The sequence below is a fragment of the Schistocerca cancellata genome, unplaced genomic scaffold (genome assembly GCF_023864275.1).
Source record: "Schistocerca cancellata isolate TAMUIC-IGC-003103 unplaced genomic scaffold, iqSchCanc2.1 HiC_scaffold_1144, whole genome shotgun sequence".
NCBI lineage: Eukaryota > Metazoa > Arthropoda > Insecta > Orthoptera > Acrididae > Schistocerca > Schistocerca cancellata.
This window is the reverse complement of record NW_026047143.1, coordinates 1,454,265-1,598,443: the sequence shown is the minus strand read 5'-3', so window position 1 is coordinate 1,598,443 and position 144,179 is coordinate 1,454,265.

The following is a 144,179-nucleotide window of genomic DNA, read 5'->3' as shown; positions in this document are numbered from 1 at the left end:
GAGGCAGCAATAGACCCATGGAGTCAAGTCGGCTGGAGGACGATGTATTGAATCGGGACGCAATTTGAGTGATCCATCGTCATTAGGAGGCCCTGAACGTTACAATTCACTATCAGTTTTTCGTCCCATTCGATAATCTAGACTCACAGCAGAACGGCCATAAGGTGCCCGAGGCAGCAATAGACCCATGGAGTCAAGGCGGCTGGAGGACGATGTATTGAATCGGGACGCAATTTGAGTGATCCATCGTCATTAGGAGGACCTGAACGTTACAATTCACTATCAGTTTTTTGTCCCATTCGATAATCTAGACTCACAGCAGAACGGCCATAAGGTGCCCGAGGCAGCAATAGACGCATGGAGACAAGTCTGCTGGAGGACGATGTATTGAATCGGGACGCAATTTGAGTGTTCCATCGTCATTAGGAGGCCCTGAACGTTACAATTCACTATCAGTTTTTCGTCCGATTCGAAAAAAACAGCAGGCCAGCCATAAGGTGCCCGAGGCAGCAATAGACCCATGGAGACAAGTCTGCTGGAGGACGATGTATTGAATCGGGACGCAATTTGAGTGATCCATCGTCATTAGGTGGCCCTGAACGTTACAATTCACTATCAGTTTTTCATCCCATTCTATAATCTAGACTCACAGCAGAACGGCCATAAGGTGCCCGAGGCAGCAATAGTCCCATGGAGTCAAGGCGGCTAGTGGACGATGTACTGAATCGGGACGCAATTTGTGTGGTCCATCGTCATTAGGTGGCCCTGAATGTTACAAATCACTATCAGTTTTTCGTCCGATTCGAAAATCTTTGACTCACAGCAGAACGGCCATAAGGTGCCCGAGGCAGCAATCGACCCATGGAGACAAGTCTGCTGGAGGACGATGTATTGAATCGGGACGCAATTTGAGTGATCCATCGTCATTAGGTGGCCCTGAAAGTTACAATTCACTATCAGTTTTTCGTCCGATTCGGAAATCTTTGACTCACAGCAGAACGGCCATAAGGTGCCCGAGGCAGCAATAGACCCATGAAGTCAAGTCTGCTGGAGGACGATGTATTGAATCAGGACGCAATTTGAGTGTTCCATCGTCATTAGGTGGCCCTGAACGTTACAATTCACTATCAGTTTTTCGTCCCATTCGATATTCTAGACTCACAGCAGAACGGCCATAAGGTGCCCGAGGCAGCAATAGACCCATGGAGACAAGTCGGCTGGGGACGATGTATTGAATCGGGACGCAATTTGAGTGATCCATCGTCATTAGGTGGACCTGAACGTTACAATTCACTATCAGTTTTTCGTCCCATTCGATAATCTAGATTCACAGCAGAACGGCCATAAGGTGCCCGAGGCAGCAATAGACCCATGGAGTAAACTCGGCTGGAGGACGATGTCTTGAATCGGGACGCAATTTGCGTGGTCCATCGTCATTAGGTGGCCCTGAATGTTACAATTCACTATCAGTTTTTCGTCCGATTCGAAAATCTTTGACTCACAGCAGAACGGCCATAAGGTGCCCGAGGCAGCAATAGACGCATGGAGACAAGTCTGCTGGAGGACGATGTATTGAATCGGGACGCAATTTGAGTGTTCCATCGTCATTAGGAGGCCCTGAACGTTACAATTCACTATCAGTTTTTCGTCCGATTCGAAAATCTTTGAGTCACAGCAGGCCTGCCATAAGGTGACCGAGGCAGCAATAGACCCATGGAGACAAGTCTGCTGGAGGACGATGTATTGAATCGGGACGCAATTTGAGTGATCCATCGTCATTAGGTGGCCCTGAACGTTACAATTCACTATCAGTTTTTCATCCCATTCTTAATCTAGACTCACAGCTGCCCGACGCAGCAATAGTCCCATGGAGTCAAGTCGGCTAGTGGACGATGTACTGAATCGGGACGCAATTTGTGTGGTCCATCGTCATTAGGTGGCCCTGAATGTTACAAATGACTATCAGTTTTTCGTCCGATTCGAAAATCTTTGACACAGCAGAACGGCCATAAGGTGCCCGAGGCAGCAATAGACCCATGGAGACAAGTCTGCTGGAGGACGATGTATTGAATCGGGACGCAATTTGAGTGATCCATCGTCATTAGGTGGCCCTGAAAGTTACAATTCACTATCAGTTTTTCGTCCGATTCGAAAATCTTTGACTCACAGCAGAACGGCCATAAGGTGCCCGAGGCAGCAATAGACCCATGAAGTCAAGTCTGCTGGAGGACGATGTATTGAATCAGGACGCAATTTGAGTGATCCATCGTCATTAGGTGGCCCTGAACGTTACAATTCACTATCAGTTTTTCGTCCCATTCGATAATCTAGATTCACAGCAGAACGGCCATAAGGTGCCCGAGGCAGCAATAGACCCATGGAGTCAACTCGGCTGGAGGACAATGTATTGAATCGGGACGCAATTTGCGTGGTCCATCGTCATTAGGTGGCCCTGAATGTTACAATTCACTATCAGTTTTTCGTCCGATTCGAAAATCTTTGACTCACAGCAGAACGGCCATTAGGTGCCCGAGGCAGCAATCGGCCCATGGAGACAAGTCTGCTGGAGGACGATGTATTGAATCGGGACGCAATTTGAGTGATCCATCGTCATTAGGAGGCCCTGAACGTTACAATTCACTATCAGTTTTTCATCCCATTCTATAATCTAGACTCACAGCTGCCCGAGGCAGCAATAGTCCCATGGAGTCAAGTCGGCTAGTGGACGATGTACTGAATCGGGACGCAATTTGTGTGGTCCATCGTCATTAGGTGGCACTGAATGTTAGAAATCACTATCAGTTTTTCGTCCGATTCGAAAATCTTTGACACAGCAGAACGGCCATAAGGTGCCCGAGGCAGCAATCGACCCATGGAGACAAGTCTGCTGGAGGACGATGTATTGAATCGGGACGCAATTTGAGTGATCCATCGTCATTAGGTGGCCCTGAAAGTTACAATTCACTATCAGTTTTTCGTCCGATTCGAAAATCTTTGACTCACAGCAGAACGGCCATAAGGTGCCCGAGGCAGCAATAGACCCATGAAGTCAAGTCTGCTGGAGGACGATGTATTGAATCAGGACGCAATTTGAGTGATCCATCGTCATTAAGTGGCCCTGAACGTTACAATTCACTATCAGTTTTTCGTCCCATTCGATAATCTAGACTCACAGCAGAACGGCCATAAGGTGCCCGAGGCAGCAATAGACCCATGGAGACAAGTCGGCTGGGGACGATGTATTGAATCGGGACGCAATTTGAGTGATCCATCGTCATTAGGTGGCCCTTTACGTTACAATTCACTATCAGTTTTTCGTCCCATTCGATAATCTAGATTCACAGCAGAACGGCCATAAGGTGCCCGAGGCAGCAATAGACCCATGGAGTCAACTCGGCTGGAGGACGATGTCTTGAATCGGGACGCAATTTGCGTGGTCCATCGTCATTAGGTGGCCCTGAATGTTACAATTCACTATCAGTTTTTCGTCCGATTCGAAAATCTTTGACTCACAGCAGAACGGCCATAAGGTGCCCGAGGCAGCAATAGACGCATGGAGACAAGTCTGCTGGAGGACGATGTATTGAATCGGGACGCAATTTGAGTGTTCCATCGTCATTAGGAGGCCCTGAACGTTACAATTCACTATCAGTTTTTCGTCCGATTCGAAAATCTTTGAGTCACAGCAGGCCTGCCATAAGGTGACCGAGGCAGCAATAGACCCATGGAGACAAGTCTGCTGGAGGACGATGTATTGAATCGGGACGCAATTTGAGTGATCCATCGTCATTAGGTGGCCCTGAACGTTACAATTCACTATCAGTTTTTCATCCCATTCTTAATCTAGACTCACAGCTGCCCGACGCAGCAATAGTCCCATGGAGTCAAGTCGGCTAGTGGACGATGTACTGAATCGGGACGCAATTTGTGTGGTCCATCGTCATTAGGTGGCCCTGAATGTTACAAATGACTATCAGTTTTTCGTCCGATTCGAAAATCTTTGACACAGCAGAACGGCCATAAGGTGCCCGAGGCAGCAATAGACCCATGGAGACAAGTCTGCTGGAGGACGATGTATTGAATGGGGACGCAATTTGAGTGATCCATCGTCATTAGGTGGCCCTGAAAGTTACAATTCACTATCAGTTTTTCGTCCGATTCGAAAATCTTTGACTCACAGCAGAACGGCCATAAGGTGCCCGAGGCAGCAATAGACCCATGAAGTCAAGTCTGCTGGAGGACGATGTATTGAATCAGGACGCAATTTGAGTGATCCATCGTCATTAGGTGGCCCTGAACGTTACAATTCACTATCAGTTTTTCGTCCCATTCGATAATCTAGATTCACAGCAGAACGGCCATAAGGTGCCCGAGGCAGCAATAGACCCATGGAGTCAACTCGGCTGGAGGACAATGTATTGAATCGGGACGCAATTTGCGTGGTCCATCGTCATTAGGTGGCCCTGAATGTTACAATTCACTATCAGTTTTTCGTCCGATTCGAAAATCTTTGACTCACAGCAGAACGGCCATTAGGTGCCCGAGGCAGCAATCGGCCCATGGAGACAAGTCTGCTGGAGGACGATGTATTGAATCGGGACGCAATTTGAGTGATCCATCGTCATTAGGAGGCCCTGAACGTTACAATTCACTATCAGTTTTTCATCCCATTCTATAATCTAGACTCACAGCTGCCCGAGGCAGCAATAGTCCCATGGAGTCAAGTCGGCTAGTGGACGATGTACTGAATCGGGACGCAATTTGTGTGGTCCATCGTCATTAGGTGGCACTGAATGTTAGAAATCACTATCAGTTTTTCGTCCGATTCGAAAATCTTTGACACAGCAGAACGGCCATAAGGTGCCCGAGGCAGCAATCGACCCATGGAGACAAGTCTGCTGGAGGACGATGTATTGAATCGGGACGCAATTTGAGTGATCCATCGTCATTAGGTGGCCCTGAAAGTTACAATTCACTATCAGTTTTTCGTCCGATTCGAAAATCTTTGACTCACAGCAGAACGGCCATAAGGTGCCCGAGGCAGCAATAGACCCATGAAGTCAAGTCTGCTGGAGGACGATGTATTGAATCAGGACGCAATTTGAGTGATCCATCGTCATTAAGTGGCCCTGAACGTTACAATTCACTATCAGTTTTTCGTCCCATTCGATAATCTAGACTCACAGCAGAACGGCCATAAGGTGCCCGAGGCAGCAATAGACCCATGGAGACAAGTCGGCTGGGGACGATGTATTGAATCGGGACGCAATTTGAGTGATCCATCGTCATTAGGTGGCCCTTTACGTTACAATTCACTATCAGTTTTTCGTCCCATTCGATAATCTAGATTCACAGCAGAACGGCCATAAGGTGCCCGAGGCAGCAATAGACCCATGGAGTCAACTCGGCTGGAGGACGATGTATTGAATCGGGACGCAATTTGCGTGGTCCATCGTCATTAGGTGGCCCTGAATGTTACAATTCACTATCAGTTTTTCGTCCGATTCGAAAATCTTTGAGTCACAGCAGGCCTGCCATAAGGTGACCGAGGCAGCAATAGACCCATGGAGACAAGTCTGCTGGAGGACGATGTATTGAATCGGGACGCAATTTGAGTGATCCATCGTCATTAGGTGGCCCTGAACGTTACAATTCACTATCAGTTTTTCATCCCATTCTATAATCTAGACTCACAGCTGCCCGACGCAGCAATAGTCCCATGGAGTCAAGTCGGCTAGTGGACGATGTACTGAATCGGGACGCAATTTGAGTGGTCCATCGTCATTAGGTGGCCCTGAATGTTACAAATGACTATCAGTTTTTCGTCCGATTCGAAAATCTTTGACACAGCAGAACGGCCATAAGGTGCCCGAGGCAGCAATAGACCCATGGAGACAAGTCTGCTGGAGGACGATGTATTGAATCGGGACGCAATTTGAGTGATCCATCGTCATTAGGTGGCCCTGAAAGTTACAATTCACTATCAGTTTTTCGTCCGATTCGAAAATCTTTGACTCACAGCAGAACGGCCATAAGGTGCCCGAGGCAGCAATAGACCCATGAAGTCAAGTCTGCTGGAGGACGATGTATTGAATCAGGACGCAATTTGAGTGATCCATCGTCATTAGGTGGCCCTGAACGTTACAATTCACTATCAGTTTTTCGTCCCATTCGATAATCTAGATTCACAGCAGAACGGCCATAAGGTGCCCGAGGCAGCAATAGACCCATGGAGTCAACTCGGCTGGAGGACAATGTATTGAATCGGGACGCAATTTGCGTGGTCCATCGTCATTAGGTGGCCCTGAATGTTACAATTCACTATCAGTTTTTCGTCCGATTCGAAAATCTTTGACTCACAGCAGAACGGCCATTAGGTGCCCGAGGCAGCAATCGGCCCATGGAGACAAGTCTGCTGGAGGACGATGTATTGAATCGGGACGCAATTTGAGTGATCCATCGTCATTAGGAGGCCCTGAACGTTACAATTCACTATCAGTTTTTCATCCCATTCTATAATCTAGACTCACAGCTGCCCGAGGCAGCAATAGTCCCATGGAGTCAAGTCGGCTAGTGGACGATGTATTGAATCGGGACGCAATTTGTGTGATCCATCGTCATTAGGTGGCCCTGAACGTTACAATTCACTATCAGTTTTTCGTCCGATTCTAAAATCTTTGACTCACAGCAGAACGGCCATAAGGTGCCCGAGGCAGCAATAGACGCATGGAGACAAGTCTGCTGGAGGACGATGTATTGAATCGGGACGCAATTTGAGTGTTCCATCGTCATTAGGAGGCCCTGAACGTTACAATTCACTATCAGTTTTTCGTCCGATTCGAAAATCTTTGAGTCACAGCAGGCCTGCCATAAGGTGCCCGAGGCTGCAATAGACCCATGGAGACAAGTCTGCTGGAGGACGATGTATTGAATCGGGACGCAATTTGAGTGATCCATCGTCATTAGGTGGCCCTGAACGTTACAATTCACTATCAGTTTTTCATCCCATTCTATAATCTAGACTCACAGCTGCCCGAGGCAGCAATAGTCCCATGGAGTCAAGTCGGCTAGTGGACGATGTACTGAATCGGGACGCAATTTGTGTGGTCCATCGTCATTAGGTGGCACTGAATGTTACAAATCACTATCAGTTTTTCGTCCGATTCGAAAATCTTTGACTCACAGCAGAACGGCCATAAGGTGCCCGAGGCAGCAATAGACCCATGAAGTCAAGTCTGCTGGAGGACGATGTATTGAATCAGGACGCAATTTGAGTGATCCATCGTCATTAGGTGGCCCTGAACGTTACAATTCACTATCAGTTTTTCGTCCCATTCGATAATCTAGATTCACAGCAGAACGGCCATAAGGTGCCCGAGGCAGCAATAGACCCATGGAGTCAACTCGGCTGGAGGACAATGTATTGAATCGGGACGCAATTTGCGTGGTCCATCGTCATTAGGTGGCCCTGAATGTTACAATTCACTATCAGTTTTTCGTCCGATTCGAAAATCTTTGACTCACAGCAGAACGGCCATTAGGTGCCCGAGGCAGCAATCGGCCCATGGAGACAAGTCTGCTGGAGGACGATGTATTGAATCGGGACGCAATTTGAGTGATCCATCGTCATTAGGAGGCCCTGAACGTTACAATTCACTATCAGTTTTTCATCCCATTCTATAATCTAGACTCACAGCTGCCCGAGGCAGCAATAGTCCCATGGAGTCAAGTCGGCTAGTGGACGATGTACTGAATCGGGACGCAATTTGTGTGGTCCATCGTCATTAGGTGGCACTGAATGTTAGAAATCACTATCAGTTTTTCGTCCGATTCGAAAATCTTTGACACAGCAGAACGGCCATAAGGTGCCCGAGGCAGCAATCGACCCATGGAGACAAGTCTGCTGGAGGACGATGTATTGAATCGGGACGCAATTTGAGTGATCCATCGTCATTAGGTGGCCCTGAAAGTTACAATTCACTATCAGTTTTTCGTCCGATTCGAAAATCTTTGACTCACAGCAGAACGGCCATAAGGTGCCCGAGGCAGCAATAGACCCATGAAGTCAAGTCTGCTGGAGGACGATGTATTGAATCAGGACGCAATTTGAGTGATCCATCGTCATTAAGTGGCCCTGAACGTTACAATTCACTATCAGTTTTTCGTCCCATTCGATAATCTAGACTCACAGCAGAACGGCCATAAGGTGCCCGAGGCAGCAATAGACCCATGGAGACAAGTCGGCTGGGGACGATGTATTGAATCGGGACGCAATTTGAGTGATCCATCGTCATTAGGTGGCCCTTTACGTTACAATTCACTATCAGTTTTTCGTCCCATTCGATAATCTAGATTCACAGCAGAACGGCCATAAGGTGCCCGAGGCAGCAATAGACCCATGGAGTCAACTCGGCTGGAGGACGATGTATTGAATCGGGACGCAATTTGCGTGGTCCATCGTCATTAGGTGGCCCTGAATGTTACAATTCACTATCAGTTTTTCGTCCGATTCGAAAATCTTTGAGTCACAGCAGGCCTGCCATAAGGTGACCGAGGCAGCAATAGACCCATGGAGACAAGTCTGCTGGAGGACGATGTATTGAATCGGGACGCAATTTGAGTGATCCATCGTCATTAGGTGGCCCTGAACGTTACAATTCACTATCAGTTTTTCATCCCATTCTATAATCTAGACTCACAGCTGCCCGACGCAGCAATAGTCCCATGGAGTCAAGTCGGCTAGTGGACGATGTACTGAATCGGGACGCAATTTGAGTGGTCCATCGTCATTAGGTGGCCCTGAATGTTACAAATGACTATCAGTTTTTCGTCCGATTCGAAAATCTTTGACACAGCAGAACGGCCATAAGGTGCCCGAGGCAGCAATAGACCCATGGAGACAAGTCTGCTGGAGGACGATGTATTGAATCGGGACGCAATTTGAGTGATCCATCGTCATTAGGTGGCCCTGAAAGTTACAATTCACTATCAGTTTTTCGTCCGATTCGAAAATCTTTGACTCACAGCAGAACGGCCATAAGGTGCCCGAGGCAGCAATAGACCCATGAAGTCAAGTCTGCTGGAGGACGATGTATTGAATCAGGACGCAATTTGAGTGATCCATCGTCATTAGGTGGCCCTGAACGTTACAATTCACTATCAGTTTTTCGTCCCATTCGATAATCTAGATTCACAGCAGAACGGCCATAAGGTGCCCGAGGCAGCAATAGACCCATGGAGTCAACTCGGCTGGAGGACAATGTATTGAATCGGGACGCAATTTGCGTGGTCCATCGTCATTAGGTGGCCCTGAATGTTACAATTCACTATCAGTTTTTCGTCCGATTCGAAAATCTTTGACTCACAGCAGAACGGCCATTAGGTGCCCGAGGCAGCAATCGGCCCATGGAGACAAGTCTGCTGGAGGACGATGTATTGAATCGGGACGCAATTTGAGTGATCCATCGTCATTAGGAGGCCCTGAACGTTACAATTCACTATCAGTTTTTCATCCCATTCTATAATCTAGACTCACAGCTGCCCGAGGCAGCAATAGTCCCATGGAGTCAAGTCGGCTAGTGGACGATGTATTGAATCGGGACGCAATTTGAGTGATCCATCGTCATTAGGTGGCCCTGAACGTTACAATTCACTATCAGTTTTTCGTCCGATTCTAAAATCTTTGACTCACAGCAGAACGGCCATAAGGTGCCCGAGGCAGCAATAGACGCATGGAGACAAGTCTGCTGGAGGACGATGTATTGAATCGGGACGCAATTTGAGTGTTCCATCGTCATTAGGAGGCCCTGAACGTTACAATTCACTATCAGTTTTTCGTCCGATTCGAAAATCTTTGAGTCACAGCAGGCCTGCCATAAGGTGCCCGAGGCTGCAATAGACCCATGGAGACAAGTCTGCTGGAGGACGATGTATTGAATCGGGACGCAATTTGAGTGATCCATCGTCATTAGGTGGCCCTGAACGTTACAATTCACTATCAGTTTTTCATCCCATTCTATAATCTAGACTCACAGCTGCCCGAGGCAGCAATAGTCCCATGGAGTCAAGTCGGCTAGTGGACGATGTACTGAATCGGGACGCAATTTGTGTGGTCCATCGTCATTAGGTGGCACTGAATGTTACAAATCACTATCAGTTTTTCGTCCGATTCGAAAATCTTTGACACAGCAGAACGGCCATAAGGTGCCCGAGGCAGCAATCGACCCATGGAGACAAGTCTGCTGGAGGACGATGTATTGAATCGGGACGCAATTTGAGTGATCCATCGTCATTAGGTGGCCCTGAAAGTTACAATTCACTATCAGTTTTTTGTCCGATTCGAAAATCTTTGACTCACAGCAGAACGGCCATAAGGTGCCCGAGGCAGCAATAGACCCATGAAGTCAAGTCTGCTGGAGGACGATGTATTGAATCAGGACGCAATTTGAGTGATCCATCGTCATTAAGTGGCCCTGAACGTTACAATTCACTATCAGTTTTTCGTCCCATTCGATAATCTAGACTCACAGCAGAACGGCCGTAAGGTGCCCGAGGCAGCAATCGACCCATGGAGACAAGTCGGCTGGGGACGATGTATTGAATCGGGACGCAATTTGAGTGATCCATCGTCATTAGGTGGCCCTTTACGTTACAATTCACTATCAGTTTTTCGTCCCATTCGATAATCTAGACTCACAGCAAAACGGCCATAAGGTGCCCGAGGCAGCAATAGTCCCATGGAGTCAAGTCGGCTAGTCGACGATGTACTGAATCGGGACGCAATTTGTGTGGTCCATCGTCATTAGGTGGCCCTGAATGTTACAAATCACTATCAGTTTTTCGTCCGATTCGAAAATCTTTGACTCACAGCAGAACGGCCATAAGGTGCACGAGGCAGCAATAGACGCATGGAGACAAGTCTGCTGGAGGACGATGTATTGAATCGGGACGCAATTTGAGTGTTCCATCGTCATTAGGAGGCCCTGAACGTTACAATTCACTATCAGTTTTTCGTCCGATTCGAAAATCTTTGAGTCACAGCAGGCCTGCCATAAGGTGACCGAGGCAGCAACAGACCCATGGAGACAAGTCTGCTGGAGGACGATGTATTGAATCAGGACGCAATTTGAGTGATCCATCGTCATTAGGTGGCCCTGAACGTTACAATTCACTATCAGTTTTTCGTCCCATTCGATAATCTAGACTCACAGCAGAACGGCCATAAGGTGCCCGAGGCAGCAATAGACCCATGGAGACAAGTCGGCTGGGGACGATGTATTGAATCGGGACGCAATTTGAGTGATCCATCGTCATTAGGTGGCCCTGAGCGTTACAATTCACTATCAGTTTTTCATCCCATTCTATAATCTAGACTCACAGCAGAACGGCCATAAGGTGCACGAGGCAGCAATAGTCCCATGGAGTCAAGTCGGCTAGTGGACGATGTACTGAATCGGGACGGAATTTGTGTGGTCCATCGTCATTAGGTGGCCCTGAAAGTTACAATTCACTATCAGTTTTTCGTCCGATTCGGAAATCTTTGACTCACAGCAGAACGGCCACAAGGTGCCCGAGGCAGCAATCGACCCATGGAGACAAGTCTGCTGGAGGACGATGTATTGAATCGGGACGCAATTTGAGTGATCCATCGTCATTAGGTGGCCCTGAAGGTTACAATTCACTATCAGTTTTTCATCCCATTCTATAATGTAGACTCACAGCTGCCCGAGGCAGCAATAGTCCCATGGAGTCAAGTCGGCTAGTGGACGATGTACTGAATCGGGACGCAATTTGTGTGGTCCATCGTCATTAGGTGGCCCTGAATGTTACAAATCACTATCAGTTTTACGTCCGATTCGAAAATCTTTGACACAGCAGAACGGCCATAAGGTGCCCGAGGCAGCAATCGACCCATGGAGACAAGTCTGCTGGAGGACGATGTATTGAATCGGGACGCAATTTGAGTGATCCATCGTCATTAGGTGGCCCTGAAAGTTACAATTCACTATCAGTTTTTCGTCCGATTCGAAAATCTTTGACTCACAGCAGAACGGCCATAAGGTGCCCGAGGCAGCAATAGACCCATGAAGTCAAGTCTGCTGGAGGACGATGTATTGAATCAGGACGCAATTTGAGTGATCCATCGTCATTAGGTGGCCCTGAACGTTACAATTCACTATCAGTTTTTCGTCCCATTCGATAATCTAGATTCACAGCAGAACGGCCATAAGGTGCCCGAGGCAGCAATAGACCCATGGAGTCAACTCGGCTGGAGGACAATGTATTGAATCGGGACGCAATTTGCGTGGTCCATCGTCATTAGGTGGCCCTGAATGTTACAATTCACTATCAATTTTTCGTCCGATTCGAAAATCTTTGACTCACAGCAGAACGGCCATTAGGTGCCCGAGGCAGCAATCGGCCCATGGAGACAAGTCTGCTGGAGGACGATGTATTGAATCGGGACGCAATTTGAGTGTTCCATCGTCATTAGGAGGCCCTGAACGTTACAATTCACTATCAGTTTTTCGTCCGATTCGAAAATCTTTGAGTCACAGCAGGCCTGCCATAAGGTGCCCGAGGCTGCAATAGACCCATGGAGACAAGTCTGCTGGAGGACGATGTATTGAATCGGGACGCAATTTGAGTGATCCATCGTCATTAGGTGGCCCTGAACGTTACAATTCACTATCAGTTTTTCATCCCATTCTATAATCTAGACTCACAGCTGCCCGAGGCAGCAATAGTCCCATGGAGTCAAGTCGGCTAGTGGACGATGTACTGATTCGGGACGCAATTTGTGTGGTCCATCGTCATTAGGTGGCACTGAATGTTACAAATCACTATCAGTTTTTCGTCCGATTCGAAAATCTTTGACACAGCAGAACGGCCATAAGGTGCCCGAGGCAGCAATCGACCCATGGAGACAAGTCTGCTGGAGGACGATGTATTGAATCGGGACGCAATTTGAGTGATCCATCGTCATTAGGTGGCCCTGAAAGTTACAATTCACTATCAGTTTTTCGTCCGATTCGAAAATCTTTGACTCACAGCAGAACGGCCATAAGGTGCCCGAGGCAGCAATAGACCCATGAAGTCAAGTCTGCTGGAGGACGATGTATTGAATCAGGACGCAATTTGAGTGATCCATCGTCATTAAGTGGCCCTGAACGTTACAATTCACTATCAGTTTTTCGTCCCATTCGATAATCTAGACTCACAGCAGAACGGCCATAAGGTGCCCGAGGCAGCAATAGACCCATGGAGACAAGTCGGCTGGGGACGATGTATTGAATCGGGACGCAATTTGAGTGATCCATCGTCATTAGGTGGCCCTTTACGTTACAATTCACTATCAGTTTTTCGTCCCATTCGATAATCTAGATTCACAGCAGAACGGCCATAAGGTGCCCGAGGCAGCAATAGACCCATGGAGTCAACTCGGCTGGAGGACAATTAATTGAATCGGGACGCAATTTGCGTGGTCCATCGTCATTAGGTGGCCCTGAATGTTACAATTCACTATCAGTTTTTCGTCCGATTCGAAAATCTTTGACTCACAGCAGAACGGCCATTAGGTGCCCGAGGCAGCAATCGACCCATGGAGACAAGTCTGCTGGAGGACGATGTATTGAATCGGGACGCAATTTGAGTGATCCATCGTCATTAGGAGGCCCTGAACGTGACAATTCACTATCAGTTTTTCATCCCATTCTATAATCTAGACTCACAGCAAAACGGCCATAAGGTGCCCGAGGCAGCAATAGTCCCATGGAGTCAAGTCGGCTAGTCGACGATGTACTGAATCGGGACGCAATTTGTGTGGTCCATCGTCATTAGGTGGCCCTGAATGTTACAAATCACTATCAGTTTTTCGTCCGATTCGAAAATCTTTGACTCACAGCAGAACGGCCATAAGGTGCACGAGACAGCAATAGACGCATGGAGACAAGTCTGCTGGAGGACGATGTATTGAATCGGGACGCAATTTGAGTGTTCCATCGTCATTAGGAGGCCCTGAACGTTACAATTCACTATCAGTTTTTCGTCCGATTCGAAAATCTTTGAGTCACAGCAGGCCTGCCATAAGGTGACCGAGGCAGCAACAGACCCATGGAGACAAGTCTGCTGGAGGACGATGTATTGAATCAGGACGCAATTTGAGTGATCCATCGTCATTAGGTGGCCCTGAACGTTACAATTCACTATCAGTTTTTCGTCCCATTCGATAATCTAGACTCACAGCAGAACGGCCATAAGGTGCCCGAGGCAGCAATAGACCCATGGAGACAAGTCGGCTGGGGACGATGTATTGAATCGGGACGCAATTTGAGTGATCCATCGTCATTAGGTGGCCCTGAGCGTTACAATTCACTATCAGTTTTTCATCCCATTCTATAATCTAGACTCACAGCAGAACGGCCATAAGGTGCCCGAGGCAGCAATAGTCCCATGGAGTCAAGTCGGCTAGTGGACGATGTACTGAATCGGGACGGAATTTGTGTGGTCCATCGTCATTAGGTGGCCCTGAAAGTTACAATTCACTATCAGTTTTTCGTCCGATTCGGAAATCTTTGACTCACAGCAGAACGGCCACAAGGTGCCCGAGGCAGCAATCGACCCATGGAGACAAATCTGCTGGAGGACGATGTATTGAATCGGGACGCAATTTGAGTGATCCATCGTCATTAGGTGGCCCTGAAGGTTACAATTCACTATCAGTTTTTCATCCCATTCTATAATCTAGACTCACAGCTGCCCGAGGCAGCAATAGTCCCATGGAGTCAAGTCGGCTAGTGGACGATGTACTGAATCGGGACGCAATTTGTGTGGTCCATCGTCATTAGGTGGCCCTGAATGTTACAAATCACTATCAGTTTTACGTCCGATTCGAAAATCTTTGACACAGCAGAACGGCCATAAGGTGCCCGAGGCAGCAATCGACCCATGGAGACAAGTCTGCTGGAGGACGATGTATTGAATCGGGACGCAATTTGAGTGATCCATCGTCATTAGGTGGCCCTGAAAGTTACAATTCACTATCAGTTTTTCGTCCGATTCGAAAATCTTTGACTCACAGCAGAACGGCCATAAGGTGCCCGAGGCAGCAATAGACCCATGAAGTCAAGTCTGCTGGAGGACGATGTATTGAATCAGGACGCAATTTGAGTGATCCATCGTCATTAGGTGGCCCTGAACGTTACAATTCACTATCAGTTTTTCGTCCCATTCGATAATCTAGATTCACAGCAGAACGGCCATAAGGTGCCCGAGGCAGCAATAGACCCATGGAGTCAACTCGGCTGGAGGACAATGTATTGAATCGGGACGCAATTTGCGTGGTCCATCGTCATTAGGTGGCCCTGAATGTTACAATTCACTATCAGTTTTTCGTCCGATTCGAAAATCTTTGACTCACAGCAGAACGGCCATTAGGTGCCCGAGGCAGCAATCGGCCCATGGAGACAAGTCTGCTGGAGGACGATGTATTGAATCGGGACGCAATTTGAGTGATCCATCGTCATTAGGAGGCCCTGAACGTTACAATTCACTATCAGTTTTTCATCCCATTCTATAATCTAGACTCACAGCTGCCCGAGGCAGCAATAGTCCCATGGAGTCAAGTCGGCTAAGGGACGATGTATTGAATCGGGACGCAATTTGAGTGATCCATCGTCATTAGGTGGCCCTGAACGTTACAATTCACTATCGGTTTTTCGTCCGATTCGAAAATCTTTGACTCACAGCAGGACGGCCATAAGGTGCCCGAGGCAGCAATAGACGCATGGAGACAAGTCTGCTGGAGGACGATGTATTGAATCGGGACGCAATTTGAGTGTTCCATCGTCATTAGGAGGCCCTGAACGTTACAATTCACTATCAGTTTTTCGTCCGATTCGAAAATCTTTGAGTCACAGCAGGCCTGCCATAAGGTGCCCGAGGCTGCAATAGACCCATGGAGACAAGTCTGCTGGAGGACGATGTATTGAATCGGGACGCAATTTGAGTGATCCATCGTCATTAGGTGGCCCTGAACGGTACAATTCACTATCAGTTTTTCATCCCATTCTATAATCTAGACTCACAGCTGCCCGAGGCAGCAATAGTCCCATGGAGTCAAGTCGGCTAGTGGACGATGTACTGAATCGGGACGCAATTTGTGTGGTCCATCGTCATTAGGTGGCCCTGAATGTTACAAATCACTATCAGTTTTTCGTCCGATTCGAAAATCTTTGACACAGCAGAACGGCCATAAGGTGCCCGAGGCAGCAATCGACCCATGGAGACAAGTCTGCTGGAGGACGATGTATTGAATCGGGACGCAATTTGAGTGATCCATCGTCATTAGGTGGCCCTGAAAGTTACAATTCACTATCAGTTTTTCGTCCGATTCGAAAATCTTTGACTCACAGCAGAACGGCCATAATGTGCCCGAGGCAGCAATAGACCCATGAAGTGAAGTCTGCTGGAGGACGATGTATTGAATCAGGACGCAATTTGAGTGATCCATCGTCATTAAGTGGCCCTGAACGTTACAATTCACTATCAGTTTTTCGTCCCATTCGATAATCTAGACTCACAGCAGAACGGCCATAAGGTGCCCGAGGCAGCAATAGACCCATGGAGACAAGTCTGCTGGAGGACGATGTATTGAATCGGGACGCAATATGAGTGATCCATCGTCATTAGGAGGCCCTGAACGTTACAATTCACTATCAGTTTTTCATCCCATTCTATAATCTAGACTCACAGCAAAACGGCCATAAGGTGCCCGAGGCAGCAATTGTCCCATGGAGTCAAGTCGGCTAGTGGACGTTGTACTGAATCGGGACGCAATTTGTGTGGTCCATCGTCATTAGGTGGCCCTGAATGTTACAAATCACTATCAGTTTTTCGTCCGATTCGAAAATCTTTGACTCACAGCAGAACGGCAATAAGGTGCACGAGGCAGCAATAGACGCATGGAGACAAGTCTGCTGGAGGACGATGTATTGAATCGGGACGCAATTTGAGTGTTCCATCGTCATTAGGAGGCCCTGAACGTTACAATTCACTATCAGTTTTTCGTCCGATTCGAAAATCTTTGAGTCACAGCAGGCCTGCCATAAGGTGACCGAGGCAGCAATAGACCCATGGAGACAAGTCTGCTGGAGGACGATGTATTGAATCAGGACGCAATTTGAGTGATCCATCGTCATTAGGTGGCCCTGAACGTTACAATTCACTATCAGTTTTTCGTCCCATTCCATAATCTAGACTCACAGCAGAACGGCCATAAGGTGCCCGAGGCAGCAATAGACCCATGGAGACAAGTCGGCTGGGGACGATGTATTGAATCGGGACGCAATTTGAGTGATCCATCGTCATTAGGTGGCCCTGAACGTTACAATTCACTATCAGTTTTTCATCCCATTCTATAATCTAGACTCACAGCTGCCCGAGGCAGCAATAGTCCCATGGAGTCAAGTCGGCTAGTGGACGATGTACTGAATCGGGACGCAATTTGTGTGGTCCATCGTCATTAGGTGGCCCTGAGTCTTACAAATCACTATCAGTTTTTCGTCCGATTCGAATATCTTTGACACAGCAGAACGGCCATAAGGTGCCCGAGGCAGCAATCGACCCATGGAGACAAGTCTGCTGGAGGACGATGTATTGAATCGGGACGCAATTTGAGTGATCCATCGTCATTAGGTGGCCCTTAACGTTACAATTCACTATCAGTTTCTCCTCCCATTCGATAATCTAGATTCACAGCAGAACGGCCATAAGGTGCCCGAGGCAGCAATAGACGCATGGAGACAAGTCTGCTGGAGGACGATGTATTGAATCGGGACGCAATTTGAGTGTTCCATCGTCATTAGGAGGCCCTGAACGTACAATTCACTATCAGTTTTTCGTCCGATTCGAAAATCTTTGAGTCACAGCAGGCCTGCCATAAGGTGCTCGAGGCTGCAATAGACCCATGGAGACAAGTCTGCTGGAGGACGATGTATTGAATCGGGACGCAATTTGAGTGATCCATCGTCATTAGGTGGCCCTGAACGTTACAATTCACTATCAGTTTTTCATCCCATTCTATAATCTAGACTCACAGCTGCCCGAGGCAGCAATAGTCCCATGGAGTCAAGTCGGCTAGTGGACGATGTACTGAATCGGGACGCAATTTGTGTGGTCCATCGTCATTAGGTGGCCCTGAATGTTACAAATCACTATCAGTTTTTCGTCCGATTCGAAAATCTTTGACACAGCAGAACGGCCATATGGTGCCCGAGGCAGCAATCGACCCATGGAGACAAGTCTGCTGGAGGACGATGTATTGAATCGGGACGCAATTTGAGTGATCCATCGTCATTAGGTGGCCCTGAAAGTTACAATTCACTATCAGTTTTTCGTCCGATTCGAAAATCTTTGACTCACAGCAGAACGGCCATAAGGTGCCCGAGGCAGCAATAGACCCATGAAGTCAAGTCTGCTGGAGGACGATGTATTGAATCAGGACGCAATTTGAGTGATCCATCGTCATTAAGTGGCCCTGAACGTTACAATTCACTATCAGTTTTTCGTCCCATTCGATAATCTAGACTCACAGCAGAACGGCCATAAGGTGCCCGAGGCAGCAATAGACCCATGGAGACAAGTCGGCTGGGGACGATGTATTGAATCGGGACGCAATTTGAGTGATTAATCGTCATTAGGTGGCCCTTTACGTTACAATTCACTATCAGTTTTTCGTCCCATTCGATAATCTAGATTCACAGCAGAACGGCCATAAGGTGCCCGAGGCAGCAATGGACCCATGGAGTCAACTCGGCTGGAGGACAATGTATTGAATCGGGACGCAATTTGCGTGGTCCATCGTCATTAGGTGGCCCTGAATGTTACAATTCACTATCAGTTTTTCGTCCGATTCGAAAATCTTTGACTCACAGCAGAACGGCCATTAGGTGCCCGAGGCAGCAATAGTCCCATGGAGTCAAGTCGGCTAGTGGACGATGTACTGAATCGGGACGGAATTTGTGTGTTCCATCGTCATTAGGTGGCCCTGAATGTTACAAATCACTATCAGTTTTTCGTCCGATTCGAAAATCTTTGACTCACAGCAGAACGGCCATAAGGTGCCCGAGGCAGCAATCAACCCATGGAGACAAGTCTGCTGGAGGACGATGTATTGAATCGGGACGCAATTTGAGTGATCCATCGTCATTAGGTGGCCCTGAAAGTTACAATTCACTATCAGTTTTTCGTCCGATTCGGAAATCTTTGACTCACAGCAGAACGGCCACAAGGTGCCCGAGGCAGCAATCGACCCATGGAGACAAGTCTGCTGGAGGACGATGTATTGAATCGGGACGCAATTTGAGTGATCCATCGTCATTAGGTGGCCCTGAACGGTACAATTCACTATCAGTTTTTCATCCCATTCTATAATCTAGACTCACAGCTGCCCGAGGCAGCAATAGTCCCATGGAGTCAAGTCGGCTAGTGGACGATGTACTGAATCGGGACGCAATTTGTGTGGTCCATCGTCATTAGGTGGCCCTGAATGTTACAAATCACTATCAGTTTTTCGTCCGATTCGAAAATCTTTGACACAGCAGAACGGCCATAAGGTGCCCGAGGCAGCAATCGACCCATGGAGACAAGTCTGCTGGAGGACGATGTATCGAATCGGGACGCAATTTGAGTGATCCATCGTCATTAGGTGGCCCTGAAAGTTACAATTCACTATCAGTTTTTCGTCCGATTCGAAAATCTTTGACTCACAGCAGAACGGCCATAAAGTGCCCGAGGCAGCAATAGACCCATGAAGTGAAGTCTGCTGGAGGACGATGTATTGAATCAGGACGCAATTTGAATGGTCCATCGTCATTAAGTGGCCCTGAACGTTACAATTCACTATCAGTTTTTCGTCCCATTCGATAATCTAGACTCACAGCAGAACGGCCATAAGGTGCCCGAGGCAGCAATAGACCCATGGAGACAAGTCTGCTGGAGGACGATGTATTGAATCGGGACGCAATATGAGTGATCCATCGTCATTAGGAGGCCCTGAACGTTACAATTCACTATCAGTTTTTCATCCCATTCTATAATCTAGACTCACAGCAAAACGGCCATAAGGTGCCCGAGGTAGCAATTGTCCCATGGAGTCAAGTCGGCTAGTGGACGATGTACTGAATCGGGACGCAATTTGTGTGGTCCATCGTCATTAGGTGGCCCTGAATGTTACAAATCACTATCAGTTTTTCGTCCGATTCGAAAATCTTTGACTCACAGCAGAACGGCCATAAGGTGCACGAGGCAGCAATAGACGCATGGAGACAAGTCTGCTGGAGGACGATGTATTGAATCGGGACGCAATTTGAGTGTTCCATCGTCATTAGGAGGCCCTGAACGTTACAATTCACTATCAGTTTTTCGTCCGATTCGAAAATCTTTGAGTCACAGCAGGCCTGCCATAAGGTGACCGAGGCAGCAATAGACCCATGGAGACAAGTCTGCTGGAGGACGATGTATTGAATCAGGACGCAATTTGAGTGATCCATCGTCATTAGGTGGCCCTGAACGTTACAATTCACTATCAGTTTTTCGTCCCATTCCATAATCTAGACTCACAGCAGAACGGCCATAAGGTGCCCGAGGCAGCAATAGACCCATGGAGACAAGTCGGCTGGGGACGATGTATTGAATCGGGACGCAATTTGAGTGATCCATCGTCATTAGGTGGCCCTGAACGTTACAATTCACTATCAGTTTTTCATCCCATTCTATAATCTAGACTCACAGCTGCCCGAGGCAGCAATAGTCCCATGGAGTCAAGTCGGCTAGTGGACGATGTACTGAATCGGGACGCAATTTGTGTGGTCCATCGTCATTAGGTGGCCCTGAATCTTACAAATCACTATCAGTTTTTCGTCCGATTCGAATATCTTTGACACAGCAGAACGGCCATAAGGTGCCCGAGGCAGCAATCGACCCATGGAGACAAGTCTGCTGGAGGACGATGTATTGAATCGGGACGCAATTTGAGTGATCCATCGTCATTAGGTGGCCCTTAACGTTACAATTCACTATCAGTTTCTCGTCCCATTCGATAATCTAGATTCACAGCAGAACGGCCATAAGGTGCCCGAGGCAGCAATAGACGCATGGAGACAAGTCTGCTGGAGGACGATGTATTGAATCGGGACGCAATTTGAGTGTTCCATCGTCATTAGGAGGCCCTGAACGTACAATTCACTATCAGTTTTTCGTCCGATTCGAAAATCTTTGAGTCACAGCAGGCCTGCCATAAGGTGCTCGAGGCTGCAATAGACCCATGGAGACAAGTCTGCTGGAGGACGATGTATTGAATCGGGACGCAATTTGAGTGATCCATCGTCATTAGGTGGCCCTGAACGTTACAATTCACTATCAGTTTTTCATCCCATTCTATAATCTAGACTCACAGCTGCCCGAGGCAGCAATAGTCCCATGGAGTCAAGTCGGCTAGTGGACGATGTACTGAATCGGGACGCAATTTGTGTGGTCCATCGTCATTAGGTGGCCCTGAATGTTACAAATCACTATCAGTTTTTCGTCCCATTCGATAATCTAGACTCACAGCAGAACGGCCATAAGGTGCCCGAGGCAGCAATAGACCCATGGAGACAAGTCGGCTGGGGACGATGTATTGAATCGGGACGCAATTTGAGTGATTAATCGTCATTAGGTGGCCCTTTACGTTACAATTCACTATCAGTTTTTCGTCCCATTCGATAATCTAGATTCACAGCAGAACGGCCATAAGGTGCCCGAGGCAGCAATGGACCCATGGAGTCAACTCGGCTGGAGGACAATGTATTGAATCGGGACGCAATTTGCGTGGTCCATCGTCATTAGGTGGCCCTGAATGTTACAATTCACTATCAGTTTTTCGTCCGATTCGAAAATCTTTGACTCACAGCAGAACGGCCATTAGGTGCCCGAGGCAGCAATAGTCCCATGGAGTCAAGTCGGCTAGTGGACGATGTACTGAATCGGGACGGAATTTGTGTGTTCCATCGTCATTAGGTGGCCCTGAATGTTACAAATCACTATCAGTTTTTCGTCCGATTCGAAAATCTTTGACTCACAGCAGAACGGCCATAAGGTGCCCGAGGCAGCAATCAACCCATGGAGACAAGTCTGCTGGAGGACGATGTATTGAATCGGGACGCAATTTGAGTGATCCATCGTCATTAGGTGGCCCTGAAAGTTACAATTCACTATCAGTTTTTCGTCCGATTCGGAAATCTTTGACTCACAGCAGAACGGCCACAAGGTGCCCGAGGCAGCAATCGACCCATGGAGACAAGTCTGCTGGAGGACGATGTATTGAATCGGGACGCAATTTGAGTGATCCATCGTCATTAGGTGGCCCTGAACGGTACAATTCACTATCAGTTTTTCATCCCATTCTATAATCTAGACTCACAGCTGCCCGAGGCAGCAATAGTCCCATTGAGTCAAGTCGGCTAGTGGACGATGTACTGAATCGGGACGCAATTTGTGTGGTCCATCGTCATTAGGTGGCCCTGAATGTTACAAATCACAATCAGTTTTTCGTCCGATTCGAAAATCTTTGACACAGCAGAACGGCCATAAGGTGCCCGAGGCAGCAATCGACCCATGGAGACAAGTCTGCTGGAGGACGATGTATTGAATCGGGACGCAATTTGAGTGATCCATCGTCATTAGGTGGCCCTGAAAGTTACAATTCACTATCAGTTTTTCGTCCGATTCGAAAATCTTTGACTCACAGCGGAACGGCCATAATGTGCCCGAGGCAGCAATAGACCCATGAAGTGAAGTCTGCTGGAGGACGATGTATTGAATCAGGACGCAATTTGAGTGGTCCATCGTCATTAAGTGGCCCTGAACGTTACAATTCACTATCAGTTTTTCGTCCCATTCGATAATCTAGACTCACAGCAGAACGGCCATAAGGTGCCCGAGGCAGCAATAGACCCATGGAGACAAGTCTGCTGGAGGACGATGTATTGAATCGGGACGCAATATGAGTGATCCATCGTCATTAGGAGGCCCTGAACGTTACAATTCACTATCAGTTTTTCATCCCATTCTATAATCTAGACTCACAGCAAAACGGCCATAAGGTGCCCGAGGCAGCAATTGTCCCATGGAGTCAAGTCGGCTAGTGGACGATGTACTGAATCGGGACGCAATTTGTGTGGTCCATCGTCATTAGGTGGCCCTGAATGTTACAAATCACTATCAGTTTTTCGTCCGATTCGAAAATCTTTGACTCACAGCAGAACGGCCATAAGGTGCACGAGGCAGCAATAGACGCATGGAGACAAGTCTGCTGGAGGACGATGTATTGAATCGGGACGCAATTTGAGTGTTCCATCGTCATTAGGAGGCCCTGAACGTTACAATTCACTATCAGTTTTTCGTCCGATTCGAAAATCTTTGAGTCACAGCAGGCCTGCCATAAGGTGACCGAGGCAGCAATAGACCCATGGAGACAAGTCTGCTGGAGGACGATGTATTGAATCAGGACGCAATTTGAGTGATCCATCGTCATTAGGTGGCCCTGAACGTTACAATTCACTATCAGTTTTTCGTCCCATTCCATAATCTAGACTCACAGCAGAACGGCCATAAGGTGCCCGAGGCAGCAATAGACCCATGGAGACAAGTCGGCTGGGGACGATGTATTGAATCGGGACGCAATTTGAGTGATCCATCGTCATTAGGTGGCCCTGAACGTTACAATTCACTATCAGTTTTTCATCCCATTCTATAATCTAGACTCACAGCTGCCCGAGGCAGCAATAGTCCCATGGAGTCAAGTCGGCTAGTGGACGATGTACTGAATCGGGACGCAATTTGTGTGGTCCATCGTCATTAGGTGGCCCTGAATCTTACAAATCACTATCAGTTTTTCGTCCGATTCGAAAATCTTTGACACAGCAGAACGGCCATAAGGTGCCCGAGGCAGCAATCGACCCATGGAGACAAGTCTGCTGGAGGACGATGTATTGAATCGGGACGCAATTTGAGTGATCCATCGTCATTAGGTGGCCCTGAAAGTTACAATTCACTATCAGTTTTTCGTCCGATTCGAAAATCTTTGACTCACAGCAGAACGGCCATAAGGTGCCCGAGGCAGCAATAGACCCATGAAGTCAAGTCTGCTGGAGGACGATGTATTGAATCAGGACGCAATTTGAGTGATCCATCGTCATTAAGTGGCCCTGAACGTTACAATTCACTATCAGTTTTTCGTCCCATTCGATAATCTAGACTCACAGCAGAACGGCCATAAGGTGCCCGAGGCAGCAATAGACCCATGGAGACAAGTCGGCTGGGGACGATGTATTGAATCGGGACGCAATTTGAGTGATCCATCGTCATTAGGTGGCCCTTTACGTTACAATTCACTATCAGTTTTTCGTCCCATTCGATAATCTAGATTCACAGCAGAACGGCCATAAGGTGCCCGAGGCAGCAATAGACCCATGGAGTCAACTCGGCTGGAGGACAATGTATTGAATCGGGACGCAATTTGCGTGGTCCATCGTCATTAGAAGGCCCTGAATGTTACAATTCACTATCAGTTTTTCGTCCGATTCGAAAATCTTTGACTCACAGCAGAACGGCCATTAGGTGCCCGAGGCAGCAATAGTCCCATGGAGTCAAGTCGGCTAGTGGACGATGTACTGAATCGGGACGGAATTTGTGTGGTCCATCGTCATTAGGTGGCCCTGAATGTTACAAATCACTATCAGTTTTTCGTCCGATTCGAAAATCTTTGACTCACAGCAGAACGGCCATAAGGTGCCCGAGGCAGCAATCAACCCATGGAGACAAGTCTGCTGGAGGACGATGTATTGAATCGGGACGCAATTTGAGTGATCCATCGTCATTAGGTGGCCCTGAAAGTTACAATTCACTATCAGTTTTTCGTCCGATTCGGAAATCTTTGACTCACAGCAGAACGGCCACAAGGTGCCCGAGGCAGCAATCGACCCATGGAGACAAGTCTGCTGGAGGACGATGTATTGAATCGGGACGCAATTTGAGTGTTCCATCGTCATTAGGGGGCCCTGAAGGTTACAATTCACTATCAGTTTTTCATCCCATTCTATAATCTAGACTCACAGCTGCCCGAGGCAGCAATAGTCCCATGGAGTCAAGTCGGCTAGTGGACGATGTACTGAATCGGGACGCAATTTGTGTGGTCCATCGTCATTAGGTGGCCCTGAATCTTACAAATCACTATCAGTTTTTCGTCCGATTCGAATATCTTTGACACAGCAGAACGGCCATAAGGTGCCCGAGGCAGCAATCGACCCATGGAGACAAGTCTGCTGGAGGACGATGTATTGAATCGGGACGCAATTTGAGTGATCCATCGTCATTAGGTGGCCCTTAACGTTACAATTCACTATCAGTTTCTCGTCCCATTCGATAATCTAGATTCACAGCAGAACGGCCATAAGGTGCCCGAGGCAGCAATAGACGCATGGAGACAAGTCTGCTGGAGGACGATGTATTGAATCGGGACGCAATTTGAGTGTTCCATCGTCATTAGGAGGCCCTGAACGTACAATTCACTATCAGTTTTTCGTCCGATTCGAAAATCTTTGAGTCACAGCAGGCCTGCCATAAGGTGCTCGAGGCTGCAATAGACCCATGGAGACAAGTCTGCTGGAGGACGATGTATTGAATCGGGACGCAATTTGAGTGATCCATCGTCATTAGGTGGCCCTGAACGTTACAATTCACTATCAGTTTTTCATCCCATTCTATAATCTAGACTCACAGCTGCCCGAGGCAGCAATAGTCCCATGGAGTCAAGTCGGCTAGTGGACGATGTACTGAATCGGGACGCAATTTGTGTGGTCCATCGTCATTAGGTGGCCCTGAATGTAACAAATCACTATCAGTTTTTCGTCCGATTCGAAAATCTTTGACACAGCAGAACGGCCATAAGGTGCCCGAGGCAGCAATCGACCCATGGAGACAAGTCTGCTGGAGGACGATGTATTGAATCGGGACGCAATTTGAGTGATCCATCGTCATTAGGTGGCCCTGAAAGTTACAATTCACTATCAGTTTTTCGTCCGATTCGAAAATCTTTGACTCACAGCAGAACGGCCATAAGGTGCCCGAGGCAGCAATAGACCCATGGAGACAAGTCGGCTGGGGACGATGTATTGAATCGGGACGCAATTTGAGTGATCCATCGTCATTAGGTGGCCCTTTACGTTACAATTCACTATCAGTTTTTCGTCCCATTCGATAATCTAGATTCACAGCAGAACGGCCATAAGGTGCCCGAGGCAGCAATAGACCCATGGAGTCAACTCGGCTGGAGGACAATGTATTGAATCGGGACGCAATTTGCGTGGTCCATCGTCATTAGGTGGCCCTGAATGTTACAATTCACTATCAGTTTTTCGTCCGATTCGAAAATCTTTGACTCACAGCAGAACGGCCATTAGGTGCCCGAGGCAGCAATAGTCCCATGGAGTCAAGTCGGCTAGTGGACGATGTACTGAATCGGGACGGAATTTGTGTGGTCCATCGTCATTAGGTGGCCCTGAAGGTTACAATTCACTATCAGTTTTTCATCCCATTCTATAATCTAGACTCACAGCTGCCCGAGGCAGCAATAGTCCCATGGAGTCAAGTCGGCTAGTGGACAATGTATTGAATCGGGACGCAATTTGCGTGGTCCATCGTCATTAGGTGGCCCTGAATGTTACAATTCACTATCAGTTTTTCGTCCGATTCGAAAATCTTTGACTCACAGCAGAACGGCCATAAGGTGCCCGAGGCAGCAATAGACCCATAAAGTCAAGTCTGCTGGAGGACGATGTATTGAATCAGGACGCAATTTGAGTGATCCATCGTCATTAGGTGGCCCTGAACGTTACAATTCACTATCAGTTTTTCGTCCCATTCGATAATCTAGATTCACAGCAGAACGGCCATAAGGTGCCCGAGGCAGCAATAGACCCATGGAGTCAACTCGGCTGGAGGACAATGTATTGAATCGGGACGCAATTTGCGTGGTCCATCGTCATTAGGTGGCCCTGAATGTTACAATTCACTATCAGTTTTTCGTCCGATTCGAAAATCTTTGACTCACAGCAGAACGGCCATTAGGTGCCCGAGGCAGCAATCGGCCCATGGAGACAAGTCTGCTGGAGGACGATGTATTGAATCGGGACGCAATTTGAGTGATCCATCGTCATTAGGAGGCCCTGAACGTTACAATTCACTATCAGTTTTTCATCCCATTCTATAATCTAGACTCACAGCTGCCCGAGGCAGCAATAGTCCCATGGAGTCAAGTCGGCTAGTGGACGATGTATTGAATCGGGACGCAATTTGAGTGATCCATCGTCATTAGGTGGCCCTGAACGTTACAATTCACTATCAGTTTTTCGCCCGATTCGAAAATCTTTGACTCACAGCAGAACGGCCATAAGGTGCCCGAGGCAGCAATAGACGCATGGAGACAAGTCTGCTGGAGGACGATGTATTGAATCGGGACGCAATTTGAGTGTTCCATCGTCATTAGGAGGCCCTGAACGTTACAATTCACTATCAGTTTTTCGTCCGATTCGAAAATCTTTGAGTCACAGCAGGCCTGCCATAAGGTGCCCGAGGCTGCAATAGACCCATGGAGACAAGTCTGCTGGAGGACGATGTATTGAATCGGGACGCAATTTGAGTGATCCATCGTCATTAGGTGGCCCTGAACGTTACAATTCACTATCAGTTTTTCATCCCATTCTATAATCTAGACTCACAGCTGCCCGAGGCAGCAATAGTCCCATGGAGTCAAGTCGGCTAGTTGACGATGTACTGAATCGGGACGCAATTTGTGTGGTCCATCGTCATTAGGTGGCCCTGAATGTTACAAATCACTATCAGTTTTTCGTCCGATTCGAAAATCTTTGACACAGCAGAACGGCCATAAGGTGCCCGAGGCAGCAATCGACCCATGGAGACAAGTCTGCTGGAGGACGATGTATTGAATCGGGACGCAATTTGAGTGATCCATCGTCATTAGGTGGCCCTGAAAGTTAGAATTCACTATCAGTTTTTCGTCCGATTCGAAAATCTTTGACTCACAGCAGAACGGCCATAATGTGCCCGAGGCAGCAATAGACCCATGAAGTCAAGTCTGCTGGAGGACGATGTATTGAATCAGGACGCAATTTGAGTGATCCATCGTCATTAAGTGGCCCTGAACGTTACAATTCACTATCAGTTTTTCGTCCCATTCGATAATCTAGACTCACAGCAGAACGGCCATAAGGTGCCCGAGGCAGCAATAGACCCATGGAGACAAGTCGGCTGGGGACGATGTATTGAATCGGGACGCAATATGAGTGATCCATCGTCATTAGGTTGCCCTTTACGTTACAATTCACTATCAGTTTTTCGTCCCATTCGATAATCTAGATTCACAGCAGAACGGCCATAAGGTGCCCGATGCAGCAATAGACCCATGGAGTCAACTCGGCTGGAGGACAATGTATTGAATCGGGACGCAATTTGCGTGGTCCATCGTCATTAGGTGGCCCTGAATGTTACAATTCACTATCAGTTTTTCGTCCGATTCGAAAATCTTTGACTCACAGCAGAACGGCCATTAGGTGCCCGAGGCAGCAATCGACCCATGGAGACAAGTCTGCTGGAGGACGATGTATTGAATCGGGACGCAATATGAGTGATCCATCGTCATTAGGAGGCCCTGAACGTTACAATTCACTATCAGTTTTTCATCCCATTCTATAATCTAGACTCACAGCAAAACGGCCATAAGGTGCCCGAGGCAGCAATTGTCCCATGGAGTCAAGTCGGCTAGTGGACGATGTACTGAATCGGGACGCAATTTGTGTGGTCCATCGTCATTAGGTGGCCCTGAATGTTACAAATCACTATCAGTTTTTCGTCCGATTCGAAAATCTTTGACTCACAGCAGAACGGCCATAAGGTGCACGAGGCAGCAATAGACGCATGGAGACAAGTCTGCTGGAGGACGATGTATTGAATCGGGACGCAATTTGAGTGTTCCATCGTCATTAGGAGGCCCTGAACGTTACAATTCACTATCAGTTTTTCGTCCGATTCGAAAATCTTTGAGTCACAGCAGGCCTGCCATAAGGTGACCGAGGCAGCAATAGACCCATGGAGACAAGTCTGCTGGAGGACGATGTATTGAATCAGGACGCAATTTGAGTGATCCATCGTCATTAGGTGGCGCTGAACGTTACAATTCACTATCAGTTTTTCGTCCCATTCGATAATCTAGACTCACAGCAGAACGGCCATAAGGTGCCCGAGGTAGCAATAGACCCATGGAGACAAGTCGGCTGGGGACGATGTATTGAATCGGGACGCAATTTGAGTGATCCATCGTCATTAGGTGGCCCTGAACGTTACAATTCACTATCAGTTTTTCATCCCATTCTATAATCTAGACTCACAGCTGCCCGAGGCAGCAATAGTCCCATGGAGTCAAGTCGGCTAGTGGACGATGTACTGAATCGGGACGCAATTTGTGTGGTCCATCGTCATTAGGTGGCCCTGAATCTTACAAATCACTACCAGTTTTTCGTCCGATTCGAAAATCTTTGACACAGCAGAACGGCCATAAGGTGCCCGAGGCAGCAATCGACCCATGGAGACAAGTCTGCTGGAGGACGATGTATTGAATCGGGACGCAATTTGAGTGATCCATCGTCATTAGGTGGCCCTTAACGTTACAATTCACTATCAGTTTCTCGTCCCATTCGATAATCTAGATTCACAGCAGAACGGCCATAAGGTGCCCGAGGCAGCAATCGACCCATGGAGACAAGTCTGCTGGAGGACGATGTATTGAATCGGGACGCAATTTGAGAGATCCATCGTCATTAGGTGGCCCTGAAAGTTACAATTCACTATCAGTTTTTCGTCCGATTCGGAAATCTTTGACTCACAGCAGAACGGCCATAAGGTGCCCGATGCAGCAATAGACCCATGAAGTCAAGTCTGCTGGAGGACGATGTATTGAATCAGGACGCAATTTGGGTGTTCCATCGTCATTAGGTGGCCCTGAACGTTGCAATTCACTATCAGTTTTTCGTCCCATTCGATAATCTAGACTCACAGCAGAACGGCCATAAGGTGCCCGAGGCACCAATAGACCCATGGAGACAAGTCGGCTGGGGACGATGTATTGAATCGGGACGCAATTTGAGTGATCCATCGTCATTAGGTGGACCTGAACGTTACAATTCACTATCAGTTTTTCGTCCCATTCGATAATCTAGATTCACAGCAGAACGGCCATAAGGTGCCCGAGGCAGCAATAGACCCATGGAGTCAACCTGGCTGGAGGACGATGTATTGAATCGGGACGCAATTTGAGTGTTCCATCGTCATTAGGAGGCCCTGAATGTTACAATTCACTATCAGTTTTTTAACCCATTCTATAATCTAGACTCACAGCTGCCCGAGGCAGCAATAGTCCCATGGAGTCAAGTCGGCTAGTGGACGATGTACTGAATCGGGACGCAATTTGTGTGGTCCATCGTCATTAGGTGGCCCTGAGTGTTACAAATCACTATCAGTTTTTCGTCCGATTCGAAAATCTTTGACTCACAGCAGAACGGCCATAAGGTGCCCGAGGCAGCAATCGACCCATGGAGACAAGTCTGCTGGAGGACGATGTATTGAATCGGGACTCAATTTGAGTGATCCATCGTCATTAGGTGGCCCTGAAAGTTACAATTCACTATCAGTTTTTCGTCCCATTCGATAATCTAGACTCACAGCAGAATGGCCATAAGGTGCCCGAGGCAGCAATAGACCCATGGAGACAAGTCGGCTGGGGACGATGTATCGAATCAGGACGCAATTTGAGTGATCCATCGTCATTAGGTGGCCCTGAACGTTACAATTCACTATCATTTTTTCGTCCCATTCGATAATCTAGACTCACAGCAGAACGGCCATAAGGTGCCCGAGGCAGCAATAGACCCATGGAGACAAGTCGGCTGGGGACGATGTATTGAATCGGGACGCAATTTGAGTGATCCATCGTCATTAGGTGGCCCTTAACGTTACAATTCACTATCAGTTTTTCGTCCCATTCGATAATCTAGATTCACAGCAGAACGGCCATAAGGTGCCCGAGGCAGCAATAGACCCATGGAGTCAACTCGGCTGGAGGACAATGTATTGAATCGGGACGCAATTTGCGTGGTCCATCGTCATTAGGTGGCCCTGAATGTCACAATTCACTATCAGTTTTTCGTCCGATTCGAAAATCTTTGACTCACAGCAGAACGGCCATTAGGTGCCAGAGGCAGCAATCGACTCATGGAGACAAGTCTGCTGGAGGACGATGTATTGAATCGGGACGCAATTTGAGTGATCCATCGTCATTAGGAGGCCCTGAACGTTACAATTCACTATCAGTTTTTCATCCCATTCTATAATCTAGACTCACAGCTGCCCGAGGCAACAATAGTCCCATGGAGTCAAGTCGGCTAGTGGACGATGTATTGAATCGGGACGCAATTTGAGTGATCCATCGTCATTAGGTGGCCCTTAAAGTTACAATTCACTATCAGTTTTTCATCCCATTCTATAATTAAGACTCACAGCTGCCCGAGGCTGCAATAGTCCCATGGAGTCAAGTCGGCTAGTGGACGATGTATTGAATCGGGACGCAATTTGAGTGATCCATCGTCATTAGGTGGAACTGAACGTTACAATTCACTATCAGTTTTTCGTCCGATTCGAAAATATTTGACTCACAGCAGAACGGCCATAAGGTGCCCGAGGCAGCAATAGACGCATGGAGACAAGTCTGCTGGAGGACGATGTATTGAATCGGGACGCAATTTGAGTGATCCATCGTCATTAGGTGGCCCTGAACGTTACAATTCGCTATCAGTTTTTCGTCCGATTCGAAAATCTTTGACTCACAGCAGAACGGCCATAAGGTGCCCGAGGCAGCAATAGACCCATGAAGTCAAGTCTGCTGGAGGACGATGTATTGAATCGGGACGCAATTTGAGTGTTCCATCGTCATTAGGAGGCCCTGAACGTTACAATTCACTATCAGTTTTTCGTCCGATTCGAAAATCTTTGAGTCACAGCAGGCCTGCCATAAGGTGACCGAGGCAGCAATAGACCCATGGAGACAAGTCTGCTGGAGGACGATGTATTGAATCAGGACGCAATTTGAGTGATCCATCGTCATTAGGTGGCGCTGAACGTTACAATTCACTATCAGTTTTTCGTCCCATTCGATAATCTAGACTCACAGCAGAACGGCCATAAGGTGCCCGAGGTAGCAATAGACCCATGGAGACAAGTCGGCTGGGGACGATGTATTGAATCGGGACGCAATTTGAGTGATCCATCGTCATTAGGTGGCCCTGAACGTTACAATTCACTATCAGTTTTTCATCCCATTCTATAATCTAGACTCACAGCTGCCCGAGGCAGCAATAGTCCCATGGAGTCAAGTCGGCTAGTGGACGATGTACTGAATCGGGACGCAATTTGTGTGGTCCATCGTCATTAGGTGGCCCTGAATCTTACAAATCACTACCAGTTTTTCGTCCGATTCGAAAATCTTTGACACAGCAGAACGGCCATAAGGTGCCCGAGGCAGCAATCGACCCATGGAGACAAGTCTGCTGGAGGACGATGTATTGAATCGGGACGCAATTTGAGTGATCCATCGTCATTAGGTGGCCCTTAACGTTACAATTCACTATCAGTTTCTCGTCCCATTCGATAATCTAGATTCACAGCAGAACGGCCATAAGGTGCCCGAGGCAGCAATCGACCCATGGAGACAAGTCTGCTGGAGGACGATGTATTGAATCGGGACGCAATTTGAGAGATCCATCGTCATTAGGTGGCCCTGAAAGTTACAATTCACTATCAGTTTTTCGTCCGATTCGGAAATCTTTGACTCACAGCAGAACGGCCATAAGGTGCCCGATGCAGCAATAGACCCATGAAGTCAAGTCTGCTGGAGGACGATGTATTGAATCAGGACGCAATTTGGGTGTTCCATCGTCATTAGGTGGCCCTGAACGTTGCAATTCACTATCAGTTTTTCGTCCCATTCGATAATCTAGACTCACAGCAGAACGGCCATAAGGTGCCCGAGGCACCAATAGACCCATGGAGACAAGTCGGCTGGGGACGATGTATTGAATCGGGACGCAATTTGAGTGATCCATCGTCATTAGGTGGACCTGAACGTTACAATTCACTATCAGTTTTTCGTCCCATTCGATAATCTAGATTCACAGCAGAACGGCCATAAGGTGCCCGAGGCAGCAATAGACCCATGGAGTCAACCTGGCTGGAGGACGATGTATTGAATCGGGACGCAATTTGAGTGTTCCATCGTCATTAGGAGGCCCTGAATGTTACAATTCACTATCAGTTTTTTAACCCATTCTATAATCTAGACTCACAGCTGCCCGAGGCAGCAATAGTCCCATGGAGTCAAGTCGGCTAGTGGACGATGTACTGAATCGGGACGCAATTTGTGTGGTCCATCGTCATTAGGTGGCCCTGAGTGTTACAAATCACTATCAGTTTTTCGTCCGATTCGAAAATCTTTGACTCACAGCAGAACGGCCATAAGGTGCCCGAGGCAGCAATCGACCCATGGAGACAAGTCTGCTGGAGGACGATGTATTGAATCGGGACTCAATTTGAGTGATCCATCGTCATTAGGTGGCCCTGAAAGTTACAATTCACTATCAGTTTTTCGTCCCATTCGATAATCTAGACTCACAGCAGAATGGCCATAAGGTGCCCGAGGCAGCAATAGACCCATGGAGACAAGTCGGCTGGGGACGATGTATCGAATCAGGACGCAATTTGAGTGATCCATCGTCATTAGGTGGCCCTGAACGTTACAATTCACTATCATTTTTTCGTCCCATTCGATAATCTAGACTCACAGCAGAACGGCCATAAGGTGCCCGAGGCAGCAATAGACCCATGGAGACAAGTCGGCTGGGGACGATGTATTGAATCGGGACGCAATTTGAGTGATCCATCGTCATTAGGTGGCCCTTAACGTTACAATTCACTATCAGTTTTTCGTCCCATTCGATAATCTAGATTCACAGCAGAACGGCCATAAGGTGCCCGAGGCAGCAATAGACCCATGGAGTCAACTCGGCTGGAGGACAATGTATTGAATCGGGACGCAATTTGCGTGGTCCATCGTCATTAGGTGGCCCTGAATGTCACAATTCACTATCAGTTTTTCGTCCGATTCGAAAATCTTTGACTCACAGCAGAACGGCCATTAGGTGCCAGAGGCAGCAATCGACTCATGGAGACAAGTCTGCTGGAGGACGATGTATTGAATCGGGACGCAATTTGAGTGATCCATCGTCATTAGGAGGCCCTGAACGTTACAATTCACTATCAGTTTTTCATCCCATTCTATAATCTAGACTCACAGCTGCCCGAGGCAACAATAGTCCCATGGAGTCAAGTCGGCTAGTGGACGATGTATTGAATCGGGACGCAATTTGAGTGATCCATCGTCATTAGGTGGCCCTTAAAGTTACAATTCACTATCAGTTTTTCATCCCATTCTATAATTAAGACTCACAGCTGCCCGAGGCTGCAATAGTCCCATGGAGTCAAGTCGGCTAGTGGACGATGTATTGAATCGGGACGCAATTTGAGTGATCCATCGTCATTAGGTGGAACTGAACGTTACAATTCACTATCAGTTTTTCGTCCGATTCGAAAATATTTGACTCACAGCAGAACGGCCATAAGGTGCCCGAGGCAGCAATAGACGCATGGAGACAAGTCTGCTGGAGGACGATGTATTGAATCGGGACGCAATTTGAGTGATCCATCGTCATTAGGTGGCCCTGAACGTTACAATTCGCTATCAGTTTTTCGTCCGATTCGAAAATCTTTGACTCACAGCAGAACGGCCATAAGGTGCCCGAGGCAGCAATAGACCCATGAAGTCAAGTCTGCTGGAGGACGATGTATTGAATCAGGACGCAATTTGAGTGATCCATCGTCATTAAGTGGCCCTGAACGTTACAATTCACTATCAGTTTTTCGTCCCATTCGATAATCTAGACTCACAGCAGAACGGCCATAAGGTGCCCGAGGCAGCAATAGACCCATGGAGACAAGTCGGCTGGGGACGATGTATTGAATCGGGACGCAATTTGAGTGATCCATCGTCATTAGGTGGCCCTTTACGTTACAATTCACTATCAGTTTTTCGTCCCATTCGATAATCTAGATTCACAGCAGAACGGCCATAAGGTGCCCGAGGCAGCAATAGACCCATGGAGTCAACTCGGCTGGAGGACAATGTATTGAATCGGGACGCAATTTGCGTGGTCCATCGTCATTAGGTGGCCCTGAATGTTACAATTCACTATCAGTTTTTCGTCCGATTCGAAAATCTTTGACTCACAGCAGAACGGCCATTAGGTGCCCGAGGCAGCAATAGTCCCATGGAGTCAAGTCGGCTAGTGGACGATGTACTGAATCGGGACGGAATTTGTGTGGTCCATCGTCATTAGGTGGCCCTGAATGTTACAAATCACTATCAGTTTTTCGTCCGATTCGAAAATCTTTGACTCACAGCAGAACGGCCATAAGGTGCCCGAGGCAGCAATCGACCCATGGAGACAAGTCTGCTGGAGGACGATGTATTGAATCGGGACGCAATTTGAGTGATCCATCGTCATTAGGTGGCCCTGAAAGTTACAATTCACTATCAGTTTTTCGTCCGATTCGGAAATCTTTGACTCACAGCAGAACGGCCACAAGGTGCCCGAGGCAGCAATCGACCCATGGAGACAAGTCTGCTGGAGGACGATGTATTGAATCTGGACGCAATTTGAGTGATCCATCGTCATTAGGTGGCCCTGAAGGTTACAATTCACTATCAGTTTTTCATCCCATTCTATAATCTAGACTCACAGCTGCCCGAGGCAGCAATAGTCCCATGGAGTCAAGTCGGCTAGTGGACGATGTACTGAATCGGGACGCAATTTGTGTGGTCCATCGTCATTAGGTGGCCCTGAATGTTACAAATCACTATCAGTTTTACGTCCGATTCGAAAATCTTTGACACAGCAGAACGGCCATAAGGTGCCCGAGGCAGCAATCGACCCATGGAGACAAGTCTGCTGGAGGACGATGTATTGAATCGGGACGCAATTTGAGTGATCCATCGTCCTTAGGTGGCCCTGAAAGTTACAATTCACTATCAGTTTTTCGTCCGATTCGAAAATCTTTGACTCACAGCAGAACGGCCATAAGGTGCCCGAGGCAGCAATAGACCCATAAAGTCAAGTCTGCTGGAGGACGATGTATTGAATCAGGACGCAATTTGAGTGATCCATCGTCATTAGGTGGCCCTGAACGTTACAATTCACTATCAGTTTTTCGTCCCATTCGATAATCTAGATTCACAGCAGAACGGCCATAAGGTGCCCGAGGCAGCAATAGACCCATGGAGTCAACTCGGCTGGAGGACAATGTATTGAATCGGGACGCAATTTGCGTGGTCCATCGTCATTAGGTGGCCCTGAATGTTACAATTCACTATCAGTTTTTCGTCCCATTCGATAATCTAGACTCACAGCAGAACGGCCATAAGGTGCCCGAGGCAGCAATAGTCCCATGGAGTCAAGTCTGCTAGTGGACGATGTACTGAATCGGGACGCAATTTGTGTGGTCCATCGTCATTAGGTGGCCCTGAGTGTTACAAATCACTATCAGTTTTTCGTCCGATTCGAAAATCTTTGACTCACAGCAGAACGGCCATAAGGTGCCCGAGGCAGCAATCGACCCATGGAGACAAGTCTGCTGGAGGACGATGTATTGAATCGGGACTCAATTTGAGTGATCCATCGTCATTAGGTGGCCCTGAAAGTTACAATTCACTATCAGTTTTTCGTCCCATTCGATAATCTAGACTCACAGCAGAATGGCCATAAGGTGCCCGAGGTAGCAATAGACCCATGGAGACAAGTCGGCTGGGGACGATGTATCGAATCGGGACGCAATTTGAGTGATCCATCGTCATTAGGTGGCCCTTAACGTTACAATTCACTATCAGTTTTTCGTCCCATTCGATAATCTAGATTCACAGCAGAACGGCCATAAGGTGCCCGAGGCAGCAATAGACCCATGGAGTCAACTCGGCTGGAGGACAATGTATTGAATCGGGACGCAATTTGCGTGGTCCATCGTCATTAGGTGGCCCTGAATGTCACAATTCACTATCAGTTTTTCGTCCGATTCGAAAATCTTTGACTCACAGCAGAACGGCCATTAGGTGCCAGAGGCAGCAATCGACCCATGGAGACAAGTCTGCTGGAGGACGATGTATTGAATCGGGAGGCAATTTGAGTGATCCATCTTCATTAGGAGGCCCTGAACGTTACAATTCACTATCAGTTTTTCATCCCATTCTATAATCTAGACTCACAGCTGCCCGAGGCAACAATAGTCCCATGGAGTCAAGTCGGCTAGTGGACGATGTATTGAATCGGGACGCAATTTGAGTGATACATCGTCATTAGGTGGCCCTTAACGTTACAATTCACTATCAGTTTTTCATCCCATTCTATAATTAAGACTCACAGCTGCCCGAGGCAGCAATAGTCTCATGGAGTCAAGTCGGCTAGTGGACGATGTATTGAATCGGGACGCAATTTGAGTGATCCATCGTCATTAGGTGGCCCTGAACGTTACAATTCGCTATCAGTTTTTCGTCCGATTCGAAAATCTTTGACTCACAGCAGAACGGCCATAAGGTGCCCGAGGCAGCAATAGACCCATGAAGTCAAGTCTGCTGGAGGACGATGTATTGAATCAGGACGCAATTTAAGTGATCCATCGTCATTAAGTGGCCCTGAACGTTACAATTCACTATCAGTTTTTCGTCCCATTCGATAATCTAGATTCACAGCAGAACGGCCATAAGGTGCCCGAGGCAGCAATAGACCCATGGAGACAAGTCGGCTGGGGACGATGTATTGAATCGGGACGCAATTTGAGTGATCCATCGTCATTAGGTGGCCCTTTACGTTACAATTCACTATCAGTTTTTCGTCCCATTCGATAATCTAGATTCACAGCAGAACGGCCATAAGGTGCCCGAGGCAGCAATAGACCCATGGAGTCAACTCGGCTGGAGGACAATGTATTGAATCGGGACGCAATTTGCGTGGTCCATCGTCATTAGGTGGCCCTGAATGTTACAATTCACTATCAGTTTTTCGTCCGATTCGAAAATCTTTGACTCACAGCAGAACGGCCATTAGGTGCCCGAGGCAGCAATAGTCCCATGGAGTCAAGTCGGCTAGTGGACGATGTACTGAATCGGGACGGAATTTGTGTGGTCCATCGTCATTAGGTGGCCCTGAATGTTACAAATCACTATCAGTTTTTCGTCCGATTCGAAAATCTTTGACTCACAGCAGAACGGCCATAAGGTGCCCGAGGCAGCAATCGACCCATGGAGACAAGTCTGCTGGAGGACGATGTATTGAATCGGGACGCAATTTGAGTGATCCATCGTCATTAGGTGGCCCTGAAAGTTACAATTCACTATCAGTTTTTCGTCCGATTCGGAAATCTTTGACTCACAGCAGAACGGCCACAAGGTGCCCGAGGCAGCAATCGACCCATGGAGACAAGTCTGCTGGAGGACGATGTATTGAATCGGGACGCAATTTGAGTGATCCATCGTCATTAGGTGGCCCTGAAGGTTACAATTCACTATCAGTTTTTCATCCAATTCTATAATCTAGACTCACAGCTGCCCGAGGCAGCAATAGTCCCATGGAGTCAAGTCGGCTAGTGGACGATGTACTGAATCGGGACGCAATTTGTGTGGTCCATCGTCATTAGGTGGCCCTGAATGTTACAAATCACTATCAGTTTTACGTCCGATTCGAAAATCTTTGACACAGCAGAACGGCCATAAGGTGCCCGAGGCAGCAATCGACCCATGGAGACAAGTCTGCTGGAGGACGATGTATTGAATCGGGACGCAATTTGAGTGATCCATCGTCATTAGGTGGCCCTGAAAGTTACAATTCACTATCAGTTTTTCGTCCGATTCGAAAATCTTTGACTCACAGCAGAACGGCCATATGGTGCCCGAGGCAGCAATAGACCCATAAAGTCAAGTCTGCTGGAGGACGATGTATTGAATCAGGACGCAATTTGAGTGATCCATCGTCATTAGGTGGCCCTGAACGTTACAATTCACTATCAGTTTTTCGTCCCATTCGATAATCTAGATTCACAGCAGAACGGCCATAACGTGCCCGAGGCAGCAATAGACCCATGGAGTCAACTCGGCTGGAGGACAATGTATTGAATCGGGACGCAATTTGCGTGGTCCATCGTCATTAGGTGGCCCTGAATGTTACAATTCACTATCAGTTTTTCGTCCGATTCGAAAATCTTTGACTCACAGCAGAACGGCCATTAGGTGCCCGAGGCAGCAATCGGCCCATGGAGACAAGTCTGCTGGAGGACGATGTATTGAATCGGGACGCAATTTGAGTGATCCATCGTCATTAGGAGGCCCTGAACGTTACAATTCACTATCAGTTTTTCATCCCATTCTATAATCTAGACTCACAGCTGCCCGAGGCAGCAATAGTCCCATGGAGTCAAGTCGGCTAGTGGACGATGTATTGAATCGGGACGCAATTTGAGTGATCCATCGTCATTAGGTGGCCCTGAACGTTACAATTCACTATCAGTTTTTCGTCCGATTCGAAAATCTTTGACTCACAGCAGAACGGCCATAAGGTGCCCGAGGCAGCAATAGACGCATGGAGACAAGTCTGCTGGAGGACGATGTATTGAATCGGGACGCAATTTGAGTGTTCCATCGTCATTAGGAGGCCCTGAACGTTACAATTCACTATCAGTTTTTCGTCCGATTCGAAAATCTTTGAGTCACAGCAGGCCTGCCATAAGGTGCCCGAGGCTGCAATAGACCCATGGAGACAAGTCTGCTGGAGGACGATGTATTGAATCGGGACGCAATTTGAGTGATCCATCGTCATTAGGTGGCCCTGAACGTTACAATTCACTATCAGTTTTTCATCCCATTCTATAATCTAGACTCACAGCAAAACGGCCATAAGGTGCCCGAGGCAGCAATTGTCCCATGGAGTCAAGTCGGCTAGTGGACGATGTACTGAATCGGGACGCAATTTGTGTGGTCCATCGTCATTAGGTGGCCCTGAATGTTACAAATCACTATCAGTTTTTCGTCCGATTCGAAAATCTTTGACTCACAGCAGAACGGCCATAAGGTGCACGAGGCAGCAATAGACGCATGGAGACAAGTCTGCTGGAGGACGATGTATTGAATCGGGACGCAATTTGAGTGTTCCATCGTCATTAGGAGGCCCTGAACGTTACAATTCACTATCAGTTTTTCGTCCGATTTGAAAATCTTTGAGTCACAGCAGGCCTGCCATAAGGTGACCGAGGCAGCAATAGACCCATGGAGACAAGTCTGCTGGAGGACGATGTATTGAATCAGGACGCAATTTGAGTGATCCATCGTCATTAGGTGGCGCTGAACGTTACAATTCACTATCAGTTTTTCGTCCCATTCGATAATCTAGACTCACAGCAGAACGGCCATAAGGTGCCCGAGGCAGCAATAGACCCATGGAGACAAGTCGGCTGGGGACGATGTATTGAATCGGGACGCAATTTGAGTGATCCATCGTCATTAGGTGGCCCTGAACGTTACAATTCACTATCAGTTTTTCATCCCATTCTATAATCTAGACTCACAGCTGCCCGAGGCAGCAATAGTCCCATGGAGTCAAGTCGGCTAGTGGACGATGTACTGAATCGGGACGCAATTTGTGTGGTCCATCGTCATTAGGTGGCCCTGAATCTTACAAATCACTACCAATTTTTCGTCCGATTCGAAAATCTTTGACACAGCAGAACGGCCATAAGGTGCCCGAGGCAGCAATCGACCCATGGAGACAAATCTGCTGGAGGACGATGTATTGAATCGGGACGCAATTTGAGTGATCCATCGTCATTAGGTGGCCCTTAACGTTACAATTCACTATCAGTTTCTCGTCCCATTCGATAATCTAGATTCACAGCAGAACGGCCATAAGGTGCCCGAGGCAGCAATCGACCCATGGAGACAAGTCTGCTGGAGGACGATGTATTGAATCGGGACGCAATTTGAGAGATCCATCGTCATTCGGTGGCCCTGAAAGTTACAATTCACTATCAGTTTTTCGTCCGATTCGGAAATCTTTGACTCACAGCAGAACGGCCATAAGGTGCCCGATGCAGCAATAGACCCATGAAGTCAAGTCTGCTGGAGGACGATGTATTGAATCAGGACGCAATTTGGGTGTTCCATCGTCATTAGGTGGCCCTGAACGTTGCAATTCACTATCAGTTTTTCGTCCCATTCGATAATCTAGACTCACAGCAGAACGGCCATAAGGTGCCCGAGGCACCAATAGACCCATGGAGACAAGTCGGCTGGGGACGATGTATTGAATCGGGACGCAATTTGAGTGATCCATCGTCATTAGGTGGACCTGAACGTTACAATTCACTATCAGTTTTTCGTCCCATTCGATAATCTAGATTCACAGCAGAACGGCCATAAGGTGCCCGAGGCAGCAATAGACCCATGGAGTCAACCTGGCTGGAGGACGATGTATTGAATCGGGACGCAATTTGAGTGTTCCATCGTCATTAGGAGGCCCTGAATGTTACAATTCACTATCAGTTTTTCATCCCATTCTATAATCTAGACTCACAGCTGCCCGAGGCAGCAATAGTCCCATGGAGTCAAGTCGGCTAGTGGACGATGTACTGAATCGGGACGCAATTTGTGTGGTCCATCGTCATTAGGTGGCCCTGAATGTTACAATTCACTATCAGTTTTTCGTCCCATTCGATAATCTAGACTCACAGCAGAACGGCCATAAGGTGCCCGAGGCAGCAATAGTCCCATGGAGTCAAGTCTGCTAGTGGACGATGTACTGAATCGGGACGCAATTTGTGTGGTCCATCGTCATTAGGTGGCCCTGAGTGTTACAAATCACTATCAGTTTTTCGTCCGATTCGAAAATCTTTGACTCACAGCAGAACGGCCATAAAGTGCCCGAGGCAGCAATCGACCCATGGAGACAAGTCTGCTGGAGGACGATGTATTGAATCGGGACTCAATTTGAGTGATCCATCGTCATTAGGTGGCCCTGAAAGTTACAATTCACTATCAGTTTTTCGTCCCATTCGATAATCTAGACTCACAGCAGAATGGCCATAAGGTGCCCGAGGCAGCAATAGACCCATGGAGACAAGTCGGCTGGGGACGATGTATCGAATCAGGACGCAATTTGAGTGATCCATCGTCATTAGGTGGCCCTGAACGTTACAATTCACTATCATTTTTTCGTCCCATTCGATAATCTAGACTCACAGCAGAACGGCCATAAGGTGCCCGAGGCAGCAATAGACCCATGGAGACAAGTCGGCTGGGGACGATGTATTGAATCGGGACGCAATTTGAGTGATCCATCGTCATTAGGTGGACCTGAACGTTACAATTCACTATCAGTTTTTCGTCCCATTCGATAATCTAGATTCACAGCAGAACGGCCATAAGGTGCCCGAGGCAGCAATAGACCCATGGAGTCAACCTGGCTGGAGGACGATGTATTGAATCGGGACGCAATTTGAGTGTTCCATCGTCATTAGGAGGCCCTGAATGTTACAATTCACTATCAGTTTTTCATCCCATTCTATAATCTAGACTCACAGCTGCCCGAGGCAGCAATAGTCCCATGGAGTCAAGTCGGCTAGTGGACGATGTACTGAATCGGGACGCAATTTGTGTGGTCCATCGTCATTAGGTGGCCCTGAATGTTACAATTCACTATCAGTTTTTCGTCCCATTCGATAATCTAGACTCACAGCAGAACGGCCATAAGGTGCCCGAGGCAGCAATAGTCCCATGGAGTCAAGTCTGCTAGTGGACGATGTACTGAATCGGGACGCAATTTGTGTGGTCCATCGTCATTAGGTGGCCCTGAGTGTTACAAATCACTATCAGTTTTTCGTCCGATTCGAAAATCTTTGACTCACAGCAGAACGGCCATAAAGTGCCCGAGGCAGCAATCGACCCATGGAGACAAGTCTGCTGGAGGACGATGTATTGAATCGGGACTCAATTTGAGTGATCCATCGTCATTAGGTGGCCCTGAAAGTTACAATTCACTATCAGTTTTTCGTCCCATTCGATAATCTAGACTCACAGCAGAATGGCCATAAGGTGCCCGAGGCAGCAATAGACCCATGGAGACAAGTCGGCTGGGGACGATGTATCGAATCAGGACGCAATTTGAGTGATCCATCGTCATTAGGTGGCCCTGAACGTTACAATTCACTATCATTTTTTCGTCCCATTCGATAATCTAGACTCACAGCAGAACGGCCATAAGGTGCCCGAGGCAGCAATAGACCCATGGAGACAAGTCGGCTGGGGACGATGTATTGAATCGGGACGCAATTTGAGTGATCCATCGTCATTAGGTGGCCCTTAACGTTACAATTCACTACCAGTTTTTCGTCCCATTCGATAATCTAGATTCACAGCAGAACGGCCATAAGGTGCCCGAGGCAGCAATAGACCCATGGAGTCAACTCGGCTGGAGGACAATGTATTGAATCGGGATGCAATTTGCGTGGTCCATCGTCATTAGGTGGCCCTGAATGTCACAATTCACTATCAGTTTTTCGTCCGATTCGAAAATCTTTGACTCACAGCAGAACGGCCATTAGGTGCCAGAGGCAGCAATCGACCCATGGAGACAAGTCTGCTGGAGGACGATGTATTGAATCGGGACGCAATTTGAGTGATCCATCGTCATTAGGAGGCCCTGAACGTTACAATTCACTATCAGTTTTTCATCCCATTCTATAATCTAGACTCACAGCTGCCCGAGGCAACAATAGTCCCATGGAGTCAAGTCGGCTAGTGGACGATGTATTGAATGGGGACGCAATTTGAGTGATCCATCGTCATTAGGTGGCCCTTAACGTTACAATTCACTATCAGTTTTTCATCCCATTCTATAATTAAGACTCACAGCTGCCCGAGGCAGCAATAGTCCCATGGAGTCAAGTCGGCTAGTGGACGATGTATTGAATCGGGACGCAATTTGAGTGATCCATCGTCATTAGGTGGAACTGAACGTTACAATTCACTATCAGTTTTTCGTCCGATTCGAAAATATTTGACTCACAGCAGAACGGCCATAAGGTGCCCGAGGCAGCAATAGACGCATGGAGACAAGTCTGCTGGAGGACGATGTATTGAATCGGGACGCAATTTGAGTGTTCCATCGTCATTAGGAGGCCCTGAACGTTACAATTCACTATCAGTTTTTCGTCCGATTCGAAAATCTTTGAGTCACAGCAGGCCTGCCATAAGGTGCCCGAGGCAGCAATAGACCCATGGAGACAAGTCTGCTGGAGGACGATGTATTGAATCGGGACGCAGTTTGAGTGATCCATCGTCATTAGGTGGCCCTGAACGTTACAATTCACTAACAGTTTTTCATCCCATTCTATAATCTAGACTCACAGCTGCCCGAGGCAGCAATAGTCCCATGGAGTCAAGTCGGCTAGTGGACGATGTACTGAATCGGGACGCAATTTGTGTGGTCCATCGTCATTAGGTGGCCCTGAATGTTACAAATCACTATCAGTTTTTCGTCCGATTCGAAAATCTTTGACACAGCAGTACGGCCCTAAGGTGCCCGAGGCAGCAATCGACCCATGGAGACAAGTCTGCTGGAGGACGATGTATTGAATCGGGACGCAATTTGAGTGATCCATCGTCATTAGGTGGCCCTGAAAGTTACAATTCACTATCAGTTTTTCTTCCGATTCGAAAATCTTTGACTCACAGCAGAACGGCCATAAGGTGCCCGAGGCAGCAATAGACCCATGAGGTAAAGTCTGCTGGAGGACGATGTATTGAATCAGGACGCAATTTGAATGATCCATCGTCATTAGGTGGCCCTGAACGTTACAATTCACTATCAGTTTTTCGTCCCATTCGATAATCTAGACTCACAGCAGAACGGCCATTAGGTGCCCGAGGCAGCAATAGACATATGGAGACAAGTCGGCTGGGGACGATTTATTGAATCGAGAAGCAAATTGAGTGATCCATCGTCATTAGGTGGACCTGAACGTTACAATTCACTATCAGTTTTCGTCCCATTCGATAATCTAGATTCACAGCAGAACGGCCATAAGGTGCCCGAGGCAGCAATAGACCCATGGAGTCAACTCGGCTGGAGGACGATGTATTGAATCGGGACGCAATTTGCGTGGTCCATCGTCATTAGGTGGCCCTGAATGTTACAATTCACTATCAGTTTTTCGTCCGATTCGAAAATCTTTGACTCACAGCAGAACGGCCATAAGGTGCACGAGGCAGCAATAGACGCATGGAGACAAGTCTGCTGGAGGACGATGTATTGAATCGGGACGCAATTTGAGTGTTCCATCGTCATTAGGAGGCCCTGAACGTTACAATTCACTATCAGTTTTTCGTCCGATTCGAAAATCTTTGAGTCACAGCAGGCCTGCCATAAGGTGACCGAGGCAGCAATAGACCCATGGAGACAAGTCTGCTGGAGGACGATGTATTGAATCAGGACGCAATTTGAGTGATCCATCGTCATTAGGTGGCCCTGAACGTTACAATTCACTATCAGTTTTTCGTCCCATTCGATAATCTAGACTCACAGCAGAACGGCCATAAGGTGCCCGAGGCAGCAATAGACCCATGGAGACAAGTCGGCTGGGGACGATGTATTGAATCGGGACGCAATTTGAGTGATCCATCGTCATTAGGTGGCCCTGAATGTTACAATTCACTATCAGTTTTTCGTCCGATTCGAAAATCTTTGACTCACAGCAGAACGGCCATTAGGTGCCCGAGGCAGCAATCGACCCATGGAGACAAGTCTGCTGGAGGACGATGTATTGAATCGGGACGCAATTTGAGTGTTCCATCGTCATTAGGAGGCCCTGAACGTTACAATTCACTATCAGTTTTTCATCCCATTCTATAATCTAGACTCACAGCTGCCCGAGGCAGCAATAGTCCCATGGAGTCAAGTCGGCTAGTGGACGATGTATTGAATCGGGACGCAATTTGAGTGATCCATCGTCATTAGGTGGCCCTGAACGTTACAATTCACTATCAGTTTTTCATCCCATTCTATAATCTAGACTCACAGCTGCCCGAGGCAGCAATAGGCCCATGGAGTCAAGTCGGCTAGTGGACGATGTACTGAATCGGGACGCAATTTGTGTGGTCCATCGTCATTAGGTGGCCCTGAATGTTACAATTCACTATCAGTTTTTCGTCCGATTCGAAAATCTTTGACACAGCAGTACGGCCCTAAGGTGCCCGAGGCAGCAATCGACCCATGGAGACAAGTCTGCTGGAGGACGATGTATTTAATCGGGACGCAATTTGAGTGATCCATCGTCATTAGGTGGCCCTGAAAGTTACAATTCACTATCAGTTTTTCTTCCGATTCGAAAATCTTTGACTCACAGCAGAACGGCCATAAGGTGCCCGAGGCAGCAATAGACCCATGAAGTAAAGTCTGCTGGAGGACGATGTATTGAATCAGGACGCAATTTGAATGATCCATCGTCATTAGGTGGCCCTGAACGTTACAATTCACTATCAGTTTTTCGTCCCATTCGATAATCTAGACTCACAGCAGAACGGCCATTAGGTGCCCGAGGCAGCAATACACATATGGAGACAAGTCGGCTGGGGACGATTTATTGAATCGAGAAGCAAATTGAGTCATCCATCGTCATTAGGTGGACCTGAACGTTACAATTCACTATCAGTTTTCGTCCCATTCGATAATCTAGATTCACAGCAGAACGGCCATAAGGTGCCCGAGGCAGCAATAGACCCATGGAGTCAACTCGGCTGGAGGACGATGTATTGAATCGGGACGCAATTTGCGTGGTCCATCGTCATTAAGTGGCCCTGAATGTTACAATTCACTATCAGTTTTTCGTCCGATTTGAAAATCTTTGACTCACAGCAGAACGGCCATAAGGTGCACGAGGCAGCAATAGACGCATGGAGACAAGTCTGCTGGAGGACGATGTATTGAATCGGGACGCAATTTGAGTGTTCCATCGTCATTAGGAGGCCCTGAACGTTACAATTCACTAAGAGTTTTTCGTCCGATTCGAAAATCTTTGAGTCACAGCAGGCCTGCCATAAGGTGACCGAGGCAGCAATAGACCCATGGAGACAAGTGTGCAGGAGGACTATGTATTGAATCAGGACGCAATTTGAGTGATCCATCGTCATTAGGTGGCCCTGAACGTTACAATTCACTATCAGTTTTTCGTCCCATTCGATAATCTAGACTCACAGCAGAACGGCCATAAGGTGCCCGAGGCAGCAATAGACCCATGGAGACAAGTCGGCTGGGGACGATGTATTGAATCGGGACGCAATTTGAGTGATCCATCGTCATTAGGTGGCCCTGAATGTTACAATTCACTATCAGTTTTTCGTCCGATTCGAAAATCTTTGACTCACAGCAGAACGGCCATTAGGTGCCCGAGGCAGCAATCGACCCATGGAGACAAGTCTGCTGGAGGACGATGTATTGAATCGGGACGCAATTTGAGTGATCCATCGTCATTAGGAGGCCCTGAACGTTACAATTCACTATCAGTTTTTCATCCCATTCTATAATCTAGACTCACAGCTGCCCGAGGCAGCAATAGTCCCATGGAGTCAAGTCGGCTAGTGGACGATGTATTGAATCGGGACGCAATTTGAGTGATCCATCGTCATTAGGTGGCCCTGAACGTTACAATTCACTATCAGTTTTTCGTCCGATTCGAAAATCTTTGACTCACAGCAGAACGGCCATAAGGTGCCCGAGGCAGCAATAGACGCATGGAGACAAGTCTGCTGGAGGACGATGTATTGAATCGGGACGCAATTTGAGTGATCCATCGTCATTAGGAGGCCCTGAACGTTACAATTCACTATCAGTTTTTCGTCCGATTCGAAAATCTTTGAGTCGCAGCAGGCCTGCCATAAGGTGCCCGAGGCAGCAATAGACCCATGGAGACAAGTCTGCTGGAGGACGATGTATTGAATCGGGACGCAATTTGAGTGATCCATCGTCATTAGGTGGCCCTGAACGTTACAATTCACTATCAGTTTTTCATCCCATTCTATAATCTAGACTCACAGCTGCCCGAGGCAGCAATAGGCCCATGGAGTCAAGTCGGCTAGTGGACGATGTACTGAATCGGGACGCAATTTGTGTGGTCCTTCGTCATTAGGTGGCCCTGAATGTTACAAATCACTATCAGTTTTTCGTCCGATTCGAAAATCTTTGACACAGCAGAACGGCCATAAGGTGCCCGAGGCAGCAATCGACCCATGGAGACAAGTCTGCTGGAGGACGATGTATTGAATCGGGACGCAATTTGAGTGATCCATCGACATTAGGTGGCCCTGAAAGTTACAATTCACTATCAGTTTTTCGTCCGATTCGAAAATCTTTGACTCACAGCAGAACGGCCATAAGGTGCCCGAGGCAGCAATAGACCCATGAAGTCAAGTCTGCTGGAGGACGATGTATTGAATCAGGACGCAATTTGAGTGATCCATCGTCATTAGGTGGCCCTGAACGTTACAATTCACTACCAGTTTTTCGTCCCATACGATAATCTAGACTCACAGCAGAACGGCCATAAGGTGTCCGAGGCAGCAATAGTCCCATGGAGTCAAGTCGGCTAGTGGACGATGTACTGAATCGGGACGCAATTTGTGTGGTCCATCGTCATTAGGTGGCCCTGAATGTTACAAATCACTATCAGTTTTTCGTCCGATTCGAAAATCTTTGACACAGCAGTACGGCCCTAAGGTGCCCGAGGCAGCAATCGACCCATGGAGACAAGTCTGCTGGAGGACGATGTATTTAATCGGGACGCAATTTGAGTGATCCATCGTCATTAGGTGGCCCTGAAAGTTACAATTCACTATCAGTTTTTCTTCCGATTCGAAAATCTTTGACTCACAGCAGAACGGCCATAAGGTGCCCGAGGCAGCAATAGACCCATGAAGTAAAGTCTGCTGGAGGACGATGTATTGAATCAGGACGCAATTTGAATGATCCATCGTCATTAGGTGGCCCTGAACGTTACAATTCACTATCAGTTTTTCGTCCCATTCGATAATCTAGACTCACAGCAGAACGGCCATTAGGTGCCCGAGGCAGCAATACACATATGGAGACAAGTCGGCTGGGGACGATTTATTGAATCGAGAAGCAAATTGAGTCATCCATCGTCATTAGGTGGACCTGAACGTTACAATTCACTATCAGTTTTCGTCCCATTCGATAATCTAGATTCACAGCAGAACGGCCATAAGGTGCCCGAGGCAGCAATAGACCCATGGAGTCAACTCGGCTGGAGGACGATGTATTGAATCGGGACGCAATTTGCGTGGTCCATCGTCATTAGGTGGCCCTGAATGTTACAATTCACTATCAGTTTTTCGTCCGATTCGAAAATCTTTGACTCACAGCAGAACGGCCATAAGGTGCACGAGGCAGCAATAGACGCATGGAGACAAGTCTGCTGGAGGACGATGTATTGAATCGGGACGCAATTTGAGTGTTCCATCGTCATTAGGAGGCCCTGAACGTTACAATTCACTAAGAGTTTTTCGTCCGATTCGAAAATCTTTGAGTCACAGCAGGCCTGCCATAAGGTGACCGAGGCAGCAATAGACCCATGGAGACAAGTGTGCAGGAGGACGATGTATTGAATCAGGACGCAATTTGAGTGATCCATCGTCATTAGGTGGCCCTGAACGTTACAATTCACTATCAGTTTTTCGTCCCATTCGATAATCTAGACTCACAGCAGAACGGCCATAAGGTGCCCGAGGCAGCAATAGACCCATGGAGACAAGTCGGCTGGGGACGATGTATTGAATCGGGACGCAATTTGAGTGATCCATCGTCATTAGGTGGCCCTGAACGTTACAATTCACTATCAGTTTTTCGTCCGATTCGAAAATCTTTGACTCACAGCAGAACGGCCATAAGGTGCCCGAGGCAGCAATAGACGCATGGAGACAAGTCTGCTGGAGGACGATGTATTGAATCGGGACGCAATTTGAGTGATCCATCGTCATTAGGAGGCCCTGAACGTTACAATTCACTATCAGTTTTTCGTCCGATTCGAAAATCTTTGAGTCGCAGCAGGCCTGCCATAAGGTGCCCGAGGCAGCAATAGACCCATGGAGACAAGTCTGCTGGAGGACGATGTATTGAATCGGGACGCAATTTGAGTGATCCATCGTCATTAGGTGGCCCTGAACGTTACAATTCACTATCAGTTTTTCATCCCATTCTATAATCTAGACTCACAGCTGCCCGAGGCAGCAATAGGCCCATGGAGTCAAGTCGGCTAGTGGACGATGTACTGAATCGGGACGCAATTTGTGTGGTCCTTCGTCATTAGGTGGCCCTGAATGTTACAAATCACTATCAGTTTTTCGTCCGATTCGAAAATCTTTGACACAGCAGAACGGCCATAAGGTGCCCGAGGCAGCAATCGACCCATGGAGACAAGTCTGCTGGAGGACGATGTATTGAATCGGGACGCAATTTGAGTGATCCATCGTCATTAGGTGGCCCTGAAAGTTACAATTCACTATCAGTTTTTCGTCCGATTCGAAAATCTTTGACTCACAGCAGAACGGCCATAAGGTGCCCGAGGCAGCAATAGACCCATGAAGTCAAGTCTGCTGGAGGACGATGTATTGAATCAGGACGCAATTTGAGTGATCCATCGTCATTAGGTGGCCCTGAACGTTACAATTCACTACCAGTTTTTCGTCCCATACGATAATCTAGACTCACAGCAGAACGGCCAAAAGGTGTCCGAGGCAGCAATAGTCCCATGGAGTCAAGTCGGCTAGTGGACGATGTACTGAATCGGGACGCAATTTGTGTGGTCCATCGTCATTAGGTGGCCCTGAATGTTACAAATCACTATCAGTTTTTCGTCCGATTCGAAAATCTTTGACTCACAGCAGAACGGCCATAAGGTGCACGAGGCAGCAATAGACGCATGGAGACAAGTCTGCTGGAGGACGATGTATTGAATCGGTACGCAATTTGAGTGTTCCATCGTCATTAGGAGGCCCTGAACGTTACAATTCACTATCAGTTTTTCGTCCGATTCGAAAATCTTTGAGTCACAGCAGGCCTGCCATAAGGTGACCGAGGCAGCAATAGACCCATGGAGACAAGTCTGCTGGAGGACGATGTATTGAATCAGGACGCAATTTGAGTGATCCATCGTCATTAGGTGGCCCTGAACGTTACAATTCACTATCAGTTTTTCATCCCATTCGATAATCTAGACTCACAGCAGAACGGCCATAAGGTGCCCGAGGCAGCAATAGACCCATGGAGACAAGTCGGCTGGGGACGATGTATTGAATCGGGACGCAATTTGAGTGATCCATCGTCATTAGGTGGCCCTGAACGTTACAATTCACTATCAGTTTTTCATCCCATTCTATAATCTAGACTCACAGCTGCCCGAGGCAGCAATAGTCCCATGGAGTCAAGTCGGCTAGTGGACGATGTACTGAATCGGGACGCAATTTGTGTGGTCCATCGTCATTAGGTGGCCCTGAATGTTACAAATCACTATCAGTTTTTCGTCCGATTCGAAAATCTTTGACACAGCAGAACGGCCATAAGGTGCCCGAGGCAGCAATCGACCCATGGAGACAAGTCTGCTGGAGGACGATGTATTGAATCGGGACGCAATCTGAGTGATCCATCGTCATTAGGTGGCCCCTTAACGTTACAATTCACTATCAGTTTCTCGTCCCATTCGATAATCTAGATTCACAGCAGAACGGCCATAAGGTGCCCGAGGCAGCAATCGACCCATGGAGACAAGTCTGCTGGAGGACGATGTATTGAATCGGGACGCAATTTGAGTGATCCATCGTCATTAGGTGGCCCTGAAAGTTACAATTCACTATCAGTTTTTCGTCCGATTCGGAAATCTTTGACTCACAGCAGAACGGCCATAAGGTTCCCGAGGCAGCAATAGACCCATGAAGTCAAGTCTGCTGGAGGACGATGTATTGAATCAGGACGCAATTTGAGTGTTCCATCGTCATTAGGTGGCCCTGAACGTTGCAATTCACTATCAGTTTTTCGTCCCATTCGATAATCTAGACTCACAGCAGAACGGCCATAAGGTGCCCGAGGCAGCAATAGAACCATGGAGACAAGTCGGCTGGGGACGATGTATTGAATCGGGACGCAATTTGAGTGATCCATCGTCATTAGGTAGACCTGAACGTTACAATTCAGTATCAGTTTTTCGTCCCATTCGATAATCTAGATTCACAGCAGAACGGCCATTAGGTGCCCGAGGCAGCAATAGACCCCTGGAGTCAACTCGGCTGGAGGACGATGTATTGAATCGGGACGAAATTTGAGTGTTCCATCGTCATTAGGAGGCCCTGAATGTTACAATTCACTATCAGTTATTCATCCCATTCTATAATCTAGACTCACAGCTGCCCGAGGCAGCAATAGTCCCATGGAGTCAAGTCGGCTAGTGGACGATGTACTGAATCGGGACGCAATTTGTGTGGTCCATCGTTATTAGGTGTCCCTGAATGTTACAATTCACTATCAGTTTTTCGTCCCATTCGATAATCTAGACTCACAGCAGAACGGCCATAAGGTGCCCGAGGCAGCAATAGACCCATGGAGTCAAGTCGGCTAGTGGACGATGTACTGAATCGGGACGCAATTTGTGTGGTCCATCGTCATTAGGTGGCCCTGAATGTTACAAATCACTATCAGTTTTTCGTCCGATTCGAAAATCTTTGACTCACAGCAGAACGGCCATAAGGTGCCCGAGGCAGCAATCGACCCATGGAGACAAGTCTGCTGGAGGACGATGTATTGAATCGGGACGCAATTTGAGTGATCCATCGTCATTAGGTGGCCCTGAAAGTTACAATTCACTATCAGTTTTTCGTCCCATTCGCTATCAGGACGCAATTTGAGTGATCCATCGTCATTAGGTGGCCCTTAACGTTACAATTCACTATCAGTTTTTCGTCCCATTCGATAATCTAGATTCACAGCAGAACGGCCATAAGGTGCCCGAGGCAGCAATAGACCCATGGAGTCAACTCGGCTGGAGGACAATGTATTGAATCGGGACGCATTTTGCGTGTCCATCGTCATTAGGTGGCCCCTAACGTTACAATTCACTATCAGTTTTTCGTCCGATTCGAAAATCTTTGAGTCACAGCAGGCCTGCCATAAGGTGCCCGAGGCAGCAATAGACCCATGGAGACAAGTCTGCTGGAGGACGATGTATTGAATCGGGACGCAATTTGAGTGATCCATCGTCATTAGGTGGCCCTGAACGTTACAATTCACTATCAGTTTTTCATCACATTCTATAATCTAGACTCACAGCAGAACGGCCATAAGGTGCCCGAGGCAGCAATAGTCCCATGGAGTCAAGTCGGCTAGTGGACGATGTACTGAATCGGGACGCAATTTGTGTGGTCCATCGTCAATAGGTGGCCCTGAATGTTACAAATCACTATCAGTTTTTCGTCCGATTCGAAAATCTTTGACTCACAGCAGAACGGCCATAAGGTGCCCGAGGCAGCAATCGACCCATGGAGACAAGTCTGCTGGAGGACGATGTATTGAATCGGGACGCAATTTGAGTGATCCATCGTCATTAGGTGGCCCTGAAAGTTACAATTCACTATCAGTTTTTCGTCCCATTCGCTATCAGGACGCAATTTGAGTGATCCATCGTCATTAGGTGGCCCTTAACGTTACAATTCACTATCAGTTTTTCGTCCCATTCGATAATCTAGATTCACAGCAGAACGGCCATAAGGTGCCCGAGGCAGCAATAGACCCATGGAGTCAACTCGGCTGGAGGACAATGTATTGAATCGGGACGCATTTTGCGTGTCCATCGTCATTAGGTGGCCCCTAACGTTACAATTCACTATCAGTTTTTCGTCCGATTCGAAAATCTATGAGTCACAGCAGGCCTGCCATAAGGTGCCCGAGGCAGCAATAGACCCATGGAGACAAGTCTGCTGGAGGACCATGTATTGAATCGGGACGCAATTTGAGTGATCCATCGTCATTAGGTGGCCCTGAACGTTACAATTCACTATCAGTTTTTCATCACATTCTATAATTTAGCACTCTAAGCGCCAAGCCCGTAAAATTTACGGGCCTGGGATCGCGCGAAAATCACCAAGCCCGTAAAATTTACGGGCCGCTACATTTAATTTCATTCAAAACACTGCAACGTTATTTCTACGGGTTTGGCCAGCGCTATACGTTTTTCAGATGTTTATTAACAAAATGCGTCCATAGATGTCACGGCAGCGCTGTAATTCATGTTAAAACTTATCTTTGCGTTCTCAGTCTGTATATCATTCAGTTGTTTGTCATCATGTTTCGGCGCGGTTTATCAGACGCAGAAATTGCGGATTTGATCAATCATAGCGACACTCTGGATAATGTAGAGAGTGATTCAGACGATTCTGAATGCAATGGTGTGTTTGAAGGTACGTATTTCCGAATTTTCCACGTAATTGTGCAGTACGCACATATCTGTTGAACATGTGTAAACGATGTATGTAGTTACACATAATGTGATATTCTTTTTAGAAGACGAGATTGATGACAGTTTGTCTTCAGATGAAGACGAGAATGATGTTGAAGGTGTTGCTTCAAATCCAGCAGCTGTGCCGTATCCGAAAGACAGTGAGTGGACTGCAGTTGACACCTACCGACCTCTGCCTGTCAACACGACACCCAGGCAGATACTAGTGGATATTGATGAGTCGAGTACTGTACTGGATTGCAGTAAAGTGTTCCTTACTGACAGTGACGTAAATGAACTCAAGAGACAGACAAATTTGTATGCATCACAGACAATACAGAAGAAAAGAAGAGGAAATAATCTGAAGCCCCATTCAGTTTTGAGTTCGTGGAAGCCAGTGACTATAAGTGAGATGAGGCGTTTCTTGGGTATTATTTTCCACATGTGTGTTTCGAAAAAGCCCAAAATTGCGGACCATTGGAGCACTAATCCTGTTCTTAGTTGTAACTTTTGTCCCCATGTCATGAGCCGTTTGCGTTTCACTCAGATACTGTCATGCTTGCATCTTGTTGACAATTCAAATCAGAAAAAACCAGGCGAAGATGGATTTCATCCACTTTACAAAGTTTTGCCATATTATAATAATTTGAAGGAGCGATGTATCCAGGCATATCGTCCCTCAGAAAAAGTGACAATTGATGAAGGAATTTGCCCATTTCGAGGTCGTGTGAGTTTCCGTGTTTACATGCAAAATAAGCCTCATAAGTATGGACTGAAAGTATATGCTGTTGCTGAAGCCAGTAGTGGCTATGTTGTAAATTTTGAAGTTTATGCTGGTAAGCATATTGTTGACAATTCTTCGTCTGCGGTTATTTTGCGATTGTTGTCTGACAGCAGCTTGCTGAACAAAGGCCACACTGTGTATTTAGATCGATTTTATTCCAGTCCAGAGCTATTTCAGCAACTGGCAGAGAAAGGCACTGGAGCTGTTGGTACTGTGAACAAATCCAGGAAAGGATTGCCTAAAGATTTAGTATCTGCTAAGCTGAAAAAGGGCGAAATGTCTTTTCGGCGTAAAGATAATGTATTGGCAATGAAGTGGAAAGATAAGAGAGATGTGTATACATTGTCTACAAGGCATCAAGCAACATTTGGTACGCATACTAAGAGAAATGGGTCTGTAGTATTGAAACCACTTCAGGTACTTGATTACAACCTCAATAAAATTGGAGTGGATATTGGAGACCAACGCCTGCAGTACAATCCGTTCCAGCACAGAACTGTGAAATGGTGGCGAAAATTATATTTCCATTTGCTGCTTATGGGAGTATCAAATGCATTTTGGCTGTACAATGCAGTGCACAGGAAGAAAATTACAATAACAGACTTTATAACAGTGCTTGCAGTTCAGCTTGTTGAAGACGACACACTTGAATTCATTCCAAGAAATGAAGGAACTGTAGGTCGGCTAACAAAGAGACATTTTTTGCAGCACATACCTGCAACTACTAAGAAGTATGCTGCTCGTGTGTGTCACGTGTGCAGTTCCAGGAGCAAGAAACAGAGTGGCAAGGCTTCTCGCAAAGAGACACGATACGAATGTGAACAGTGTGGCGTTGCACTCTGCCTGGAACCTTGCTTTAAAATTTTCCACACTAAAAAACAATATGATTCTGTGTGAAATTTATATGTAATACTGTATACTATCAGAAACATGTAATGTAGTGCCACAATTTTGGTTAAAAATAAATCACAATTGTATTCCCTTATTCGTATGACTTTTTCTAAATTCTTAATACATCTAAGTGATTTCTATAACTGTACCTTAAAGCTGTGCATTGTAAAGTAGTTTCTTTCACTCAGAATTAAAGTAGAAATGTGCAGCTTCAAGATGGTACCAAATTTGCCACAATCCAAACAGTAGATTTGATGCAGTAATTTTTTTAATATTGGTAAAATTGCCCGGTTTCTAGGGACGGGTGCATAAAATAGGCCTGGTACAGAGAGTGCTAGACTCACAGCAGAACGGCCATAAGGTGCCCGAGGCAGCAATAGTCCCATGGAGTCAAGTCGGCTAGTGGACGATGTACTGAATCGGGACGCAATTTGTGTGGTCCATCGTCATTAGGTGGCCCTGAATGTTACAAATCACTATCAGTTTTTCGTCCGATTCGAAAATCTTTGACTCACAGCAGAACGGCCATAAGGTGCCCGAGGCAGCAATCGACCCATGGAGACAAGTCTGCTGGAGGACGATGTATTGAATCGGGACGCAATTTGAGTGATCCATCGTCATTAGGTGGCCCTGAAAGTTACAATTCACTATCAGTTTTTCGTCCGATTCGAAAATCTTTGACTCACAGCAGAACGGCCATAAGGTGCCCGAGGCAGCAATAGACCCATGAAGTCAAGTCTGCTGGAGGACGATGTTTTGAATCGGGACGCAATTTGAGTGTTCTATCGTCATTAGGTGGCCCTGAACGTTACAATTCACTATCAGTTTTTCGTCCCATTCGATAATCTAGACTCACAGCAGAACGGCCATAAGGTGCCCGAGGCAGCAATAGACCCATGGAGACAAGTCGGCTGGGGACGATGTATTGAATCGGGACGCAATTTGAGTGATCCATCGTCATTAGGTGGCCCTGAACGTTACAATTCACTATCAGTTTTTCGTCCCATTCGATAATCTAGATTCACAGCAATAGACCCATGGAGTCAACTCGGCTGGAGGACGATGTCTTGAATCGGGACGCAATTTGCGTGGTCCATCGTCATTAGGTGGCCCTGAATGTTACAATTCACTATCAGTTTTTCGTCCGATTCGAAAATCTTTGACTCACAGCAGAACGGCCATAAGGTGCCCGAGGCAGCAATAGACGCATGGAGACAAGTCTGCTGGAGGACGATGTATTGAATCGGGACGCAATTAGAGTGTTCCATCGTCATTAGGAGGCCCTGAACGTTACTATTCACTATCAGTTTTTCGTCCGATTGGAAAATCTTTTGAGTCACAGCAGGCCTGCCATAAGGTGACCGAGGCAGCAATACACCCATGGAGACAAGTCTGCTGGAGGACGATGTATTGAATCGGGATGCAATTTGAGTGATCCATCGGCATTAGGTGGCCCTGAACGTTACAATTCACTATCAGTTTTTCATCCCATTCTATAATCTAGACTCACAGCTGCCCGAGGCAGCAATAGTCCCATGGAGTCAAGTCGGCTAGTGGACGATGTACTGAATCGGAACGCAATTTGTGTGGTCCATCGTCATTAGGTGGCCCTGAATGTTACAAATCACTATCAGTTTTTCGTCCGATTCGAAAATCTTTGACACAGCAGAACGGCCATTAGGTGCCCGAGGCAGCAATCGACCCATGGAGACAAGTCTGCTGGAGGACGATGTATTGAATCCGGACGCAATTTGAGTGATCCATCGTCATTAGGTGGCCCTTAACGTTACAATTCACTATCAGTTTCTCGTCCCATTCGATAATCTAGATTCACAGCAGAACGGCCATAAGGTGCCCGAGGCAGCAATCGACCCATGGAGACAAGTCTGCTGGAGGACGATGTATTGAATCGGGACGCAATTTGAGTGATCCATCGTCATTAGGTGGCCCTGAAAGTTACAATTCACTATCAGTTTTTCGTCCGATTCGAAAATCTTTGACTCACAGCAGAACGGCCATAAGGTGCCCGAGGCAGCAATAGACCCATGAAGTCAAGTCTGCTGGAGGACGATGTTTTGAATCGGGACGCAATTTGAGTGTTCTATCGTCATTAGGTGGCCCTGAACGTTACAATTCACTATCAGTTTTTCGTCCCATTCGATAATCTAGACTCACAGCAGAACGGCCATAAGGTGCCCGAGGCAGCAATAGACCCATGGAGACAAGTCGGCTGGGGACGATGTATTGAATCGGGACGCAATTTGAGTGATCCATCGTCATTAGGTGGCCCTGAACGTTACAATTCACTATCAGTTTTTCGTCCCATTCGATAATCTAGATTCACAGCAATAGACCCATGGAGTCAACTCGGCTGGAGGACGATGTCTTGAATCGGGACGCAATTTGCGTGGTCCATCGTCATTAGGTGGCCCTGAATGTTTTAATTCACTATCAGTTTTTCGTCCGATTCGAAAATCTTTGACTCACAGCAGAACGGCCATAAGGTGCCCGAGGCAGCAATAGACGCATGGAGACAAGTCTGCTGGAGGACGATGTATTGAATCGGGACGCAATTAGAGTGTTCCATCGTCATTAGGAGGCCCTGAACGTTACTATTCACTATCAGTTTTTCGTCCGATTGGAAAATCTTTTGAGTCACAGCAGGCCTGCCATAAGGTGACCGAGGCAGCAATAGACCCATGGAGACAAGTCTGCTGGAGGACGATGTATTGAATCGGGATGCAATTTGAGTGATCCATCGGCATTAGGTGGCCCTGAACGTTACAATTCACTATCAGTTTTTCATCCCATTCTATAATCTAGACTCACAGCTGCCCGAGGCAGCAATAGTCCCATGGAGTCAAGTCGGCTAGTGGACGATGTACTGAATCGGAACGCAATTTGTGTGGTCCATCGTCATTAGGTGGCCCTGAATGTTACAAATCACTATCAGTTATTCGTCCGATTCGAAAATCTTTGACACAGCAGAACGGCCATTAGGTGCCCGAGGCAGCAATCGACCCATGGAGACAAGTCTGCTGGAGGACGATGTATTGAATCCGGACGCAATTTGAGTGATCCATCGTCATTAGGTGGCCCTTAACGTTACAATTCACTATCAGTTTCTCGTCCCATTCGATAATCTAGATTCACAGCAGAACGGCCATAAGGTGCCCGAGGCAGCAATCGACCCATGGAGACAAGTCTGCTGGAGGACGATGTATTGAATCGGGACGCAATTTGAGTGATCCATCGTCATTAGGTGGCCCTGAAAGTTACAATTCACTATCAGTTTTTCGTCCGATTCGGAAATCTTTGACTCACAGCAGAACGGCCATAAGGTGCCCGAGGCAGCAATAGACCCATGAAGTCAAGTCTGCTGGAGGACGATGTATTGAATCAGGACGCAATTTGAGTGTTCCATCGTCATTAGGTGGCCCTGAACGTTGCAATTCACTATCAGTTTTTCGTCCCATTCGATAATCTAGACTCACAGCAGAACGGCCATAAGGTGCCCGAGGCAGCAATAGACCCATGGAGACAAGTCGGCTGGGGACGATGTATTGAATCGGGACGCAATTTGAGTGATCCATCGTCATTAGGTAGACCTGAACGTTACAATTCAGTATCAGTTTTTCGTCCCATTCGATAATCTAGATTCACAGCAGAACGGCCATAAGGTGCCCGAGGCAGCAATAGACCCACGGAGTCAACTCGGCTGGAGGACGATGTATTGAATCGGGACGCAATTTGAGTGTTCCATCGTCATTAGGAGGCCCTGAATGTTACAATTCACTATCAGTTTTTCATCCCATTCTATAATCTAGACTCACAGCTGCCCGAGGCAGCAATAGTCCTATGGAGTCAAGTCGGCTAGTGGACGATGTACTGAATCGGGACGCAATTTGTGTGGTCCATCGTTATTAGGTGGCCCTGAATGTTACAATTCACTATCAGTTTTTCGTCCCATTCGATAATCTAGACTCACAGCAGAACGGCCATAAGGTGCCCGAGGCAGCAATAGTCCCATGGAGTCAAGTCGGCTAGTGGACGATGTACTGAATCGGGACGCAATTTGTGTGGTCCATCGTCATTAGGTGGCCCTGAATGTTACAAATCACTATCACTTTTTCGTCCGATTCGAAAATCTTTGACTCACAGCAGAACGGCCATAAGGTGCCCGAGGCAGCAATAGACCCATGGAGACAAGTCTGCTGGAGGACGATGTATTGAATCGGGACGCAATTTGAGTGATCCATCGTCATTAGGTGGCCCTGAAAGTTACAATTCACTATCAGCTTTTCGTCCGATTCGGAAATCTTTGAGTCACAGCAGGCCTGCCATAAGGTGCCCGAGGCAGCAATAGACCCATGGAGACAAGTCTGCTGGAGGACGATGTATTGAATCGGGACGCAATTTGAGTGATCCATCGTCATTAGGTGGCCCTGAAAGTTACAATTCACTATCAGTTATTCGTCCCATTCGCTATCAGGACGCAATTTGAGTGATCCATCGTCATTAGGTGGCCCTTAACGTTACAATTCACTATCAGTTTTTCGTCCCATTCGATAATCTAGATTCACAGCAGAACGGCCATAAGGTGCCCGAGGCAGCAATAGACCCATGGAGTCAACTCGACTGGAGGACAATGTATTGAATCGGGATGCAATTTGCGTGGTCCATCGTCATTAGGTGGCCCTGAATGTTACAATTCACTATCAGTTTTTCGTCCGATTCGAAAATCTTTGACTCACAGCAGAACGGCCATTAGGTGCCCGAGGCAGCAATCGACCCATGGAGACAGGCCTGCTGGAGGACGATGTATTGAATCGGGACGCAATTTGAGTGATCCATCGTCATTAGTAGGCCCTGAACGTTACAATTCACTTTCAGTTTTTCATCCCATTCTATAATCTAGACTCACAGCTGCCCGAGGCAACAATAGTCCTGTGGAGTCAAATCGGCTAGTGGACGATGTATTGAATCGGGACGCAATTTGAGTGATCCATCGTCATTAGGTGGCCCTTAACGTTACAATTCACTATCAGTTTTTCGTCCGATTCGAAAATCTTTGACTCACAGCAGAACGGCCATAAGGTGCCCGAGGCAGCAATAGACGCATGGAGACAAATCTGCTGGAGGACGATGTATTGAATCGGGACGCAATTTGAGTGTTCCATCGTCATTAGGAGGCCCTGAACGTTACAATTCACTATCAGTTTTTCGTCCGATTCGAAAATCTTTGAGTCACAGCAGGCCTGCCATAAGGTGCCCGAGGCAGCAATAGACCCATGGAGACAAGTCTGCTGGAGGACGATGTATTGAATCGGGACGCAATTTGAGTGATCCATCGTCATTAGGTGGCCCTGAAGGTTACAATTCACTATCAGTTTTTCATCCCATTCTATAATCTAGACTCACAGCTGCCCGAGGCAGCAATAGTCCCATGGAGTCAAGTCGGCTAGTGGACGATGTACTGAATCGGGACGCAATTTGTGTGGTCCATCGTCATTAGGTGGCCCTGAATGTTACAAATCACTATCAATTTTCGTCCGATTCGAAAATCTTTGACACAGCAGTACGGCCATAAGGTGCCCGAGGCAGCAATACACCCATGGAGACAAGTCTGCTGGAGGACGATGTATTGAATCGGGACGCAATTTGAGTGATCCATCGTCATTAGGTGGCCCTGAAAATTCGAAAATCTTTGACTCACAGCAGAACGGCCATAAGGTGCACGAGGCAGCAATAGACGCATGGAGACAAGTCTGCTGGAGGACGATGTATTGAATCGGGACGCAATTTGAGTGTTCCATCGTTATTAGGAGGCCCTGAACGTTACAATTCACTATCAGTTTTTCATCCCATTATATAATCTAGACTCACAGCTGCCCGAGGCAGCAATAGTCCCATGGAGTCAAGTCGGCTAGTGGACGATGTACTGAATCGGGACGCAATTTGTGTGGTCCTTCGTCATTAGGTGGCCCTGAATGTTACAAATCACTATCAGTTTTTCGTCCGATTCCAAAATCTTTGACACAGCAGAACGGCCTTAAGGTGCCCGAGAAAGCAATCGACCCATGGAGACAAGTCTGCTGGAGGACGATGTATTGAATCGGGACGCAATTTGAGTGATCCATCGTCATTAGGTGGCCCTGAAAGTTACAATTCACCATCAGTTTTTCGTCCGATTCGAAAATCTTTGACTCACAGCAGAACGGCCATAAGGTGCCCGAGGCAGCAATAGACCCATGAAGTCAAGTCTGCTGGAGGACGATGTATTGAATCATGACGCAATTTGAGTGATCCATCGTCATTAGGTGGCCCTGAACTTACAATTCACTATCAGTTTTTCGTCCCATTCGATAATCTAGACTCACAGCAGAACGGCCATAAGGTGCCCGAGGCAGCAATAGACCCATGGAGACAAGTCGGCTGGGGACGATGTATTGAATCGGGACGCAATTTGAGTGATCCATCGTCATTAGGTGGCCCTTAACGTTACAATTCACTATCAGTTTTTCGTCCCATTCGATAATCTAGATTCACAGCATAACGGCGATAAGGTGCCCGAGGCAGCAATAGACCCATGGAGTCAACTCGGCTGGAGGACAATGTATTGAATCGGGACGCAATTTGCGTGGTCCATCGTCATTAGGTGGACCTGAATGTTACAATTCACTATCAGTTTTTCGTCCGATTCGAAAATCTTTGACTCACAGCAGAACGGCCATTAGGTGCCCGAGGCAGCAATCGACCCATGGAGACAAGTCTGCTGGAGGACGATGTATTGAATCGGGACGCAATTTGAGTGTTCCATCGTCATTAGGAGGCCCTGAACGTTACAATTCACTATCAGTTTTTCGTCCGATTCGAAAATCTTTGAATCACAGCAGGCCTGCCATAAGGTGCCCGAGGCAGCAATAGACCCATGGAGACAAGTCTGCTGGAGGACGATGTATTGAATCGGGACGCAATTTGAGTGATCCATCGTCATTAGGTGGCCCTGAACGTTACAATTCACTATCAGTTTTTCATCCCATTCTATAATCTAGACTCACAGCAGAACGGCCATAAGGTGCCCGAGGCAGCAATAGTCCCATGGAGTCAAGTCGGCTAGTGGACGATGTACTGAATCGGGACGCAATTTGCGTGGTCCATCGTCATTAGGTGGCCCTGAAAGTTACAGTTCACTATCAGTTTTTCGTCCGATTCGAAAATCTTTGACTCACAGCAGAACGGCCATAAGGTGCCCGAGGCAGCAATAGACCCATGAAGTCAAGTCTGCTGGAGGACGATGTATTGAATCAGGACGCAATTTGAGTGATCCATCGTCATTTGGTTGCCCTGAACGTTACACTTCACTATCAGTTTTTCGTCCCATTCGATAATCTAGACTCACAGCAGAACGGCCATAAGGTGCCCGAGGCAGCAATAGACCCATGGAGACAAGTCGGCTGGGGACGATGTATTGATTCGGGACGCAATTTGAGTGATCCATCGTCATTAGGTGGCCCTTAACGTTACAACTCACTATCAGTTTTTCGTCCCATTCGATAATCTAGATTCACAGCAGAACGGCCATAAGGTGCCCGAGGCAGCAATAGACCCATGGAGTCAACTCGGCTGGAGGACAATGTATTGAATCGGGACGCAATTTGCGTGGTCCATCGTCATTAGGTGGCCATGAATGTTACAATTCACTATCAGTTTTTCGTCCGTATCGAAAATCTTCGACTCACAGCAGAACGGGCAATAGGTGCCCGAGGCAGCAATCGACCCATGGAGACATGTCTGCTGGAGGACGATGTATTGAATCGGGACGCAATTTGAGTGATCCATCGTCATTAGGAGACCCTGAACGTTACAATTCACTATCAGATTTTCATCCCATTCTATAATCTAGACTCACAGCTGCCCGAGGCAGCAATAGTCAAATGGAGTCAAGTCGGCTAGTGGATGATGTATTGAATCGGGACGCAATTTGAGTGATCCATCGTCATTAGGTGGCCCTGAACGTTACAATTCACTATCAGTTTTTCGTCCGATTCGAAAATCTTTGACTCACAGCAGAACGGCCATAAGGTGCCCGAGGCAGCAATAGCCGCATGGAGACAAGTCTGCTGGAGGACGATGTATTGAATCGGGACGCAATTTGGGTGTTCCATCGTCATTAGGAGGCCCTGAACGTTACAAATCACTATCAGTTTTTCGTCCGATTCGAAAATCTTTGAGTCACAGCAGGCCTGCCATAAGGTGCCCGAGGCAGCAATAGACCCATGGAGACAAGTCTGCTGGAGGACGATGTATTGAATCGGGACGCAATTTGAGTGATCCATCGTCATTAGGTGGCCCTGAACGTTACAATTCACTATCAGTTTTTCATCCCATTCTATAATCTAGACTCACAGCTGCCCGAGGCAGCAATAGTCCCATGGAGTCAAGTCGGCTAGAGGACGATGTACTGAATCGGGACGCAATTTGTGTGGTCCATCGTCATTAGGAGGCCCTGAATGTTACAAATCACTATCAGTTTTTCGTCCGATTCGAAAATCTTTGACACAGCAGAACGGCCATAAGGTGCCCGAGGCAGCAATCGACCCATGGAGACAAGTCTGCTGGAGGACGATGTATTGAATCGGGACGCAATTTGAGTGATCCATCGTCATTAGGTGGCCCTGAATGTTACAATTCACTGTCAGTTTTTCGTCCGATTCGAAAATCTTTGACTCACAGCAAAACGGCCATTAGGTGCCCGAGGCAGCAATCGACCCATGGAGACAAGTCTGCTGGAGGACGATGTATTGAATCGGGACGCAATTTGAGTGTTCCATCGTCATTAGGAGGCCTTAACGTTACAATTCACTATCAGTTTTTCGTCCCATTCGATAATCTAGACTCACAGCAGAACGGCCATAAGGTGCCCGAGGCAGTAATAGACCCATGGAGTCAAGTCGGCTGGAGGACGATGTATTAAATCGGGACGCAATTTGAGTGATCCATCGTCATTAGGAGGCCCTGAACGTTACAATTCACTATCAGTTTTTCATCCCATTCTATAATCTAGACTCACAGCAGAACGGCCATAAGGTGCCCGACGCAGCAATCGACCCATGGAGACAAGTCTGCTGGAGGACGATGTATTGAATCGGGACGCAATTTGAGTGATCCATCGTCATTAGGTGGCCCTGAAAGTTACAATTCACTATCAGTTTTTCGTCCGATTCGAAAATCTTTGACTCACAGCAGAACGGCCATAAGGTGCCCGAGGCAGAAATCGACCCATGGAGACAAGTCTGCTGGAGGACGATGTATTGAATCGGGACGCAATTTGAGTGATCCATCGTCATTAGGTGGCCTGAAAGTTACAATTCACTATCAGTTTTTCTTCCGATTCGAAAATCTTTGACTCACAGCAGAACGGCCATTAGGTGCCCGAGGCAGCAATAGACGCATGGAGACAAGTCTGCTGGAGGACAATGTATTGAATCGGGACGCAATTTGAGTGTTCCATCGTCATTAGGTGGCCCTGAACGTTACAATTCACTATCAGTTTTTCGTCCGATTCGAAAATTGAGTGACAGCAGAACGGCCATAAGGTGCCCGAGGCAGCAATAGACCCATGGAGACAAGTCTGCTGGAGGACGATGTATTGAATCGGGACGCAATTTGAGTGATCCATCGTCATTAGGTGGCCCTGAACGTTACAATTCACTATCAGTTTTTCATCCCATTCTATAATCTAGACTCACAGCAGAACGGCCATAAGGTGCCCGACGCAGCAATCGACCCATGGAGACAAGTCTGCTGGAGGACGATGTATTGAATCGGGTCGCAATTTGAGTGATCCATCGTCATTAGGTGGCCCTGAAAGTTACAATGCACTATCAGTTTTTCGTCCGATTCGAAAATCTTTGACTCACAGCAGAACGGCAATAAGGTGCCCGAGGCAGCAATAGACCCATGAAGTCAAGTCTACTGGAGGACGATGTATTGAATCAGGACGCAATTTGAGTGATCCATCGTCATTAGGTGGCCCTGAACGTTACAATTCACTATCAGTTTTTCGTCCCATTAGAAAATCTAGACTCACATCAGAACGGCCATAAAGTGCCCGAGGCAGCATTAGACCCATGGAGACAAGTCGGCTGGGGACGATGTATTGAATCGGGACGCAATTTGAGTGATCCATCGTCATTAGGTGGCCCTGATCGTTACAATTCACTATCAGTTTTTCGTCCCATTCGATAATCTAGATTCACAGCAGAACGGCCATAAGGTGCCCGAGGCAGCAATAGACCCATGGAGTCAACTCGGCTGGAGGACGATGTATTGAATCGGGACGCAATTTGCGTGGTCCATCGTCATTAGGTGGCCCTGAATGTTACAATTCACTATCAGTTTTTCGTCCGATTCGAAAATCTTTGACTCACAGCAGAACGGCCATAAGGTGCCCGAGGCAGCAATAGACGCATGGAGACAAGTCTGCTGGAGGACGATGTATTGAATCGGGACGCAATTTGAGTGTTCCATCGTCATTAGGAGGCCCTGAACGTTACAATTCACTATCAGTTTTTCGTCCGATTCGAAAATCTTTGACTCACAGCAGAACGGCCATAAGGTGCCCGAGGCAGCAATAGACCCATGGAGACATGTCGGCTGGTGGACGATGTATTGAATCGGGACGCAATTTGAGTGATCCTGCGTCATTAGGTGGCCCTGAACGTTACAATTCACTATCAGTTTTTCGTCCCATTCGATAATCTAGACTCACAGCAGAACGGCCATAAGGTGCCCGAGGCAGCAATAGACCCATGGAGTCAGGTCGGCTGGAGGACGATGTACTGAATCGGGACGCAATTTGTGTGGTCCATCGTCATTAGGTGGCCCTGAATGTTACAATTCACTATCAGTTTTTCGTCCGATTCGAAAATCTTTGAACACAGCAGAACGGCCATAAGGTGCCCGAGGCAGCAGTAGACCCATGGAGACAAGTCTGCTGGAGGACGATGTATTGAATCGGGACGCAATTTGAGTGTTCCATCGTCATTAGGAGGCCCTGAACGTTACAATTCACTATCAGTTTTTCATCCCATTCTGTAATCTAGACTCACAGCAGTACGGCCATAAGGTGCCCGAGGCAGCAATAGTCCCATGGAGTCAATTCGGCTAATGGACGATGTATTGAATCGGGACGCAATTTGTGTGGTCCATCGTCACTAGGTGGCCCTGAATGTTACAAATCACTATCAGTTTTTCGTCCGATTCGAAAATCTTTGACTCACAGCAGAACGGCCATAAGGTGCCCGAAGCAGCAATCGACCCATGGAGACAAGTCTGCTGGAGGACGATGTATTGAATCGGGACGCAATTTGAGTGATCCATCGTTATTAGGTGGCCCTGAGAGTTACAATTCACTATCAGTTTTTCGTCCGATTCGAAACCCCTTGACTCACAGCAGAACGGCCATAAGGTGCCCGAGGCAGCAATAGACGCATGGAGTCAAGTCTGCTGGAGAACGATGTATTGAATCGGGACGCAATTTGAGTGTTCCATCGTCATTAGGAGGCCCTGAACGTTACAATTCACTATCAGTTTTTCGTCCGATTCGAAAATCTTTGAGTCACAGCAGGACTGCCATAAGGTGCCCGAGGCAGCAATAGACCCATGGGACAAGTCTGCTGGAGGACGATGTATTGATTCGGGACTCAATTTGAGTGATCCATCGTCATTAGGTGGCCCTGAACGTTACAATTCACTATCAGTTTTTCATCCCATTCGATAATCTAGACTCACAGCAGAACGGCCATAAGGTGCCCGAGGCAGCAATAGTCCCATGGAGTCAAGTCGGCTAGTGGACGATGTACTGAATCGGGACGCAACTTGTGTGGTCCATCGTCATTAGGTGGCCCTGAATGTTACAATTCACTATCAGTTTTTCGTCCGATTCGAAAATCTTTGACTCACAGCAGAACGGCCATAAGGTGCCCGAGGCAGCAATCGACCCATGGAGACAAGCCTGCTGGAGGACGATGTATTGATTCGGGACTCAATTTGAGTGATCCATCGTCATTAGGTGGCCCTGAACGTTACAATTCACTATCAGTTTTTCATCCCATTCGATAATCTAGACTCACAGCAGAACGGCCATAAGGTGCCCGAGGCAGCAATAGTCCCATGGAGTCAAGTCGGCTAGTGGACGATGTACTGAATCGGGACGCAACTTGTGTGGTCCATCGTCATTAGGTGGCCCTGAATGTTACAATTCACTATCAGTTTTTCGTCCGATTCGAAAATCTTTGACTCACAGCAGAACGGCCATAAGGTGCCCGAGGCAGCAATCGACCCATGGAGACAAGCCTGCTGGAGGACGATGTATTGATTCGGGACTCAATTTGAGTGATCCATCGTCATTAGGTGGCCCTGAACGTTACAATTCACTATCAGTTTTTCATCCCATTCGATAATCTAGACTCACAGCAGAACGGCCATAAGGTGCCCGAGGCAGCAATAGTCCCATGGAGTCAAGTCGGCTAGTGGACGATGTACTGAATCGGGACGCAACTTGTGTGGTCCATCGTCATTAGGTGGCCCTGAATGTTACAATTCACTATCAGTTTTTCGTCCGATTCGAAAATCTTTGACTCACAGCAGAACGGCCATAAGGTGCCCGAGGCAGCAATCGACCCATGGAGACAAGCCTGCTGGAGGACGATGTATTGATTCGGGACTCAATTTGAGTGATCCATCGTCATTAGGTGGCCCTGAACGTTACAATTCACTATCAGTTTTTCATCCCATTCGATAATCTAGACTCACAGCAGAACGGCCATAAGGTGCCCGAGGCAGCAATAGTCCCATGGAGTCAAGTCGGCTAGTGGACGATGTACTGAATCGGGACGCAACTTGTGTGGTCCATCGTCATTAGGTGGCCCTGAATGTTACAATTCACTATCAGTTTTTCGTCCGATTCGAAAATCTTTGAGTCACAGCAGGCCTGCCATAAGGTGCCCGAGGCAGCAATAGACCCATGGAGACAAGTCTGCAGGAGGACGATGTATTGAATCGGGACGCAATTTGAGTGATCCATCGTCATTAGGTGGCCCTGAACGTTACAATTCACTATCAGTTTTTCATCCCATTCTATAATCTAGACTCACAGCAGAACGGCCATAAGGTGCCCGAGGCAGCAATAGTCCCATGGAGTCAATTCGGCTAATGGACGATGTATTGAATCGGGACGCAATTTGTGTGGTCCATCGTCATTAGGTGGCCCTGAATGTTACAAATCACTATCAGTTTTTCGTCCGATTCGAAAATCTTTGACTCACAGCAGAACGGCCATAAGGTGCCCGAGGCAGCAATCGACCCATGGAGACAAGTCTGCTGGAGGACGATGTATTGAATCGGGACGCAATTTGAGTGATCCATCGTCATTAGGTGGCCCTGAGAGTTACAATTCACTATCAGTTTTTCGTCCGATTCGAAAACCTTTGACTCACAGCAGAACGGCCATAAGGTGCCCGAGGCAGCAATAGACGCATGGAGACAAGTCTGCTGGAGGACGATGTATTGAATCGGGACGCAATTTGAGTGTTCCATCGTCATTAGGAGGCCCTGAACGTTACAATTCACTAACAGTTTTTCGTCCGATTCGAAAATCTTTGACTCACAGCAGAACAGCCATAAGGTGCCCGAGGCAGCAATAGACCCATGGAGACAAGTCTGCTGGAGGACGATGTATTGAATCGGGACGCAATTTGAGTGATCCATCGTCATTAGGTGGCCCTGAACGTTACAATTCACTATCAGTTTTTCGTCCGATTCGAAAATCTTTGAGTCACAGCAGGACTGCCATAAGGTGCCCGAGGCAGCAATAGACCCATGGAGACAAGTCTGCTGGAGGACGATGTATTGATTCGGGACTCAATTTGAGTGATCCATCGTCATTAGGTGGCCCTGAACGTTACAATTCACTATCAGTTTTTCATCCCATTCGATAATCTAGACTCACAGCAGAACGGCCATAAGGTGCCCGAGGCAGCAATAGTCCCATGGAGTCAAGTCGGCTAGTGGACGATGTACTGAATAGGGACGCAACTTGTGTGGTCCATCGTCATTAGGTGGCCCTGAATGTTACAATTCACTATCAGTTTTTCGTCCGATTCGAAAATCTTTGAGTCACAGGAGGCCTGCCATAAGGTGCCCGAGGCAGCAATCGACCCATGGAGACAAGTCTGCTGGAGGACGATGTATTGAATCGGGACGCAATTTGAGTGATCCATCGTCATTAGGTGGCCCTGAGAGTTACAATTCACTATCAGTTTTTCGTCCGATTCGAAAATCTTTGACTCACAGCAGAACGGCCATAAGGTGCCCGAGGCAGCAATAGACGCATGGAGACAAGTCTGCTGGAGGACGATGTATTGAATCGGGACGCAATTTGAGTGATCCATCGTCATTAGGTGGCCCTGAACGTTACAATTCACTATCAGTTTTTCATCCCATTCTATAATCTAGACTCACAGCAGAACGGCCATAAGGTGCCCGAGGCAGCAATAGTCCCATGGAGTCAAGTCTTCTAGTGGACGATGTACTGAATCGGGACTCAATTTGTGTGGTCCATCGTCATTAGGTGGCCCTGATTGTTACAATTCACTATCAGTTTTTCGTCCGATTCGAAAATCTTTGACTCACAGCAGAACGGCCATAAGGTGCCCGAGGCAGCAATCGACCCATGGAGACAAGCCTGCTGGAGGACGATGTATTGATTCGGGACTCAATTTGAGTGATCCATCGTCATTAGGTGGCCCTGAACGTTACAATTCACTATCTGTTTTTCATCCCATTCGATAATCTAGACTCACAGCAGAACGGCCATAAGGTGCCCGAGGCAGCAATAGTCCCATGGAGTCAAGCCGGCTAGTGGACGATGTACTGAATCGGGACGCAACTTGTTTGGTCCATCGTCATTAGGTGGCCCTGAACGTTACAATTCACTATCAGTTTTTCGTCCGATTCGAAAATCTTTGAGTCACAGCAGGCCTGCCATAAGGTGCCCGAGGCAGCAATAGACCCATGGAGACAAGTCTGCAGGAGGACGATGTATTGAATCGGGACGCAATTTGAGTGATCCATCGTCATTAGGTGGCCCTGAACGTTACAATTCACTATCAGTTTTTCATCCCATTCTATAATCTAGACTCACAGCAGAACGGCCATAAGGTGCCCGAGGCAGCAATAGTCCCATGGAGTCAATTCGGCTAATGGACGATGTATTGAATCGGGACGCAATTTGTGTGGTCCATCGTCATTAGGTGGCCCTGAATGTTACGAATCACTATCAGTTTTTCTTCCGATTCGAAAATCTTTGACTCACAGCAGAACGGCCATAAGGTGCCCGAGGCAGCAATCGACCCATGGAGACAAGTCTGCTGGAGGACGATGTATTGAATCGGGACGCAATTTGAGTGATCCATCGTCATTAGGTGGCCCTGAGAGTTACAATTCACTATCAGTTTTTCGTCCGATTCGAAAACCTTTGACTCACAGCAGAACGGCCATAAGGTGCCCGAGGCAGCAATAGACGCATGGAGACAAGTCTGCTGGAGGACGATGTATTGAATCGGGACGCAATTTGAGTGTTCCATCGTCATTAGGAGGCACTGAACGTTACAATTCACTAACAGTTTTTACGTCCGATTCGAAAATCTTTGTGTCACAGCAGGCCTGCCATAAGGTGCCCGAGGCAGCAATAGACCCATGGAGACAAGTCGGCTGGTGGACGATGTATTGAAGCGGGACGCAATTTGAGTGATCCATCGTCATTAGGTGGCCCTGAAAGTTACAATTCACTATCAGTTTTTCGTCCGAATCGAAAATCTTTGACTCACAGCAGAACGGCCATAAGGTGCCCGAGGCAGCAATAGACCCATGGAGACAAGTCTGCTGGAGGACGATGTATTGAATCGGGACGCAATTTGAGTGATCCATCGTCATTAGGTGGCCCTGAACGTTACAATTCACTATCAGTTTTTCGTCCGATTCGAAAATCTTTGAGTCACAGCAGGACTGCCATATGGTGCCCGAGGCAGCAATAGACCCATGGAGACAAGTCTGCTGGAGGACGATGTATTGATTCGGGACTCAATTTGAGTGATCCATCGTCATTAGGTGGCCCTGAACGTTACAATTCACTATCAGTTTTTCATCCCATTCGATAATCTAGACTCACAGCAGAACGGCCATAAGGTGCCCGAGGCAGCAATAGTCCCATGGAGTCAAGTCGGCTAGTGGACGATGTACTGAATCGGGACGCAACTTGTGTGGTCCATCGTCATTAGGTGGCCCTGAATGTTACAATTCACTATCAGTTTTTCGTCTTATTCGAAAATATTTGAGTCACAGCAGGCCTGCCATAAGGTGCCCGAGGCAGCAATAGACCAATGGAGACAAGTCTGCTGGAGGACGATGTATTGAATCGGGACGCAATTTTAGTGAACCATCGTCATTAGGAGGACCTGAACGTTACAATTCACTATCGGTTTTTTGTCCCATTCGATAATCTAGACTCACAGCAGAACGGCCATAAGGTGCCCGAGGCAGCAATAGACCCATGGAGTCAAGTCGGCTGGAGGACGATGTATTGAATCGGGACGCAATTTGAGTGATCCATCGTCATTAGGTGGCCCTGAACGTTACAATTCACTATCAGTTTTTCGTCCGATTCGAAAGTCTTTGACTCACAGCAGAACGGCCATAAGGTGCCCGAGGCAGCAATAGACGCATGGAGACAAGTCTGCTGGAGGACGATGTATTGAATCGGGACGCATTTTGAGTGTTCCATCGTCATTAGGAGTCCCTGAACGTTACAATTCACTATCAGTTTTTCGTCCGATTCGAAAATCTTTGAGTCACAGCAGGACTGCCATAAGGTGCCCGAGGCAGCAATAGACCCATGGAGACAAGTCTGCAGGAGGACGATGTATTGAATCAGGACGCAATTTGAGTGATCCATCGTCATTACGTGGCCCTGAACGTTACAATTCACTATCAGTTTTTCATCCCATTCTATATTCTAGACTCACAGCAGAACGGCCATAAGGTGCCCGAGGCAGCAATAGTCCCATGGAGTCAAGTCGGCTAATGGACGATGTACTGAATCGGGACGCAATTTGTGTGGTCCATCGTCATTAGGTGGCCCTGAATGTTACAATTCACTATCAGTTTTTCGTCCGATTCGAAAATCTTTGACTCACAGCAGAACGGCCATAAGGTGCCCGAGGCAGCAATAGACGCATGGAGACAAGTCTGCTGGAGGACGATGTATTGAATCGGGACGCAATTTGAGTGTTCCATCGTCATTAGGAGGCCCTGAACGTTACAATTCACTATCAGTTTTTCGTCCGATTCGAAAATCTTTGTGTCACAGCAGGCCTGCCATAAGGTGCTCGAGGCAGCAATAGACCCATGGAGACAAGTCTGCTGGAGGACGATGTATTGAATCGGGACGCAATTTGAGTGATCCATCGTCATTAGGTGGCCCTGAACGTTACAATTCACTATCAGTTTTTCATCCCATTCTATAATCTAGACACACAGCAGAACGGCCATAAGGTGCCCGAGGCAGCAATAGTCCCATGGAGTCAAGTCGGCTAGTGGACGATGTACTGAATCGGGACTCAGTTTGTGTGGTCCATCGTCATTAGCTGGCCCTGAATGTTACAATTCACTATCAGTTTTTCGTCCGATTCGAAAATCTTTGACTCACAGCAGAACGGCCATAAGGTGCCCGAGGCAGCAATTGACCCATGGAGACAAGTCTGCTGGAGGACGATGTATTGAATCGGGACGCAATTTGAGTGATCCATCGTCATTAGGTGGCCCTGAACGTTACAATTCACTAACAGTTTTTCATCCCATTCTATAATCTAGACACACAGCAGAACGGCCATAAGGTGCCCGAGGCAGCAATAGTCCCATGGAGTCAAGTCGGCTAGTGGACGATGTATTGAATCGGGACGCAATTTGAGTGATCCATCGTCATTAGGTGGCCCTGAAAGTTGCAATTCACTATCAGTTTTTCGTCCGAATCGAAAATCTTTGACTCACAGCAGAACGGCCATAAGGTGCCCGAGGCAGCAATAGACCCATGGAGACAAGTCTGCTGGAGGACGATGTATTGAATCGGGACGCAATTTGAGTGATCCATCGTCATTAGGTGGCCCTGACCGTTACAATTCACTATCAGTTTTTCGTCCGATTCGAAAATCTTTGAGTCACAGCAGGACTGCCATAAGGTGCCCGAGGCAGCAATAGACCCATGGAGACAAGTCTGCTGGAGGACGATGTATTGATTCGGGACTCAATTTGAGTGATCCATCGTCATTAGGTGGCCCTGAACTTTACAATTCACTATCAGTTTTTCATCCCATTCGATAATCTAGACTCACAGCAGAACGGCCATAAGGTGCCCGAGGCAGCAATAGTCCCATGGAGTCAAGTCGGCTAGTGGACGATGTACTGAATCGAGACGCAACTTGTGTGGTCCATCGTCATTAGGTGGCCCTGAATGTTACAATTCACTATCAGTTTTTCGTCCGATTCGAAAATATTTGAGTCACAGCAGGCCTGCCATAAGGTGCCCGAGGCAGCAATAGACCAATGGAGACAAGTCTGCTGGAGGACGATGTATTGAATCGGGACGCAATTTTAGTGAACCATCGTCATTAGGAGGACCTGAACGTTACAATTCACTATCGGTTTTTTGTCCCATTCGATAATCTAGACTCACAGCAGAACGGCCATAAGGTGCCCGAGGCAGCAATAGACCCATGGAGTCAAGTCGGCTGGAGGACGATGTATTGAATCGGGACGCAATTTGAGTGATCCATCATCATTAGGTGGCCCTGAACGTTACAATTCACTATCAGTTTTTCGTCCGATTCGAAAGTCTTTGACTCACAGCAGAACGGCCATAAGGTGCCCGAGGCAGCAATAGACGCATGGAGACAAGTCTGCTGGAGGACGATGTATTGAATCGGGACGCATTTTGAGTGTTCCATCGTCATTAGGAGTCCCTGAACGTTACAATTCACTATCAGTTTTTCGTCCGATTCGAAAATCTTTGAGTCACAGCAGGACTGCCATAAGGTGCCCGAGGCAGCAATAGACCCATGGAGACAAGTCTGCAGGAGGACGATGTATTGAATCAGGACGCAATTTGAGTGATCCATCGTCATTACGGGGCCCTGAACGTTACAATTCACTATCAGTTTTTCATCCCATTCTATAATCTAGACTCACAGCAGAACGGCCATAAGGTGCCCGAGGCAGCAATAGTCCCATGGAGTCAAGTCGGCTAATGGACGATGTACTGAATCGGGACGCAATTTGTGTGGTCCATCGTCATTAGGTGGCCCTGAATGTTACAAATCACTATCAGTTTTTCGTCCGATTCGAAAATCTTTGACTCACAGCAAAACGGCCATAAGGTGCCCGAGGCAGTAGTCGACCCATGGAGACAAGTCTGCTGGAGGACGATTTATTGGATCGGGACGCAATTTGAGTGATCCATCGTCATTAGGTGGCCCTGATAGTTACAATTCACTATCAGTTTTTCGTCCGATTCGAAAATCTTTGACTCACAGCAGAACGGCCATAAGGTGCCCGAGGCAGCAATAGACGCATGGAGACAAGTCTGCTGGAGGACGATGTATTGAATCGGGACGCAATTTGAGTGTTCCATCGTCATTAGGAGGCCCTGAACGTTACAATTCACTATCAGTTTTTCGTCCGATTCGAAAATCTTTGTGTCACAGCAGGCCTGCCATAAGGTGCTCGAGGCAGCAATAGTCCCATGGAGTCAAGTCGGCTAGTGGACGATGTACTGAATCGGGACTCAATTTGTGTGGTCCATCGTCATTAGGTGGCCCTGAATGTTACAATTCACTATCAGTTTTTCGTCCGATTCGATAATCTTTGACTCACAGCAGAACGGCCATAAGGTGCCCGAGGCAGCAATTGACCCATGGAGACAAGTCTGCTGGAAGACGATGTATTGAATCGAGACGCAATTTGAGTGATCCATCGTCATTAGGTGGCCCTGAACGTTACAATTCACTATCAGTTTTTCGTCCGATTCGAAAATCTTTGACTCACAGCAGAACGGCCATAAGGTGCCCGAGGCAGCAATTGACCCATGGAGACAAGTCTGCTGGAGGACGATGTATTGAATCGGGACGCAATTTGAGTGATCCATCGTCATTAGGTGGCCCTGAACGTTACAATTCACTATCAGTTTTTCATCCCATGCGATAATCTAGACTCACAGCAGAACGGCCATAAAGTGCCCGAGGCAGCAATAGTCCCATGGAGTCAAGTCGGCTAGTGGACGATGTACTGAATCGGGACGCAACTTGTGTGGTCCATCGTCATTAGGTGGCCCTGAATGTTACAAGTCACTATCAGTTTTTCGTCCGATTCGAAAATCTTTGAGTCACAGGAGGCCTGCCATAAGGTGCCCGAGGCAGCAATAGACCCATGGAGACAAGTCTGCAGGAGGACGATGTATTGAATCGGGACGCAATTTGAGTGATCCATCGTCATTAGGTGGCCCTGAACGTTACAATTCACTATCAGTTTTTCATCCCATTCTATAATCTAGACTCACAGCAGAACGGCCATAAGGTGCCCGAGGCAGCAAATAGTCCCATGGAGTCAAGTCGGCTAATGGACGATGTATTGAATCGGGACGCAATTTGTGTGGTCCATCGTCATTAGGTGGCCCTGAATGTTACAAATCACTATCAGTTATTCGTCCGATTCGAAAATCTTTGACTCACAGCAGAACGGCCATAAGGTGCCCGAGGCAGCAATCGACCCATGGAGACAAGTCTGCTGGAGGACGATGTATTGAATCGGGACGCAATTTGAGTGATCCATCGTCATTAGGTGGCCCTGAACGTTACAATTCACTATCAGTTTTTCGTCCGATTCGAAAGTCTTTGACTCACAGCAGAACGGCCATAAGGTGCCCGAGGTAGCAATAGACGCATGGAGACAAGTCTGCTGGAGGACGATGTATTGAATCGGGACGCAATTTGAGTGTTCCATCGTCATTAGGAGTCCCTGAACGTTACAATTCACTATCAGTTTTTCGTCCGATTCGAAAATCTTTGAGTCACAGCAGGACTGCCATAAGGTGCCCGAGGCAGCAATAGACCCATGGAGACAAGTCTGCAGGAGGACGATGTATTGAATCGGGACGCAATTTGAGTGATCCATCGTCATTAGGTGGCCCTGAACGTTACAATTCACTATCAGTTTTTCATCCCATTCTATAATCTAGACTCACAGCAGAACGGCCATAAGGTGCCCGAGGCAGCAATAGTACCATGGAGTCAAGTCGGCTAATGGACGATGTACTGAATCGGGACGCAATTTGTGTGGTCCATCGTCATTAGGTGGCCCTGAATGTTACAATTCACTATCAGTTTTTCGTCCGATTCGAAAGTCTTTGACTCACAGCAGAACGGCCATAAGGTGCCCGAGGCAGCAATCGACCCATGGAGACAAGTCTGCTGGAGGACGATGTATTGGATCGGGACGCAATTTGAGTGATCCATCGTCATCAGGTGGCCCTGAGAGTTACAATTCACTATCAGTTTTTCGTCCGATTCGAAAATCTTTGACTCACAGCAGAACGGCCATAAGGTGCCCGAGGCAGCAATAGACGCATGGAGACAAGTCTGCTGGAGGACGATGTATTGAATCGGGACGCAATTTGAGTGTTCCATCGTCATTAGGAGGCCCTGAACGTTACAATTCACTATCAGTTTTTCGTCCGATTCGAAAATCTTTGTGTCACAGCAGGCCTGCCATAAGGTGCTCGAGGCTGCAATAGACCCATGGAGACAAGTCTGCTGGAGGACGATGTATTGAATCGGGACGCAATTTGAGTGATCCATCGTCATTAGGTGGCCCTGAACGTTACAATTCACTATCAGTTTTTCATCCCATTCTATAATCTAGACACACAGCAGAACGGCCATAAGGTGCCCGAGGCAGCAATAGTCCCATGGAGACAAGTCGGCTAGTGGACGATGTACTGAATCGGGACTCAATTTGTGTGGTCCATCGTCATTAGGTGGCCCTGAATGTTACAATTCACTATCAGTTTTTCGTCCGATTCGAAAATCTTTGACTCACAGCAGAACGGCCATAAGGTGCCCGAGGCAGCAATCGACCCATGGAGACAAGTCTGCTGGAGGACGATGTATTGAATCGGGACGCAATTTGAGTGATCCATCGTCATTAGGTGGCCCTGAAAGTTACAATTCACTATCAGTTTTTCGTCCGATTCGAAAATCTTTGAGTCACAGCAGGCCTGCCATAAGGTGCCCGAGGCAGCAATAGACCCATGGAGACAAGTCTGCTGGAGGACGATGTATTGAATCGGGACGCAATTTGAGTGATGCATCGTCATTAGGTGGCCCTGAACGTTACAATTCACTATCAGTTATTCATCCCATTCTATAATGTAGACTCACAGCAGAACGGCCATAAGGTGCCCGAGGCAGCAATAGTCCCATGGAGTCAAGTCGGCTAGTGGACGATGTACTGAATCGGGACTCAATTTGTGTGGTCCATCGTCATTTGGTGGCCCTGAATATTACAAATCACTATCAGTTTTCCGTCCGATTCGAAAATCTTTAACTCACAGCAGAACGGCCATAAGGTGCCCGAGGCAGCAATCGACCCATGGAGACAAGTCTGCTGGAGCACGATGTATTGTAACAATTCACTATCAGTTTTTCGTCCCATTCGATAATCTAGACTCACAGCAGAACGGCCATAAGGTGCCCGAGGCAGCAATAGACCCATGGAGACAAGTCTGCTGGAGGACGATGTATTGAATCGGGACGCAATTTTAGTGAACCATCGTCATTAGGAGGACCTGAACGTTACAATTCACTATCAGTTTTTTGTCCCATTCGATAATCTAGACTCACAGCAGAACGGCCATAAGGTGCCCGAGGCAGCAATAGACCCATGGAGTCAAGTCGGCTGGAGGACGATGTATTGAATCGGGACGCAATTTGAGTGATCCATCGTCATTAGGTGGCCCTGAACGTTACAATTCACTATCAGTTTTTCGTCCGATTCGAAAGTCTTTGACTCACAGCAGAACGGCCATAAGGTGCTCGAGGCAGCAATAGACGCATGGAGACAAGTCTGCTGGAGGACGATGTATTGAATCGGGACGCATTTTGAGTGTTCCATCGTCATTAGGAGACCCTGAACGTTACAATTCACTATCAGTTTTTCGTCCGATTCGAAAATCTTTGAGTCACAGCAGGACTGCCATAAGGTGCCCGAGGCAGCAATAGACCCATGGAGACAAGTCTGCAGGAGGAAGATGTATTGAATCGGGACGCAATTTGAGTGATCCATCGTCATTAGGTGGCCCTGAACGTTACAATTCACTATCAGTTTTTCATCCCATTCTATAATCTAGACTCACAGCAGAACGGCCATAAGGTGCCCGAGGCAGCAATAGTCCCATGGAGTCAAGTCGGCTAATGGACGATGTACTGAATCGGGACGCAATTTGTGTGGTCCATCGTCATTAGGTGGCCCTGAATGTTACAAATCACTATCAGTTTTTCGTCCGATTCGAAAATCTTTGACTCACAGGAAAACGGCCATAAGGTGCCCGAGGCAGCAATCGACCCATGGAGACAAGTCTGCTGGAGGACGATGTATTGGATCGGGACGCAATTTGAGTGATCCATCGTCATTAGGTGGCCCTGAGAGTTACAATTCACTATCAGTTTTTCGTCCGATTCGAAAATCTTTGACTCACAGCAGAACGGCCATAAGGTGCCCGAGGCAGCAATAGACGCATGGAGACAAGTCTGCTGGAGGACGATGTATTGAATCGGGACGCAATTTGAGTGTTCCATCGTCATTAGGAGGCCCTGAACGTTACAATTCACTATCAGTTTTTCGTCCGATTCGAAAATCTTAGAGTCACATCAGGCCTGCCATAAGGTGCCCGATGCAGCAATAGACCCATGGAGACAAGTCTGCTGGAGGACGATGTATTGAATCGGGACGCATTTTGAGTGATCCATCGTCATTAGGCGGCCCTGAACGTTACAATTCACTATCAGTTTTTCATCCCATTCTATAATCTAGACTCACAGCAGAACGGCCATAAGGTGCTCGAGGCAGCAATAGTCCCATGGAGTCAAGTCGGCTAGTGGACGATGTACTGAATCGGGACTCAATTTGTGTGGTCCATCGTCATTAGGTGGCCCTGAATGTTACAATTCACTATCAGTTTTTCGTCCGATTCGATAATCTTTGACTCACAGCAGAACGGCCATAAGGTGCCCGAGGCAGCAATTGACCCATGGAGACAAGTCTGCTGGAAGACGATGTATTGAATCGAGACGCAATTTGAGTGATCCATCGTCATTAGGTGGCCCTGAACGTTACAATTCACTATCAGTTTTTCGTCCGATTCGAAAATCTTTGACTCACAGCAGAACGGCCATAAGGTGCCCGAGGCAGCAATTGACCCATGGAGACAAGTCTGCTGGAGGACGATGTATTGAATCGAGACGCAATTTGAGTGATCCATCGTCATTAGGTGGCCCTGAACGTTACAATTCACTATCAGTTTTTCATCCCATTCGATAATCTAGACTCACAGCAGAACGGCCATAAAGTGCCCGAGGCAGCAATAGTCCCATGGAGTCAAGTCGGCTAGTGGACGATGTACTGAATCGGGACGCAACTTGTGTGGTCCATCGTCATTAGGTGGCCCTGAATGTTACAAGTCACTATCAGTTTTTCGTCCGATTCGAAAATCTTTGAGTCACAGGAGGCCTGCCATAAGGTGCCCGAGGCAGCAATAGACCCATGGAGACAAGTCTGCAGGAGGACGATGTATTGAATCGGGACGCAATTTGAGTGATCCATCGTCATTAGGTGGCCCTGAACGTTACAATTCACTATCAGTTTTTCATCCCATTCTATAATCTAGACTCACAGCAGAACGGCCATAAGGTGCCCGAGGCAGCAAATAGTCCCATGGAGTCAAGTCGGCTAATGGACGATGTATTGAATCGGGACGCAATTTGTGTGGTCCATCGTCATTAGGTGGCCCTGAATGTTACAAATCACTATCAGTTATTCGTCCGATTCGAAAATCTTTGACTCACAGCAGAACGGCCATAAGGTGCCCGAGGCAGTTATCGACCCATGGAGACAAGTCTGCTGGAGGACGATGTATTGAATCGGGACGCAATTTGAGTGATCCATCGTCATTAGGTGGCCCTGAACGTTACAATTCACTATCAGTTTTTCGTCCGATTCGAAAGTCTTTGACTCACAGCAGAACGGCCATAAGGTGCCCGAGGTAGCAATAGACGCATGGAGACAAGTCTGCTGGAGGACGATGTATTGAATCGGGACGCAATTTGAGTGATCCATCGTCATTAGGAGTCCCTGAACGTTACAATTCACTATCAGTTTTTCGTCCGATTCGAAAATCTTTGAGTCACAGCAGGACTGCCATAAGGTGCCCGAGGCAGCAATAGACCCATGGAGACAAGTCTGCAGGAGGACGATGTATTGAATCGGGACGCAATTTGAGTGATCCATCGTCATTAGGTGGCCCTGAACGTTACAATTCACTATCAGTTTTTCATCCCATTCTATAATCTAGACTCACAGCAGAACGGCCATAAGGTGCCCGAGGCAGCAATAGTACCATGGAGTCAAGTCGGCTAATGGACGATGTACTGAATCGGGACGCAATTTGTGTGGTCCATCGTCATTAGGTGGCCCTGAATGTTACAATTCACTATCAGTTTTTCGTCCGATTCGAAAGTCTTTGACTCACAGCAGAACGGCCATAAGGTGCCCGAGGCAGCAATCGACCCATGGAGACAAGTCTGCTGGAGGACGATGTATTGGATCGGGACGCAATTTGAGTGATCCATCGTCATCAGGTGGCCCTGAGAGTTACAATTCACTATCAGTTTTTCGTCCGATTCGAAAATCTTTGACTCACAGCAGAACGGCCATAAGGTGCCCGAGGCAGCAATAGACGCATGGAGACAAGTCTGCTGGAGGACGATGTATTGAATCGGGACGCAATTTGAGTGTTCCATCGTCATTAGGAGGCCCTGAACGTTACAATTCACTATCAGTTTTTCGTCCGATTCGAAAATCTTTGTGTCACAGCAGGCCTGCCATAAGGTGCTCGAGGCAGCAATAGACCCATGGAGACAAGTCTGCTGGAGGACGATGTATTGAATCGGGACGCAATTTGAGTGATCCATCGTCATTAGGTGGCCCTGAACGTTACAATTCACTATCAGTTTTTCATCCCATTCTATAATCTAGACACACAGCAGAACGGCCATAAGGTGCCCGAGGCAGCAATAGTCCCATGGAGACAAGTCGGCTAGTGGACGATGTACTGAATCGGGACTCAATTTGTGTGGTCCATCGTCATTAGGTGGCCCTGAATGTTACAATTCACTATCAGTTTTTCGTCCGATTCGAAAATCTTTGACTCACAGCAGAACGGCCATAAGGTGCCCGAGGCAGCAATAGACCCATGGAGACAAGTCTGCTGGAGGACGATGTATTGAATCGGGACGCAATTTGAGTGATCCATCGTCATTAGGTGGCCCTGAAAGTTACAATTCACTATCAGTTTTTCGTCCGATTCGAAAATCTTTGAGTCACAGCAGGCCTGCCATAAGGTGCCCGAGGCAGCAATAGACCCATGGAGACAAGTCTGCTGGAGGACGATGTATTGAATCGGGACGCAATTTGAGTGATGCATCGTCATTAGGTGGCCCTGAACGTTACAATTCACTATCAGTTATTCATCCCATTCTATAATGTAGACTCACAGCAGAACGGCCATAAGGTGCCCGAGGCAGCAATAGTCCCATGGAGTCAAGTCGGCTAGTGGACGATGTACTGAATCGGGACTCAATTTGTGTGGTCCATCGTCATTTGGTGGCCCTGAATGTTACAAATCACTATCAGTTTTCCGTACGATTCGAAAATCTTTAACTCACAGCAGAACGGCCATAAGGTGCCCGAGGCAGCAATCGACCCATGGAGACAAGTCCGCTGGAGCACGATGTATTGTAACAATTCACTATCAGTTTTTCGTCCCATTCGATAATCTAGACTCACAGCAGAACGGCCATAAGGTGCCCGAGGCAGCAATAGACCCATGGAGACAAGTCTGCTGGAGGACGATGTATTGAATCGGGACGCAATTTTAGTGAACCATCGTCATTAGGAGGACCTGAACGTTACAATTCACTATCAGTTTTTTGTCCCATTCGATAATCTAGACTCACAGCAGAACGGCCATAAGGTGCCCGAGGCAGCAATAGACCCATGGAGTCAAGTCGGCTGGAGGACGATGTATTGAATCGGGACGCAATTTGAGTGATCCATCGTCATTAGGTGGCCCTGAACGTTACAATTCACTATCAGTTTTTCGTCCGATTCGAAAGTCTTTGACTCACAGCAGAACGGCCATAAGGTGCTCGAGGCAGCAATAGACGCATGGAGACAAGTCTGCTGGAGGACGATGTATTGAATCGGGACGCATTTTGAGTGTTCCATCGTCATTAGGAGACCCTGAACGTTACAATTCACTATCAGTTTTTCGTCCGATTCGAAAATCTTTGAGTCACAGCAGGACTGCCATAAGGTGCCCGAGGCAGCAATAGACCCATGGAGACAAGTCTGCAGGAGGAAGATGTATTGAATCGGGACGCAATTTGAGTGATCCATCGTCATTAGGTGGCCCTGAACGTTACAATTCACTATCAGTTTTTCATCCCATTCTATAATCTAGACTCACAGCAGAACGGCCATAAGGTGCCCGAGGCAGCAATAGTCCCATGGAGTCAAGTCGGCTAATGGACGATGTACTGAATCGGGACGCAATTTGTGTGGTCCATCGTCATTAGGTGGCCCTGAATGTTACAAATCACTATCAGTTTTTCGTCCGATTCGAAAATCTTTGACTCACAGGAAAACGGCCATAAGGTGCCCGAGGCAGCAATTGACCCATGGAGACAAGTCTGCTGGAAGACGATGTATTGAATGGAGACGCAATTTGAGTGATCCATCGTCATTAGGTGGCCCTGAACGTTACAATTCACTATCAGTTTTTCGTCCGATTCGAAAATCTTTGACTCACAGCAGAACGGCCATAAGGTGCCCGAGGCAGCAATTGACCCATGGAGACAAGTCTGCTGGAGGACGATGTATTGAATCGGGACGCAATTTGAGTGATCCATCGTCATTAGGTGGCCCTGAACGTTACAATTCACTATCAGTTTTTCGTCCGATTCGAAAATCTTTGACTCACAGCAGAACGGCCATAAGGTGCCCGAGGCAGCAATTGACCCATGGAGACAAGTCTGCTGGAGGACGATGTATTGAATCGGGACGCAATTTGAGTGATCCATCGTCATTAGGTGGCCCTGAACGTTACAATTCACTATCAGTTTTTCATCCCATTCGATAATCTAGACTCACAGCAGAACGGCCATAAAGTGCCCGAGGCAGCAATAGTCCCATGGAGTCAAGTCGGCTAGTGGACGATGTACTGAATCGGGACGCAACTTGTGTGGTCCATCGTCATTAGGTGGCCCTGAATGTTACAAGTCACTATCAGTTTTTCGTCCGATTCGAAAATCTTTGAGTCACAGGAGGCCTGCCATAAGGTGCCCGAGGCAGCAATAGACCCATGGAGACAAGTCTGCAGGAGGACGATGTATTGAATCGGGACGCAATTTGAGTGATCCATCGTCATTAGGTGGCCCTGAACGTTACAATTCACTATCAGTTTTTCATCCCATTCTATAATCTAGACTCACAGCAGAACGGCCATAAGGTGCCCGAGGCAGCAAATAGTCCCATGGAGTCAAGTCGGCTAATGGACGATGTATTGAATCGGGACGCAATTTGTGTGGTCCATCGTCATTAGGTGGCCCTGAATGTTACAAATCACTATCAGTTATTCGTCCGATTCGAAAATCTTTGACTCACAGCAGAACGGCCATAAGGTGCCCGAGGCAGCAATCGACCCATGGAGACAAGTCTGCTGGAGGACGATGTATTGAATCGGGACGCAATTTGAGTGATCCATCGTCATTAGGTGGCCCTGAACGTTACAATTCACTATCAGTTTTTCGTCCGATTCGAAAGTCTTTGACTCACAGCAGAACGGCCATAAGGTGCCCGAGGTAGCAATAGACGCATGGAGACAAGTCTGCTGGAGGACGATGTATTGAATCGGGACGCAATTTGAGTGTTCCATCGTCATTAGGAGTCCCTGAACGTTACAATTCACTATCAGTTTTTCGTCCGATTCGAAAATCTTTGAGTCACAGCAGGACTGCCATAAGGTGCCCGAGGCAGCAATAGACCCATGGAGACAAGTCTGCAGGAGGACGATGTATTGAATCGGGACGCAATTTGAGTGATCCATCGTCATTAGGTGGCCCTGAACGTTACAATTCACTATCAGTTTTTCATCCCATTCTATAATCTAGACTCACAGCAGAACGGCCATAAGGTGCCCGAGGCAGCAATAGTACCATGGAGTCAAGTCGGCTAATGGACGATGTACTGAATCGGGACGCAATTTGTGTGGTCCATCGTCATTAGGTGGCCCTGAATGTTACAATTCACTATCAGTTTTTCGTCCGATTCGAAAGTCTTTGACTCACAGCAGAACGGCCATAAGGTGCCCGAGGCAGCAATCGACCCATGGAGACAAGTCTGCTGGAGGACGATGTATTGGATCGGGACGCAATTTGAGTGATCCATCGTCATCAGGTGGCCCTGAGAGTTACAATTCACTATCAGTTTTTCGTCCGATTCGAAAATCTTTGACTCACAGCAGAACGGCCATAAGGTGCCCGAGGCAGCAATAGACGCATGGAGACAAGTCTGCTGGAGGACGATGTATTGAATCGGGACGCAATTTGAGTGTTCCATCGTCATTAGGAGGCCCTGAACGTTACAATTCACTATCAGTTTTTCGTCCGATTCGAAAATCTTTGTGTCACAGCAGGCCTGCCATAAGGTGCTCGAGGCAGCAATAGACCCATGGAGACAAGTCTGCTGGAGGACGATGTATTGAATCGGGACGCAATTTGAGTGATCCATCGTCATTAGGTGGCCCTGAACGTTACAATTCACTATCAGTTTTTCATCCCATTCGATAATCTAGACTCACAGCAGAACGGCCATAAAGTGCCCGAGGCAGCAATAGTCCCATGGAGTCAAGTCGGCTAGTGGACGATGTACTGAATCGGGACGCAACTTGTGTGGTCCATCGTCATTAGGTGGCCCTGAATGTTACAAGTCACTATCAGTTTTTCGTCCGATTCGAAAATCTTTGAGTCACAGGAGGCCTGCCATAAGGTGCCCGAGGCAGCAATAGACCCATGGAGACAAGTCTGCAGGAGGACGATGTATTGAATCGGGACGCAATTTGAGTGATCCATCGTCATTAGGTGGCCCTGAACGTTACAATTCACTATCAGTTTTTCATCCCATTCTATAATCTAGACTCACAGCAGAACGGCCATAAGGTGCCCGAGGCAGCAAATAGTCCCATGGAGTCAAGTCGGCTAATGGACGATGTATTGAATGGGGACGCAATTTGTGTGGTCCATCGTCATTAGGTGGCCCTGAATGTTACAAATCACTATCAGTTATTCGTCCGATTCGAAAATCTTTGACTCACAGCAGAACGGCCATAAGGTGCCCGAGGCAGCAATCGACCCATGGAGACAAGTCTGCTGGAGGACGATGTATTGAATCGGGACGCAATTTGAGTGATCCATCGTCATTAGGTGGCCCTGAACGTTACAATTCACTATCAGTTTTTCGTCCGATTCGAAAGTCTTTGACTCACAGCAGAACGGCCATAAGGTGCCCGAGGTAGCAATAGACGCATGGAGACAAGTCTGCTGGAGGACGATGTATTGAATCGGGACGCAATTTGAGTGTTCCATCGTCATTAGGAGTCCCTGAACGTTACAATTCACTATCAGTTTTTCGTCCGATTCGAAAATCTTTGAGTCACAGCAGGACTGCCATAAGGTGCCCGAGGCAGCAATAGACCCATGGAGACAAGTCTGCAGGAGGACGATGTATTGAATCGGGACGCAATTTGAGTGATCCATCGTCATTAGGTGGCCCTGAACGTTACAATTCACTATCAGTTTTTCATCCCATTCTATAATCTAGACTCACAGCAGAACGGCCATAAGGTGCCCGAGGCAGCAATAGTCCCATGGAGTCAAGTCGGCTAATGGACGATGTACTGAATCGGGACGCAATTTGTGTGGTCCATCGTCATTAGGTGGCCCTGAATGTTACAAATCACTATCAGTTTTTCGTCCGATTCGAAAATCTTTGACTCACAGGAAAACGGCCATAAGGTGCCCGAGGCAGCAATTGACCCATGGAGACAAGTCTGCTGGAAGACGATGTATTGAATGGAGACGCAATTTGAGTGATCCATCGTCATTAGGTGGCCCTGAACGTTACAATTCACTATCAGTTTTTCGTCCGATTCGAAAATCTTTGACTCACAGCAGAACGGCCATAAGGTGCCCGAGGCAGCAATTGACCCATGGAGACAAGTCTGCTGGAGGACGATGTATTGAATCGGGACGCAATTTGAGTGATCCATCGTCATTAGGTGGCCCTGAACGTTACAATTCACTATCAGTTTTTCGTCCGATTCGAAAATCTTTGACTCACAGCAGAACGGCCATAAGGTGCCCGAGGCAGCAATTGACCCATGGAGACAAGTCTGCTGGAGGACGATGTATTGAATCGGGACGCAATTTGAGTGATCCATCGTCATTAGGTGGCCCTGAACGTTACAATTCACTATCAGTTTTTCATCCCATTCGATAATCTAGACTCACAGCAGAACGGCCATAAAGTGCCCGAGGCAGCAATAGTCCCATGGAGTCAAGTCGGCTAGTGGACGATGTACTGAATCGGGACGCAACTTGTGTGGTCCATCGTCATTAGGTGGCCCTGAATGTTACAAGTCACTATCAGTTTTTCGTCCGATTCGAAAATCTTTGAGTCACAGGAGGCCTGCCATAAGGTGCCCGAGGCAGCAATAGACCCATGGAGACAAGTCTGCAGGAGGACGATGTATTGAATCGGGACGCAATTTGAGTGATCCATCGTCATTAGGTGGCCCTGAACGTTACAATTCACTATCAGTTTTTCATCCCATTCTATAATCTAGACTCACAGCAGAACGGCCATAAGGTGCCCGAGGCAGCAAATAGTCCCATGGAGTCAAGTCGGCTAATGGACGATGTATTGAATCGGGACGCAATTTGTGTGGTCCATCGTCATTAGGTGGCCCTGAATGTTACAAATCACTATCAGTTATTCGTCCGATTCGAAAATCTTTGACTCACAGCAGAACGGCCATAAGGTGCCCGAGGCAGCAATCGACCCATGGAGACAAGTCTGCTGGAGGACGATGTATTGAATCGGGACGCAATTTGAGTGATCCATCGTCATTAGGTGGCCCTGAACGTTACAATTCACTATCAGTTTTTCGTCCGATTCGAAAGTCTTTGACTCACAGCAGAACGGCCATAAGGTGCCCGAGGTAGCAATAGACGCATGGAGACAAGTCTGCTGGAGGACGATGTATTGAATCGGGACGCAATTTGAGTGTTCCATCGTCATTAGGAGTCCCTGAACGTTACAATTCACTATCAGTTTTTCGTCCGATTCGAAAATCTTTGAGTCACAGCAGGACTGCCATAAGGTGCCCGAGGCAGCAATAGACCCATGGAGACAAGTCTGCAGGAGGACGATGTATTGAATCGGGACGCAATTTGAGAGATCCATCGTCATTAGGTGGCCCTGAACGTTACAATTCACTATCAGTTTTTCATCCCATTCTATAATCTAGACTCACAGCAGAACGGCCATAAGGTGCCCGAGGCAGCAATAGTACCATGGAGTCAAGTCGGCTAATGGACGATGTACTGAATCGGGACGCAATTTGTGTGGTCCATCGTCATTAGGTGGCCCTGAATGTTACAATTCACTATCAGTTTTTCGTCCGATTCGAAAGTCTTTGACTCACAGCAGAACGGCCATAAGGTGCCCGAGGCAGCAATCGACCCATGGAGACAAGTCTGCTGGAGGACGATGTATTGGATCGGGACGCAATTTGAGTGATCCATCGTCATCAGGTGGCCCTGAGAGTTACAATTCACTATCAGTTTTTCGTCCGATTCGAAAATCTTTGACTCACAGCAGAACGGCCATAAGGTGCCCGAGGCAGCAATAGACGCATGGAGACAAGTCTGCTGGAGGACGATGTATTGAATCGGGACGCAATTTGAGTGTTCCATCGTCATTAGGAGGCCCTGAACGTTACAATTCACTATCAGTTTTTCGTCCGATTCGAAAATCTTTGTGTCACAGCAGGCCTGCCATAAGGTGCTCGAGGCAGCAATAGACCCATGGAGACAAGTCTGCTGGAGGACGATGTATTGAATCGGGACGCAATTTGAGTGATCCATCGTCATTAGGTGGCCCTGAACGTTACAATTCACTATCAGTTTTTCATCCCATTCGATAATCTAGACTCACAGCAGAACGGCCATAAAGTGCCCGAGGCAGCAATAGTCCCATGGAGTCAAGTCGGCTAGTGGACGATGTACTGAATCGGGACGCAACTTGTGTGGTCCATCGTCATTAGGTGGCCCTGAATGTTACAAGTCACTATCAGTTTTTCGTCCGATTCGAAAATCTTTGAGTCACAGGAGGCCTGCCATAAGGTGCCCGAGGCAGCAATAGACCCATGGAGACAAGTCTGCAGGAGGACGATGTATTGAATCGGGACGCAATTTGAGTGATCCATCGTCATTAGGTGGCCCTGAACGTTACAATTCACTATCAGTTTTTCATCCCATTCTATAATCTAGACTCACAGCAGAACGGCCATAAGGTGCCCGAGGCAGCAAATAGTCCCATGGAGTCAAGTCGGCTAATGGACGATGTATTGAATGGGGACGCAATTTGTGTGGTCCATCGTCATTAGGTGGCCCTGAATGTTACAAATCACTATCAGTTATTCGTCCGATTCGAAAATCTTTGACTCACAGCAGAACGGCCATAAGGTGCCCGAGGCAGCAATCGACCCATGGAGACAAGTCTGCTGGAGGACGATGTATTGAATCGGGACGCAATTTGAGTGATCCATCGTCATTAGGTGGCCCTGAACGTTACAATTCACTATCAGTTTTTCGTCCGATTCGAAAGTCTTTGACTCACAGCAGAACGGCCATAAGGTGCCCGAGGTAGCAATAGACGCATGGAGACAAGTCTGCTGGAGGACGATGTATTGAATCGGGACGCAATTTGAGTGTTCCATCGTCATTAGGAGTCCCTGAACGTTACAATTCACTATCAGTTTTTCGTCCGATTCGAAAATCTTTGAGTCACAGCAGGACTGCCATAAGGTGCCCGAGGCAGCAATAGACCCATGGAGACAAGTCTGCAGGAGGACGATGTATTGAATCGGGACGCAATTTGAGTGATCCATCGTCATTAGGTGGCCCTGAACGTTACAATTCACTATCAGTTTTTCATCCCATTCTATAATCTAGACTCACAGCAGAACGGCCATAAGGTGCCCGAGGCAGCAATAGTACCATGGAGTCAAGTCGGCTAATGGACGATGTACTGAATCGGGACGCAATTTGTGTGGTCCATCGTCATTAGGTGGCCCTGAATGTTACAATTCACTATCAGTTTTTCGTCCGATTCGAAAGTCTTTGACTCACAGCAGAACGGCCATAAGGTGCCCGAGGCAGCAATCGACCCACGGAGACAAGTCTGCTGGAGGACGATGTATTGGATCGGGACGCAATTTGAGTGATCCATCGTCATCAGGTGGCCCTGAGAGTTACAATTCACTATCAGTTTTTCGTCCGATTCGAAAATCTTTGACTCACAGCAGAACGGCCATAAGGTGCCCGAGGCAGCAATAGACGCATGGAGACAAGTCTGCTGGAGGACGATGTATTGAATCGGGACGCAATTTGAGTGTTCCATCGTCATTAGGAGGCCCTGAACGTTACAATTCACTATCAGTTTTTCGTCCGATTCGAAAATCTTTGTGTCACAGCAGGCCTGCCATAAGGTGCTCGAGGCAGCAATAGACCCATGGAGACAAGTCTGCTGGAGGACGATGTATTGAATCGGGACGCAATTTGAGTGATCCATCGTCATTAGGTGGCCCTGAACGTTACAATTCACTATCAGTTTTTCATCCCATTCGATAATCTAGACTCACAGCAGAACGGCCATAAAGTGCCCGAGGCAGCAATAGTCCCATGGAGTCAAGTCGGCTAGTGGACGATGTACTGAATCGGGACGAAACTTGTGTGGTCCATCGTCATTAGGTGGCCCTGAATGTTACAAGTCACTATCAGTTTTTCGTCCGATTCGAAAATCTTTGAGTCACAGGAGGCCTGCCATAAGGTGCCCGAGGCAGCAATAGACCCATGGAGACAAGTCTGCAGGAGGACGATGTATTGAATCGGGACGCAATTTGAGTGATCCATCGTCATTAGGTGGCCCTGAACGTTACAATTCACTATCAGTTTTTCATCCCATTCTATAATCTAGACTCACAGCAGAACGGCCATAAGGTGCCCGAGGCAGCAAATAGTCCCATGGAGTCAAGTCGGCTAATGGACGATGTATTGAATGGGGACGCAATTTGTGTGGTCCATCGTCATTAGGTGGCCCTGAATGTTACAAATCACTATCAGTTATTCGTCCGATTCGAAAATCTTTGACTCACAGCAGAACGGCCATAAGGTGCCCGAGGCAGCAATCGACCCATGGAGACAAGTCTGCTGGAGGACGATGTATTGAATCGGGACGCAATTTGAGTGATCCATCGTCATTAGGTGGCCCTGAACGTTACAATTCACTATCAGTTTTTCGTCCGATTCGAAAGTCTTTGACTCACAGCAGAACGGCCATAAGGTGCCCGAGGTAGCAATAGACGCATGGAGACAAGTCTGCTGGAGGACGATGTATTGAATCGGGACGCAATTTGAGTGTTCCATCGTCATTAGGAGTCCCTGAACGTTACAATTCACTATCAGTTTTTCGTCCGATTCGAAAATCTTTGAGTCACAGCAGGACTGCCATAAGGTGCCCGAGGCAGCAATAGACCCATGGAGACAAGTCTGCAGGAGGACGATGTATTGAATCGGGACGCAATTTGAGTGATCCATCGTCATTAGGTGGCCCTGAACGTTACAATTCACTATCAGTTTTTCATCCCATTCTATAATCTAGACTCACAGCAGAACGGCCATAAGGTGCCCGAGGCAGCAATAGTACCATGGAGTCAAGTCGGCTAATGGACGATGTACTGAATCGGGACGCAATTTGTGTGGTCCATCGTCATTAGGTGGCCCTGAATGTTACAATTCACTATCAGTTTTTCGTCCGATTCGAAAGTCTTTGACTCACAGCAGAACGGCCATAAGGTGCCCGAGGCAGCAATCGACCCACGGAGACAAGTCTGCTGGAGGACGATGTATTGGATCGGGACGCAATTTGAGTGATCCATCGTCATCAGGTGGCCCTGAGAGTTACAATTCACTATCAGTTTTTCGTCCGATTCGAAAATCTTTGACTCACAGCAGAACGGCCATAAGGTGCCCGAGGCAGCAATAGACGCATGGAGACAAGTCTGCTGGAGGACGATGTATTGAATCGGGACGCAATTTGAGTGTTCCATCGTCATTAGGAGGCCCTGAACGTTACAATTCACTATCAGTTTTTCGTCCGATTCGAAAATCTTTGTGTCACAGCAGGCCTGCCATAAGGTGCTCGAGGCAGCAATAGACCCATGGAGACAAGTCTGCTGGAGGACGATGTATTGAATCGGGACGCAATTTGAGTGATCCATCGTCATTAGGTGGCCCTGAACGTTACAATTCACTATCAGTTTTTCATCCCATTCGATAATCTAGACTCACAGCAGAACGGCCATAAAGTGCCCGAGGCAGCAATAGTCCCATGGAGTCAAGTCGGCTAGTGGACGATGTACTGAATCGGGACGCAACTTGTGTGGTCCATCGTCATTAGGTGGCCCTGAATGTTACAAGTCACTATCAGTTTTTCGTCCGATTCGAAAATCTTTGAGTCACAGGAGGCCTGCCATAAGGTGCCCGAGGCAGCAATAGACCCATGGAGACAAGTCTGCAGGAGGACGATGTATTGAATCGGGACGCAATTTGAGTGATCCATCGTCATTAGGTGGCCCTGAACGTTACAATTCACTATCAGTTTTTCATCCCATTCTATAATCTAGACTCACAGCAGAACGGCCATAAGGTGCCCGAGGCAGCAATAGTCCCATGGAGTCAAGTCTGCAGGAGGACGATGTATTGAATCGGGACGCAATTTGAGTGATCCATCGTCATTAGGTGGCCCTGAACGTTACAATTCACTATCAGTTTTTCGTCCGATTCGAAAGTCTTTGACTCACAGCAGAACGGCCATAAGGTGCCCGAGGTAGCAATAGACGCATGGAGACAAGTCTGCTGGAGGACGATGTATTGAATCGGGACGCAATTTGAGTGTTCCATCGTCATTAGGAGTCCCTGAACGTTACAATTCACTATCAGTTTTTCGTCCGATTCGAAAATCTTTGAGTCACAGCAGGACTGCCATAAGGTGCCCGAGGCAGCAATAGACCCATGGAGACAAGTCTGCAGGAGGACGATGTATTGAATCGGGACGCAATTTGAGTGATCCATCGTCATTAGGTGGCCCTGAACGTTACAATTCACTATCAGTTGTTCATCCCATTCTATAATCTAGACTCACAGCAGAACGGCCATAAGGTGCCCGAGGCAGCAATAGTACCATGGAGTCAAGTCGGCTAATGGACGATGTACTGAATCGGGACGCAATTTGTGTGGTCCATCGTCATTAGGTGGCCCTGAATGTTACAATTCACTATCAGTTTTTCGTCCGATTCGAAAGTCTTTGACTCACAGCAGAACGGCCATAAGGTGCCCGAGGCAGCAATCGACCCATGGAGACAAGTCTGCTGGAGGACGATGTATTGGATCGGGACGCAATTTGAGTGATCCATCGTCATCAGGTGGCCCTGAGAGTTACAATTCACTATCAGTTTTTCGTCCGATTCGAAAATCTTTGACTCACAGCAGAACGGCCATAAGGTGCCCGAGGCAGCAATAGACGCATGGAGACAAGTCTGCTGGAGGACGATGTATTGAATCGGGACGCAATTTGAGTGTTCCATCGTCATTAGGAGGCCCTGAACGTTACAATTCACTATCAGTTTTTCGTCCGATTCGAAAATCTTTGTGTCACAGCAGGCCTGCCATAAGGTGCTCGAGGCAGCAATAGACCCATGGAGACAAGTCTGCTGGAGGACGATGTATTGAATCGGGACGCAATTTGAGTGATCCATCGTCATTAGGTGGCCCTGAACGTTACAATTCACTATCAGTTTTTCATCCCATTCTATAATCTAGACACACAGCAGAACGGCCATAAGGTGCCCGAGGCAGCAATAGTCCCATGGAGACAAGTCGGCTAGTGGACGATGTACTGAATCGGGACTCAATTTGTGTGGTCCATCGTCATTAGGTGGCCCTGAATGTTACAATTCACTATCAGTTTTTCGTCCGATTCGAAAATCTTTGACTCACAGCAGAACGGCCATAAGGTGCCCGAGGCAGCAATCGACCCATGGAGACAAGTCTGCTGGAGGACGATGTATTGAATCGGGACGCAATTTGAGTGATCCATCGTCATTAGGTGGCCCTGAAAGTTACAATTCACTATCAGTTTTTCGTCCGATTCGAAAATCTTTGAGTCACAGCAGGCCTGCCATAAGGTGCCCGAGGCAGCAATAGACCCATGGAGACAAGTCTGCTGGAGGACGATGTATTGAATCGGGACGCAATTTGAGTGATGCATCGTCATTAGGTGGCCCTGAACGTTACAATTCACTATCAGTTATTCATCCCATTCTATAATGTAGACTCACAGCAGAACGGCCATAAGGTGCCCGAGGCAGCAATAGTCCCATGGAGTCAAGTCGGCTAGTGGACGATGTACTGAATCGGGACTCAATTTGTGTGGTCCATCGTCATTTGGTGGCCCTGAATGTTACAAATCACTATCAGTTTTCCGTCCGATTCGAAAATCTTTAACTCACAGCAGAACGGCCATAAGGTGCCCGAGGCAGCAATCGACCCATGGAGACAAGTCTGCTGGAGCACGATGTATTGTAACAATTCACTATCAGTTTTTCGTCCCATTCGATAATCTAGACTCACAGCAGAACGGCCATAAGGTGCCCGAGGCAGCAATAGACCCATGGAGACAAGTCTGCTGGAGGACGATGTATTGAATCGGGACGCAATTTTAGTGAACCATCGTCATTAGGAGGACCTGAACGTTACAATTCACTATCAGTTTTTTGTCCCATTCGATAATCTAGACTCACAGCAGAACGGCCATAAGGTGCCCGAGGCAGCAATAGACCCATGGAGTCAAGTCGGCTGGAGGACGATGTATTGAATCGGGACGCAATTTGAGTGATCCATCGTCATTAGGTGGCCCTGAACGTTACAATTCACTATCAGTTTTTCGTCCGATTCGAAAGTCTTTGACTCACAGCAGAACGGCCATAAGGTGCTCGAGGCAGCAATAGACGCATGGAGACAAGTCTGCTGGAGGACGATGTATTGAATCGGGACGCATTTTGAGTGTTCCATCGTCATTAGGAGACCCTGAACGTTACAATTCACTATCAGTTTTTCGTCCGATTCGAAAATCTTTGAGTCACAGCAGGACTGCCATAAGGTGCCCGAGGCAGCAATAGACCCATGGAGACAAGTCTGCAGGAGGAAGATGTATTGAATCGGGACGCAATTTGAGTGATCCATCGTCATTAGGTGGCCCTGAACGTTACAATTCACTATCAGTTTTTCATCCCATTCTATAATCTAGACTCACAGCAGAACGGCCATAAGGTGCCCGAGGCAGCAATAGTCCCATGGAGTCAAGTCGGCTAATGGACGATGTACTGAATCGGGACGCAATTTGTGTGGTCCATCGTCATTAGGTGGCCCTGAATGTTACAAATCACTATCAGTTTTTCGTCCGATTCGAAAATCTTTGACTCACAGGAAAACGGCCATAAGGTGCCCGAGGCAGCAATCGACCCATGGAGACAAGTCTGCTGGAGGACGATGTATTGGATCGGGACGCAATTTGAGTGATCCATCGTCATTAGGTGGCCCTGAGAGTTACAATTCACTATCAGTTTTTCGTCCGATTCGAAAATCTTTGACTCACAGCAGAACGGCCATAAGGTGCCCGAGGCAGCAATAGACGCATGGAGACAAGTCTGCTGGAGGACGATGTATTGAATCGGGACGCAATTTGAGTGATCCATCGTCATTAGGAGGCCCTGAACGTTACAATTCACTATCAGTTTTTCGTCCGATTCGAAAATCTTAGAGTCACAGCAGGCCTGCCATAAGGTGCCCGATGCAGCAATAGACCCATGGAGACAAGTCTGCTGGAGGACGATGTATTGAATCGGGACGCATTTTGAGTGATCCATCGTCATTAGGCGGCCCTGAACGTTACAATTCACTATCAGTTTTTCATCCCATTCTATAATCTAGACTCACAGCAGAACGGCCATAAGGTGCCCGAGGCAGCAGTAGTCCCATGGATTCAAGTCGGCTAGTGGACGATGTACTGAATCGGGACGCAATTTGTGTGGTCCATCGTCATTAGGTGGCCCTGAATGTTACAAATCACTATCAGTCTTTCGTCTGATTCGAAAATCTTTGACTCACAGCAGAACGGCTATAAGGTGCCCGAGGCAGCAATCGACCCATGGAGACAAGTCTGCTGGAGGACGATGTAGTGAATCGGGACGCAATTTGAGTGATCCATCGTCATTAGGTGGCCCTGAAAGTTACAATTCACTATCAGTTTTTCGTCCGATTCGAAAATCTTTGACTCACAGCAGAACGGCCATAAGGTGCCCGAGGCAGCAATCGACCCATGGAGACAAGTCTGCTGGAGGACGATGTATTGAATCGGGACGCAATTTGAGTGATCCATCGTCATTAGGTGGCCCTGAAAGTTACAATTCACTATCAGTTTTTCGTCCGATTCGAAAATCTTTGACTCACAGCAGAGCGGCCATAAGGTGCCCGGGGCAGCAATAGACGCATGGAGACAAGTCTGCTGGAGGACGATGTATTGAATCGGGACGCAATTTGAATGTTCCATCGTCATTAGGAGACCCAGAACGTTACAATTCACTATCAGTTTTTCGTCCGATTCGAAAATCTTTGAGTCACAGCAGGCCTGCCATAAGGTGCCCGAGGCAGCAATAGACGCATGGAGACAAGTCCGCTGGTGGACGATGTATTGAATCGGGACGCAATTTGAGTGATCCATCGTCATTAGGAGGCCCTGAACGTTACAATTCACTATCAGTTTTTCGTCCCATTCGATAATCTAGACTCACAGCAGAACGGACATAAGGTGCCCGAGGCAGCAATAGACCCATGGAGTCAAGTCGGCTGGAGGACGATGTATTGAATCGGGACGCAATTTGAGTGATCCATCGTCATTAGGTGGCCCTGAACGTTACAATTCACTATCAGTTTTTCGTCCCATTCGATAATCTAGACTCACAGCAGAACGGCCATAAGGTGCCCGAGGCAGCAATAGACCCATGGAGTCAAGTCGGCTGGAGGACGATGTATTGAATCGGGACGCAATTTGAGTGATCCATCGTCATTAGGAGGCCCTGAACGTTACAATTCACTATCAGTTTTTCGTCCCATTCGATAATCTAGACTCACAGCAGAACGGCCATAAGGTGCCCGAGGCAGCAATAGTCCCATGGAGTCAAGTCGGCTAGTGGACGATGTACTGAATCGGGACGCAATTTGTGTGGTCCATCGTCATTAGGTGGCCCTGAATGTTTCAAATCACTATCAGGCCCGAGGCAGCAATCGACCCATGGAGACAAGTCTGCTGGAGGACGATGTATTGAATCGGGACGCAATTTGAGTGATCCATTACAATTCACTTTCAGTTTTTCATCCCATTCGATAATCTAGACTCACAGCAGAACGGCCATAAGGTGCCCGAGGCAGCAATAGTCCCATGGAGTCAAGTCAGCTAGTGGACGATGTACTGAATCGGCACGCAATTTGTGTGGTCCATCGTCATTAGGTGGCCCTGAATGTTACAATTCACTATCAGTTTTTCGTCCGATTCGAAAATCTTTGACTCACAGCAGAACGGCCATAAGGTGCGATTCAGCAATCGACCCATGGAGACAAGTCTGCTGGAGGACGATGTATTGAATCGGGACGCAATTTGAATGATCTATCGTCATTAGGTGGCCCTGATAGTTACAATTCACTATCAGTTTTTCGTCCGATTCGAAAATCTTTGACTCACAGCAGAACGGCCATAAGGTGCCAGAGGCAGCAATCGACCCATGGAGACAAGTCTGCTGGAGGACGATGTATTGAATCGGGACGCAATTTGAGTGATCCATCGACATTAGGTGGCCCTGAGAGTTACAATTCACTATCAGTTTTTCGTCCGATTCGAAAATCTTTGACTCACAGCAGAACGGCCATAAGGTGCCCGAGGCAGCAATAGACGCATGGAGACAAGTCTGCTGGAGGACGATGTAATGAATCGGGACGCAATTTGAGTGTTCCATCGTCATTAGGAGGCCCTGAACGTTACAATTCACTATCAGTTTTTCATCCCATTCTATAATCTAGACTCACAGCAGAACGGCCATAAGGTGCCCGAGGCAGCAATAGTCCCATGGAGTGAAGTCGGCTAGTGGACGATGTACTGAATCGGGACGCAATTTGTGTGGTCCATCGTCATTAGGTGGCCCTGAATGTTACACATCACTATCAGTTTTTCGTCCGATTCGAAAATCTTTGACTCACAGCAGAACGGCCATAACGTGCCCGAGGCAGCAATCGACCCATGGAGACAAGTCTGCTGGAGGACGACGTATTGAATCGGGACGCAATATGAGTGATCCATCGTCATTAGGTGGCCCTGAGAGTTACAATTCACTATCAGTTTTTCGTCCGATTCGAAAATCTTTGACTCACAGCACAACGGCCATAAGGTGCCCGAAGCAGCAATAGACACATGGAGACAAGTCTGCTGGAGGACGATGTATTGAATCGGGACGCAATTTGAGTGTTCCATTGTCATTAGGAGGCCCTGAACGTTACAATTCACTATCAGTTTTCCGTCCGATTCGAAAATCTTTGAGTCACAGCAGGCCTGCCATAAGGTGCCCGAGGCAGCAATAGACCCATGAAGACAAGTCTGCTGGAAGACGATGTATTGAATCGGGACGCAATTTGAGTGATCCATCGTCATTAGGTGGCCCTGAACGTTACAATTCACTATCAGTTTTTCATCCCATTCTATAATCTAGACTCACAGCAGAACGGCCATAAGCTGCCCGAGGCAGCAATAGTCCCATGGAGTCAAGTTGGCTAGTGGACGATGTACTAAATCGGGACGCAATTTGTGTGGTCCATCGTCATTAGGTGGCCCTGAATGTTACAAATCACTATCAGTTTTTCGTCCGATTCGAAAATCTTTGACTCACAGCAGAACGGCCATAAGGTGCCCGAGGCAGCAATAGACCCATGGAGAAAAGTCTGCTGGAGGACGATGTATTGAATCGGGACGCAATTTGAGTGAACCATCGTCATTAGGAGGACCTGAACGTTACAATTCACTATCAGTTTTTTGTCCCATTCGATAATCTAGACTCACAGCAGAACGGCCATAAGGTGCCCGAGGCAGCAATAGACCCATGGAGTCAAGTCGGCTGGAGGACGATGTATTGAATCGGGACGCAGTTTGAGTGATCCATCGTCATTAGGTGGCCCTGAAAGTTACAATTCACTATCAGTTTTTCGTCCGATTCGAAAATCTTTGACTCACAGCAGAACGGCCATAAGGTGCCCGAGGCAGCAATAGACGCATGGAGACAAGTCTGCTGGAGGACGATGTATTGAATCGGGACGCAATTTGAGTGTTCCATCGTCACTAGGAGACCCTGAACGTTACAATTCACTATCAGTTTTTCGTCCGATTCGAAAATCTTTGAGTCACAGCAGGCCTGCCATAAGGTGCCCGAGGCAGCAATAGACCCATGAAGACAAGTCTGCTGGAGGACGATGTATTGAATCGGGACGCAATTTGAGTGATCCATCGTCATTAGGTGGCCCTGAACGTTACAATTATCAGTTTTTCATCCCATTCTATAATCTAGACTCACAGCAGAACGGCCATAAGGTGCCCGAGGCAGCAATAGTCCCATGGAGTCAAGTCGGCTAGTGGACGATGTACTGAATCGGGACGCAATTTGTGTGGTCCATCGTCATTAGGTGGCCCTGAATGTTACAAATCACTATCAGTTTTTCGTCCGATTCGAAAATCTTTGACTCACAGCAGAACGGCCATAAGGTGCCCGAGGCAGCAATCGACCCATGGAGACAAGTCTGCTGGAGGACGATGTATTGAATCGGGACGATATTTGAGTGATCCATCGTCATTAGGTGGCCCTGAAAGTTACAATTCACTATCAGTTTTTCGTCCGATTCGAAAATCTTTGACTCACAGCAGAACGGCCATAAGGTGCCCGATTCAGCAATCGACCCATGGAGACAAGTCTGCTGGAGGACGATGTATTGAATCGGGACGCAATTTCAGTGATCCATCATCATTAGGTGGCCCTGAGAGTTACAATTCACTATCCGTTTTTCGTCCGATTCGAAAATCTTTGACTCACAGCAGAACGGCCATAAGGTGCCCGAGGCAGCAATAGACGCATGGAGACAAGTCTGCTGGAGGACGATGTATTGAATCGGGACGCAATTTGAGTGTTCCATCGTCATTAGGAGACCCTGAACGTTACAATTCACTATCAGTTTTTCATCCCATTCTATAATCTAGACTCACAGCAGAACGGCCATAAGGTGCCCGAGGCAGCAATAGTCCCATGGAGTCAAGTCGGCTAATGGACGATGTACTGAATCGGGACGTAATTTGTGTGGTCCATCGTCATTAGGTGTCCCTGAATGTTACAAATCACTATCAGTTTTTCGTCCGATTCGAAAATCTTTGACTCACAGCAGAACGGCCATAACGTGCCCGAGGCAGCAATCGACCCATGGAGACAAGTCTGCTGGAGGACGATGTATTGAATCGGGACGCAATTTGAGTGAACCATCGTCATTAGGAGGACCTGAACGTTACAATCCACTATCAGTTTTTTGTCCCATTCTATAATCTAGACTCACAGCATAACGGCCATAAGGTGCCCGAGGCAGCAATAGTCCCATGGAGTCAAGTCGGCTAGTGGACGATGTACTGAATCGGGACGCAATTTGTGTGGTCCATCGTCATTAGGTGGCCCTGAATGTTACAAATCACTATCAGTTTTTCGTCCGATTCGAAAATCTTTGACTCACAGCAGAAAGGCCATAAGGTGCCCGAGGCAGCAATCGACCCATGGAGACAAGTCTGCTGGAGGACGATGTATTGAATCGGGACGATATTTGAGTGATCCATCGTCATTAGGTGGCCCTGAAAGTTACAATTCACTATCAGTTTTTCGTCCGATTCGAAAATCTTTGACTCACAGCAGAACGGCCGTAAGGTGCCCGATTCAGCAATCGACCCATGGAGACAAGTCTGCTGGAGGACGATGTATTGAATCGGGACGCAATTTGTGTGGTCCATCGTCATCAGGTGGCCCTGAATGTTACAAATCACTATCAGTTTTCGTCCGATTCGAAACTCTTTGACTCACAGCAGAACGGCCATAAGGTGCCCGAGGCAGCAATCGACCCATGGAGACAAGTCTGCTGGAGGACGATGTATTGAATCGGGACGCAATTTCAGTGATCCATCGTCATTAGGTGGCCCTGAGAGTTACAATTCACTATCCGTTTTTCGTCCGATTCGAAAATCTTTGACTCACAGCAGAACGGCCATAAGGTGCCCGAGGCAGCAATAGACGCATGGAGACAAGTCTGCTGGATGACGATGTATTGAATCGGGACGCAATTTGAGTGTTCCATCGTCATTAGGAGGCCCTGAACGTTACAATTCACTATCAGTTTTTCATCCAATTCTATAATCTAGACTCACAGCAGAACGGCCATAAGGTGCCCGAGGCAGCAATAGTCCCATGGAGTCAAGTCGGCTAATGGACGATGTACTGAATCGGGACGTAATTTGTGTGGTCCATCGTCACTAGGTGGCCCTGAATGTTACAAATCACTATCAGTTTTTCGTCCGATTCGAAAATCTTTGACTCACAGCACAATGGCCATAAGGTGCCCGAGGCAGCAATAGTCCCATGGAGTCAAGTCGGCTGGTGGACGATGTATTGAATCGGGACGCAATTTGTGTGGTCCATCGTCATTAGGTGGCCCTGAATGTTACTAATCACTATCAGTTTTTCGTCCGATTCGAAATCTTTGACTCACAGCAGAACGGCCATAAGGTGCCCGAGGCAGCAATGGACCCATGGAGACAAGTCTGCTGGAGGACGATGTATAGAATCGGGACGCAATTTGAGTGATCCATCGTCATTAGGTGGCCCTGAAAGTTACAATTCACTATCAGTTTTTCGTCCGATTCGAAAATCTTTGACTCACAGCAGAACGGCCATAAGGTGCCCGAGGCAGCAATCGACCCATGGAGACAAGTCTGCTGGAGGACGATGTATTGAATCGGGACGCAATTTGAGTGATCCATCGTCATTAGGTGGCCCTGAACGTTACAATTCACTATCAGTTTTTCGTCCCATTCGATAATCTAGACTCACAGCAGAACGGCCATAAGGTGCCCGAGGCAGCAATAGACCCATGGAGACAAGTCCGCTGGACGACGATGTATTGAATCGGGACTCAATTTGAGTGAACCATCGTCATTAGGAGGACCTGAACGTTACAATTCACTATCAGTTTTTTGTCCCATTCGATAATCTAGACTCACAGCAGAACGGCCATAAGCTGCCCGGGGCAGCAATAGTCCCATGGAGTCAAGTCGGCTAGTGGACGATGTACTGAATCGGGACGCAATTTGTGTGGTCCATCGTCATTAGGTGGCCCTGAATGTTACAAATCACTATCAGTTTTTCGTCCGATTCGAAAATCTTTGACTCACAGCAGAACGGCCATAAGGTGCCCGAGGCAGCAATAGACCCATGGAGACAAGTCTGCTGGAGGACGATGTATTGAATCGGGACGCAATTTGAGTGATCCATCGTCATTAGGTGGCCCTGAAAGTTACAATTCACTATCAATTTTTCGTCCGATTCGAAAATCTTTGACTCACAGCAGAACGGCCATAAGGTGCCCGAGGTAGCAATAGACGCATGGAGACAAGTCTGCTGGAGGACGATGTATTGAATCGGGACGCAATTTGAGTGATCCATCGTCATTAGGAGGCCCTGAACGTTACAATTCACTATCAGTTTTTCGTCCCATTCGATAATCTAGACTCACAGCAGAACGGCCATAAGGTGCCCGAGGCAGCAATAGACCCATGGAGTCAAGTCGGCTGGAGGACGATGTATTGAATCGGGACGCAGTTTGAGTGATCCATCGTCATTAGGTGGCCCTGAAAGTTACAATTCACTATCAGTTTTTCGTCCGATTCGAAAATCTTTGACTCACAGCACAACGTCCATAAGGTGCCCGAGGCAGCAATAGACGCATGGAGACAAGTCTGCTGGAGGACGATGTATTGAATCGGGACGTAATTTGAGTGTTCCATCGTCATTAAGAGGCCCTGAACGTTACAATTCACTATCAGTTTTTCGTCTGATTCGAAAATCTTTGAGTCACAGCAGGCCTGCCATAAGGTGCCCGAGGCAGCAATAGACCCATGAAGACAAGTCTGCTGGAGGACGATGTATTGAATCGGGACGCAATTTGAGTGATCCATCGTCATTAGGTGGCCCTGAACGTTACAATTATCAGTTTTTCATCCCATTCTATAATCTAGACTCACAGCAGAACGGCCATAAGCTGCCCGAGGCAGCAATAGTCCCATGGAGTCAAGTCGGCTAGTGGACGATGTACTGAATCGGGACGCAATTTGTGTGGTCCATCGTCATTAGGTGTCCCTGAATGTTACAAATCACTATCAGTTTTTCGTCCGATTCGAAAATCTTTGACTCACAGCAGAACGGCCATAAGGTGCCCGAGGCAGCAATAGACCCATGGAGACAAGTCTGCTGGAGGACGATGTATTGAATCGGGACGCAATTAGAGTGAACCATCGTCATTAGGAGGACTGAACGTTACAATTCACTATCAGTTTTTTGTCCCATTCGATAATCAAGACTTACAGCAGAACGGCCATAAGGTGCCCGAGGCAGCAATAGACCCATGGAGTCAAGTCGGCTGGAGGACGATGTATTGAATCGGGACGCAGTTTGAGTGATCCATCGTCATTAGGTGGCCCTGAACGTTACAATTCACTATCAGTTTTTCGTCCGATTCGAAAATCTTTGACTCACAGCAGAACGGCCATAAGGTGCCCGAGGCAGCAATAGACGCATGGAGACAAGTCTGCTGGAGGACGATGTATTGAATCGGGACGCAATTTGAGTGTTCCATCGGCATTAGGAGGCCCTGAACGTTACAATTCACTATCAGTTTTTCGTCCGATTCGAAAATCTTTGAGTCACAGCAGGCCTGCCATAAGGTGCCCGAGGCAGCAATAGACCCATGAAGACAAGTCTGCTGGAGGACGATGTATTGAATCGGGTCGCAATTTGAGTGATCCATCGTCATTAGGTGGCCCTGAACGTTACAATTCACTTTCAGTTTTTCATCCCATTCGATAAACTAGACTCACAGCAGAACGGCCATGAGGTGCCCGAGGCAGCAATAGTCCCATGGAGTCAAGTCGGCTAGTGGACGATGTACTGAACCGGGACGCAATTTGAGTGGTCCATCGTCATTAGGTGGCCCTGAATGTTACAATTCACTATCAGTTTTTCGTCCGATTCGAAAATCTTTGAGTCACAGCAGGCCTGCCATAAGGTGCCCGAGGCAGCAATAGACCCATGGAGACAAGTCTGCAGGAGGACGATGTATTGAATCGGGACGCAATTTGAGTGATCCATCGTCATTAGGTGGCCCTGAACGTTACAATTCACTATCAGTTTTTCATCCCATTCTATAATCTAGACTCACAGCAGAACGGCCATAAGGTGCCCGAGGCAGCAATAGTCCCATGGAGTCAAGTCGGCTAATGGACGATGTACTGAATAGGGACGCAATTTGTGTGGTCCATCGTCATTAGGTGGCCCTGAATGTTACAAATAACTATCAGTTTTTCGTCTGATTCGAAAATCTTTGACTCACAGCAGAACGGCCATAAGGTGCCCGAGGCAGCAATAGACCCATGGAGACAAGTCTGCTAGAGGACGATGTATTGAATCGGGACGCAATTTGAGTGCACCATCGTTATTAGGGGGACTTGAACGTTACAATTCACTATCAGTTTTCAGTCCCATTCGATAATCTAGACTCACAGCAGAACGGCCATAAGGTGCCCGAGGCAGCAATAGACCCATGGAGTCAAGTCGGCTGGAGGACGATGTATTGAATCGGGACGCAATTTGAGTGATCCATCGTCATTAGGTGGCCCTGAGAGATACAATTCACTATCAGTTTTTCGTCCGATTCGAAAATCTTTGACTCACAGCAGAACGGCCATAAGGTGCCCGAGGCAGCAATAGACGCATGGAGACAAGTCTGCTGGACGACGATGTATTGAATCGGGACGCAGTTTGAGTGATCCATCGTCATTAGGTGGCCCTGAACGTTACAATTCACTATCAGTTTTTCGTCCGATTCGAAAATCTTTGACTCACAGCAGAACGGCCATAAGGTGCCCGAGGCAGCAATAGACGCATGGAGACAAGTCAGCTGGAGGACGATGTATTGAATCGGGACGCAATTTGAGTGTTCCATCGTCATTAGGAGGCCCTGAACATTACAACTCACTATCAGTTTTTCGTCCGATTCGAAAATCATTGAGTCACAGCAGGACCGCCATACGGTGCCCGGGGCAGCAATAGACCCATGGAGACAAGTCTGCTGGAGGACGATGTATTGAATCGGGACGCAATTTGAGTGATCCATCGTCATTAGGTGGCCCTGAACGTTACAATTCACTTTCAGTTTTTCATCCCATTCGATAATCTAGACTCACAGCAGAACGGTCATGAGGTGCCCGAGGCAGCAATAGTCCCTTGGAGTCAAGTCGGCTAGTGGACGACGTCCTGAATCGGGACGCAATTTGAGTGGTCCATCGTCATTAGGTGGCCCTGAATGTTACAATTCACTATCAGTTTTTCGTCCGATTCGAAAATCTTTGAGTCACAGCAGGCCTGCCATAAGGTGCCCGAGGCAGCAATAGACCCATGGAGACAAGACTGCTGGAGGACGATGTATTGAATCGGGACGCAATTTGAGTGATCCATCGTCATTAGGTGGCCTGAGAGTTACAATTCACTATCAGTTTTTCGTCCGATTCGAAAATCTTTGACTCACAGCAGAACGGCCATAAGGTGCCCGAGGCAGCAATAGACGCATGGAGACAAGTCTGCAGGAGGACGATGTACTGAATCGGGACGCAATTTGAGTGATCCATCGTCATTAGGTGGCCCTGAACGTTACAATTCACTATCAGTTTTTCATCCCATTCTATAATCTAGACTCACAGCAGAACGGCCATAAGGTGCCCGAGGCAGCAATAGACCCATGGATTCAAGTCGGCTGGAGGACGATGTATTGAATCGGGGCGCAATTTGAGTGATCCATCGTCATTAGGTGGCCCTGAGAGATACAATTCACTATCAGTTTTTCGTCCGATTCGAAAATCTTTGACTCACAGCAGAACGGCCATAAGGTGCCCGAGGCAGCAATAGACCCATGGAGACAAGTCTGCTGGAGGACGATGTATTGAATCGGGACTCAATTTGAGTGAACCATCGTCATTAGGAGGACCTGAACGTTACAATTCACTATCAGTTTTTTGTCCCATTCGATAATCTAGACTCACAGCAGAACGGCCATAAGGTGCCCGAGGCAGCAATAGACCCATGGAGTCAAGTCGGCTGGAGGACGATGTATTGAATCGGGACGCAGTTTGAGTGATCCATCGTCATTAGGTGGCCCTGAACGTTACAATTCACTATCAGTTTTTCGTCCGATTCGAAAATCTTTGACTCACAGCAGAACGGCCATAAGGTGCCCGAGGCAGCAATAGACGCATGGAGACAAGTCTGCTGGAGGACGATGTATTGAATCGGGACGCAATTTGAGTGTTCCATCGTCATTAGGAGGCCCTGAACGTTACAATTCACTATCAGTTTTTCGTCCGATTCGAAAATCTTTGAGTCACAGCATGCCTGCCATAAGGTGCCCGAGGCAGCAATAGACCCATGAAGACAAGTCTGCTGGAGGACGATGTATTGAATCGGGACGCAATTTGAGTGATCCATCGTCATTAGGTGGCCCTGAACGTTACAATTCACTATCAGTTTTTCATCCCATTCTATAATCTAGACTCACGGCAGAACGGCCATAAGCTGCCCGAGGCAGCAATAGTCCCATGGAGTCAAGTCGGCTAGTGGACGATGTACTGAATCGGGACGCAATTTGCGTGGTCCATCGTCATTAGGTGGCCCTGAATGTTACAAATCACTATCAGTTTTTCGTCAGATTCGAAAATCTTTGACTCACAGCAGAACGGCTATAAGGTGCCCGAGGCAGCAATAGACCCATGGAGACAAGTCTGCTGGAGGACGATGTATTGAATCGGGACGCAATTTGAGTGAACCATCGTCATTAGGAGGACCTGAACGTTACAATTCACTATCAGTTTTCAGTCCCATTCGATAATCTAGACTCACAGCAGAACGGCCATAAGGTGCCCGAGGCAGCAATAGACCCATGGAGTCAAGTCGGCTGGAGGACGATGTATTGAATCGGGACGCAATTTGAGTGATCCATCGTCATTAGGTGGCCCTGAGAGATACAATTCACTATCAGTTTTTCGTCCGATTCGAAAATCTTTGACTCACAGCAGAACGGCCATAAGGTGTCCGAGGCAGCAATAGACGCATGGAGACAAGTCTGCTGGAGGACGATGTATTGAATCGGGACACAATTTGAGAATTCCAACGTCATTAGGAGGCCCTGAACGTTACAATTCACTATCAGTTTTTCGTCCGATTCGAAAATCTTTGAGTCACAGCAGGCCTGCCATAAGGTGCCCGAGGCAGCAATAGACCCATGAAGACAAGTCTGCTGGAGGACGATGTATTGAATCGGGACGCAATTTGAGTGATCCATCGTCATTAGGTGGCCCTGAACGTTACAATTCACTATCAGTTTTTCATCCCATTCTATAATCTAGACTCACAGCAGAACGGCCATAAGCTGCCCGAGGCAGCAATAGTCCCATGGAGTCAAGTCGGGTAGTGGACGATGTACTGAATCGGGACGCAATTTGTGTGGTCCATCGTCATTAGGTGACCCTGAAAGTTACAATTCACTATCAGTTTTTCGTCCGATTCGAAAATCTTTGACTCACAGCAGAACGGCCATAAGGTGCCCGAGGCAGCAATCGACCCATGGAGACAAGTCTGCTGGAGGACGATGTATTGAATCGGGACGCAATTTGAGTGATCCATCGTCAGTAGGTGGCCCTGAACGTTACAATTCACTATCAGTTTTTCATCCCATTCTATAATCTAGACTCACAGCAGAACGGCCATAAGGTGCCCGAGGCAGCAATAGTCCCATGGAGTCAAGTCGGCTAGTGGACGATGTACTGAATCGGGACGCAATTTGTGTGGGCCATCGTCATTAGGTGGCCCTGAATGTTTCAAATCACTATCAGTTTTTCGTCCGATTCGAAAATCTTTGACTCACAGCAGAACGGCCATAAGGTCCCCGAGGCAGCAATCGACCCATGGAGACAAGTCTGCTGGAGGACGATGTATTGAATCAGGACGCAATTTGAGTGATCCATCGTCATTAGGAGGCCCTGAACGTTACAATTCACTATCAGTTTTTCGTCCCATTCGATAATCTAGACTCACAGCAGAACGGCCATTAGGTGCCCGAGGCAGCGATAGACCCATGGAGTCAAGTCGGCTGGAGGACGATGTATTGAATCGGGACGCAATTTGAGTGATCCATCGTCATTAGGTGGCCCTGAACGTTACAATTCACTATCAGTTTTTTGTCCCATTCGATAATCTAGACTCACAGCAGAACGGCCATAAGGTGCCCGAAGCAGCAATAGACCCATGGAGTCAAGTCGGCTGGAGGACGATGTATTGAATCGGGACGCAGTTTGAGTGATCCATCGTCATTAGGTGGCCCTGAACGATACAATTCACTATCAGTTTTTCGTCCGATTCGAAAATCTTTGACTCACAGCAGAACGGCCATAAGGTGCCCGAGGCAGCAATAGACGCATGGAGACAAGTCAGCTGGAGGACGATGTATTGAATCGGGACGCAATTTGAGTGTACCATCGTCATTAGGAGGCCCTGAACATTACAACTCACTATCAGTTTTTCGTCCGATTCGAAAATCTTTGAGTCACAGCAGGACTGCCATAAGGTGCCCGAGGCAGCAATAGACCCATGGAGACAAGTCTGCTGGAGGACGATGTATTGAATCGGGACGCAATTTGAGTGATCCATCGTCATTAGGTGGCCCTGAACGTTACAATTCACTATCAGTTTTTCATCCCATTCGATAATCTAGACTCACAGCAGAACGGCCATGAGGTGCCCGAGGCAGCAATAGTCCCATGGACTCAAGTCGGCTAGTGGACGATGTACTGAATCGGGACGCAATTTGAGTGGTCCATCGTCATTGGGTGGCCCTGAATGTTACAATTCACTATCAGTTTTTCGTCCGATTCGAAAATCTTTGAGTCACAGCAGGCCTGCCATAAGGTGCCCGAGGCAGCAATAGACACATGGAGACAAGTCTGCAGGAGGACGATGTATTGAATCGGGACGCAATTTGAGTGATCCATCGTCATTAGGTGGCCCTGAACGTTACAATTCACTATTAGTTTTTCATCCCATTCTATAATCTAGACTCACAGCAGAACGGCCATAAGGTGCCCGAGGCAGCAATAGTCCCATGGAGTCAAGTCGGCTAATGGACGATGTACTGAATAGGGACGCAATTTGTGTGGTTTATCGTCATTAGGTGGCCCTGAATGTTACAAATAAGTATCCGTTTTTCGTCCGATTCGAAAATCTTTGACTCACAGCAGAACGGCCATAAGGTGCCCGAGGCAGCAATAGACGCATGGAGACAAGTCTGCTGGAGGACGATGTATTGAATCGGGACGCAATTTGAGTGTTCCATCGTCATTAGGAGGCCCTGAACGTTACAATTCACTATCAGTTTTTCGTCCGATTCGAAAATCTTTGAGTCACAGCAGGCTTCGCATAAGGTGCCCGAGGCAGCAATAGACCCATGGAGACAAGTCTGCTGAAGGCCGATGTATTGAATCGGGACGCAATTTGAGTGATCCATCGTCATTAGGTGGCCCTGAAAGTTACAATTCACTATCAGTTTTTCATCCCATTCTATAATCTAGACTCACAGCAGAACGGCCATAAGGTGCCCGAGGCAGCAATAGTCCCATGGAGTCCAGTCGGCTAGTGGACGATGTATTGAATCGGGACGCAATTTGAGTGTTCCATCGTCATTAGGAGGCCCTGAACGTTACAATTCACTATCAGTTTTTCGTCCGATTCAAAAATCTTTGAGTCACAGCAGGCCTGCCATAAGGTGCCCGAGGCAGCAATAGACCCATGGAGACAAGTCTGCTGGAGGACGATGTATTGAATCGGGACGCAATTTGAGTGATCCATCGTCATTAGGTGGCCCTGAACGTTACAATTCACTATCAGTTTTTCATCCCATTCTATAATCTAGACTCACAGCAGAACGGACATAAGGTGCCCGAGGCAGCAATAGTCCCATGGAGTCAAGTCGGCTAGTGGACGATGTACTGAATCGGGACGCAATTTGTGTGGTCCATCGTCATTAGGTGGCCCTGAATGTTACAAATCACTATAAGTTTTTCGTCCGATTCCAAAATCTTTGACTCACAGTAGAACGGCCATAAGGTGCCCGAGGCAGCAATCGACCCATGGAGACAAGTCTGCTGGAGGACGATGTATCGGATCGGGACGCAATTTGAGTGATCCATCGTCATTAGGTGGCCCTGAAAGTTACAATTCACTATCAGTTTTTCGTCCGATTCGAAAATCTTTGACTCACAGTAGAACGGCCATTAGGTGCCCGAGGCAGCAATCGAAACATGGAGACAAGTCTGCTGGAGGACGATGTATTGAATCGGGACGCAATTTGTGTGGTCCATCGTCATTAGGTGGCCCTGAATGTTACAAATCACTATCAGTTTTTCGTCCGATTCGAAAATCTTTGACTCACAGCAGAACGGCCATAAGGTGCCCGAGGCAGCAATCGACCCATGGAGACAAGTCTGCTGGAGGACGATGTATTGATTCGGGACGCAATTTGAGTGATCCATCGTCATTAGGTGGCCCTGAGAGTTACAATTCACTATCAGTTTTTCGTCCGATTCGAAAATCTTTGACTCACAGCAGAACGGCCATAAGGTGCCCGAGGCAGCAATAGTCGCATGGAGACAAGTCTGCTGGAGGACGATGTATTGAATCGGGACGCAATTTGAGTGTTCCATCGTCATTAGGAGGCCCTGAACGTTACAATTCACTATCAGTTTTTCATCCCATTCTATAATCTAGACTCACAGCAGAACGGCCATAAGGTGCCCGAGGCAGCAATAGTCCCATGGAGTCAAGTCGGCTAATGGACGATGTACTGAATCGGGACGCAATTTGTGTGGTCCATCGTCATTAGGTGGCCCTGAATGTTACAAATCACTATCAGTTTTTCGTCCGATTCGAAAATCTTTGACTCACAGCAGAACGGCCATAACGTGCCCGAGGCAGCAATCGACCCATGGAGACAAGTCTGCTGGAGGACGATGTATTGAATCGGGACGCAATTTGAGTGATCCATCGTCATTAGGTGGCCCTGAAAGTTACAATTCACTATCAGTTTTTCGTCCGATTCGAAAATCTTTGACTCACAGCAGAACGGCCATAAGGTGCCCGAGGCAGCAATCGACCCATGGAGACAAGTCTGCTGGAGGACAATGTGTTGAATCGGGACGCAATTTGAGTGATCCATCGTCATTAGGTGGCCCTGAAAGTTACAATTCGTCCGATTCGAAAATCTTTGACTCACAGCAGAACGGCCATAAGGTACCCGAGGCAGCAATAGATCCATGAAGTCAAGTCTGCTGGAGGACGATGTATTGAATCAGGACGCAATTTGAGTGATCCATCGTCATTAGGTGGCCCTGAACGTTACAATTCACTATCAGTTTTTCATCCCATTCGATAATCTAGACTCACAGCAGAACGGCCATAAGGTGCCCGAGGCAGCAATAGACCCATGGAGACAAGTCGGCTGGGGACGATGTATTGAATCGGGACGCAATTTGAGTGATCCATCGTCATTAGGTGGCCCTAAACGTTACAATTCACTATCAGTTTTTCGTCCCATTCGATAATCTAGATTCACAGCAGAACGGCCATAAGGTGCCCGAGGCAGCAATAGACCCATGGAGTCAACTCGGCTGGAGGACGATGTTTTGAATCGGGACGCAATTTGCGTGGTCCATCGTCATTAGGTGGCCCTGAATGTTACAATTCACTATCAGTTTTTCGTCCGATTTGAAAATCTTTGACTCACAGCAGGCCTGCCATAAGGTGCCCGAGGCAGCAATAGACCCATGGAGACAAGTCTGCTGGAGGACGATGTATTGAATCGGGACGCAATTTGAGTGATTCATCGTCATTAGGTGGCCCTGAACGTTACAATTCGCTATCAGTTTTTCGTCCGATTCGAAAATCTTTGACTCACAGCAGAACGGCCATAAGGTCCCGAGGCAGCAATAGTCCCATGAAGTCAAGTCTGCTGGAGGACGATGTATTGAATCAGGACGCAATTTGAGTGATCCATCGTCATTAGGTGGCCCTGAACGTTACAATTCACTATCAGTTTTTCGTCCCATTCGATAATCTAGACTCACAGCAGAACGGCCATAAGGTGCCCGAGGCAGCAATAGACCCATGGAGTCAAGTCGGCTGGAGGACGATGTATTGAATCGGGACGCAATTTGAGTGATCCATCGTCATTAGGAGGCCCTGAACGTTACAATTCACTATCAGTTTTTCGTCCCATTCAATAATCTAGACTCACTGCAGAACGGCCATAAGGTGACCGAGGCAGCAATAGACCCATGGAGTCAAGTCGGCTGGAGGACGATGTATTGAATCGGGACGCAATTTGAGTGATCCATCGTCATTAGGTGGGCCTGAACGTTACAATTCACTATCAGTTTTTCGTCCGATTCGAAAATCTTTGACTCACAGCAGAACGGCCATAAGGTGCCCGAGGCAGCAATAGACCCATGAAGTCAAGTCTGCTGGAGGACGATGTATTGAATCAGGACGCAATTTGAGTGATCCATCGTCATTAGGTGGCCCTGAACGTTACAATTCACTATCAGTTTTTCGTCCCATTCGATAATCTAGACTCACAGCAGAACGGCCAAGAGGTGCCCGAGGCAGAAATAGACCCATGGAGACAAGTCGGCTGTGGACGATGTATTGAATCGGGACGCAATTTGAGTGATCCATCGTCATTAGGTGGCCCTGAACGTTACAATTCACTATCAGTTTTTCGTCCCATTCGATAATCTAGATTCACAGCAGAACGGCCATAAGGTGCTCGAGGCAGCAATAGACCCATGGAGTCAACTCGGCTGGAGGACGATGTATTGAATCGGGACGCAATTTGCGTGGTCCATCGTCATTAGGTGGCCCTGAATGTTACAATTCACTATCAGTTTTTCGTCCGATTCGAAAATCTTTGACTCACAGCAGAACGGCCATAAGGTGCCCGAGGCAGCAATAGACCCATGAAGTCAAGTCTGCTGGAGGACGATGTATTGAATCAGGACACAATTTGAGTGATCCATCGTCATTAGGTGGCCCTGAACGTTACAATTCACTATCAGTTTTTCGTCCGATTCGAAAATCTTTGAGTCACAGCAGGCCTGCCATAAGGTGCCCGAGGCAGCAATAGACCCATGGAGACAAGTCGGCTGGAGGACGATGTATTGAATCGGGACGCAATTTGAGTGATCTATCGTCATTAGGTGGCCCTGAACGTTACAATTCACTATCAGTTTTTCGTCCCATTCGATAATCTAGACTCACAGCAGAACGGCCAAGAGGTGCCCGAGGCAGAAATAGACCCATGGAGACAAGTCGGCTGTGGACGATGTATTGAATCGGGACGCAATTTGAATGATCCATCGTCATTAGGTGGCCCTGAACGTTACAATTCACTATCAGTTTTTCGTCCCATTCGATAATCTAGATTCACAGCAGAACGGCCATAAGGTGCTCTAGGCAGCAATAGACCCATGGAGTCAACTCGGCTGGAGGACGATGTATTGAATCGGGACGCAATTTGCGTGGTCCATCGTCATTAGGTGGCCCTGAATGTTACAATTCACTATCAGTTTTTCATCCCATTCTATAATCTAGACTCACAGCAGAACGGCCATAAGGTGCCCGAGGCAGCAATAGTCCCATGGAGTCAAGTCGGCTGGAGGACGATGTATTGAATCGGGACGCAATTTGAGTGATCCATCGTCATTAGGAGGCCCTGAACGTTACAATTCACTATCAGTTTTTCGTCCGATTCGAAAATCTTTGAGTCACAGCAGGCCTGCCATAAGGTGCCCGAGGCAGCAATAGACCCAGGGAGACAAGTCTGCTGGAGGACGATGTATTGAATCGGGACGCAATTTGAGTGATTCATCGTCATTAGGTGGCCCTGAACGTTACAATTCACTATCAGTTTTTCGTCCGATTCGCAAATCTTTGACTCACCGCAGAACGGCCATAAGGTCCCGAGGCAGCAATAGACCCATGAAGTCAAGTCTGCTGGAGGACGATGTATTGAATCAGGACGCAATTTGAGTGATCCATCGTCATTAGGTGGCCCTGAACGTTACAATTCACTATCAGTTTTTCGTCCCATTCGATAATCTAGACTCACAGCAGAACGGCCATAAGGTGCCCGAGGCAGCAATAGACCCATGGCGACAAGTCAGCTGGGGACGATGTATTGAATCGGGACGCAATTTGAGTGATCCATCGTCATTAGGTGGCCCTGAACGCTACAATTCACTATCTGTTTTTCGTCCCATTCGATAATCTACATTCACAGCAGAACGGCCATAAGGTGCCCGAGGCAGCAATAGACCCATTGAGTCAACTCGGCTAAAGGACGATGTATTGAATCGGGACGCAATTTACGTGGTCCATCGTCATTAGGTGGCCCTGAATGTTACAATTCACTATCAGTTTTTCGTCCGATTCGAAAATCTTTGACTCACATTAGAACGGCCATTAGGTGCCCGAGGCAGCAATCGACCCATGGAGACAAGTCTGCTGGAGGACGATGTATTGAATCGGGACGCAATTTGAGTGATCCATCGTCATTAGGAGGCCCTGAACGTTACAATTCACTATCAGTTTTTCGTCCCATTCGATATTCTAGACTCACAGCAGAACGGCCATAAGGTGCCCGAGGCAGCAATAGACCCATGGAGTCAAGTCGGCTGGAGGACGATGTATTGAATCGGGACGCAATTTGAGTGATCCATCGTCATTAGGAGGCCCTGAACGTTACAATTCACTATCAGTTTTTCGTCCGATTCGAAAATCTTTGAGTCACAGCAGGCCTGCCATAAGGTGCCCGAGGCAGCAATAGACCCATGGAGACAAGTCGGCTGGAGGACGATGTATTGAATCGGGACGCAATTTGAGTGATCTATCGTCATTAGGTGGCCCTGAACGTTACAATTCACTATCAGTTTTTCATCCCATTCTATAATCTAGACTCACAGCAGAACGGCCATAAGGTGCCCGAGGCAGCAATAGTCCCATGGAGTCAAGTCGGCTGGGGACGATGTACTGAATCGGGACGCAGTTTGAGTGATCCATCGTCATTAGGTGGCCCTGAACGTTACAATTCACTATCAGTTTTTCGTCCCATTCGATAATCTAGATTCACAGCAGAACGGCCATAAGGTGCCCGAGGCAGCAATAGACCCATGGAGTCAACTCGGCTAAAGGACGATGTATTGAATCGGGACGCAATTTGCGTGGTCCATCGTCATTAGGTGGCCCTGAATGTTACAATTCACTATCAGTTTTTCGTCCGATTCGAAAATCTTTGACTCACAGCAGAACGGCCATAAGGTGCCCGAGGCAGCAATAGACCCATAAAGTCAAGTCTGCTGGAGGACGATGTATTGAATCAGGACACAATTTGAGTGATCCATCGTCATTAGGTGGCCCTGAACGTTACAATTCACTATCAGTTTTTCGTCCGATTCGAAAATCTTTGAGTCACAGCAGGCCTGCCATAAGGTGCCCGAGGCAGCAATAGACCCATGGAGACAAGTCGGCTGGAGGACGATGTATTGAATCGGGACGCAATTTGAGTGATCTATCGTCATTAGGTGGCCCTGAACGTTACAATTCACTATCAGTTTTTCATCCCATTCTATAATCTAGACTCACAGCAGAACGGCCATAAGGTGCCCGAGGCAGCAATAGTCCCATGGAGTCAAGTCGGCTGGAGGACGATGTATTGAATCGGGACGCAATTTGAGTGATCCATGGTCATTAGGAGGCCCTGAACGTTACAATTCACTATCAGTTTTTCGTCCGATTCGAAAATCTTTGAGTCGCAGCAGGCCTGCCATAAGGTGCCCGAGGCAGCAATAGACCCATGGAGACAAGTCTGCTGGAGGACGATGTATTGAATCGGGACGCAATTTGAGTGATCCATCGTCATTAGGAGGCCCTGAACGTTACAATTCACTATCAGTTTTTCGTCCCATTCGATAATCTAGACTCACAGCAGAACGGCCATAAGGTGCCCGAGGCAGCAATAGTCCCATGGAGTCAAGTCGGCTGGGGACGATGTATTGAATCGGGACGCAATTTGAGTGATCCATCGTCATTAGGTGGCCCTGAACGTTACAATTCACTATCAGTTTTTCGTCCCATTCGATCATCTAGATTCACAGCAGAACGGCCATAAGGTGCCCGAGGCAGCAATAGACCCATGGAGAACTCGGCTGGAGGACGATGTATTGAATCGGGACGCAATTTGCGTGGTCCATCGTCATTAGGTGGCCCTGAATGTTACAATTCACTATCAGTTTTTCGTCCGATTCGAAAATCTTTGACTCACAGCAGGACGGCCATTAGGTGCCCGAGGCAGCAATCGACCCATGGAGACAAGTCTGCAGGAGGACGATGTATTGAATCGGGACGCAATTTGAGTGATCCATCGTCATTAGGAGGCCCTGAACGTTACAATTCACTATCAGTTTTTCGTCCCATTCGATAATCTAGACTCACAGCAGAACGGCCGTAAGGTGCCCGAGGCAGCAATAGACCCATGGAGTCAAGTCGGCTGGAGGACGATGTATTGAATCGGGACGCAGTTTGAGTGATCCATCGTCATTAGGTGGCCCTGAAAGTTACAATTCACTATCAGTTTTTCGTCCGATTCGAAAATCTTTGACTCACAGCAGAACGGCCATAAGGTGCCCGAGGCAGCAATAGACGCATGGAGACAAGTCTGCTGGAGGACGATGTATTGAATCGGGACGCAATTTCAGTGATCCATCGTCATTAGGTGGCCCTGTGAGTTACAATTCACTATCCGTTTTTCGTCCGATTCGAAAATCTTTGACTCACAGCAGAACGGCCATAAGGTGCCCGAGGCAGCAATAGACGCATGGAGACAAGTCTGCTGGAGGACGATGTATTGAATCGGGACGCAATTTGAGTGTTCCATCGTCATTAGGAGGCCCTGAACGTTACAATTCACTATCAGTTTTTCATCCCATTCTATAATCTAGACTCACAGCAGAACGGCCATAAGGTGCCCGAGGCAGCAATAGTCCCATGGAGTCAAGTCGGCTAATGGACGATGTACTGAATCGGGACGTAATTTGTGTGGTCCATCGTCATTAGGTGGCCCTGAATGTTACAAATCACTATCAGTTTTTCGTCCGATTCGAAAATCTTTGACTCACAGCAGAACGGCCATAACGTGCCCGAGGTAGCAATCGACACATGGAGACAAGTCTGCTGGAGGACGATGTATTGAATCGGGACGCAATTTGAGTGAACCATCGTCATTAGGAGGACCTGAACGTTACAATCCACTATCAGTTTTTTGTCCCATTCTATAATCTAGACTCACAGCAGAACGGCCATAAGGTGCCCGAGGCAGCAATAGTCCCATGGAGTCAAGTCGGCTAGTGGACGATGTACTGAATCGGGACGCAATTTGTGTGGTCCATCGTCATTAGGTGGCCCTGAATGTTACAAATCACTATCAGTTTTTCGTCCGATTCGAAAATCTTTGACTCACAGCAGAACGGCCATAAGGTGCCCGAGGCAGCAATCGACCCATGGAGACAAGTCTGCTGGAGGACGATGTATTGAATCGGGACGATATTTGAGTGATCCATCGTCATTAGGTGGCCCTGAAAGTTACAATTCACTATCAGTTTTTCGTCCGATTCGAAAATCTTTGACTCACAGCAGAACGGCCGTAAGGTGCCCGATTCAGCAATCGACCCATGGAGACAAGTCTGCTGGAGGACGATGTATTGAATCGGGACGCAATTTGTGTGGTCCATCGTCATCAGGTGGCCCTGAATGTTACAAATCACTATCAGTTTTCGTCCGATTCGAAACTCTTTGACTCACAGCAGAACGGCCATAAGGTGCCCGAGGCAGCAATCGACCCATGGAGACAAGTCTGCTGGAGGACGATGTATTGAATCGGGACGCAATTTCAGTGATCCATCGTCATTAGGTGGCCCTGAGAGTTACAATTCACTATCCGTTTTTCGTCCGATTCGAAAATCTTTGACTCACAGCAGAACGGCCATAAGGTGCCCGAGGCAGCAATAGACGCATGGAGACAAGTCTGCTGGAGGACGATGTATTGAATCGGGACGCAATTTGAGTGTTCCATCGTCATTAGGAGGCCCTGAACGTTACAATTCACTATCAGTTTTTCATCCAATTCTATAATCTAGACTCACAGCAGAACGGCCATAAGGTGCCCGAGGCAGCAATAGTCCCATGGAGTCAAGTCGGCTAATGGACGATGTACTGAATCGGGACGTAATTTGTGTGGTCCATCGTCATTAGGTGGCCCTGAATGTTACAAATCACTATCAGTTTTTCGTCCGATTCGAAAATCTTTGACTCACAGCACAATGGCCATAAGGTGCCCGAGGCAGCAATAGTCCCATGGAGTCAAGTCGGCTGGTGGACGATGTATTGAATCGGGACGCAATTTGTGTGGTCCATCGTCATTAGGTGGCCCTGAATGTTACTAATCACTATCAGTTTTTCGTCCGATTCGAAATCTTTGACTCACAGCAGAACGGCCATAAGGTGCCCGAGGCAGCAATGGACCCATGGAGACAAGTCTGCTGGAGGACGATGTATAGAATCGGGACGCAATTTGAGTGATCCATCGTCATTAGGTGGCCCTGAAAGTTACAATTCACTATCAGTTTTTCGTCCGATTCGAAAATCTTTGACTCACAGCAGAACGGCCATAAGGTGCCCGAGGCAGCAATCGACCCATGGAGACAAGTCTGCTGGAGGACGATGTATTGAATCGGGACGCAATTTGAGTGATCCATCGTCATTAGGTGGCCCTGAACGTTACAATTCACTATCAGTTTTTCGTCCCATTCGATAATCTAGACTCACAGCAGAACGGCCATAAGGTGCCCGAGGCAGCAATAGACCCATGGAGACAAGTCTGCTGGACGACGATGTATTGAATCGGGACTCAATTTGAGTGAACCATCGTCATTAGGAGGACCTGAACGTTACAATTCACTATCAGTTTTTTGTCCCATTCGATAATCTAGACTCACAGCAGAACGGCCATAAGCTGCCCGGGGCAGCAATAGTCCCATGGAGTCAAGTCGGCTAGTGGACGATGTACTGAATCGGGACGCAATTTGTGTGGTCCATCGTCATTAGGTGGCCCTGAATGTTACAAATCACTATCAGTTTTTCGTCCGATTCGAAAATCTTTGACTCACAGCAGAACGGCCATAAGGTGCCCGAGGCAGCAATAGACCCATGGAGACAAGTCTGCTGGAGGACGATGTATTGAATCGGGACGCAATTTGAGTGATCCATCGTCATTAGGTGGCCCTGAAAGTTACAATTCACTATCAATTTTTCGTCCGATTCGAAAATCTTTGACTCACAGCAGAACGGCCATAAGGTGCCCGAGGTAGCAATAGACGCATGGAGACAAGTCTGCTGGAGGACGATGTATTGAATCGGGACGCAATTTGAGTGATCCATCGTCATTAGGAGGCCCTGAACGTTACAATTCACTATCAGTTTTTCGTCCCATTAGATAATCTAGACTCACAGCAGAACGGCCATAAGGTGCCCGAGGCAGCAATAGACCCATGGAGTCAAGTCGGCTGGAGGACGATGTATTGAATCGGGACGCAGTTTGAGTGATCCATCGTCATTAGGTGGCCCTGAACGTTACAATTCACTATCAGTTTTTCGTCCGATTCGAAAATCTTTGACTCACAGCACAACGTCCATAAGGTGCCCGAGGCAGCAATAGACGCATGGAGACAAGTCTGCTGGAGGACGATGTATTGAATCGGGACGTAATTTGAGTGTTCCATCGTCATTAAGAGGCCCTGAACGTTACAATTCACTATCAGTTTTTCGTCTGATTCGAAAATCTTTGAGTCACAGCAGGCCTGCCATAAGGTGCCCGAGGCAGCAATAGACCCATGAAGACAAGTCTGCTGGAGGACGATGTATTGAATCGGGACGCCATTTGAGTGATCCATCGTCATTAGGTGGCCCTGAACGTTACAATTCACTATCAGTTTTTCATCCCATTCTATAATCTAGACTCACAGCAGAACGGCCATAAGCTGCCCGAGGCAGCAATAGTCCCATGGAGTCAAGTCGGCTAGTGGACGATGTACTGAATCGGGACGCAATTTGTGTGGTCCATCGTCATTAGGTGTCCCTGAATGTTACAAATCACTATCAGTTTTTCGTCCGATTCGAAAATCTTTGACTCACAGCAGAACGGCCATAAGGTGCCCGAGGCAGCAATAGACCCATGGAGACAAGTCTGCTGGAGGACGATGTATTGAATCGGGACGCAATTAGAGTGAACCATCGTCATTAGGAGGACTGAACGTTACAATTCACTATCAGTTTTTTGTCCCATTCGATAATCAAGACTTACAGCAGAACGGCCATAAGGTGCCCGAGGCAGCAATAGACCCATGGAGTCAAGTCGGCTGGAGGACGATGTATTGAATCGGGACGCAGTTTGAGTGATCCATCGTCATTAGGTGGCCCTGAACGTTACAATTCACTATCAGTTTTTCGTCCGATTCGAAAATCTTTGACTCACAGCAGAACGGCCATAAGGTGCCCGAGGCAGCAATAGACGCATGGAGACAAGTCTGCTGGAGGACGATGTATTGAATCGGGACGCAATTTGAGTGTTCCATCGGCATTAGGAGGCCCTGAACGTTACAATTCACTATCAGTTTTTCGTCCGATTCGAAAATCTTTGAGTCACAGCAGGCCTGCCATAAGGTGCCCGAGGCAGCAATAGACCCATGAAGACAAGTCTGCTGGAGGACGATGTATTGAATCGGGACGCAATTTGAGTGATCCATCGTCATTAGGTGGCCCTGAACGTTACAATTCACTTTCAGTTTTTCATCCCATTCGATAAACTAGACTCACAGCAGAACGGCCATGAGGTGCCCGAGGCAGCAATAGTCCTATGGAGTCAAGTCGGCTAGTGGACGATGTACTGAACCGGGACGCAATTTGAGTGGTCCATCGTCATTAGGTGGCCCTGAATGTTACAATTCACTATCAGTTTTTCGTCCGATTCGAAAATCTTTGAGTCACAGCAGGCCTGCCATAAGGTGCCCGAGGCAGCAATAGACCCATGGAGACAAGTCTGCAGGAGGACGATGTATTGAATCGGGACGCAATTTGAGTGATCCATCGTCATTAGGTGGCCCTGAACGTTACAATTCACTATCAGTTTTTCATCCCATTCTATAATCTAGACTCACAGCAGAACGGCCATAAGGTGCCCGAGGCAGCAATAGTCCCATGGAGTCAAGTCGGCTAATGGACGATGTACTGAATAGGGACGCAATTTGTGTGGTCCATCGTCATTAGGTGGCCCTGAATGTTACAAATAACTATCAGTTTTTCGTCTGATTCGAAAATCTTTGACTCACAGCAGAACGGCCATAAGGTGCCCGAGGCAGCAATAGACCCATGGAGACAAGTCTGCTAGAGGACGATGTATTAAATCGGGACGCAATTTGAGTGCACCATCGTCATTAGGGGGACTTGAACGTTACAATTCACTATCAGTTTTCAGTCCCATTCGATAATCTAGACTCACAGCAGAACGGCCATAAGGTGCCCGAGGCAGCAATAGACCCATGGAGTCAAGTCGGCTGGAGGACGATGTATTGAATCGGGACGCAATTTGAGTGATCCATCGTCATTAGGTGGCCCTGAGAGATACAATTCACTATCAGTTTTTCGTCCGATTCGAAAATCTTTGACTCACAGCAGAACGGCCATAAGGTGCCCGAGGCAGCAATAGACGCATGGAGACAAGTCTGCTGGACGACGATGTATTGAATCGGGACGCAGTTTGAGTGATCCATCGTCATTAGGTGGCCCTGAACGTTACAATTCACTATCAGTTTTTCGTCCGATTCGAAAATCTTTGACTCACAGCAGAACGGCCATAAGGTGCCCGAGGCAGCAATAGACGCATGGAGACAAGTCAGCTGGAGGACGATGTATTGAATCGGGACGCAATTTGAGTGTTCCATCGTCATTAGGAGGCCCTGAACATTACAACTCACTATCAGTTTTTCGTCCGATTCGAAAATCATTGAGTCACAGCAGGACCGCCATAAGGTGCCCGGGGCAGCAATAGACCCATGGAGACAAGTCTGCTGGAGGACGATGTATTGAATCGGGACGCAATTTGAGTGATCCATCGTCATTAGGTGGCCCTGAACGTTACAATTCACTTTCAGTTTTTCATCCCATTCGATAATCTAGACTCACAGCAGAACGGTCATGAGGTGCCCGAGGCAGCAATAGTCCCATGGAGTCAAGTCGGCTAGTGGACGACGTCCTGAATCGGGACGCAATTTGAGTGGTCCATCGTCATTAGGTGGCCCTGAATGTTACAATTCACTATCAGTTTTTCGTCCGATTCGAAAATCTTTGAGTCACAGCAGGCCTGCCATAAGGTGCCCGAGGCAGCAATAGACCCATGGAGACAAGACTGCTGGAGGACGATGTATTGAATCGGGACGCAATTTGAGTGATCCATCGTCATTAGGTGGCCTGAGAGTTACAATTCACTATCAGTTTTTCGTCCGATTCGAAAATCTTTGACTCACAGCAGAACGGCCATAAGGTGCCCGAGGCAGCAATAGACGCATGGAGACAAGTCTGCAGGAGGACGATGTACTGAATCGGGACGCAATTTGAGTGATCCATCGTCATTAGGTGGCCCTGAACGTTACAATTCACTATCAGTTTTTCATCCCATTCTATAATCTAGACTCACAGCAGAACGGCCATAAGGTGCCCGAGGCAGCAATAGACCCATGGATTCAAGTCGGCTGGAGGACGATGTATTGAATCGGGGCGCAATTTGAGTGATCCATCGTCATTAGGTGGCCCTGAGAGATACAATTCACTATCAGTTTTTCGTCCGATTCGAAAATCTTTGACTCACAGCAGAACGGCCATAAGGTGCCCGAGGCAGCAATAGACCCATGGAGACAAGTCTGCTGGAGGACGATGTATTGAATCGGGACTCAATTTGAGTGAACCATCGTCATTAGGAGGACCTGAACGTTACAATTCACTATCAGTTTTTTGTCCCATTCGATAATCTAGACTCACAGCAGAACGGCCATAAGGTGCCCGAGGCAGCAATAGACCCATGGAGTCAAGTCGGCTGGAGGACGATGTATTGAATCGGGACGCAGTTTGAGTGATCCATCGTCATTAGGTGGCCCTGAACGTTACAATTCACTATCAGTTTTTCGTCAGATTCGAAAATCTTTGACTCACAGCAGAACGGCTATAAGGTGCCCGAGGCAGCAATAGACCCATGGAGACAAGTCTGCTGGAGGACGATGTATTGAATCGGGACGCAATTTGAGTGAACCATCGTCATTAGGAGGACCTGAACGTTACAATTCACTATCAGTTTTCAGTCCCATTCGATAATCTAGACTCACAGCAGAACGGCCATAAGGTGCCCGAGGCAGCAATAGACCCATGGAGTCAAGTCGGCTGGAGGACGATGTATTGAATCGGGACGCAATTTGAGTGATCCATCGTCATTAGGTGGCCCTGAGAGATACAATTCACTATCAGTTTTTCGTCCGATTCGAAAATCTTTGACTCACAGCAGAACGGCCATAAGGTGCCCGAGGCAGCAATAGACGCATGGAGACAAGTCTGCTGGAGGACGATGTATTGAATCGGGACACAATTTGAGAATTCCATCGTCATTAGGAGGCCCTGAACGTTACAATTCACTATCAGTTTTTCGTCCGATTCGAAAATCTTTGAGTCACAGCAGGCCTGCCATAAGGTGCCCGAGGCAGCAATAGACCCATGAAGACAAGTCTGCTGGAGGACGATGTATTGAATCGGGACGCAATTTGAGTGATCCATCGTCATTAGGTGGCCCTGAACGTTACAATTCACTATCAGTTTTTCATCCCATTCTATAATCTAGACTCACAGCAGAACGGCCATAAGCTGCCCGAGGCAGCAATAGTCCCATGGAGTCAAGTCGGGTAGTGGACGATGTACTGAATCGGGACGCAATTTGTGTGGTCCATCGTCATTAGGTGGCCCTGAATGTTACAAATCACTATCAGTTTTTCGTCCGATTCGAAAATCTTTGACTCACAGCAGAACGGCCATAAGGTGCCCGAGGCAGCAATCGACCCATGGAGACAAGTCTGCTGGAGGACGATGTATTGAATCGGGACGCAATTTGAGTGATTCATCGTCATTAGGTGACCCTGAAAGTTACAATTCACTATCAGTTTTTCGTCCGATTCGAAAATCTTTAACTCACAGCAGAACGGCCATAAGGTGCCCGAGGCAGCAATCGACCCATGGAGACAAGTCTGCTGGAGGACGATGTATTGAATCGGGACGCAATTTGAGTGATCCATCGTCAGTAGGTGGCCCTGAACGTTACAATTCACTATCAGTTTTTCATCCCATTCTATAATCTAGACTCACAGCAGAACGGCCATAAGGTGCCCGAGGCAGCAATAGTCCCATGGAGTCAAGTCGGCTAGTGGACGATGTACTGAATCGGGACGCAATTTGTGTGGGCCATCGTCATTAGGTGGCCCTGAATGTTTCAAATCACTATTAGTTTTTCGTCCGATTCGAAAATCTTTGACTCACAGCAGAACGGCCATAAGGTGCCCGAGGCAGCAATCGACCCATGGAGACAAGTCTGCTGGAGGACGATGTATTGAATCAGGACGCAATTTGAGTGATCCATCGTCATTAGGAGGCCCTGAACGTTACAATTCACTATCAGTTTTTCGTCCCATTCGATAATCTAGACTCACAGCAGAACGGCCATTAGGTGCCCGAGGCAGCGATAGACCCATGGAGTCAAGTCGGCTGGAGGACGATGTATTGAATCGGGACGCAATTTGAGTGATCCATCGTCATTAGGTGGCCCTGAACGTTACAATTCACTATCAGTTTTTTGTCCCATTCGATAATCTAGACTCACAGCAGAACGGCCATAAGGTGCCCGAGGCAGCAATAGACCCATGGAGTCAAGTCGGCTGGAGGACGATGTATTGAATCGGGACGCAATTTGAGTGATCCATCGTCATTAGGAGGCCCTGAACGTTACAATTCACTATCAGTTTTTCGTCCGATTCGAAAATCTTTGAGTCACAGCAGGCCTGCCATAAGGTGCCCGAGGCAGCAATAGACCCATGGAGACAAGTCTGCTGGAGGACGATGTATTGAATCGGGACGCAATTTGAGTGATCCATCGTCATTAGGAGGCCCTGAACGTTACAATTCACTATCAGTTTTTCGTCCCATTCGATAATCTAGACTCACAGCAGAACGGCCATAAGGTGCCCGAGGCAGCAATAGTCCCATGGAGTCAAGTCGGCTGGGGACGATGTATTGAATCGGGACGCAATTTGAGTGATCCATCGTCATTAGGTGGCCCTGAACGTTACAATTCACTATCAGTTTTTCGTCCCATTCGATCATCTAGATTCACAGCAGAACGGCCATAAGGTGCCCGAGGCAGCAATAGACCCATGGAGAACTCGGCTGGAGGACGATGTATTGAATCGGGACGCAATTTGCGTGGTCCATCGTCATTAGGTGGCCCTGAATGTTACAATTCACTATCAGTTTTTCGTCCGATTCGAAAATCTTTGACTCACAGCAGGACGGCCATTAGGTGCCCGAGGCAGCAATCGACCCATGGAGACAAGTCTGCAGGAGGACGATGTATTGAATCGGGACGCAATTTGAGTGATCCATCGTCATTAGGAGGCCCTGAACGTTACAATTCACTATCAGTTTTTCGTCCCATTCGATAATCTAGACTCACAGCAGAACGGCCATAAGGTGCCCGAGGCAGCAATAGACCCATGGAGTCAAGTCGGCTGGAGGACGATGTATTGAATCGGGACGCAGTTTGAGTGATCCATCGTCATTAGGTGGCCCTGAAAGTTACAATTCACTATCAGTTTTTCGTCCGATTCGAAAATCTTTGACTCACAGCAGAACGGCCATATGGTGCCCGAGGCAGCAATAGACGCATGGAGACAAGTCTGCTGGAGGACGATGTATTGAATCGGGACGCAATTTCAGTGATCCATCGTCATTAGGTGGCCCTGAGAGTTACAATTCACTATCCGTTTTTCGTCCGATTCGAAAATCTTTGACTCACAGCAGAACGGCCATAAGGTGCCCGAGGCAGCAATAGACGCATGGAGACAAGTCTGCTGGAGGACGATGTATTGAATCGGGACGCAATTTGAGTGTTCCATCGTCATTAGGAGGCCCTGAACGTTACAATTCACTATCAGTTTTTCATCCCATTCTATAATCTAGACTCACAGCAGAACGGCCATAAGGTGCCCGAGGCAGCAATAGTCCCATGGAGTCAAGTCGGCTAATGGACGATGTACTGAATCGGGACGTAATTTGTGTGGTCCATCGTCATTAGGTGGCCCTGAATGTTACAAATCACTATCAGTTTTTCGTCCGATTCGAAAATCTTTGACTCACAGCAGAACGGCCATAACGTGCCCGAGGTAGCAATCGACCCATGGAGACAAGTCTGCTGGAGGACGATGTATTGAATCGGGACGCAATTTGAGTGAACCATCGTCATTAGGAGGACCTGAACGTTACAATCCACTATCAGTTTTTTGTCCCATTCTATAATCTAGACTCACAGCAGAACGGCCATAAGGTGCCCGAGGCAGCAATAGTCCCATGGAGTCAAGTCGGCTAGTGGACGATGTACTGAATCGGGACGCAATTTGTGTGGTCCATCGTCATTAGGTGGCCCTGAATGTTACAAATCACTATCAGTTTTTCGTCCGATTCGAAAATCTTTGACTCACAGCAGAACGGCCATAAGGTGCCCGAGGCAGCAATCGACCCATGGAGACAAGTCTGCTGGAGGACGATGTATTGAATCGGGACGATATTTGAGTGATCCATCGTCATTAGGTGGCCCTGAAAGTTACAATTCACTATCAGTTTTTCGTCCGATTCGAAAATCTTTGACTCACAGCAGAACGGCCGTAAGGTGCCCGATTCAGCAATCGACCCATGGAGACAAGTCTGCTGGAGGACGATGTATTGAATCGGGACGCAATTTGTGTGGTCCATCGTCATCAGGTGGCCCTGAATGTTACAAATCACTATCAGTTTTCGTCCGATTCGAAACTCTTTGACTCACAGCAGAACGGCCATAAGGTGCCCGAGGCAGCAATCGACCCATGGAGACAAGTCTGCTGGAGGACGATGTATTGAATCGGGACGCAATTTCAGTGATCCATCGTCATTAGGTGGCCCTGAGAGTTACAATTCACTATCCGTTTTTCGTCCGATTCGAAAATCTTTGACTCACAGCAGAACGGCCATAAGGTGCCCGAGGCAGCAATAGACGCATGGAGACAAGTCTGCTGGAGGACGATGTATTGAATCGGGACGCAATTTGAGTGTTCCATCGTCATTAGGAGGCCCTGAACGTTACAATTCACTATCAGTTTTTCATCCAATTCTATAATCTAGACTCACAGCAGAACGGCCATAAGGTGCCCGAGGCAGCAATAGTCCCATGGAGTCAAGTCGGCTAATGGACGATGTACTGAATCGGGACGTAATTTGTGTGGTCCATCGTCATTAGGTGGCCCTGAATGTTACAAATCACTATCAGTTTTTCGTCCGATTCGAAAATCTTTGACTCACAGCACAATGGCCATAAGGTGCCCGAGGCAGCAATAGTCCCATGGAGTCAAGTCGGCTGGTGGACGATGTATTGAATCGGGACGCAATTTGTGTGGTCCATCGTCATTAGGTGGCCCTGAATGTTACTAATCACTATCAGTTTTTCGTCCGATTCGAAATCTTTGACTCACAGCAGAACGGCCATAAGGTGCCCGAGGCAGCAATGGACCCATGGAGACAAGTCTGCTGGAGGACGATGTATAGAATCGGGACGCAATTTGAGTGATCCATCGTCATTAGGTGGCCCTGAAAGTTACAATTCACTATCAGTTTTTCGTCCGATTCGAAAATCTTTGACTCACAGCAGAACGGCCATAAGGTGCCCGAGGCAGCAATCGACCCATGGAGACAAGTCTGCTGGAGGACGATGTATTGAATCGGGACGCAATTTGAGTGATCCATCGTCATTAGGTGGCCCTGAAAGTTACAATTCACTATCAGTTTTTCGTCCCATTCGATAATCTAGACTCACAGCAGAACGGCCATAAGGTGCCCGAGGCAGCAATAGACCCATGGAGACAAGTCTGCTGGACGACGATGTATTGAATCGGGTCTCAATTTGAGTGAACCATCGTCATTAGGAGGACCTGAACGTTACAATTCACTATCAGTTTTTTGTCCCATTCGATAATCTAGACTCACAGCAGAACGGCCATAAGCTGCCCGGGGCAGCAATAGTCCCATGGAGTCAAGTCGGCTAGTGGACGATGTACTGAATCGGGACGCAATTTGTGTGGTCCATCGTCATTAGGTGGCCCTGAATGTTACAAATCACTATCAGTTTTTCGTCCGATTCGAAAATCTTTGACTCACAGCAGAACGGCCATAAGGTGCCCGAGGCAGCAATAGACCCATGGAGACAAGTCTGCTGGAGGACGATGTATTGAATCGGGACGCAATTTGAGTGATCCATCGTCATTAGGAGGCCCTGAACGTTACAATTCACTATCAGTTTTTCGTCCCATTAGATAATCTAGACTCACAGCAGAAAGGCCATAAGGTGCCCGAGGCAGCAATAGACCCATGGAGTCAAGTCGGCTGGAGGACGATGTATTGAATCGGGACGCAGTTTGAGTGATCCATCGTCATTAGGTGGCCCTGAACGTTACAATTCACTATCAGTTTTTCGTCCGATTCGAAAATCTTTGACTCACAGCACAACGTCCATAAGGTGCCCGAGGCAGCAATAGACGCATGGAGACAAGTCTGCTGGAGGACGATGTATTGAATCGGGACGTAATTTGAGTGTTCCATCGTCATTAAGAGGCCCTGAACGTTACAATTCACTATCAGTTTTTCGTCTGATTCGAAAATCTTTGAGTCACAGCAGGCCTGCCATAAGGTACCCGAGGCAGCAATAGACCCATGAAGACAAGTCTGCTGGAGGACGATGTATTGAATCGGGACGCAATTTGAGTGATCCATCGTCATTAGGTGGCCCTGAACGTTACAATTCACTATCAGTTTTTCATCCCATTCTATAATCTAGACTCACAGCAGAACGGCCATAAGCTGCCCGAGGCAGCAATAGTCCCATGGAGTCAAGTCGGCTAGTGGACGATGTACTGAATCGGGACGCAATTTGTGTGGTCCATCGTCATTAGGTGTCCCTGAATGTTACAAATCACTATCAGTTTTTCGTCCGATTCGAAAATCTTTGACTCACAGCAGAACGGCCATAAGGTGCCCGAGGCAGCAATAGACGCATGGAGACAAGTCTGCTGGAGGACGATGTATTGAATCGGGACGCAATTTGAGTGTTCCATCGGCATTAGGAGGCCCTGAACGTTACAATTCACTATCAGTTTTTCGTCCGATTCGAAAATCTTTGAGTCACAGCAGGCCTGCCATAAGGTGCCCGAGGCAGCAATAGACCCATGAAGACAAGTCTGCTGGAGGACGATGTATTGAATCGGGACGCAATTTGAGTGATCCATCGTCATTAGGTGGCCCTGAACGTTACAATTCACTTTCAGTTTTTCATCCCATTCGATAAACTAGACTCACAGCAGAACGGCCATGAGGTGCCCGAGGCAGCAATAGTCCCATGGAGTCAAGTCGGCTAGTGGACGATGTACTGAACCGGGACGCAATTTGAGTGGTCCATCGTCATTAGGTGGCCCTGAATGTTACAATTCACTATCAGTTTTTCGTCCGATTCGAAAATCTTTGAGTCACAGCAGGCCTGCCATAAGGTGCCCGAGGCAGCAATAGACCCATGGAGACAAGTCTGCAGGAGGACGATGTATTGAATCGGGACGCAATTTGAGTGATCCATCGTCATTAGGTGGCCCTGAACGTTACAATTCACTATCAGTTTTTCATCCCATTCTATAATCTAGACTCACAGCAGAACGGCCATAAGGTGCCCGAGGCAGCAATAGTCCCATGGAGTCAAGTCGGCTAATGGACGATGTACTGAATAGGGACGCAATTTGTGTGGTCCATCGTCATTAGGTGGCCCTGAATGTTACAAATAACTATCAGTTTTTCGTCTGATTCGAAAATCTTTGACTCACAGCAGAACGGCCATAAGGTGCCCGAGGCAGCAATAGACCCATGGAGACAAGTCTGCTAGAGGACGATGTATTAAATCGGGACGCAATTTGAGTGCACCATCGTCATTAGGGGGACTTGAACGTTACAATTCACTATCAGTTTTCAGTCCCATTCGATAATCTAGACTCACAGCAGAACGGCCATAAGGAGCCCGAGGCAGCAATAGACCCATGGAGTCAAGTCGGCTGGAGGACGATGTATTGAATCGGGACGCAATTTGAGTGATCCATCGTCATTAGGTGGCCCTGAGAGATACAATTCACTATCAGTTTTTCGTCCGATTCGAAAATCTTTGACTCACAGCAGAACGGCCATAAGGTGCCCGAGGCAGCAATAGACGCATGGAGACAAGTCTGCTGGACGACGATGTATTGAATCGGGACGCAGTTTGAGTGATCCATCGTCATTAGGTGGCCCTGAACGTTACAATTCACTATCAGTTTTTCGTCCGATTCGAAAATCTTTGACTCACAGCAGAACGGCCATAAGGTGCCCGAGGCAGCAATAGACGCATGGAGACAAGTCAGCTGGAGGACGATGTATTGAATCGGGACGCAATTTGAGTGTTCCATCGTCATTAGGAGGCCCTGAACATTACAACTCACTATCAGTTTTTCGTCCGATTCGAAAATCATTGAGTCACAGCAGGACCGCCATAAGGTGCCCGGGGCAGCAATAGACCCATGGAGACAAGTCTGCTGGAGGACGATGTATTGAATCGGGACGCAATTTGAGTGATCCATCGTCATTAGGTGGCCCTGAACGTTACAATTCACTTTCAGTTTTTCATCCCATTCGATAATCTAGACTCACAGCAGAACGGTCATGAGGTGCCCGAGGCAGCAATAGTCCCATGGAGTCAAGTCGGCTAGTGGACGACGTCCTGAATCGGGACGCAATTTGAGTGGTCCATCGTCATTAGGTGGCCCTGAATGTTACAATTCACTATCAGTTTTTCGTCCGATTCGAAAATCTTTGAGTCACAGCAGGCCTGCCATAAGGTGCCCGAGGCAGCAATAGACCCATGGAGACAAGACTGCTGGAGGACGATGTATTGAATCGGGACGCAATTTGAGTGATCCATCGTCATTAGGTGGCCTGAGAGTTACAATTCACTATCAGTTTTTCGTCCGATTCGAAAATCTTTGACTCACAGCAGAACGGCCATAAGGTGCCCGAGGCAGCAATAGACGCATGGAGACAAGTCTGCAGGAGGACGATGTACTGAATCGGGACGCAATTTGAGTGATCCATCGTCATTAGGTGGCCCTGAACGTTACAATTCACTATCAGTTTTTCATCCCATTCTATAATCTAGACTCACAGCAGAACGGCCATAAGGTGCCCGAGGCAGCAATAGACCCATGGATTCAAGTCGGCTGGAGGACGATGTATTGAATCGGGGCGCAATTTGAGTGATCCATCGTCATTAGGTGGCCCTGAGAGATACAATTCACTATCAGTTTTTCGTCCGATTCGAAAATCTTTGACTCACAGCAGAACGGCCATAAGGTGCCCGAGGCAGCAATAGACCCATGGAGACAAGTCTGCTGGAGGACGATGTATTGAATCGGGACTCAATTTGAGTGAACCATCGTCATTAGGAGGACCTGAACGTTACAATTCACTATCAGTTTTTTGTCCCATTCGATAATCTAGACTCACAGCAGAACGGCCATAAGGTGCCCGAGGCAGCAATAGACCCATGGAGTCAAGTCGGCTGGAGGACGATGTATTGAATCGGGACGCAGTTTGAGTGATCCATCGTCATTAGGTGGCCCTGAACGTTACAATTCACTATCAGTTTTTCGTCCGATTCGAAAATCTTTGACTCACAGCAGAACGGCCATAAGGTGCCCGAGGCAGCAATAGACGCATGGAGACAAGTCTGCTGGAGGACGATGTATTGAATCGGGACGCAATTTGAGTGTTCCATCGTCATTAGGAGGCCCTGAACGTTACAATTCACTATCAGTTTTTCGTCCGATTCGAAAATCTTTGAGTCACAGCATGCCTGCCATAAGGTGCCCGAGGCAGCAATAGACCCATGAAGACAAGTCTGCTGGAGGACGATGTATTGAATCGGGACGCAATTTGAGTGATCCATCGTCATTAGGTGGCCCTGAACGTTACAATTCACTATCAGTTTTTCATCCCATTCTATAATCTAGACTCACGGCAGAACGGCCATAAGCTGCCCGAGGCAGCAATAGTCCCATGGAGTCAAGTCGGGTAGTGGACGATGTACTGAATCGGGACGCAATTTGCGTGGTCCATCGTCATTAGGTGGCCCTGAATGTTACAAATCACTATCAGTTTTTCGTCAGATTCGAAAATCTTTGACTCACAGCAGAACGGCTATAAGGTGCCCGAGGCAGCAATAGACCCATGGAGACAAGTCTGCTGGAGGACGATGTATTGAATCGGGACGCAATTTGAGTGAACCATCGTCATTAGGAGGACCTGAACGTTACAATTCACTATCAGGTTTCAGTCCCATTCGATAATCTAGACTCACAGCAGAACGGCCATAATGTGCCCGAGGCAGCAATAGACCCATGGAGTCAAGTCGGCTGGAGGACGATGTATTGCATCGGGACGCAATTTGAGTGATCCATCGTCATTAGGTGGCCCTGAGAGATACAATTCACTATCAGTTTTTCGTCCGATTCGAAAATCTTTGACTCACAGCAGAACGGCCATAAGGTGCCCGAGGCAGCAATAGACGCATGGAGACAAGTCTGCTGGAGGACGATGTATTGAATCGGGACACAATTTGAGAATTCCATCGTCATTAGGAGGCCCTGAACGTTACAATTCACTATCAGTTTTTCGTCCGATTCGAAAATCTTTGAGTCACAGCAGGCCTGCCATAAGGTGCCCGAGGCAGCAATAGACCCATGAAGACAAGTCTGCTGGAGGACGATGTATTGAATCGGGACGCAATTTGAGTGATCCATCGTCATTAGGTGGCCCTGAACGTTACAATTCACTATCAGTTTTTCATCCCATTCTATAATCTAGACTCACAGCAGAACGGCCATAAGCTGCCCGAGGCAGCAATAGTCCCATGGAGTCAAGTCGGGTAGTGGACGATGTACTGAATCGGGACGCAATTTGTGTGGTCCATCGTCATTAGGTGGCCCTGAATGTTACAAATCACTATCAGTTTTTCGTCCGATTCGAAAATCTTTGACTCACAGCAGAACGGCCATAAGGTGCCCGAGGCAGCAATCGACCCATGGAGACAAGTCTGCTGGAGGACGATGTATTGAATCGGGACGCAATTTGAGTGATTCATCGTCATTAGGTGACCCTGAAAGTTACAATTCACTATCAGTTTTTCGTCCGATTCGAAAATCTTTGACTCACAGCAGAACGGCCATAAGGTGCCCGAGGCAGCAATCGACCCATGGAGACAAGTCTGCTGGAGGACGATGTATTGAATCGGGACGCAATTTGAGTGATCCATCGTCAGTAGGTGGCCCTGAACGTTACAATTCACTATCAGTTTTTCATCCCATTCTATAATCTAGACTCACAGCAGAACGGCCATAAGGTGCCCGAGGCAGCAATAGTCCCATGGAGACAAGTCTGCTGGAGGACGATGTATTGAATCAGGACGCAATTTGAGTGATCCATCGTCATTAGGAGGCCCTGAACGTTACAATTCACTATCAGTTTTTCGTCCCATTCGATAATCTAGACTCACAGCAGAACGGCCATTAGGTGCCCGAGGCAGCGATAGACCCATGGAGTCAAGTCGGCTGGAGGACGATGTATTGAATCGGGACGCAATTTGAGTGATCCATCGTCATTAGGTGGCCCTGAACGTTACAATTCACTATCAGTTTTTTGTCCCATTCGATAATCTAGACTCACAGCAGAACGGCCATAAGGTGCCCGAGGCAGCAATAGACCCATGGAGTCAAGTCGGCTGGAGGACGATGTATTGAATCGGGACGCAGTTTGAGTGATCCATCGTCATTAGGTGGCCCTGAACGATACAATTCACTATCAGTTTTTCGTCCGATTCGAAAATCTTTGACTCACAGCAGAACGGCCATAAGGTGCCCGAGGCAGCAATAGACGCATGGAGACAAGTCAGCTGGAGGACGATGTATTGAATCGGGACGCAATTTGAGTGTTCCATCGTCATTAGGAGGCCCTGAACATTACAACTCACTATCAGTTTTTCGTCCGATTCGAAAATCTTTGAGTCACAGCAGGACTGCCATAAGGTGCCCGAGGCAGCAATAGGCCCATGGAGACAAGTCTGCTGGAGGACGATGTATTGAATCGGGACGCAATTTGAGTGATCCATCGTCATTAGGTGGCCCTGAACGTTACAATTCACTTTCAGTTTTTCATCCCATTCGATAATCTAGACTCACAGCAGAACGGCCATGAGGTGCCCGAGTCAGCAATAGTCCCATGGACTCAAGTCGGCTAGTGGACGATGTACTGAATCGGGACGCAATTTGAGTGGTCCATCGTCATTGGGTGGCCCTGAATGTTACAATTCACTATCAGTTTTTCGTCCGATTCGAAAATCTTTGAGTCACAGCAGGCCTGCCATAAGGTGCCCGAGGCAGCAATAGACACATGGAGACAAGTCTGCAGGAGGACGATGTATTGAATCGGGACGCAATTTGAGTGATCCATCGTCATTAGGTGGCCCTGAACGTTACAATTCACTATCAGTTTTTCATCCCATTCTATAATCTAGACTCACAGCAGAACGGCCATAAGGTGCCCGAGGCAGCAATAGTCCCATGGAGTCAAGTCGGCTAATGGACGATGTTCTGAATAGGGACGCAATTTGTGTGGTTTATCGTCATTAGGTGGCCCTGAATGTTACAAATAAGTATCCGTTTTTCGTCCGATTCGAAAATCTTTGACTCACAGCAGAACGGCCATAAGGTGCCCGAGGCGGCAATCGACCCATGGAGACAAGTCTGCTGGAGGACGATGTATTGAATCGAGACGCAATTTGAGTGATCCATCGTCATTAGGTGGCCCTGAGAGTTACAATTCACTATCAGTTTTTCGTCCGATTCGAAAATCTTTGACTCACAGCAGAACGGCCATAAGGTGCCCGAGGCAGCAATAGACGCATGGAGACAAGTCTGCTGGAGGACGATGTATTGAATCGGGACGCAATTTGAGTGTTCCATCGTCATTAGGAGGCCCAGAACGTTACAATTCACTATCAGTTTTTCGTCCGATTCGAAAATCTTTGAGTCACAGCAGGCTTCGCATAAGGTGCCCGAGGCATGGAGACAAGTCTGCTGAAGGCCGATGTATTGAATCGGGACGCAATTTGAGTGATCCATCGTCATTAGGTGGCCCTGAAAGTTACAATTCACTATCAGTTTTTCATCCCATTCTATAATCTAGACTCACAGCAGAACGGCCATAAGGTGCCCGAGGCAGCAATAGACCCATGGAGTCAAGTCGGCTGGAGGACGATGTATTGAATCGGGACGCAGTTTGAGTGATCCATCGTCATTAGGTGGCCCTGAACGATACAATTCACTATCAGTTTTTCGTCCGATTCGAAAATCTTTGACTCACAGCAGAACGGCCATAAGGTGCCCGAGGCAGCAATAGACGCATGGAGACAAGTCAGCTGGAGGACGATGTATTGAATCGGGACGCAATTTGAGTGTTCCATCGTCATTAGGAGGCCCTGAACATTACAACTCACTATCAGTTTTTCGTCCGATTCGAAAATCTTTGAGTCACAGCAGGACTGCCATAAGGTGCCCGAGGCAGCAATAGACCCATGGAGACAAGTCTGCTGGAGGACGATGTATTGAATCGGGACGCAATTTGAGTGATCCATCGTCATTAGGTGGCCCTGAACGTTACAATTCACTATCAGTTTTTCATCCCACTCGATAATCTAGACTCACAGCAGAACGGCCATGAGGTGCCCGAGGCAGCAATAGTCCCATGGACTCAAGTCGGCTAGTGGACGATGTACTGAATCGGGACGCAATTTGAGTGGTCCATCGTCATTGGGTGGCCCTGAATGTTACAATTCACTATCAGTTTTTCGTCCGATTCGAAAATTTTTGAGTCACAGCAGGCCTGCCATAAGGTGCCCGAGGCAGCAATAGTCCCATGGAGTCAAGTCGGCTAATGGACGATGTACTGAATAGGGACGCAATTTGTGTGGTTTATCGTCATTAGGTGGCCCTGAATGTTACAAATAAGTATCCGTTTTTCGTCCGATTCGAAAATCTTTGACTCACAGCAGAACGGCCATATGGTGCCCGAGGCAGCAATCGACCCATGGAGACAAGTCTGCTGGAGGACGATGTATTGAATCGGGACGCAATTTGAGTGATCCATCGTCATTAGGTGGCCCTGAGAGTTACAATTCACTATCAGTTTTTCGTCCGATTCGAAAATCTTTGACTCACAGCAGAACGGCCATAAGGTGCCCGAGGCAGCAATAGACGCATGGAGACAAGTCTGCTGGAGGTCGATGTATTGAATCGGGACGCAATTTGAGTGTTCCATCGTCATTAGGAGGCCCTGAACGTTACAATTCACTATCAGTTTTTCGTCCGATTCGAAAATCTTTGAGTCACAGCAGGCTTCGCATAAGGTGCCCGAGGCAGCAATAGACCCATGGAGACAAGTCTGCTGAAGGCCGATGTATTGAATCGGGACGCAATTTGAGTGATCCATCGTCATTAGGTGGCCCTGAAAGTTACAATTCACTATCAGTTTTTCATCCCATTCCATAATCTAGACTCACAGCAGAACGGCCATAAGGTGCCCGAGGCAGCAATAGTCCCATGGAGTCAAGTCGGCTAGTGGACGATGTATTGAATCGGGACGCAATTTGAGTGTTCCATCGTCATTAGGAGGCCCTGAACGTTACAATTCACTATCAGTTTTTCGTCCGATTCAAAAATCTTTGAGTCACAGCAGGCCTGCCATAAGGTGCCCGAGGCAGCAATAGACCCATGGAGACAAGTCTGCTGGAGGACGATGTATTGAATCGGGACGCAATTTGAGTGATCCATCGTCATTAGGTGGCCCTGAACGTTACAATTCACTATCAGTTTTTCATCCCATTCTATAATCCAGACTCACAGCAGAACGGACATAAGGTGCCCGAGGCAGCAATAGTCCCATGGAGTCAAGTCGGCTAGTGGACGATGTACTGAATCGGGACGCAATTTGTGTGGTCCATCGTCATTAGGTGGCCCTGAATGTTACAAATCACTATAAGTTTTTCGTCCGATTCGAAAATCTTTGACTCACAGTAGAACGGCCCGAGGCAGCAATCGACCCATGGAGACAAGTCTGCTGGAGGACGATGTATCGGATCGGGACGCAATTTGAGTGATCCATCGTCATTAGGTGGCCCTGAAAGTTACAATTCACTATCAGTTTTTCGTCCGATTCGAAAATCTTTGACTCACAGTAGAACGGCCATTAGGTGCCCGAGGCAGCAATCGAAACATGGAGACAAGTCTGCTGGAGGACGATGTATTGAATCGGGACGCAATTTGTGTGGTCCATCGTCATTAGGTGGCCCTGAATGTTACAAATCACTATCAGTTTTTCGTCCGATTCGAAAATCTTTGACTCACAGCAGAACGGCCATAAGGTGCCCGAGGCAGCAATCGACCCATGGAGACAAGTCTGCTGGAGGACGATGTATTGATTCGGGACGCAATTTGAGTGATCCATCGTCATTAGGTGGCCCTGAGAGTTACAATTCACTATCAGTTTTTCGTCCGATTCGAAAATCTTTGACTCACAGCAGAACGGCCATAAGGTGCCCGAGGCAGCAATAGTCGCATGGAGACAAGTCTGCTGGAGGACGATGTATTGAATCGGGACGCAATTTGAGTGTTCCATCGTCATTAGGAGGCCCTGAACGTTACAATTCACTATCAGTTTTTCATCCCATTCTATAATCTAGACTCACAGCAGAACGGCCATAAGGTGCCCGAGGCAGCAATAGTCCCATGGAGTCAAGTCGGCTAATGGACGATGTACTGAATCGGGACGCAATTTGTGTGGTCCATCGTCATTAGGTGGCCCTGAATGTTACAAATCACTATCAGTTTTTCGTCCGATTCGAAAATCTTTGACTCACAGCAGAACGGCCATAACGTGCCCGAGGCAGCAATCGACCCATGGAGACAAGTCTGCTGGAGGACGATGTATTGAATCGGGACGCAATTTGAGTGATCAATCGTCATTAGGTGGCCCTGAAAGTTACAATTCACTATCAGTTTTTCGTCCGATTCGAAAATCTTTGACTCACAGCAGAAGGGCCATAAGGTGCCCGAGGCAGCAATCGACCCATGGAGACAAGTCTGCTGGAGGACAATGTGTTGAATCGGGACGCAATTTGAGTGATCCATCGTCATTAGGTGGCCCTGAAAGTTACAATTCGTCCGATTCGAAAATCTTTGACTCACAGCAGAACGGCCATAAGGTACCCGAGGCAGCAATAGATCCATGAAGTCAAGTCTGCTGGAGGACGATGTATTGAATCAGGACGCAATTTGAGTGATCCATCGTCATTAGGTGGCCCTGAACGTTACAATTCACTATCAGTTTTTCGTCCGATTCGATAATCTAGACTCACAGCAGAACGGCCATAAGGTGCCCGAGGCAGCAATAGACCCATGGAGACAAGTCGGCTGGGGACGATGTATTGAATCGGGACGCAATTTGAGTGATCCATCGTCATTAGGTGGCCCTAAACGTTACAATTCACTATCAGTTTTTCGTCCCATTCGATAATCTAGATTCACAGCAGAACGGCCATAAGGTGCCCGAGGCAGCAATAGACCCATGGAGTCAACTCGGCTGGAGGACGATGTTTTGAATCGGGACGCAATTTGCGTGGTCCATCGTCATTAGGTGGCCCTGAATGTTACAATTCACTATCAGTTTTTCGTCCGATTTGAAAATCTTTGACTCACAGCAGGCCTGCCATAAGGTGCCCGAGGCAGCAATAGACCCATGGAGACAAGTCTGCTGGAGGACGATGTATTGAATCGGGACGCAATTTGAGTGATTCATCGTCATTAGGTGGCCCTGAACGTTACAATTCGCTATCAGTTTTTCGTCCGATTCGAAAATCTTTGACTCACAGCAGAACGGCCATAAGGTCCCGAGGCAGCAATAGTCCCATGAAGTCAAGTCTGCTGGAGGACGATGTATTGAATCAGGACGCAATTTGAGTGATCCATCGTCATTAGGTGGCCCTGAACGTTAGAATTCACTATCAGTTTTTCGTCCCATTCGATAATCTAGACTCACAGCAGAACGGCCATAAGGTGCCCGAGGCAGCAATAGACCCATGGAGTCAAGTCGGCTGGAGGACGATGTATTGAATCGGGACGCAATTTGAGTGATCCATCGTCATTAGGAGGCCCTGAACGCTACAATTCACTATCAGTTTTTCGTCCGATTCGAAAATCTTTGACTCACAGCAGAACGGCCATAAGGTGCCCGAGGCAGCAATAGACCCACGGAGTCAAGTCGGCTGGAGGACGATGTATTGAATCGGGACGCAATTTGAGTGATCCATCGTCATTAGGTGGCCCTGAACGTTACAATACACTATCAGTTTTTCGTCCCATTCGATAATCTAGACTCACAGCAGAACGGCCATAAGGTGCCCGTGGCAGCAATCGACCCATGGAGACAAGTCTGCTGGAGGACGATGTATTGAATCGGGACGCAATTTGAGTGATCCATCGTCATTAGGAGGCCCTGAACGTTACAATTCACTATCAGTTTTTCGTCCGATTCGAAAATCTTTGACTCACAGCAGAACGGCCATAAGGTGCCCGAGGCAGCAATAGACCCATGGAGACAAGTCGGCTGGTGGACGATGTATTGAATCGGGACGCAATTTGAGTGATCCATCGTGATTAGGTGGCCCTGAAAGTTACAATTCACTATCAGTTTTTCGCCCGATTCGAAAATCTTTGACTCACAGCAGAACGGCCATAAGGTGCCCGAGGCAGCAATAGACCCATGGAGACAAGTCTGCTGGAGGACGATGTATTGAATCGGGACGCAATTTGAGTGATCCATCGTCATTAGGTGGCCCTGAACGTTACAATTCACTATCAGTTTTTCGTCCGATTCGAAAATCTTTGACTCACAGCAGAACGGCCATAAGGTGCCCGAGGCAGCAATAGACCCATGAAGTCAAGTCTGCTGGAGGACGATGTATTGAATCAGGACACAATTTGAGTGATCCATCGTCATTAGGTGGCCCTGAACGTTACAATTCACTATCAGTTTTTCGTCCGATTCGAAAATCTTTGAGTCACAGCAGGCCTGCCATAAGGTGACCGAGGCAGCAATAGACCCATGGAGACAAGTCTGCTGGAGGACGATGTATTGAATCGGGACGCAATTTGAGTGATCCATCGTCATTAGGTGGAACTGAACGTTACAATTCACTATCAGTTTTTCGTCCCATTCGATAATCTAGACTCACAGCAGAACGGCCATAAGGTGCCCGAGGCAGCAATAGACCCATGGAGTCAAGTCGGCTGGAGGACGATGTATTGAATCGGGACGCAATTTGAGTGATCCATCGTCATTAGGTGGCCCTGAACGTTACAATTCACTATCAGTTTTTCGTCCCATTCGATAATCTAGACTCACAGCAGAACGGCCATAAGGTGCCCGTGGCAGCAATCGACCCATGGAGACAAGTCTGCTGGAGGACGATGTATTGAATCGGGACGCAATTTGAGTGATCCATCGTCATTAGGAGGCCCTGAACGTTACAATTCACTATCAGTTTTTCGTCCCATTCAATAATCTAGACTCACTGCAGAACGGCCATAAGGTGACCGAGGCAGCAATAGACCCATGGAGTCAAGTCGGCTGGAGGACGATGTATTGAATCGGGACGCAATTTGAGTGATCCATCGTCATTAGGTGGGCCTGAACGTTACAATTCACTATCAGTTTTTCGTCCGATTCGAAAATCTTTGACTCACAGCAGAACGGCCATAAGGTGCCCGAGGCAGCAATAGACCCATGAAGTCAAGTCTGCTGGAGGACGATGTATTGAATCAGGACGCAATTTGAGTGATCCATCGTCATTAGGTGGCCCTGAACGTTACAATTCACTATCAGTTTTTCGTCCCATTCGATAATCTAGATTCACAGCTGAACGGCCATAAGGTGCTCGAGGCAGCAATAGACCCATGGAGTCAACTCGGCTGGAGGACGATGTATTGAATCGGGACGCAATTTGCGTGGTCCATCGTCATTAGGTGGCCCTGAATGTTACAATTCACTATCAGTTTTTCGTCCGATTCGAAAATCTTTGAGTCACAGCAGGCCTGCCATAAGGTGCCCGAGGCAGCAATAGACCCATGGAGACAAGTCGGCTGGAGGACGATGTATTGAATCGGGACGCAATTTGAGTGATCTATCGTCATTAGGTGGCCCTGAACGTTACAATTCACTATCAGTTTTTCATCCCATTCTATAATCTAGACTCACAGCAGAACGGACATAAGGTGCCCGAGGCAGCAATAGTCCCATGGAGTCAAGTCGGCTGGAGGACGATGTATTGAATCGGGACGCAATTTGAGTGATCCATCGTCATTAGGAGGCCCTGAACGTTACAATTCACTATCAGTTTTTCGTCCGATTCGAAAATCTTTGAGTCACAGCAGGCCTGCCATAAGGTGCCCGAGGCAGCAATAGACCCATGGAGACAAGTCTGCTGGAGGACGATGTATTGAATCGGGACGCAATTTGAGTGATTCATCGTCATTAGGTGGCCCTGAACGTTACAATTCACTATCAGTTTTTCGTCCGATTCGCAAATCTTTGACTCACCGCAGAACGGCCATAAGGTCCCGAGGCAGCAATAGACCCATGAAGTCA